We start from the raw sequence: 123068 nt of genomic DNA on the forward strand, positions 1-123068 counted from the left end.
TCTATGAGACCAGGGTAGAATCCCTCCAGTCCCCTTCTATGAGACCAGGGTATAATCCCCCCAGTCCCCTTCTATGAGACCAGGGTAGAATCCCCCAGTCCCCTTCTATGAGACCAGTGTAGAATCCCTCCAGTCCCCTTCTATGAGACCAGGGTAGAATCCCTCCAGTCCCCTTCTATGAGACCAGGGTAGAATCCCTCCAGTCCCCTTCTATGAGACCAGGGTAGAATCCCTCCAGTCCCCTTCTATGAGACCAGGGTAGATTCCCTCCAGTCCCCTTCTATGAGACCAGGGTAGAATCCCCCCAGTCCCCTTCTATGAGACCAGGGTAGAATCCCTCCAGTCCCCTTCTATGAGACCAGGGTAGAATCCCTCCAGTCCCCTTCTATGAGACCAGGGTAGAATCCCTCCAGTCCCCTTCTATGAGACCAGGGTAGATTCCTCCAGTCCCCTTCTATGAGACCAGGGTATAATCCCTCCAGTCCCCTTCTATGAGACCAGGGTAGATTCCCTCCAGTCCCCTTCTATGAGACCAGGGTAGAATCCCTCCAGTCCCCTTCTATGAGACCAGGGTAGAATCCCTCCAGTCCCCTTCTATGAGACCAGGGTAGAATCCTCCAGTCCCCTTCTATGAGACCAGGGTAGAATCCCTCCAGTCCCCTTCTATGAGACCAGGGTAGAATCCCTCCAGTCCCCTTCTATGAGACCAGGGTAGATTCCCTCCAGTCCCCTTCTATGAGACCAGGGTAGAATCCCCCAGTCCCCTTCTATGAGACCAGGGTAGAATCCCTCCAGTCCCCTTCTATGAGACCAGGGTATAATCCCTCCAGTCCCCTTCTATGAGACCAGGGTAGAATCCCTCCAGTCCCCTTCTATGAGACCAGGGTATAATCCCCCTAGTCCCCTTCTATGAGACCAGGGTAGATTCCTCCAGTCCCCTTCTCTGAGACCAGGGTAGATTCCTCCAGTCCCCTTCTATGAGACCAGGGTAGAATCCCTCCAGTCCCCTTCTATGAGACCAGGGTAGAATCCCTCCAGTCCCCTTCCATGAGACCAGGGTAGAATCCCTCCAGTCCCCTTCTATGAGACCAGGGTAGATTCCCTCCAGTCCCCTTCTATGAGACCAGGGTATAATCCCCCAGTCCCCTTCTATGAGACCAGGGTAGAATCCCCCAGTCCCCTTCTATGAGACCAGGGTATAATCCCTCCAGTCCCCTTCTATGAGACCAGGGTAGATTCCTCCAGTCCCCTTCTATGAGACCAGGGTAGAATCCCTCCAGTCCCCTTCTATGAGACCAGGGTATAATCCCCCCAGTCCCCTTCTATGAGACCAGGGTAGAATCCCCCAGTCCCCTTCTATGAGACCAGGGTAGAATCCCTCCAGTCCCCTTCTATGAGACCAGGGTAGAATCCCTCCAGTCCCCTTCTATGAGACCAGGGTAGAATCCCTCCAGTCCCCTTCTATGAGACCAGGGTAGAATCCCTCCAGTCCCCTTCTATGAGACCAGGGTAGATTCCCTCCAGTCCCCTTCTATGAGACCAGGGTAGAATCCCCCAGTCCCCTTCTATGAGACCAGGGTAGAATCCCTCCAGTCCCCTTCTATGAGACCAGGGTAGAATCCCTCCAGTCCCCTTCTATGAGACCAGGGTAGAATCCCTCCAGTCCCCTTCTATGAGACCAGGGTAGAATCCCTCCAGTCCCCTTCTATGAGACCAGGGTAGATTCCCTCCAGTCCCCTTCTATGAGACCAGGGTATAATCCCTCCAGTCCCCTTCTATGAGACCAGGGTAGATTCCTCCAGTCCCCTTCTATGAGACCAGGGTAGAATCCCTCCAGTCCCCTTCTATGAGACCAGGGTAGAATCCCTCCAGTCCCCTTCTATGAGACCAGGGTAGAATCCCTCCAGTCCCCTTCTATGAGACCAGGGTAGAATCCCTCCAGTCCCCTTCTATGAGACCAGGGTAGAATCCCTCCAGTCCCCTTCTATGAGACCAGGGTAGAATCCCTCCAGTCCCCTTCTATGAGACCAGGGTAGAATCCCTCCAGTCCCCTTCTATGAGACCAGGGTAGAATCCCTCCAGTCCCCTTCTATGAGACCAGGGTATAATCCCCCCAGTCCCCTTCTATGAGACCAGGGTAGAATCCCTCCAGTCCCCTTCTATGAGACCAGGGTAGAATCCCTCCAGTCCCCTTCTATGAGACCAGGGTAGATTCCCTCCAGTCCCCTTCTATGAGACCAGGGTAGAATCCCTCCAGTCCCCTTCTATGAGACCAGGGTAGAATCCCTCCAGTCCCCTTCTATGAGACCAGGGTAGATTCCCTCCAGTCCCCTTCTATGAGACCAGGGTAGAATCCCTCCAGTCCCCTTCTATGAGACCAGGGTAGAATCCTCCAGTCCCCTTCTATGAGACCAGGGTAGAATCCCTCCAGTCCCCTTCTATGAGACCAGGGTAGAATCCCTCCAGTCCCCTTCTATGAGACCAGGGTATAATCCCCCCAGTCCCCTTCTATGAGACCAGGGTAGAATCCCCCAGTCCCCTTCTATGAGACCAGGGTAGATTCCCTCCAGTCCCCTTCTATGAGACCAGGGTAGAATCCCTCCAGTCCCCTTCTATGAGACCAGGGTAGATTCCCTCCAGTCCCCTTCTATGAGACCAGGGTATAATCCCCCTAGTTCCCTTCTATGAGACCAGGGTAGAATCCCTCCAGTGCCCTTCTATGAGACCAGGGTATAATCCCTCCAGTCCCCTTCTATGAGACCAGGGTAGAATCCCTCCAGTCCCCTTCTATGAGACCAGGGTATAATCCCCCTAGTCCCCTTCTATGAGACCAGGGTAGATTCCCTCCAGTCCCCTTCTATGAGACCAGGGTGGATTCCCTCCAGTCCCCTTCTATGAGACCAGGGTATAATCCCTCCAGTCCCCTTCTATGAGACCAGGGTAGAATCCCTCCAGTCCCCTTCTATGAGACCAGGGTAGAATCCCTCCAGTCCCCTTCTATGAGACCAGGGTAGAATCCCTCCAGTGCCCTTCTATGAGACCAGGGTATAATCCCTCCAGTCCCCTTCTATGAGACCAGGGTAGAATCCCTCCAGTCCCCTTCTATGAGACCAGGGTAGATTCCTCCAGTCCCCTTCTATGAGACCAGGGTATAATCCCTCCAGTCCCCTTCTATGAGACCAGGGTAGATTCCTCCAGTCCCCTTCTATGAGACCAGGGTAGAATCCCTCCAGTCCCCTTCTATGAGACCAGGGTAGAATCCCTCCAGTACCCTTCTATGAGACCAGGGTAGAATCCCTCCAGTCCCCTTCTATGAGACCAGGGTAGAATCCCTCCAGTCCCCTTCTATGAGACCAGGGTAGAATCCCTCCAGTCCCCTTCTATGAGACCAGGGTAGATTCCCTCCAGTCCCCTTCTATGAGACCAGGGTAGAATCCCCCCAGTCCCCTTCTATGAGACCAGGTTAGAATCCCTCCAGTCCCCTTCTATGAGACCAGGGTATAATCCCTCCAGTCCCCTTCTATGAGACCAGGGTATAATCCCTCCAGTCCCCTTCTATGAGACCAGGGTATAATCCCCCTAGTCCCCTTCTATGAGACCAGGGTAGATTCCCTCCAGTCCCCTTCTCTGAGACCAGGGTAGATTCCCTCCAGTCCCCTTCTATGAGACCAGGGTAGAATCCCTCCAGTCCCCTTCTATGAGACCAGGGTAGAATCCCTCCAGTCCCCTTCCATGAGACCAGGGTAGAATCCCTCCAGTCCCCTTCTATGAGACCAGGGTAGATTCCCTCCAGTCCCCTTCTATGAGACCAGGGTATAATCCCCCCAGTCCCCTTCTATGAGACCAGGGTAGAATCCCTCCAGTCCCCTTCTATGAGACCAGGGTATAATCCCTCCAGTCCCCTTCTATGAGACCAGGGTAGATTCCCTCCAGTCCCCTTCTATGAGACCAGGGTAGAATCCCTCCAGTCCCCTTCTATGAGACCAGGGTATAATCCCCCCAGTCCCCTTCTATGAGACCAGGGTAGAATCCCCCCAGTCCCCTTCTATGAGACCAGTGTAGAATCCCTCCAGTCCCCTTCTATGAGACCAGGGTAGAATCCCTCCAGTCCCCTTCTATGAGACCAGGGTAGAATCCCTCCAGTCCCCTTCTATGAGACCAGGGTAGAATCCCTCCAGTCCCCTTCTATGAGACCAGGGTAGATTCCCTCCAGTCCCCTTCTATGAGACCAGGGTAGAATCCCCCAGTCCCCTTCTATGAGACCAGGGTAGAATCCCTCCAGTCCCCTTCTATGAGACCAGGGTAGAATCCCTCCAGTCCCCTTCTATGAGACCAGGGTAGAATCCCTCCAGTCCCCTTCTATGAGACCAGGGTAGATTCCCTCCAGTCCCCTTCTATGAGACCAGGGTATAATCCCTCCAGTCCCCTTCTATGAGACCAGGGTAGATTCCTCCAGTCCCCTTCTATGAGACCAGGGTAGAATCCCTCCAGTCCCCTTCTATGAGACCAGGGTAGAATCCCTCCAGTCCCCTTCTATGAGACCAGGGTAGAATCCCTCCAGTCCCCTTCTATGAGACCAGGGTAGAATCCCTCCAGTCCCCTTCTATGAGACCAGGGTAGAATCCCTCCAGTCCCCTTCTATGAGACCAGGGTAGATTCCCTCCAGTCCCCTTCTATGAGACCAGGGTAGAATCCCCCAGTCCCCTTCTATGAGACCAGGGTAGAATCCCTCCAGTCCCCTTCTATGAGACCAGGGTATAATCCCTCCAGTCCCCTTCTATGAGACCAGGGTAGAATCCCTCCAGTCCCCTTCTATGAGACCAGGGTATAATCCCCCTAGTCCCCTTCTATGAGACCAGGGTAGATTCCCTCCAGTCCCCTTCTCTGAGACCAGGGTAGATTCCCTCCAGTCCCCTTCTATGAGACCAGGGTAGAATCCCTCCAGTCCCCTTCTATGAGACCAGGGTAGAATCCCTCCAGTCCCCTTCCATGAGACCAGGGTAGAATCCCTCCAGTCCCCTTCTATGAGACCAGGGTAGATTCCCTCCAGTCCCCTTCTATGAGACCAGGGTATAATCCCCCCAGTCCCCTTCTATGAGACCAGGGTAGAATCCCCCCAGTCCCCTTCTATGAGACCAGGGTATAATCCCTCCAGTCCCCTTCTATGAGACCAGGGTAGATTCCCTCCAGTCCCCTTCTATGAGACCAGGGTAGAATCCCTCCAGTCCCCTTCTATGAGACCAGGGTATAATCCCCCAGTCCCCTTCTATGAGACCAGGGTAGAATCCCCCAGTCCCCTTCTATGAGACCAGGGTAGAATCCCTCCAGTCCCCTTCTATGAGACCAGGGTAGATTCCTCCAGTCCCCTTCTATGAGACCAGGGTAGAATCCTCCAGTCCCCTTCTATGAGACCAGGGTATAATCCCCCCAGTCCCCTTCTATGAGACCAGGGTAGAATCCCCCCAGTCCCCTTCTATGAGACCAGGGTAGATTCCCTCCAGTCCCCTTCTATGAGACCAGGGTAGAATCCCTCCAGTCCCCTTCTATGAGACCAGGGTAGAATCCCTCCAGTCCCCTTCTATGAGACCAGGGTAGAATCCCTCCAGTCCCCTTCTATGAGACCAGGGTAGAATCCTCCAGTCCCCTTCTATGAGACCAGGGTAGATTCCTCCAGTCCCCTTCTATGAGACCAGGGTAGAATCCCCCAGTCCCCTTCTATGAGACCAGGGTAGAATCCCTCCAGTCCCCTTCTATGAGACCAGGGTAGAATCCCTCCAGTCCCCTTCTATGAGACCAGGGTAGAATCCCTCCAGTCCCCTTCTATGAGACCAGGGTAGAATCCCTCCAGTCCCCTTCTATGAGACCAGGGTAGATTCCCTCCAGTCCCCTTCTATGAGACCAGGGTATAATCCCTCCAGTCCCCTTCTATGAGACCAGGGTAGATTCCCTCCAGTCCCCTTCTATGAGACCAGGGTAGAATCCCTCCAGTCCCCTTCTATGAGACCAGGGTAGAATCCCTCCAGTCCCCTTCTATGAGACCAGGGTAGAATCCCTCCAGTCCCCTTCTATGAGACCAGGGTAGAATCCCTCCAGTCCCCTTCTATGAGACCAGGGTAGAATCCCTCCAGTCCCCTTCTATGAGACCAGGGTAGATTCCCTCCAGTCCCCTTCTATGAGACCAGGGTAGAATCCCTCCAGTCCCCTTCTATGAGACCAGGGTAGAATCCCCCCAGTCCCCTTCTATGAGACCAGGTTAGAATCCCTCCAGTCCCCTTCTATGAGACCAGGGTAGATTCCTCCAGTCCCCTTCTATGAGACCAGGGTAGAATCCTCCAGTCCCCTTCTATGAGACCAGGGTAGAATCCCCCCAGTCCCCTTCTATGAGACCAGGTTAGAATCCCTCCAGTCCCCTTCTATGAGACCAGGGTATAATCAAATCAAATCAAATCAAATTTATTTATATAGCCCTTCGTACATCAGCTGATATCTCAAAGTGCTGTACAGAAACCCAGCCTAAAACCCCAAACAGCAAGCAATGCAGGTGTAGAAGCACGGTGGCTAGGAAAAACTCCCTAGAAAAGCCAAAACCTAGGAAGAAACCTAGAGAGGAACCAGGCTATGTGGGGTGGCCAGTCCTCTTCTGGCTGTGCCGGGTAGAGATTATAACAGAACATGGCCAAGATGTTCAAATGTTCATAAATGACCAGCATGGTCGAATAATAATAAGGCAGAACAGTTGAAACTGGAGCAGCAGCACGGCCAGGTGGACTGGGGACAGCAAGGAGTCATCATGTCAAGTAGTCCTGGGGCATGGTCCTAGGGCCGCGGTTCAGTTGAAACTGGAGCAGCAGCACGGCCAGGTGGACTGGGGACAGCAAGGAGTCATCATGTCAGGTAGTCCTGGGGCATGGTCCTAGGGCTCAGGTCCTCCGAGAGAGAGAAGGAGAGAATTAGAGAACGCACACTTAGATTCACACAGGACACCGAATTGGACAGGAGAAGTACTCCAGATATAACAAACTGACCCCAGCCCCCGACACATAAACTACTGCAGCATAAATACTGAAGGCTGAGACAGGAGGGGTCAGGAGACACTGTGGCCCCACCCGAGGACACCCCCGGACAGGGCCAAACAGGAAGGATATAACCCCACCCACTATGCCAAAGCACAGCCCCCACACCACTGGAGGGATATCTTCAACCACCAACTTACCATCCTGAGACAAAGCTGAGTATAGCCCGCAAAGATCTCCGCCACGGCACAACCCAAGGGGGGGGGCGCCAACCCAGACAGGATGACCACATCAGTGAATCAACCCACTCAGGTGACGCACCCCCTCAGGGACGGCATGAGAGAGCCCCAGCAAGCCAGTGACTCAGCCCCTGTAATAGGGTTAGAGGCAGAGAATCCCAGTGGAAAGAGGGGAACCGGCCAGGCAGAGACAGCAAGGGTGGTTCGTTGCTCCAGAGCCTTTCCGTTCACCTTCCCACTCCTGGGCCAGACTACACTCAATCATATGACCCACTGAAGAGATGAGTCTTCAGTAAAGACTTAAAGGTTGAGACCGAGTTTGCGTCTCTGACATGGGTAGGCAGACCGTTCCATAAAAATGGAGCTCTATAGGAGAAAGCCCTGCCTCCAGCTGTTTGCTTAGAAATTCTAGGGACAATTAGGAGGCCTGCGTCTTGTGACCGTAGCGTACGTGTAGGTATGTACGGCAGGACCAAATCAGAGAGATAGGTAGGAGCAAGCCCATGCAATGCTTTGTAGGTTAGCAGTAAAACCTTGAAATCAGCCCTTGCTTTGACAGGAAGCCAGTGTAGGGAGGCTAGCACTGGAGTAATATGATCAAATTTTTTGGTTCTAGTCAGGATTCTAGCAGCCGTATTTAGCACTAACTGAAGTTTATTTAGTGCTTTATCCGGGTAGCCGGAAAGTAGAGCATTGCAGTAGTCTAACCTAGAAGTGACAAAAGCATGGATTAATTTTTCTGCATCATTTTTGGACAGAAAGTTTCTGATTTTTGCAATGTTACGTAGATGGAAAAAAGCTGTCCTTGAAATGGTCTTGATATGTTCTTCAAAAGAGAGATCAGGGTCCAGAGTAACGCCGAGGTCCTTCACAGTTTTATTTGAGATGACTGTACAACCATTAAGATTAATTGTCAGATTCAACAGAAGATCTCTTTGTTTCTTGGGACCTAGAACAAGCATCTCTGTTTTATCCGAGTTTAAAAGTAGAAAGTTTGCTGCCATCCACTTCCTTATGTCTGAAACACATGCTTCTAGCGAGGGCAATTTTGGGGCTTCACCATGTTTCATTGAAATGTACAGCTGTGTATCATCCGCATAGCAGTGAAAGTTAACATTATGTTTTCGAATAACATCCCCAAGAGGTAAAATATATAGTGAAAACAACAGCGGTCCTAAAACGGAACCTTGAGGAACACCGAAATTTACAGTTGATTTGTCAGAGGACAAACCATCCACAGAGACAAACTGATATCTTTCCGACAGATAAGATCTAAACCAGGCCAGAACTTGACCGTGTAGACCAATTTGGGTTTCCAATCTCTCCAAAAGAATGTGGTGATCGATGGTATCAAAAGCAGCACTAAGGTCTAGGAGCACGAGGACAGATGCAGAGCCTCGGTCCGATGCCATTAAAATGTCATTTACCACCTTCACAAGTGCCGTCTCAGTGCTATGATGGGGTCTAAAACCAGACTGAAGCATTTCATATACATTGTTTGTCTTCAGGAAGGCAGTGAGTTGCTGAGCAACAGCCTTTTCTAAGATTTTTGAGAGGAATGGAAGATTCGATATAGGCCGATAGTTTTTTATATTTTCTGGGTCAAGGTTTGGCTTTTTCAAGAGAGGCTTTATTACTGCCACTTTTAGTGAGTTTGGTACACATCCGGTGGATAGAGAGCCGTTTATTATGTTCAACATAGGAGGGCCAAGCACAGGAAGCAGCTCTTTCAGTAGTTTAGTTGGAATAGGGTCCAGTAAGCAGCTTGAAGGTTTAGAGGCCATGATTATTTTCATCATTGTGTCAAGAGATATAGTACTAAAACACTTGAGCGTCTCTCTTGATCCTAGGTCCACGCAGAGTTGTGCAGACTCAGGACAACTGAGCTTTGAAGGAATACGCAGATTTAAGGAGGAGTCTGTAATTTGCTTTCTAATAATCATAATTTTTTCCTCAAAGAAGTTCATGAATTTATCACTGCTAAAGTGAAAGTCATCCTCTCTTGGGGAATGCTGCTTTTTAGTTAGCTTTGCGACCGTATCAAAAAGGAATTTTGGATTGTTCTTATTGTCCTCAATTAAGTTAGAAAAATAGGATGATCGAGCAGCAGTAAGGGCTCTTCGGTACTGCACGGTACTGTCTTTCCAAGCTAGACGGAAGACTTCCAGTCCCCTTCTATGAGACCAGGGTAGAATCCCTCCAGTCCCCTTCTATGAGACCAGGGTAGAATCCCCCTAGTCCCCTTCTATGAGACCAGGGTAGATTCCCTCCAGTCCCCTTCTCTGAGACCAGGGTAGATTCCCTCCAGTCCCCTTCTATGAGACCAGGGTAGAATCCCTCCAGTCCCCTTCTATGAGACCAGGGTAGAATCCCTCCAGTCCCCTTCCATGAGACCAGGGTAGAATCCCTCCAGTCCCCTTCTATGAGACCAGGGTAGATTCCCTCCAGTCCCCTTCTATGAGACCAGGGTATAATCCCCCCAGTCCCCTTCTATGAGACCAGGGTAGAATCCCTCCAGTCCCCTTCTATGAGACCAGGGTAGAATCCCTCCAGTCCCCTTCTATGAGACCAGGGTAGATTCCCTCCAGTCCCCTTCTATGAGACCAGGGTAGAATCCCTCCAGTCCCCTTCTATGAGACCAGGGTAGAATCCCTCCAGTCCCCTTCTATGAGACCAGGGTAGATTCCTCCAGTCCCCTTCTATGAGACCAGGGTAGAATCCCCCCAGTCCCCTTCTATGAGACCAGGGTAGAATCCCTCCAGTCCCCTTCTATGAGACCAGGGTAGAATCCCTCCAGTCCCCTTCTATGAGACCAGGGTAGAATCCTCCAGTCCCCTTCTATGAGACCAGGGTAGAATCCCTCCAGTCCCCTTCTATGAGACCAGGGTAGATTCCCTCCAGTCCCCTTCTATGAGACCAGGGTAGAATCCCTCCAGTCCCCTTCTATGAGACCAGGGTAGAATCCCTCCAGTCCCCTTCTATGAGACCAGGGTAGATTCCCTCCAGTCCCCTTCTATGAGACCAGGGTAGATTCCCTCCAGTCCCCTTCTATGAGACCAGGGTAGATTCCCTCCAGTCCCCTTCTATGAGACCAGGGTATAATCCCCCCAGTCCCCTTCTATGAGACCAGGGTAGAATCCCTCCAGTCCCCTTCTATGAGACCAGGGTAGAATCCCTCCAGTCCCCTTCTATGAGACCAGGGTAGAATCCCTCCAGTCCCCTTCTATGAGACCAGGGTAGAATCCCTCCAGTCCCCTTCTATGAGACCAGGGTAGATTCCCTCCAGTCCCCTTCTATGAGACCAGGGTAGATTCCCTCCAGTCCCCTTCTATGAGACCAGGGTAGATTCCCTCCAGTCCCCTTCTATGAGACCAGGGTATAATGCCTCACACTCTATCCCCCCCCCAGTCCCCTTATTACGAATTACCCTAAAGATGATAAGGACCTGGGGTTATATCTGACAGGTCACATGCCTTGTCCCAGCATGCACTGAGAAGGCCCTGGGGTGATATCTGACAGGTCACATGCCCTGTCCCAGCATGCACTGCTTCTTCTGCTCTGGCACCGTTTTGAAGTGAGGAAATAAAAGAGGGAGACCTGCTGTTTAGAAATCCTATATCTGATTATGCAATCACTGTTGCACTGTTGGAGGCTTTGTTAATCGTTTGTATGTAGTCTCTCACTTGGGGAGATTAATTGCTAGATCTGATAATGTGATACTGAGCAGACAGCGGGCATGGCAGTGCATAATGAATATTATTAATGATGAATGTGATGATAGATTAAGCATTTGTTTTGTTTTATGAAGTGAAGAAATGTCATGGTCATTCAAATGTATCTCTCTCTCTCTCTCCCTCTACCTCTACCTCTACCTCTACCTCTCTCTCTACCTCTACCTCTCTCTCTACCTCTACCTCTACCTCTACCTCTACCCAGTGGTGGTGTTGTACACTCAGGGCGTGGAGACCAAACAGTGGAGAGAGGTAAGAAGCAGAACAACTCTCTTTCTCTTTCTCTCTCTGTATCTCTCTCTCTGTATCTCTCTCTCTGTATCTCTCTCTCTGTATCTCTCCCTCTCTGTATCTCTCTCTCTCTCTCTCTCTCTGTATCTCTCCCTCTGTATCTCTCTCTCTGTATCTCTCTCTCTGTATCTCTCTCTCTCTCTCTCTCTGTATCTCTTTCTCTCTTTCTCTTTCTTTGTCTCTCTTTCTCTCTCCCTCTCTGTATCTCTCTCTTTCTCACTCTGTATCTCTCGCTCTCTCTCGCTCTCTCTCTCGCTCTCTATTTTGCTTTCTCCAACCATCTAGACTCAATCAAACCACTCTCCATTCCTTTCTATAACAATTTAGAGCCTCATGAGTCTAGACTGTAAACTAGTCAACAGAGAGAATGACTGTCTCCCCAGCATCGGTAGCTCAATCAACCTGCATCTCTTTTCCTCTCCATAACAATATAGAATCTAGCTTGTGGAACACTAATTATAATTGTTCTGGAATACTTCGACTCAGCAGCAGCACTGTGTTCTGTTCCAGCCCTGTCTGTCTCCAGGTGAATGCTGTTGCTGCTGACAATCATTGTCTATTGATTGGCTTGTGAATATTCATTGCTTGGCTTAAGGCATGTTTTTGCTCTGACCAATTGGTCATTAGGGCGATTGCTGCACATATCGATAAAGATTAGCGTCAGTGTCAGAATATCTCCAGGTCTGCCAGGAACTTGCCTTTACCCTTAACCCAAGACGGGGTGTCTTCATTGGGGCCCGAAGTTCAGTGAGTTCAGATAGATGTCTTTATAGGTAGTTATACCACTCTATTCTGCTCTATAAATCAAATCAAATGTATTTATATAGCCCTTCTTACATCAGCTGATATCTCAAAGTGCTGTACAGAAACCCAGCCTAAAACCCCCAACAGCAAGCAATGCAGGTGTTGAAGCACGTTGGCTAGGAAAAACTCCCTAGAAAGGCCAAAACCTAGGAAGAAACCTAGAGAGGAACCAGGCTATGAGTTGGGCGAGTCCTCTTCTGGCTGTGCCGGGTGGAGATTATAACAGAACATGGCCAAGATCTTCAAATGTTCATAAATGACCAGCATGGTCACATAATAGGTCTGGGACAGGTATCACGTTGAACAGGTCAGCATTCCATAGCCGCAGGCAGAACAGTTGAAACTGGAACAGCAGCACGGCCAGGTGGACTGGGGACAGCACGGAGTCATCATGCCAGGTAGTCCTGAGGCATGGTCCTAGGGCTCAGGTCATTCGAGAGAGAGAAAGAAAGAGAGAAAGAGAGAATTAGAGAGAGCATACTTAAATTCACACAGGACACCGGATAAGACAGGAGAAGTACTCCAGAAATAACAAACTGAACCTAGCACCCCGACACATAAACTACTGCAGTATAAATACTGGAGGCTGAGACAGGAGGGGTCAGGAGACACTGATGATGCCCTTGGACAGGGCCAAACAGGAAGGATATAACCCCACCCACTTTGCCAAAGCACAGCCCCCACACCACTCAGTCCCTGTAATATGGTTAGAGGCAGAGAATCCCAGTGGAAAGAGGGGAACCGACCAGGCAGAGACAGCAAGGGCGGTTCCTTGCTCCAGAGCCTTTCCGTTCACCTTCACACTCCTGGGCCAGACTACACTCAATCATATGACCCACTGAAGAGATGAGTCTTCAGTAAAGACTTAAAGGTTGAGACCGAGTTTGGTCTCTCATATGGGTAGGCAGACCATTCCATAAAAATGGAGCTCTATAGGAGAAAGCTCTGCCTCCAGCTGTTTGCTTAGAAATTCTAGGGACAATTAGGAGGCCTGCGTCTTGTGACCGTAGCGTACGTGTAGGTATGTACGGCAGGACCAAATCAGAGAGATCGGTAGGAGCAAACCCATGTAATGCTTTGTAGGTCAGCAGTAAAACCTTGAAATCAGCCCTTGCCTTGACAGGAAGCCAGTGTAGGGAGCCTAGCACTGGAGAAATATGATACATTTTTGGGGTTCTAGTCAGGATTCTTGCAGCCGTATTTAGCACTAACTGAAGTTTATTTAGTGCTTTATCCGGGTAGCCGGAAAGTAGAGCTTTGCAGTAGTCTAACCTAGAAGTAACAAAAGCACGGATTCATTTTTCTGCATCATTTTTGGACAGAAAGTTTCTGATTTTTGCAATGTTACGTAGATGGAAAAAAGCTTTCCTACAAACAGTCTTAATATGTTCGTCAAAAGAGAGATCAAGGTCCAGAGTAACGCCGAGGTCCTTCACAGTTTTATTTGAGACGACTGTACAACCATCAAGATTAATTGTCAGATTCAACAGAAGATCTCTTTGTTTCTTGGGACCTAGAACAAGCATCTCTGTTTTGTCTAGGTTTAAAAGTAGAACGTTTGCAGCCATCCACTTCCTTATGTCTGGAACACAGGCTTCTAGCGAGGGCAATTTTGGGGCTTCACCATGTTTCATTGAAATGTAAATCTGTGTGTCATCCGCATAGCAGTGAAAGTCAGCATTATGTTTTCGAATGACATCCCCAAGAGGTAAAATATATATTGAAAACAATAGTGGTCCTAAAACGGAATCTTGAGGAACACCGAAATTTACAGTTGATTTGTCAGAGGACAAAACATTCACAGAGACAAACTGATATCTTTCCGACAGATAAGATCTAAACCAGGCCAGAACTTGTCCGTGTAGACCAATTTGGTTTTCCAATCTCTCCAAAAGAATATGGTGATTGATGGTATCAAAAGCAGCACTAAGGTCTAGGAGCACGAGGACAGATGCAGAGCCTTGGGTCTGATGCCATTAAAAGGTCATTTACCACCTTCACAAGTGCAGTCTCAGTGCTATGATGGGGTCTAAAACCAGACTGAAGCATTTCGTGTACATCGTTTGTCTTCAGGAAGGCAGTGAGTTGCTGCGCAACAGCCTTTTCTAAAATTTTTGAGAGGAATGGAAGATTCGATATAGGCCGAGAGTTTTTTATATTTTCTGGGTCAAGGTTTGGCTTTTTCATGAGAGGCTTTATTACTGCCACTTTCAGTGAGTTTGGTACACATCCGGTGGATAGAGAGCCGTTTATTATGTTCAACATAGGAGGCCCAAGCACAGGAAGCAGCTCTTTCAGTAGTTTAGTTGGAATAGGGTCCAGTATGCAGATTGAAGGTTTAGAGACCATGATTATTTTCATCTTTGTGTCAAGAGATATAGTACTAAAACACTTGAGTGTCTCTCTTGATCCTAGGTCCTGACAGAGTTGTGCAGACTCAGGACAACTGAGCTTTGAAGGAATACGCAGATTTAAAGAGGAGTCCGTAATTTGCTTTCTAATGATCATGATCTTTTCCTCAAAGAAGTTCATGAATTTATTACTGCTGAAGTGAAAGCCATCCTCACTTGGGGAATGCTGCTTTTTAGTTAGCAGTATCAAAAATACATTTCGGATTGTTCTTATTTTCTTCAATTAAGTTGGAAAAATAGGATGATCGAGCAGCAGTAAGGGCTCTTCGATACTGCACGGTACTGTGTTTCCAAGCTTGTCGAAAGACTTCCAGTTTGGTGTGGCGCCATTTCCGTTCCAATTTTCTGGAAGCTTGCTTCAGACCTCAGGTATTTTCTGTATACCAGGGAGCTAGTTTCTAGGGGTGCAACTGCATCTAGGGTATTGCGCAAGGTTAAATTGAGTTCCTCAGTTAGGTGGTTAACTGATTTTTGTCCTCTGACGTCCTTGGGTAGGCAGAAGGAGTCTAGAAGGGTATCAAGGAATTTTTGTGTTGTCTGTGAATTTATAGCATGGCTTTTGATGCTCCTTGATTGGGGTCTGAGCAGATTATTTGTTGCAATTGCAAACGTAATAAAATGGTGGTCCGATAGTCCAGGATTATGAGGAAAAAGATTAAGATCCACAACATTTATTCCATGGGACAAAACTAGGTCCAGAGTATGAATGTGACAGTGAGTAGGTCCAGAGACATGTTGGACAAAACCCACTGAGTCGATGATGGCTCCGAAAGCCTTCTGGAGTGGGAATGTGAATATTAAAGTCACCAAAAATTAGAATATTATCTGCTATGACTACAAGGTCCGATAGGAATTCAGGGAACTCAATGAGGAACGCTGTATATGGCCCAGGAGGCCTGTAAACAGTAGCTATAAAAAGTGATTGAGGAGGCTGCATAGATTTCATGACTGGAAGCTCAAAAGACGAAAACGTAATTTTTATTTTTGTAAATTGAAATTTGCTGTCATAAATGTTAGCAACACCTCCGCCTTTGCGGGATGCACAGGGGATATGGTCACTAGTGTAACCAGGAGGTGAGTTCTCATTTAACACAGTAAATTCATCAGGCTTAAGCCATGTTTCAGTCAGGCCAATCACATCAAGATTATGATCAGTGATTAGTTCATTGACTATAATTGCCTTTGAAGTAAGGGATCTAACATTAAGTAGCCCTATTTTGAGATGTGAGGTATCATGATCTCTTTCAATAATGAGGAATAGAGGTCTTTATCCTTGTGAGATTGCTAAGGCGAATACTGCCATGTTTAGTTTTGCCCAACCCAGGTCGAGGCACAGACACGGTCTCAATGGCAGACTCCACTAAGTGGCAGACTCCACTAAGCTGGCAGGCTAACAGCTTGCTGCCTGGCCTGCACCCTAGAGCTAGAGCTAGAGCTAGAGCTAGAGCAGTTAGAGCCCTGTCTATGTTGGTAGATAAGATGAGAGCGCCCCTCCAGCTAGGATGGAGTCCGTCACTCCTCAACAGGCCAGGCTTGGTCCTGTTTGTGGGTGAGTCCCAGAAAGAGGGCCAATTATCTACAAATTCTATCTTTTGGGAGGGGCAGAAAACAGTTTTCAACCAGCGATTGAGTTGTGAGACTCTGCTGTAGAGCTTATCACTCCGCCTAACTGGGATAGGGCCAGAGACAATTACTCGATGCCAACACATCTTTCTAGCTGATTTACACGCTGAAGCTATGTTGCACTTGGTGACCTCTGACTGTTTCATCCTAACATCATTGGTACTGATGTGGATAACAATATCCCTATACTCTCTACACTCGTCAGTTTTAGCTTTAGCCAGCACCATCTTCAGATTAGCCTTAACGTCGGTAGCCCTGCCCCTGGTAAACAGTGTATGATCGCTGGATGATTCGTTGTAAGTCTAATACTGTGTGTAATGGAGTCACCAATGACTAGGGTTTTCAATTTGTCAGAGCTAATGGTGGGAAGCTTCGGCGTCTCAGACCCCGTAACGGGAGGAGTAGAGACAAGAGAAGGCTCGGCTTCAGACTCCGACTAGCTGCTTAATGGGGAAAACCTGTTGAAAGTTTCTGTTAGCTGAATGAGCGACACCGGTTGAGCATTCCTACAGCATTTCCCTCCAGAAACCGTGAGAAAGTTGTCCGGCTGCGGGGACTGTGCCAGGGGATTTATACTAACGTTACTATCTGTACTTACTGGTGGCACAGACACTGTTTCATCCTTTCCTACACTGAAATTACCCTTGCCTAACGATTGCGTCTGAAGCTGGGCTTGCAATACAGCTATCTTCGCCAGAAGGCGATCGTTCTCCTGTATATTATGAGTACAGCGGCTGCAATTAGAAGGCATCATGTTTATGTTCTACTTAGCTTCGGCTGTTGGAAGTCCTGACGAACCATGTCCAGATAAAGAGTCCGGAGTGAAAAAGTTGAATGAAAAAAAGTTGAGTGAGGTAATACGGTAATAAACGGTAATAAAAAAAATAAAAAAACGTAAAGTTGTCAGGTAGCAAAGTAAGGTCAGCAACAAAATGCACAGCAACACGTAAACAAGCCTGTATGTTGTGACCAGAAATTACCGCTCTATACCGCTCTGTACCGCTCTGTACCGCTCTATACCGTTCTATACCGTTCTATACTGCTTTGTACCGCTCTATACTACTCTATACTGCTCTGTACCGCTCTATACTACTCTATACTGCTCTGTACCACTCTATACTGTTCTATACTGCTCTGTACCGCTCTATACTACTCTATACTGCTCTGTACCGCTCTATACTACTCTATACTGCTCTACACCGCTCTATTCTGGTCTATACCGCTCTATTCTGCTCTATTCTGCTCTATACCCCTCTATACCCCTCTATACTACTCTATACCCCTCTATACTACTCTATACCCTTCTATACTACTCTATACTACTCTACTCTGCTCTATACTACTCTATACCCCTCTATACCCGGAAAATATGACCTGAGCCACACTCAGTTGCAAAACATTCTCGAGCGTTGCAGATAGAAAGTCCATGAATAGAGCCGATGTGATTCCTTATTCTACATGTCGGAGAGGCATGTTTGTTCTACATATCATATTTCTGAACGTCCCAAGACGTTGTGTCCTGCTGAACGTGCCCCTGGGTTAAAATACTATGACTCTTTCTTTATAAAAAAAACTTTAGCTGTTGGCCTCCCGAGTGGCTCAACTGTCTAAGGCAGGAGTCACAACAGACCCGGGTTCGATCCCAGGCTGTGTCTTAGCCGGCCGCGATCAGGAGACCCATGAGGCGGCACACAATTAGCCCAGCGTCGTCCGGGTTAGAGGAAGGTTTAGCAGGCTGAGATTTCCTTGTCCAATCACACTCTAGCGACTCCTTGTGGCAGGCCGGGCGCGTGCACGCTGACTTCGAACGCCAGTTGTGTTGCTGGCTTCTGGGTGAAGAGAGCAGTGTGTCAAGAAGCAGTGCGGCTTGGGAAGGTCGCGTTTTGGAGGATCGAAGGCTCTCGACCTTTGCCTCTCCCGAGTCCGTACGGGAGTTGCAGAGATGGGACAAGACTGTAGCTACTAATTGAAAATCACAAAAATAGGGGTTAAAATGTTTTACTTTAGCAGAGCTTGCCTGCCAGGTGCAATGGAACCAATTAATTGATGTGCATTTGGCACGTAGAATCCAAAAAGTTACAGCAATGCCCAAACTCTTCCTCTCACTCTGTGTAGCTGTGAAGCTTCCTCTCCCTCTCCTCCTCTCACTGTGTATGGCTGTGAAGCTTCCTCTCCCTCTTCTCCTCTCACTGTGTATGGCTGTGAAGCTTCCTCTCCCTCTCCTCCTCTCACTGTGTATGTCTGTAAAGCTTCCTCTCCCTCTCCTCTTCTTACTGTGTATGGCTGTGAAGCTTCCTCTCCCTCTCCTCCTCTCACTGTGTATGGCTGTGAAGCTTCCTCTCCCTCTCCTCCTCTCACTGTGTATGGCTGTGAAGCTTCCTCTCCCTCTCCTCCTCTCACTGTGTATGGCTGTGAAGCTTCCTCTCCCTCTCCTCCTCTCACTGTGTATGGCTGTGAAGCTTCCTCTCCCTCTCCTCCTCTCACTGTGTATGGCTGTGAAGCTTCCTCTCCCTCTCCTCCTCTCACTGTGTATGGCTGTGGAGCTTCCTCTCCCTCTCCTCCTCTCACTGTGTATGGCTGTGAAGCTTCCTCTCCCTCTCCTCCTCTCACTGTGTATGGCTGTGAAGCTTCCTCTCCCTCTTCTCCTCTCACTGTGTATGGCTGTGAAGCTTCCTCTCCCTCTCCTCCTCTCACTGTGTATGGCTGTGAAGCTTCCTCTCCCTCTCCTCCTCTCACTGTGTATGGCTGTGAAGCTTCCTCTCCCTCTCCTCCTCTCACTGTGTATGGCTGTGGAGCTTCCTCTCCCTCTCCTCCTCTCACTGTGTATGGCTGTGGAGCTTCCTCTCCCTCTCCTCCTCTCACTGTGTATGGCTGTGAAGCTTCCTCTCCCTATTCTCCTCTCACTGTGTATGGCTGTGAAGCTTCCTCTCCCTCTCCTCCTCTCACTGTATATGGCTGTGAAGCTTCCTCTCCCTCTCCTCCTCTCACTGTGTATGGCTGTGAAGCTTCCTCTCCCTCTCCTCCTCTCACTGTGTATGGCTGTGAAGCTTCCTCTCCCTCTCCTCCTCTCACTGTGTATGGCTGTGAAGCTTCCTCTCCCTCTCCTCCTCTCACTGTGTATGGCTGTGAAGCTTCCTCTCCCTCTCCTCCTCTCACTGTGTATGGCTGTGAAGCTTCCTCTCCCTCTCCTCCTCTCACTGTGTATGGCTGTGAAGCTTCCTCTCCCTCTCCTCCTCTCACTGTATATGGCTGTGAAGCTTCCTCTCCTGAGATTCCTTTCTCCTCTCTCTTCTTCTCTTTGTTCCTCTTTCTTATTCTCTCTGTTCCTCTTTCATCTTCTCTCTGTTCCTCTCTCTTCTTCTCTTTGTTCCTCTCTCTTCTTCTCTTTGTTCCTCTCAGGTTACATGCCACCCGCTAACAGATAACAAGCTCAGGGTGCAGCGGGCGCTAAATCTCTATTTTTAAAGAGATATGGGGTCTGTTATTTGGCTCAGGGCAGATTGGCTTTGTGAGCCAGAGTCAAGCTGTGTACAGTTGATAAAGCTAAGCGTTGGTGTCAGCCCCTCTCTCATCAAATGTGTTTTTGTCCTCCTTGTGTTGAGTTAGTAGATACGGTCTGAGCTCTCCTCTGTCTCACCCTGCCACAGACCGCCTGTAATCACAGTACTCTTCTTTCTGTGGGTGGAACTCTTCCTATCTATCCACTGTCTCTTATAGCCCTAGTACTGTAGGAGGGATTCTGCTATCTATCTACTCTGTGGGAGGATGAACTTTTTTTATTTGTTTTATTAGAATAGACAAAGGTTAGACTACATGAGAAGGGGAGCCAGATGAGACTTGTTGGAGACAGACAATGAACTTTTCTATCTACTCTATAAGAGGAGGAACTGTCTTCTATCTACCCTGTAGGAGGGAGGAACTGGCCTCTATCTACTCTGTAGGAGGGGGAGAAATGTCCTCTATCTACTCTGTAGGAGGGGGGGAACTGTCCTCTATCTACTCCATAGGAGGGGGGAACTGGCCTCTATCTACTCTATAGGAGGGAGGAACTGTCCTCTCTACTTTGTAGGAGGGAGGAACTGTCCTCTATTTACTCTGTAGGAGGAAGAACTGTCCTCTATCTACTCTGTAGGAGGGAGGAACTGTCCTCTATCTACTCCAAAGGAGGGGGGAACTGGCCTCTATCTACACTGTAGGAGGGGGGGAACTGTCATCTATCTACTCTGTAGGAGGGGAACGTTCCTGTATTTACTTTGTAGGAGGGGGAACTGTCCTCTATTGACTCTGTAGGAGAGGGGGAACTGTCCTCTATCTACTCTGTAGGAGGGAGGAACTGTCCTCTATCTACTCTGTAGGAGGGAGGAACTGTCCTCTATCTACTCTGTAGGAGGGAGGAACTGTCCTCTATCTACTCTGTAGGAGGGGGAACTTTCCTCTATTTACTTTGTAAGAGGGGGAACTGTCCTCTATCTACTCTGTAGGAGGGAGGAACTGTCCTCTATCTACTCTGTAGGAGGGAGGAACTGTCCTCTATCTACTCTGTAGGAGGAAGAACTGTCCTCTATCTACTCTGAAGGAGGGAGGGAACTGTCCTCTGTCTACTCTGTAGGAGGGAGGAACTGTCCTCTATCTACTCTGAAGGAGGGAGGGAACTGTCCTCTGTCAACTCTGAAGGAGGGGGGGAACTGTCCTCTATCTACTCCAAAGGAGGGGGGGAACTGTCCTCTATCTACTCCAAAGGAGGAGGGAACTGTCCTCCATCTACTCCAAAGGAGGGGGGGAACTGTCCTCTATCTACTCCAAAGGAGGGGGGAACTGGCCTCTATCTATTCTGAGGAGGCCCTGTCATATCTACTGAGGGAGGCCCTGTCATATAAAATCAAATCAAATCAAATGTATTTATTTAGCCCTTCGTACATCAGCTGATATCTCAAAGTGCTGTACAGAAACCCAGCCTAAAACCCTAAACCGCAAGCAATGCAGGTGTAGAAACGCAGCTGCTAGGAAAAACTCCCTAGAAAGGCCAAAACCAGGGAAGAAACCTAGAGAGGAACCAGGCTATGAGGGGTGGCCAGGCTGTGCCAGAAGAGGACTGGAGCAGCAGCACGGCCAGGTGGACTGGGGACAGCAAGGAGTCATCATGCCAGGTAGTCCAGAGGCATGGTCCTAGGGCTCAGGTCCTCCAAGAGAGAGAAAGAAAGAGAAAGAGATAATTAGAGAGAGCACATTTAAATTCACACAGGACACCGGATAAGACAGGAGAAGTACTCCAGATATAACAAACTGACCCTAGCCCCCGACACATAAACTACTGCAGTATAAATACTGGAGGCTGAGACAGGAGGGGTAAGGACCTGTCATATCTACTGTGGTAGGACCTGTCATATCTACTGTGAGGAAGCCCTTTTATATCTACTGTGGGAGGACCTGTCATATCTACTGTGAGTAAGCCCTGTTATATCTACTGTGGGGAAACCCTGTTATATCTACTGTGTGAGGACCTGTCATATCTACTGTGAGTAAGCCCTGTCATATCTACTGTGAGGAAGCCCTGTTATATCTACTGTGGGGAAACCCTGTTATATCTACTGTGGGAGGACCTGTCATATCTACTGTGGGGAAACCCTGTTATATCTACTGTGGGGAAACCCTGTCATATCTACTGTGGGGAAACCCTGTCATATCTACTGTGGGGAAACCCTGTTATATCTACTGTGGGGAAACCCTGTTATATCTACTGTGGGGAAACCCTGTTATATCTACTGTGGGGAAACCCTGTTATATCTACTGTGGGGAAACCCTGTCATATCTACTGTGGGGAAACCCTGTTATATCTACTGTGAGTAAGCCCTGTCATATCTACTGTGAGTAAGCCCTGTCATATCTACTGTGGGAGGAGCTGTTATATCTACTGTGGGAGGACCTGTCATATCTACTGTGAGGAAGCCCTGTTATATCTACTGTGGGAGGACCTGTCATATCTACTGTGGGAGGACCTGTCATATCTACTGTGAGGAAGCCCTGTTATATCTACTGTGAGGAAGCCCTGTTATATCTACTGTGGGAGGACCTGTCATATCTACTGTGGGAGGACCTGTCATATCTACTGTGGGAGGACCTGTTATATCTACTGTGGGAGGACCTGTTATATCTACTGTGGGAGGACCTGTTATATCTACTGTGGGAGGACCTGTCATATCTACTGTGGGAGGACCTGTTATATCTACTGTGGGAGGACCTGTCATATCTACTGTGGGAGGACCTGTCATATCTACTGTGAGGAAGCCCTGTTATATCTACTGTGGGAGGACTTGTCATATCTACTGTGGGAGGACCTGTCATATCTACTGTGGGAGGACCTGTCATATCGTCTGTGTGGGAGGACCTGTGATATCTACTGTGGGAGGACCTGTCATATCTACTGTGGGAGGACCTGTCATATCTACAGTGGGAGGACCTGTCATATAGTACCTCCATACTACCTCTCCATAGAGTACCTCCATACTACCGCTCCATATAGTACCTCCATACTACCGCTCCATATAGTACCTCCATACTACTGCTCCATATAGTACCTCCATACTACTGCTCCATATAGTACCTCCATACTACTGCTCCATATATTACCTCCATACTACTGCTCCATATAGGACCTCCATACTACCGCTCCATATATTACCTCCATACTACCTCTCCATATAGTACCTCCATACTACCGCTCCATATAGTACCTCCATACTATTGCTCCATATAGTACCTCCATACTACCTCTCCATATAGTTCCTCCATACTACCGCTACCTCCATATAGAACCTCCATACTACCGCTCCATATAGTACCTCCATACTACCGCTCCATATAGTACCTCCATACTACCGCTCCATATAGTACCTCCATACTACTGCTCCATATAGTACCTCCATACTACTGCTCCATATAGTACCTCCATACTACTGCTCCATATAGTACCTCCATACTACTGCTCCATATAGTACCTCCATACTACTGCGCCATATAGTACCTCCATACTACTGCTCCATGTAGTACCTCCATACTACCTCTCCATATAGTACCTCCATACTACCGCTCCATATACTACCTCCATACTACTGCTCCATATAGTACCTCCATACTACTGCTCCATATAGTACCTCCATACTACTGCTCCATATATTACCTCCATACTACTGCTCCATATAGCGCCTCCATACTACCGCTCCATATATTACCTCCATACTACTGCTCCATATAGTACCTCCATACTACCGCTCCATATAGTACCTCCATACTACCGCTCCATATAGTACCTCCATACTACTGCTCCATATAGTACCTCCATACTACCGCTCCATATAGTACCTCCATACTACTGCTCCATATATTACCTCCATACTACCGCTCCATATAGTACCTCCATACTACTGCTCCATATAGTACCTCCATACTTCTGCTCCATATAGCACCTCCATACTACCGCTCCATATAGTACCTCCATACTACCGCTCCATATAGTACCTCCATACTACTGCTCCATATAGTACCTCCATACTACCGCTCCATATAGTACCTCCATACTACCGCTCCATATAGTACCTCCATACTACTGCTCCATATAGTACCTCCATACTACCGCTCCATATAGTACCTCCATACTACCGCTCCATATAGTACCTCCATACTACCGCTCCATATAGTACCTCCATACTACTGCTCCATATATTACCTCCATACTACCGCTCCATATAGTACCTCCATACTACTGCTCCATATAGTACCTCCATACTACTGCTCCATATAGTACCTCCATACTACTGCTCCATATAGTACCTCCATACTACTGCTCCATATAGTACCTCCATACTACTGCTCCATATAGTACCTCCATACTACTGCTCCATATAGTACCTCCATACTACTGCTCCATATAGTACCTCCATACTATTGCTAAATATATTACCTCCATACTACTGCTCCATATAGTACCTCCATACTACTGCTCCATATAGTACCTCCATACTACTGCTCCATATAGTACCTCCATACTACTGCTCCATATAGTACCTCCATACTACTGCTCCATATAGTACCTCCATACTTCTGCTCCATATAGTACCTCCATACTACTGCTCCATATAGTACCTCCATACTACTGCTCCATATAGTACCTCCATACTACTGCTCCATATAGTACCTCCATACTACTGCTCCATATAGTACCTCCATACTACTGCTCCATATAGTACCTCCATACTACTGCTCCATATAGTACCTGCATACTACTGCTCCATATAGTTCCTCCATACTACTGCTCCATATAGTACCTCCATACTACTGCTCCATATAGTACCTCCATACTACTGCTCCATATAGTACCTCCATACTACTGCTCCATATAGTGCCTCCATACTACTGCTCCATATAGTACCTCCATACTACCGCTCCATATAGTACCTCCATACTACTGCTCCATATAGTACCTCCATACTACTGCTCCATATATTACCTCCATACTACCGCTCCTTAATACCTCCTTACTACTGCTCCATATAGTACCTGCATAGTAATTACCTTGAAGGGTGAGCACTGCAATATGTGGACTTTGTTGTTGTTAGTTCTGTGATGAAAGGAAAGTTCTACCTACAGTATTCTTTTAAAATGTAGTTGTGATTGCAGTAAGTTGTCTTTCAGGGTTCATGCCAGACCGTGGCTCTTCTGATTCATTTTTGGATTCTCCATTTGTTACGCAATAGGTTGGGCTATGTCGCTCAATCAATCACCTCATGTTGTACTGAGATTAGATTACTTTACAATCCCCAAGATGGATCTACACAATTATTGCTTTAATATATAATGTATGGGTTGTAATGTTTGTAATGTATAATTACCCCATGAACTATTCCATAGCATTCAGCTGAGCTGACAGATATATTGATGTAGTTAGTGGCTTAATAAGTGGTTTTCCTGGTACAGACACCCGGTTGTTCCCTGTAGTTCAGACTCCCGGTCTATTGGTCCATGCTTTCCATAAATCACATGAATCTTATATTATCTCCACATCTCCTCTCCACAATGTATTCTAGTTAAGGTTAGAGAGAAGGCTGAAGAGTAGGCTGAATTCCAGATAAATCACATTACACGTTCCTGTTGTTCCTAACTGGATCCTCCCACATCTCCACATCTCCTCCTCACAATGTATTCTAGTTAAGGTTAGAGGGAAGGAAGTGCACAGTCAGTCAGAGCCCTGTATCCGACTTCTCACTCTATAATATATTGTTGTTAAGCTTTACAGAGAAGGCTGTGAGGAGGATTTAACCAGCATCTCCTCCCCACAATGTATTCTAGTTAAAGGGACAATCTGTGATTGGTACATCTGCTGAGCCATCCCTGAACTGTTTACCAAAACAAATGTCTGGGTGTGAATGCTTTGTTGTTTTTTGGAATCCCAGATTGCCCCTTTACGGATAGCGGGGCAGAGTCTGAACGACATCTCTCCCCACAATGTACAGTGCCTTCAGAAAGTATTCATACCCCTTGGACTCACGGTATAATAACAATGTGTTGTAGGTTAGAGGGGTAAAGTCATCTCTCCCACAACGTCTTCCATTCTTAAAGTGAGAAAGCTGAGCCTCCCCCACAATGTATTCTAGTTCAGGTTCCCGAGTGACATAGCGGTCTAAGGCACTGCATCTCAGTGCTAGCTTCCCTATAATAGACTGCAATACTACACAGAGGTGGGACCAAGTCATTGTTTTACAAGTCACAAGTAAGTCTCAAGTCTTAGCACTCAAGTCCCAAGTCAAGTCAGGCAAGTCCGAATCAATGGTACTACCAAATAGTAGTAGTACCATTTCATATTTTTAACAAGAGTAATAGTTAGGATATTACTTTTATGCAAACCATGAATGCTTTTAAAAATATCTATATATTTATTACTTTCCAAATAAACGTTATATTTCCATGGAAATACATGGGTAGCCATGAGAAATACCCCCCCCCCCCCCCCAATAGTGATTGACTATCGAGGATCGCCATGGGGCGCAATCGAGCGATGTAGGCTTGTACACAATCGCCCAACCTAAACACACACACCAGTAAAGTAATAAATGATATAGCTGTCAGCTATATTAACCACGACTTACCGTTCTTAGTGTAGCTTCAAATGTCAAACAAAGTTGGAAGTTGTTGCGCCTCCGTCTGTAATTTTCTTCCCGCATGTTTTGCAAGTTGCAATCCGTTTTTTTTTGTTGATACAGCGTTGTCTTTATATCCCGAAAATAATAATTTTGGGTATCATCTTTCCAAGGGCTCCATCTGAATTCACCAGCCGACGTTCCTCTGCACTGCCACGCACAACTGTTTCTCAGCTGGCGCAATTTGATTGGCTACTGTCCGATTCAAACTGTAATCCGTTAAATGAAGAGTTGATGCGCTCCACACTTTTTTTAATAGCATAATTTTTAATATTTGGGCTTGGGGAGGGTTGGGGAGGCTTGGGAGGGTTGGGGAGGCTTGGGATGGTTGGGGAGGCTTGGCAGGGTTGGGGAGGCTTGGGAGGGTTGGGGAGGCTTGGGAGGGTTGGGGAGGCTTGGGGAGGGTTGGGGAGGGTATCAAGTCAGGTCGAGTCATAACGCTCAAGTCACGAGTCACTGGTGTTAAAGTCAAAGTTGAGTTGCAAGTCATCATATTTGTGACTCGAATCTAAGTCATGTGACTCAAGTCCAAGTCATGTGACTCAAGTCCACACCTCTGCTTCATACTGTGTGAGTTTCCCTATACCAGACTGCAGTGCTGTGTAGTATACCAGACTGCAGTGCTGTGTAGTGTAACAGACTGAAGTACTGTCTAGTGTAACAGACTGAAGTACTGTCTAGTGTAACAGACTGCAGTACTGTCTAGTGTAACAGACTGCAGTACTGTCTAGTGTAATAGACTGCAGTACTGTGTAGTGTAACAGACTGAAGTACTGTCTAGTGTAACAGACTGAAGTACTGTCTAGTGTAACAGACTGCAGTACTGTCTAGTGTAACAAACTGCAGTACTGTATAGTATAACAGACTGCAGTACTGTGTAGTGTAACAGACTGAAGTACTGTCTAGTGTAACAGACTGAAGTACTGTCTAGTGTAACAAACTGCAGTACTGTCTAGTGTAACAGACTGCAGTACTGTCTAGTGTAACAGACTGAAGTACTGTCTAATGTAACAGACTGCAGTACTGTCTAGTGTAACAGACTGAAGTACTGTGTAGTGTAACAGACTGAAGTACTGTCTAGTGTAACAGACTGAAGTACTGTCTAGTGTAACAGACTGCAGTACTGTCTAGTGTAACAAACTGCAGTACTGTATAGTATAACAGACTGCAGTACTGTGTAGTGTAACAGACTGAAGTACTGTCTAGTGTAACAGACTGAAGTACTGTCTAGTGTAACAGACTGCAGTGCTGTGTAGTATACCAGACTGCAGTGCTGTGTAGTGTAACAGACTGAAGTACTGTCTAGTGTAACAGACTGAAGTACTGTCTAGTGTAACAGACTGCAGTACTGTCTAGTGTAACAGACTGCAGTACTGTCTAGTGTAACAGACTGCAGTACTGTGTAGTGTAACAGACTGAAGTACTGTCTAGTGTAACAGACTGAAGTACTGTCTAGTGTAACAGACTGCAGTACTGTCTAGTGTAACAAACTGCAGTACTGTATAGTATAACAGACTGCAGTACTGTGTAGTGTAACAGACTGAAGTACTGTCTAGTGTAACAGACTGAAGTACTGTCTAGTGTAACAGACTGCAGTACTGTCTAGTGTAACAGACTGCAGTACTGTGTAGTATACCAGACTGCAGTACTGTGTAGTATTACAGACTGCAGTACTGTGTAGTGTAACAGACTGAAGTACTGTCTAGTGTAACAGACTGCAGTACTGTCTAGTGTAACAGACTGAAGTACTGTCTAATGTAACAGACTGCAGTACTGTCTAGTGTAACAGACTGAAGTACTGTCTAATGTAACAGACTGCAGTACTGTGTAGTGTAACAGACTGAAGTACTGTCTAGTGTAACAGACTGCAGTACTGTCTAGTGTAACAGACTGAAGTACTGTCTAATGTAACAGACTGCAGTACTGTCTAGTGTAACAGACTGAAGTACTGTGTAGTGTAACAGACTGCAGTGCTGTGTAGTATAACAGACTGCAATTAGGGCTGTTGAGGTGACTGTATTACCGCCACAACAGCAGTCATGAATCATGACCACAGTAGAATTCCACGTGACCGTTGAGTCATGGTAATCTCCTCTTATGCACTCTGGACATGCTTTGGTAGTACCCAACTCACTAACGAGTATCAGGTCCTAATGGCCTGGTACTCAGGGCTCTATTGTCCCTCCATCAGGTCCTAATGGCCTGGTACTCAGGGCTCTATTGTCCCTCTAACCACTCTGACATCAATGCAAATGAATTGGAAAAATCACATCAAACACTTATCATTAAAACAGTATTAAAAAAAAAAACCTCACTTCTCTGTGATGGTCCATTTGAAGAAAGAAGTTCAACAACAGGTTGAAACTGAGTGATAAAACATGTTCGTTGTGGATGTTGTTTCAAAGCCTAACAACAGGAAATGGTGATGATTAATTCAAAACACATCCGTACGCATATTAGAACTCATGCATAGGATTATCACCCCAAGCCCCCCCCCCAAAATGACTGAATTAAAATTACGATTGTTCCGTTATGCAAAATATATCTTACCATATATTACATATGCCAGAAAATGATTAAACAAAACTGATTTAAGATGTCTCTGGTACGTCACGGGTCTATACTAACGGGTCTAGCCTATACTCCAACATAAAACACATTATGTGTGGTGTTGTGAAGTAAGTGTTCTTATATGTATTTCTCAGCTGCTCATATTAAACACAGCTCTGCTATGAAACCAAAGTCAACCTACCAGGCATCATTGAAAACCAGACCAGCGGGAAAGAGCACGACCTCCATTCACTATTGGAGTACAAAGATGACTTCTTTTCTTCCTCTTCTCCTGCCTCTGTTCCTTCCCATTTGATAACGGGCCATTCTAAATCAAAACTAATATTAACTCATTAGTAAAGACCAGATTCAATTGAGAATAGCCTGATGGGTGAAAATGATGATCACTTGATGAGAGAACAGCTGTGTTGCCTGAGGAAAGGAACAGAGCACAAGCTCTTTTTTCTTTCTTTTTGACTTTCTCAATTAATTAACTGCCTTTGGTCGCATCTTGCAGCCCATATATGTGTTCATTTCTAAAACATTCTAAGGTTTGTATCATTCACAACTAAAGTTGCCAAATAACTCCAAATCTATCTTATAAGACCTGTTTGAAATGATCACTTTAATGCTCAACGTAGACACTTCATATGCACACTCACTCCTGGATGGGGATAATATATCCTTTCCATTTTATTAAGTTCAATTATATTCTTCTTTATTCTAAAATAATAATAATAATAATAAAGTCTTGTAATTGAACAAGTCTACAGCCTATATCATGGGGCATAGACAGATAACATACAGTAGGCCAACTCGTATTCAGTTCTCCAGGAAAAATAAAAATATTCATATCATGTTGCTTTAGACCTGCCTAAAAATAAATAACGGATTTATTGTGATGGTTTATATTGATTTATGAGGCCTTTTTAAATGTAGATGTTCCATCAGAGGCTTGTGTGGAGGCCTGGAGACGCTAAATTTGTTTATGTTAATTAACGGTCAATTACCGCGAGACCCGCAGTCTTTGGCATGACAATAACTGGCTGACAAAACCTCATGACCTCCACAGCCCTAACTGCAGTACTGTGTAGTATAACAGACTGCAGTACTGTGTAGTATAACAGACTGCAGTACTGTGTAGTATAACAGACTGCAGTACTGTGTAGTATAACAGACTGCAGTACTGTGTAGTATAACAGACTGCAGTACTGTGTAGTATAATAGACTGCAGTACTGTGTAGTATAATAGACTGCAGTACTGTGTAGTATAACAGACTGCAGTACTGTGTAGTATAACAGACTGCAGTACTGTGTAGTATAATAGACTGCAGTACTGTGTAGTATAACAGACTGCAGTACTGTGTAGTATAACAGACTGCAGTACTGTGTAGTATAATAGACTGCAGTACTGTGTAGTATAATAGACTGCAGTACTGTGTAGTATAACAGACTGCAGTACTGTGTAGTATAATAGACTGCAGTACTGTGTAGTATAACAGACTGCTGTGCTGTGTAGTATAACAGACTGAAGTACTGTCTAGTGTAACAGACTGAAGTACTGTCTAGTGTAACAGACTGAAGTACTGTCTAGTGTAACAGACTGCAGTACTGTCTAGTGTAACAGACTGAAGTACTGTTTATTATAACAAACTGCAGTACTCTATAGTATAACAGACTGCAGTACTGTCTAGTGTAGCAGACTGAAGTACTGTGTAGTATAACAGACTGCAGTACTGTTTATTATAACAAACTGCAGTACTGTTTATTACAACAGACTGAAGTACTGTTTATTATAACAAACTGCAGTACTGTGTAGTATAACAGACTGAAGTACTGTGTAGTATAACAGACTGCAGTACTGTGTAGTATAACAGACTGCAGTACTGTGTAGTATAACAGACTGCAGTACTGTGTAGTATAACAAACTGCAGTACTGTGTAGTATAACAGACTGCAGTGCTGTGTAGTATAACAGACTGCAGTACTGTTTATTATAACAAACTGCAGTACTGTGTAGTATAACAAACTGCAGTACTGTGTAGTATAACAGACTGCAGTGCTGTGTAGTATAACAAACTGAAGTACTGTGTAGTATAACAGACTGCAGTACTGTGTAGTATAACAGACTGCAGTACTGTGTAGTATAACAGACTGCAGTACTGTGTAGTATAACAAACTGCAGTACTGTGTAGTATAACAGACTGCAGTGCTGTGTAGTATAACAGACTGCAGTACTGTTTATTATAACAAACTGCAGTACTGTGTAGTATAACAAACTGCAGTACTGTGTAGTATAACAGACTGCAGTGCTGTGTAGTATAACAAACTGAAGTACTGTGTAGTATAACAGACTGCAGTGCTGTGTAGTATAACAGACTGCAGTGCTGTGTAGAATAACAAACTGCAGTACTGTGTAGTATAACAAACTGCAGTACTGTGTAGTATAACAAACTGCAGTACTGTGTAGTATAACAGACTGCAGTGCTGTGTAGTATAACAAACTGCAGTACTGTTTATTATAACAAACTGCAGTACTGTGTAGTATAACAAACTGCAGTACTGTGTAGTATAACAGACTGCAGTACTGTGTAGTATAACAAACTGCAGTACTGTGTAGTATAACAAACTGCAGTACTGTCTAGTGTAGCAGACTGAAGTACTGTCTAGTGTAACAGACTGCAGTACTGTCTAGTGTAACAGACTGAAGTACTGTTTATTATAACAAACTGCAGTACTCTATAGTATAACAGACTGCAGTACTGTGTAGTATACCAGACTGCGGTACTGTCTAGTATAACAAACTGCAGTACTGTCTAGTGTAACAGACTGCAGTACTGTCTAGTGTAGCAGACTGAAGTACCGTCTAGTGTAGCAGACTGCAGTACTGTGTAGTGTAACAGACTGAAGTACTGTCTAGTGTAACAGACTGAAGTACTGTTTATTATAACAAACTGCAGTACTGTGTAGTATAACAGACTGCGGTACTGTCTAGTATAACAGACTGCAGTACTGTCTAGTGTAACAGACTGCAGTACTGTCTAGTGTAGCAGACTGAAGTACTGTTTATTATAACAAACTGCAGTACTGTGTAGTATAACAGACTGAAGTATTGTGTAGTATAACAGACTGCGGTACTGTGTAGTATAACAGACTGAAGTACTGTTTGTTATTGTCACGCCCTGGTCGAAGTATTTTGTGTTGTCTTGATTTATTTGGTCAGGCCAGGGTGTGGCATGGGTTTTTGTATGTGGTGTGTTTGTATTGGGATTGTAGCTTAGTGGGGTGTCCTAGCATAGTCTATGGCTGTCTGAAGTGGTTCTCAATCAGAGGCAGGTGTTTATCGTTGTCTCTGATTGGAAACCATATTTACGCAGCCATATTCTTTGAGTGTTTCGTGGGTGATTGTCCTTAGTGTCCTGATGTCCTTGTTCTGTGTTTATTTACACCAGTATAGGCTGTTTCGGTTTTCGTTGCGTTCTTTGTTTTGTAGTGTTTGTAATTGATTCGTGTTTTTACGTTTGTTTATTAAACATGGATCGCAATCTACACGCCGCATTTTGGTCCGACTCTCCTTCCCACCTAGAAAGCCGTAACAATTATAACAAACGGCAGTACTGTTTATTATAACAAACTGCAGTACTAAACAGTAGTTATAATAAACAGTACTGCAGTTTGTTATAATAAACTGTACTGCAGTTTGTTGTAATAAACAGTACTTCAGTCAGTGTAATAGTACTGTCTAGTGTAACAGACTGCAGTACTGTCTAGTGTAACAGACTGAAGTACTGCATCATTAAGACTGCTCATTAAGACCTGACTCTGTAATGATTCATTCTCTCTGTCAGTTTATGGTAAGCAACACTTTCTACTGGCCCATCATTAATTCATGTTCATCTCAAAGACTCAGCTAGGCCTCTCAACATGCATTATTCATAATAGACACAATTAGCTGAGGGAACAAACTAACCGCAGCACAGAGGTGTGTGTGTGTTGTGTGTGTCCGTGCATGTGTGTGTGTGTGTGTGTGTGTATGCCTGCTTGTCAGCACAACACCCTCATCCTTACAACATCACGCACACACACACACATACACACACATACACACGCACACACACACACACACACACACACACACACACACACACACACACACACCACACCACACCACACCACACCACACCACACCACACCACACCACACCACACCACACCACACCACACCACACACTACAGCATCAGGCAGTAGTTTGAGCACCTCCTCACTATTACAGTTATAGCACCTCATCGTCTCACGCTTTAGTTCATATCAAATCAAATTATTGGTCACACACACATGGTTAGCAGATGTTATTGGTCACATACACATGGTTAGCAGATGGTATTGGTCACATACACATGGTTAGCAGATGGTATTGGTCACATACACATGGTTAGCAGATGGTATTGGTCACATACACATGGTTAGCAGATGGTATTGGTCACATACACATGGTTAGCAGATGGTATTGGTTGCATACACATGGTTAGCAGATGTTATTGCCAGTGTAGTGAAATGTTATGCTTCTAGATCCGACAGTGCAGCAGTATCTAACAGGTAATATCTAACAATTCCACAACAATACCTAGTATCTAACAAATTCCACAACAAAACCTAATACACACAATCTATTAAAGGAAATGGGATGAGAATATATAAGTATATACAGTGCCTTGCGAAAGTATTCGGCCCCCTTGAACTTTGCGACCTTTTGCCACATTTCAGGCTTCAAACATAAAGATATATAACTGTATTTTTTTGTGAAGAATCAACAACAAGTGGGACACAATCATGAAGTGGAACGACATTTATTGGATATTTCAAACTTTTTTAACAAATCAAAAACTGAAAAATTGGGCGTGCAAAATTATTCAGCCCCCTTAAGTTAATACTTTGTAGCGCCACCTTTTGCTGCGATTACAGCTGTAAGTCTCTTGGGGTATGTCTCTATCAGTTTTGCACATCGAGAGACCGACATTTTTCCCATTCCTCCTTGCAAAACAGCTCGAGCTCAGTGAGGTTGGATGGAGAGCATTTGTGAACAGCAGTTTTCAGTTCTTTCCACAGATTCTCGATTGGATTCAGGTCTGGACTTTGACTTGGCCATTGTAACACCTGGATATGTTTATTTTTGAACCATTCCATTGTTGATTTTGCTTTATGTTTTGGATCATTGTCTTGTTGGAAGACAAATCTCCGTCCCAGTCTCAGGTCTTTTGCAGACTCCATCAGGTTTTCTTCCAGAGTGGTCCTGTATTTGGCTCCATCCATCTTCCCATCAATTTTAACCATCTTCCCTGTCCCTGCTGAAGAAAATCAGGCCCAAACCATGATGCTGCCACCACCATGTTTGACAGTGGGGATGGTATGGTCAGGGTGATGAGCTGTGTTGCTTTTACGCCAAACATAACGTTTTGCATTGTTGCCAAAAAGTTCAATTTTGGTTTCATCTGACCAGAGCACCTTCTTCCACATGTTTGGTGTGTCTCCCAGGTGGCTTGTGGCAAACTTTAAACAACACTTTTTATGGATATCTTTAAGAAATGGCTTTCTTCTTGCCACTCTTCCATAAAGGCCAGATTTGTGCAATATACGACTGATTGTTGTCCTGTGGACAGAGTCTCCCACCTCAGCTGTAGATCTCTGCAGTTCATCCAGAGTGATCATGGGCCTCTTGGCTGCATCTCTGATCAGTCTTCTCCTTGTATGAGCTGAAAGTTTAGAGGGACGGCCAGGTCTTGGTAGATTTGCAGTGGTCTGATACTCCTTCCATTTCAATATTATCGCTTGCACAGTGCTCCTTGGGATGTTTAAAGCTTGGGAAATCTTTTTGTATCCAAATCCGGCTTTAAAGTTCTTCACAACAGTATCTCGGACCTGCCTGGTGTGTTCCTTGTTCTTCATGATGCTCTCTGCGCTTTTAACGGACCTCTGAGACTATCACAGTGCAGGTGTATTTATACGGAGACTTGATTACACACAGGTGGATTGTATTTATCATCAGGAGTCATTTAGGTCAACATTGGATCATTCAGAGATCCTCACTGAACTTCTAGAGAGAGTTTGCTGCACTGAAAGTAAAGGGGCTGAATAATTTTGCACGCCCAATTTTTCAGGTTTTGATTTGTTAAAAATGTTTGAAATATCCAATAAATGTCGTTCCACTTCATGATTGTGTCCCACTTGTTGTTGATTCTTCACAAAAAAATACAGTTTTATATCTTTGTTTGAAGCCTGAAATGTGGCAAAAGGTCGCAAAGTTCAAGGGGGGCGAATACTTTCGCAAGGCACTGTAGATGAGAAGTGACAGAGCGGCTAAGATGCAATAGATAGAATAGACAGTATAGGTGTGACGATCCTCTTCCTGGAAATGGACCAAAGCGCAGCATGATGAGCGAACATTTTCCTTTTATTTGAAATGAATGTCGCCAACAAAACAAGGAAACGACCGTGAAGCTTAACTTGGGCAATAGTGCCACTAACAAAGATAACTTCTCACAAATGTGAAAGGAAATAAATACTGCCTCAGTGTGATTCCCAATCAGAGACAACGATAGACAGCTGCCTCAGATTAAGAACCACACCCTGCCAAACACAAAGAAATAGAAAACATAGAAATAAAGACTAGAATGCCCACCCACGTCACACCTTGGCCGAACCAAAATAAATAAAAATAAAAGAGAATAAAAACCTCTCTATGGCCAGGGCGTGACAATAGGATACATTATATACATATGAGATGTGTAATGTGAGATATGTAAACATTCTTAAAGTGGCATTATTAAAGTGACTACTCGTGATCCATTTATTAAAGTGGCCAATGATATCAAGTCTGTAGGTAGGCACATGCCTCTCTGTGCTGGTGGTGGCTGTTTATTAACAATCTGATGGCCTTGAGATAGAAGCTGATTTTCAATCTGTCCCAGCTTTGATGCACTTGTACTGACCTCGCCTTCTGGTTGGAAGTGGGGTGAACCGGCAGAGTCTCGGTTGGTTATTGTCCTTGATTAACTTTTTGGCCTTCCTGTGACATCGGGTGTTATAGGTGTCCTGGAGGGCAGGTAGTTTGGTCCCGGTGATGCGTTGTGCAGACCGCACCACCCTCTGGAGAGCCCTGCGCTTGTGGACGGTGCAGTTGCCGTACCAGGCGGTGATACAGCCCGACAGGATGCTCGCGATTGTCTGTGTGCGTGGACCATTTCAGTTTGTGATATGTACACCAAGGAACTTAATTTTCTACCTTCTCCCCTGCTGTCCTGTCGATGTGGATAGGGGGGTGCTCCCTTTGCTGTTTCCTGATGTCCACGATCATCTCTTTTGTTTTGCTGACATTGAGTGAGAGGTTATCAACCTGACTACCTCAATCAGCCTGACTAACCGGTGTCTGTATGTAGCCTCGCTACTTTTATAGCCTCGCTACTGTATATAGCCTCCCTACTGTACATAGCCTGTCTTTTTACTGTAGTTTTATTTCTTTACCTACCTATTGTTCACCTAATACCTTTTTTGCACTATTGGTTAGAGCCTGTATTAAACATTTCACTGTAAGGTCTACACCTGTTGTATTCGGCGCAAGTGACAAATAAACTTTGATTTGATTTATTTTTCTGACACCACACTTCGAGGGCCCTCATCTCCTCCCTGTATGCCATCTCTTCATTGTTGGCAATCAAGCCTACCACTCTTGTGTCGTCTGATGATTGAGCCGGAGGCGTGCATGGCCACGCATTCGTGGGTGAACAGGGAGTACAACAGGGGGCTGAGAACACACCCTTGTGGGGCCCCAGTGTTGAGGAGATCAGCAGAGTGGAGATGTCGTTCCTACCTTCACCACCTGGGGGCGCCCTGTCAGGAAGTGTGGGACCCAGTTGCACAGGGCAGGGGTCAAGACCCAGGGACTCAAGCTTAATGATGAGTTTGGAGGGTACTATGGTGTTGAATGCTGAGCTGTAGTCAATGAAAAGCATTCTTACATAGGTATTCCTCTTGTCCAGATGGGTTAGGGCCCACAGTCATTGGGAGCGGGCCATGTCGGTGGCACTGAATTGTCCTCAAAGCGTGCAAAGAAGTTGTTTAATTTGTCTGGAAGCAAGACGTTGATGTCCGCGACGGGGCTGGTTTTCTTTTTGTAATCCGTGATTGACTGTAAACCCTGCCACATACGTCCGGTGTTTGAGCCGTTGAATTGCAACTCCACTTTGTCTCTATACTGATGCTTTGCTTGTTTGATTGCCTTACGGAGGGAATAACTACACTGTTTGTATTCGGCCGTATTCCCAGTTGCCTTGCCCAGATTAAATGCGGTGGTATGTGCTTTCAGTTTTGCGCGAATGCTGCCATCAATCCACGGTTTCTGGTTAGGGAATGTTTTAATAGTCTCAGTGGGCACAACATCTCCTATACAATTTCTCATGAACTCGCTCACCGAGACAGCATATACGTCAATGATGTTCTCTGAGGCTACCGGAAACATATCCCAGTCCACGTGATCGAAGCAATCTTGAAGCGCGGAATCCAATTGGTCAGGCCAGCATAGGATAGACCTAAGCATGGGTGCTTCCTGTTTTAGTTTCTGCCTATAGGCGGGGAGCAACAAGATGGAGTCATGGTCAGATTTGCCAAAAGGAGGGTGGGGGAGGGCTGTGTATGGATCGCGGAAGTTAGAGTAGTAATGGTTGAGCATGTTACTCGCTTGTGTACTGCAATTGATATGCTAATAGAATTTAGGTAGCCTTGTTCTCAGATTAGCTTTGTTAAAATCCCCAGCTACATTAAATGCAGTCTCAGGATATATGGTTGTTGCATAAAGTCCAGTGATGTTCCTTGACGGCCATTTTGGCATCCTCTTGCGGGGGGATATACACAGCTGTGACGATAACCAAGGAGAATTCTCTTGGGAGATAATACAGTCGGCATTTGATTTTGAGGAATTCTAGGTCAGGTGAACAAAAGGACTTGAGTTCCTGTGTGTTGTTACAATTACACCATGAGTCGTTAATCATGAAACATACACCCCCGCTCTTCTTCTTACCGGAGGGATGTTTATTCCCGTTGCACTGAAAATCCCGTTGGCTGTACTGACTCCAAAGGCATGTCCCCAGCTAGCCATGTTTCCTTGAAACAGACTATGTTACAATCCCGGATATCTCTTTGGAAAGCATCTCTTGTCCTGATATCGTCGACTTTGTTAACTTGGGACTGGACATTAGCGAGTAGTATCCTCGGAAGCGGTGGGTGGTGTGCGCACATCCGTAGCCTCACTAGAAGACCGCTCCGGCACCCTCTCCTCCGGCGGTGTTGTTTTGGGTCGGCCTCTGGAATCAGTTCAAATGCCCTGGGAGGTGCAGACAAAGGATCCGCTATCGGCGCCACATTTTAGTTCACATGCTTTAGTTCACACGCTTTAGTTCATATGCTTTAATTCACATGCTTTACTTCACTTAAGTTCACAGAGACGAGAGGAGAGGAGAGTGGAGGAGAGAGAGTAGAGTAGAGTAGAGTAGAGTAGAGTAGAGTAGAGTGGAGAGGAGAGGAGAGGAGAGGAGAGGAGAGGAGAGGAGAGGAGAGGAGAGGAGAGGAGAGGAGAGGAGAGAGTTCACATGCTTTATTTAATATGCTTTAGTTTCTCTGTTCAGTTGAAAACATTGGCCAATTGTTACTGAGGGGACTATCCTGGTTAAATAAATGACAATGAAATTAAAGTAAACACAGCGACTTTGTTGTGTTTTTCTTTCCCTGTACATACAGGCAAGTGTTTCTGTTGCGTAACGACACCAACAGTTCTCACACTGTGAGGAAGTAGAGTTTCCTCTCTGCGTGATGAAGAGGAAAAAAGAGAGAGACAGTGAGAAGGAGACAGAAATAGAGGGGAGATAGGGAGCAAGAGGGAGAGAGATACAGAGAGAAGGAGACAGAAATAGAGGGGAGATAGGGAGCAAGAGGGAGAGAGATACAGAGAGAAGGAGACAGAAATAGAGGGGAGATAGGGAGCAAGAGGAGAGAGATACAGAGAGAAGGAGACAGAAATAGAGGGGAGATAGGGAGCAAGAGGGAGAGAGATACAGAGAGAAGGAGACAGAAATAGAGGGGAGATAGGGAGCAAGAGGGAGAGAGATACAGAGAGAAGGAGACATAAATAGAGGGGAGATAGGGAGCAAGAGGGAGAGAGATACAGAGAGAAGGAGACAGAAATAGAGGGGAGAGAGAGAGAGTTAATTAATTAATTATCTGGCTGTAATTAAATTCAAAGAGGATAGTTTCCTGTTGCACTTTACAAGACAGATGAGCTAAGAGCTTTGAGCAACCAGCCATTGTAATGTTTTTATATCGTTGTACTTTAAATCGGTGGCAGTGTATCAGCGTTTTGTTACTTGTCGTGTTTTTGTGGACCCCAGGAAGAGTAGCTGCTGCTTATACAAAAGCTAAATGGGGATCCAACTAAACAAACAAACAAAGACAGAGGAGCCGTAGTAGTAGCATCCAGTCAGCCATTACAACACTGATCATTGACCTCCACTAATCAAATACTGTGTTTATCTGCTGCTGGGTCTCTACAAGAGAGGAGAGGATAGAGGAGAGAGAGGAGACAGCAGATGAGAGGGGTGGAGAGAGGAGGGGAGAAGATGAGAGAGAGGAGAAGAAGGAGAGAGGAGAGGATAGAGGAGAGAGGAGAGGATAGAGGTGAGAGGAGAGGATAGAGAGGAGAGGAGACAGCAGATGAGAGGGGTGGAGAAAGGAGAGGAGAAGATGAGAGAAGGGAGAGGAGAGGATAGAGGAGAGAGAGGTTAGGAGACAGCAGATGAGAGGGGTGGAGAGAGGAGAGGAGAAGATGAGAGAAGGGAGAGGAGAGGATAGAGGAGAGAGGTTAGGAGACAGCAGATGAGAGGGGTGGAGAGAGGAGAGGAGAAGATGAGAGAGAGAGAGGAGAAGAAGGAGAGAGGAGATGAGAGAGAGAGGGGAGATAGCAGAGGAGAGGAGAGAGAGAAGAGAAGAAAGAGTAGAAAGGAAAGTGAGGAGAGAGAGGGGAGATAGCAGAGGAAAGGAGAGAGAGAAGAGAAGAAAGAGGAGAGAGGAAAGTGAAGAGAGAGAGGGGAGAGAGGGGAGATAGCAGAGGAGAGAGGCAAGTGAGGAGAGAGAGAAGAGAAGAAAGAGAAGAGAGGAAAGTGAGGAGAGAATAGGAGAGAGAGAGAGAGGAATAAAATTTGGGCTGCTTTCTTACAAACTGCATAAAATATTATGATTATTTTTGTCACAACTCTCTCTCTCCATATCTCTCTTTCCCCCTTCCCTCTCTATCTGTCCTCCTCTAGTTTGGGAGAACGGAGGTGATTGACAACACTCTAAACCCAGACTTTGTCAGGAAGTACATCCTGGACTACTTCTTTGAGGAGAAGCAGAATCTACGCTTTGACGTGTGAGTAGTTATTCTCTTTGATCTGGTCCTCGGAGGACTCACCAGGCAGACAGGTAGGGAGTGTGTGTGAGTTTTTACATGTGATGTGCCGTTTCTTCCCAACCCAACCTTCCTTTCCATCCTCCTATCTCTCCTTGTACCTTCTTTCTCTTTTCCCTTCATCTCTCCCCTACTTCCTCTCTTCCTACTATCCTTCTCTCTCCCATCTTGCCCTCTTTTCTCCCTTTCCTCCACCAACTCTCTCCTGTGTAATAAATAATCAATCGTTATTCTCCTCTGTCTTGATTGCCATGTGTTGTTGAGATTAGGAGGAAGAGAATGATCAATATTTTATATCATGGTTTTATCCTCATACTGCCTGAAGTCCCAGCAGAGTCCCATAATAATTATAGTCCTCCCTCGCTCTCCCTCCTCCATCCTACCTACTATATACTCTTTCCCTCCTCCCTCCTCCATCCTACCTACTATATCCTCTTTCCCTCCCTCCTCCTCCATCCTACCTACTATATCCTCTTTCCCTCCCTCCTCCTCCATCCTACCTACTATATCCTCTTTCCCTCCTCCTCCATCCTACCTACTATATCCTCTTTCCCTCCTACCTCCTCCATCCAACCTACTATATCCTCTTTCCCTCCTCCCTCCTCCATCCTACCTACTATATCCTCTTCCCCTCCTCCTCCATCCATCCTACCTACTATATCCCCTTTCCCGCCTCCATCCTACCTACTATATCCTCTTTCACCCCTCCTCCCACCGCCATCCTTCCTACTATATCCTCTTTCCCTCCTCCCTCCTCCATCCTACCTACTATATCCTCTTTCCCTCCTCCTCCATCCTACCTACTATATCCTCTTTCCCTCCTCCTTCCTCCATCCTACCTACTATATCCTCTTTCCCTCCTCCCTCCTCCATCCTACCTAGTATAACCTCTTTCCCTCCTCTATACTCCGTAACTACCTACTATGTCCACTTTCCATCCTCCTCCCTCCTCCATCCTACCTACTATATCCTCTTTCCCTCCTCCCTCCTCCATCCTACCTACTATATCCTCTTTCCCTCCTCCCTCCTCCATCCTACCTACTATATCCACTTTCCCTCCTCCTCCCTCCTCCATCCTACCTACTATATACTCTTTCCCTCCTCCCTCCTCCATCCTACCTACTATAACCTCTTTCCCTCCTTGATACTCCGTCCTACCTACTATATCCTCTTTCCCTCCTCCTCCCTCCTCCATCCTACCTACTATATCCTCTTTCCCTCCTCCCTCCTCCATCCTACCTACTATATCCTCTATCCCTCCTCCTCCATCCTACCTACTATATCCTCTTTCCCTCCTCCCTCCTCCATCCTACCTACTATATCCTCTTTCCTTCCTCCCTCCTCCGTCCTACCTACTATATCCTCTTTCCCTCCTCCCTCCTCCATCCTACCTACTATATCCACTTTCCCTCCTCCTCCCTCCTCCATCCTACCTACTATATTCTCTTTCCCTCCTCCCTCCTCCATCCTACCTACTATATCCTCTTTCCCTCCTCCCTCCTCCATCCTACCTACTAAATCCTCTGTCCCTCCTCCCTCCTCCATCCTACCTACTATATCCTCTTTCCCTCCTCCCTCCTCCATCCTACCTACTATATCCTCTTTCCCTCCTCCCTCCTCCATCCTACCTACTCTATCCACTTTCCCTCCTCCTCCCTCCTCCATCCTACCTACTATATCCTCTTTCCCTCCTCCCTCCTCCATCCTACCTACTATATCCTCTTTCCCTCCTCCCTCCTCCATCCTACCTACTATATCCTCTTTCCCTCCTCCCTCCTCCATCCTATCTACTATATCCTCTTTCCCTCCTCCTCCTCCATCCATCCTACCTACTATATCCCCTTCCCCGCCTCCATCCTACCTACTATATCCTCTTTCCCTCCTCCTCCCTCCTCCATCCTTCCTACTATATCCTTTTTCACTCCTCCCTCCTCCATCCTACCTACTATATCCTCTTCCCCACTCCCTCCTCCATCTTTCCCTCCTCCTCCATCCTACCTACTATATCCTCTTTCCCTCCTCCTCCATCCTACCTACTATATCCTCTTTCCCTCCTCCTCCATCCTACCTACTATATCCTCTTTCCCTTCTCCTCCATCCTACCTACTATATCCTCTTTCCCTCCTCCCTCCTCCATCCTACCTACTATAACCTCTTTCCCTCCTTGATACTCCGTCCTACCTCCTATATCCACTTTCCATCCTCCTCCCTCCTCCCTCCTCCATCCTACATACTATAACCTCTTTCCCTCCTCCCTCCTCCGTCCTACCTACTATATCCACTTTCCATCCCTCCTCCCTCCTCCATCCTACCTACTATATCCTCTTTCCCTCCTCCCTCCTCCAACCTACCTACTTTATCCTCTTTCCCTCCTCCCTCCTCCGTCCTACCTACTATATCCTCTTTCCCTCCTCCTCCCTCCTCCATCCTACCTACTATATCCTCTTTCCCTCCTCCTCCATCCATCCTACCTACTATATCCCCTTTCCCGCCTCCATCCTACCTACTATATCCTCTTTCCCTCCTCCTCCCTCCTCCATCCTTCTTACTATATCCTCTTTCCTTCCTTCCTCCCTCCTCCATCCTACCTACTATATCCTCTTCCCCCCTCCCTCCTCCATCCTACCTACTATATCCTCTTTCCCTCCTCCTCCATCCTACCTACTATATCCTCTTCCCCACTCCCTCCTCCATCTTTCCCTCCTCTTCCCCACTCCCTCCTCCACCTTTCCCTCCTCCTCCATCCTACCTACTATATCCTCTTTCCCTCCTCCTCCATCCTACCTACTATATCCTCTTTCCCTCCTCCTCCATCCTACCTACTATATCCTCTTTCCCTTCTCCTCCATCCTACCTACTATATCCTCTTTCCCTCCTCCCTCCTCCATCCTACCTACTATAACCTCTTTCCCTCCTTGATACTCCGTCCTACCTCCTATATCCACTTTCCATCCTCCTCCCTCCTCCCTCCTCCATCCTACATACTATAACCTCTTTCCCTCCTCCCTCCTCCGTCCTACCTACTATATCCACTTTCCATCCTCCTCCCTCCTCCATCCTACCTACTATATCCTCTTTCCCTCCTCCCTCCTCCAACCTACCTACTTTATCCTCTTTCCCTCCTCCCTCCTCCGTCCTACCTACTATATCCTCTTTCCCTCCTCCTCCCTCCTCCATCCTACCTACTATATCCTCTTTCCCTCCTCCTCCATCCATCCTACCTACTATATCCCCTTTCCCGCCTCCATCCTACCTACTATATCCTCTTTCCCTCCTCCTCCCTCCTCCATCCTTCTTACTATATCCTCTTTCCTTCCTCCCTCCTCCATCCTACCTACTATATCCTCTTCCCCCCTCCCTCCTCCATCCTACCTACTATATCCTCTTTCCCTCCTCCTCCATCCTACCTACTATATCCTCTTTCCCTCCTCCTCAATCCTACCTACTATATCCTCTTTCCATCCTCCCTCCTCCATCGTACCTACTATATCCTCTTTCCCTCATCCCTCCTCCATCCTACCTCTTTCCCTCCTCCTCCCTCCTCCACCCTACCTACTATATCCTCTTTCCCTCATCCCTCCTCCATCCTACCTTCTATATCCTCTTTCCCTCCTCCATCCTACCTCTTTCCCTCCTCCTCCCTCCTCCACCCTACCTACTATATCCTCTTTCCATCCTCCCTCCTCCATCCTACCTACTATATCCTCTTTCCCTCATCCCTCCTCCATCCTAACTTCTATATCCTCTTTCCCTCCTCCATCCTACCTCTTTCCCTCCTCCTCCCTCCTCCACCCTACCTACTATATCCTCTTTCCATCCTCCCTCCTCCATCCTACCTACTATATCCTCTTTCCCTCATCCCTCCTCCATCCTAACTTCTATATCCTCTTTCCCTCCTCCATCCTACCTCTTTCCCTCCTCCTCCCTCCTCCACCCTACCTACTATATCCTCTTTCCCTCATCCCTCCTCCATCCTACCTTCTATATCCTCTTTCCCTCTTCCATCCTACCTCTTTCCCTCCTCCTCCCTCCTCCACCCTACCTACCATATCCTCTTTCCCTCCTCCCTCCTCCATCCTACCTACTATATCCACTTTCCCTCCTCCATCCTACCTTCTATATCCTCTTTCCCTCCTCTCTCCTCCATCCTACCTACTATATCCACTTTCCCTCCTCCATCATACCTACTACATCCTCTTTCCCTCCTCCCTCCTCCATCCTACCTACTAGAGTGCCTTGCGAAAGTATTCGGCCCCCTTGAACTTTGCGACCTTTTGCCACATTTCAGGCTTCAAACATAAAGATATAAACCTGTATTTTTTTGTGAAGAATCAACAACAAGTGGGACACAATCATGAAGTGGAACGACATTTATTGGATATTTCAAACTTTTTTAACAAATCAAAACCTGAAAAATTGGGCGTGCAAAATTATTCAGCCCCTTTACTGTCAGTGCAGCAAACTCTCTCCAGAAGTTCAGTGAGGATCTCTGAATGATCCAATGTTGACCTAAATGACTAATGATGATAAATACAATCCACCTGTGTGTAATCAAGTCTCCGTATAAATGCACCTGCACTGTGATAGTCTCAGAGGTCCGTTAAAAGCGCAGAGAGCATCATGAAGAACAAGGAACACACCAGGCAGGTCCGAGATACTGTTGTGAAGAAGTTTAAAGCCGGATTTGGATACAAAAAGATTTCCCAAGCTTTAAACATCCCAAGGAGCACTGTGCAAGCGATAATATCGAAATGGAAGGAGTATCAGACCACTGCAAATCTACCAAGACCTGGCCGTCCCTCTAAACTTTCAGCTCATACAAGGAGAAGACTGATCAGAGATGCAGCCAAGAGGCCCATGATCACTCTGGATGAACTGCATAGATCTACAGCTGAGGTGGGAGACTCTGTCCATAGGCCAACAATCAGTCGTATATTGCACAAATCTGGCCTTTATGGAAGAGTGGCAAGAAGAAAGCCATTGCTTAAAGATATCCATAAAAAGTGTTGTTTAAAGTTTGCCACAAGCCACCTAGGAGACACACCAAACATGTGGAAGAAGGTGCTCTGGTCAGATGAAACCAAAATTGAACTTTTTGGCAACAATGCAAAACGTTATGTTTGGCGTAAAAGCAACACAGCTCATCACGCTGAACACACCATCCCCACTGTCAAACATGGTGGTGGCAGCATCATGGTTTGGGCCTGCTTTTCTTCAGCAGGGACAGGGAAGATGGTTAAAATTGATGGGAAGATGGATGGAGCCAAATACAGGACCATTCTGGAAGAAAACCTGATGGAGTCTGCAAAAGACCTGAAACTGGGACGGAGATTTGTCTTCCATCAAGACAATGATCCAAAACATAAAGCAAAATCTACAATGGAATGGTTCAAAAATAAACATATCCAGGTGTTAGAATGGCCAAGTCAAAGTCCAGACCTGAATCCAATCGAGAATCTGTGGAAAGAACTGAAAACTGCTGTTCAAATGCTCTCCATCCAACCTCACTGAGCTCGAGCTGTTTTGCAAGGAGGAATGGGAAAAAATGTCAGTCTCTCGATGTGCAAAACTGATAGAGACATACCCCAAGCGACTTACAGCTGTAATCGCAGGAAAAGGTGGCGCTACAAAGTATTAACTTAAGGGGGCTGAATAATTTTGCACGCCCAATTTTTCAGTTTTTGATTTGTTAAAAAAGTTTGAAATATCCAATAAATGTCGTTCCACTTCATGATTGTGTCCCACTTGTTGTTGATTCTTCACAAAAAAATACAGTTTTATATCTTTATGTTTGAAACCTGAAATGTGGCAAAAGGTCGCAAAGTTCAAGGGGGCCGAATACTTTCGCAAGGCACTGTATATCCACCTTCCCTCCTCCATCCTACCTACCATATCCTCTTTCCCTCCTCCTCCATCCTACCTACTATATCCTCTTTCTCTCCTCCTCCCTCCTCCATCTTACCTACTATATCCTCTTTCCCTCATCCCTCCTCCATCCTACCTACTATATCCTCTTTCTCTCCTCCTCCCTCCTCCATCTTACCTACTATATCCTCTTTCCCTCCTCCTCCATCCTACCTGCTATATCCTCTTTCCCTCCTCCCTCCTCCATCCTACCTACTATATCCTCTTTCCCTCCTCCTCCATCCTACCTTCTATATCCTCTTTCCCTCCTCCCTCCTCCATCCTACCTACTATATCCTCTTTCCCTCCTCCTCCATCCTACCTGCTATATCCTCTTTCCCTCCTCCCTCCTCCATCCTACCTACTATATCCTCTTTCCCTCCTCCTCCATCCTACCTTCTATATCCTCTTTCCCTCCTCCCTTCTCCATCCTACCTACTATATCCTCTTTCCCTCCTCCTCCATCCTACCTACTATATCCTCTTTCCCTCCTCCCTCCTCCATCCTACCTACTATATCCTCTTTCCCTCCCCCTCCGTCCTACCTCCTCTTGCATAACAGCCCCTCTCGTCTTCTTGAAAGGCCCAATCAGAGTGCAGGGCAGAGGTGACACTTTATTAAGAGGCTCTGAGAATGGAGATAATTTCCTTATTCCCTTAACTCCCTCTGTACCTCACCTCAGTGCACGTCAACAAGGGGAAAGAAATGTATAAGAAAATAACTTGTCTGTCTAGCGTTATCTTTTGATTTCCACTGTGTAGAGACAGAGGTCCTAATGGGCTTTAGTAACTAGCTATATTTCCACTGTGTAGAGACAGAGGCCTTCATGGACTTTATGATACTGTAGCTAGCCTCCCTCTGTTCATATCCAGCCTCTGTAGCTCTGTGATCAGCCCTCTGTAGCTCTGTCATCAGTCCTCTGTAGCTCTGTCATCGGTCCTCTGTAGCTCTGTCATCACTCCTCTGTAGCTCTGTCATCAGTCCTCTGTAGCTCTGTCATCACTCCTCTGTAGCTCTGTCATAAGTCCTCTGTAGCTCTGTCATCAGTCCTCTGTAGCTCTGTCATAAGTCCTCTGTATCTCAGTCATCAGTCCTCTGTAGCTCTGTAGCTCTGTCATCAGTCCTCTGTAGCTCTGTCATCAGTCCTCTGTAGCTCTGTCATAAGTCCTCTGTAGCTCTGTCATCAGTCCTCTGTAGCTCTGTCATAAGTCCTCTGTAGCTCTGTCATCAGTCCTCTGTAGCTCTGTCATCGGTCCTCTGTAGCTCAGTCATCACTCCTCTGTAGCTCTGTCATCAGTCCTCTGTATCTCAGTCATCAGTCCTCTGTAGCTCTGTAGCTCTGTCATCAGTCCTCTGTAGTAGCTCTGTCATCAGTCCTCTGTAGCTCTGTCATCAGTCCTCTGTAGCTCTGTCATCAGTCCTCTGTAGCTCTGTCATCAGTCCTCTGTAGCTCTGTCATAAGTCCTCTGTAGCTCTGTCATCAGTCCTCTGTGGCTCTGTAGTTTGTCCTCTGTGGCTCAGTCATCAGTCCTCTGTGGCTCTGTAGTTTGTCCTCTGTAGCTCAGTCATCAGTCCTCTGTAGCTCTGTAGTTTGTCCTCTGTAGCTCAGTCATCAGTCCTCTGTAGCTCTGTCATCAGTCCTCTGTAGCTCTGTCATAAGTCCTCTGTAGCTCTGTCATCAGTCCTCTGTAGCTCTGTCATCAGTCCTCTGTGGCTCAGTCATCAGTCCTCTGTAGCTCTGTCATAAGTCCTCTGTAGCTCTGTCATCAGTCCTCTGTAGCTCTGTCATCAGTCCTCTGTGGCTCAGTCATCAGTCCTCTGTGGCTCTGTAGTTTGTCCTCTGTAGCTCAGTCATCAGTCCTCTGTGGCTCTGTAGTTTGTCCTCTGTAGCTCTGTCATCATTCCTCTGCTGAACGTGTCAGAGGATGTACTCTGACTTAATTTATTTTGGGTCCTTTACATATATAGTAACTCAGTCAGGGAATTGGGGGATGAGGATGGGTGGACAGTGGACGCATTCAAGTTGAATTACTTTTAGCCAAAGTGTATCACCGGCAGCAGCTGCACATTGTTTAAAACGTGATTGTTTCTAAAGTGAATGGGTGAGTGACAGCAGGGGAGTCTTGGACAACAGTGAAAGGAAAATAGACTTCATTCATGAAGTGTAGAAGGATTAAGTGAAATAAGTGGTTTTTACCGGTTAACAATTTGTCATTTCAAGTTAATATAAATTGATTTTGAGTGGCTTTCTGTTTGTCCGAATGTCATTGTATGAGGAATGATATCAAACCACTTTGGTTCTATTTGTTAATGGTCAAACCCCAGCCGGTTTAGACACAAATAGTTCTCTCTCTGGCTCCTGTCAGCTCTTGCCTCTTTAACGTGTGTTTCTTTCTGATTTCAGATACGATATCGATTCCAAAAGTCCAGATCTGGCGAAGCATGTAAGTGAAAAAAGTTATCACCCTGTGCTCATGCCTTATAGTTTTTTACTTTGCAAATCTATCCTCTATGAATGGAAACTTTTGTTTTTAAAATGGGAACTTTTATTTTGAAATGCATTCCATTCCTTATTTTTGTTTTATGCTAATCAAAATCCATGTCGTCGCAAAGCATGAAATAGTGCACCATGGTGCCTTACCTCCCATAGTGTCACAATGTGGCCTTGCTGTCTGTCTGTGCACATTTGTATAATAAATATAACATATTACTTTATGTATTGATAGTGAGGAGCTTTCATAATAATCCAAATGCATATATGTTTTTGTGCGTAGTTATGATTTAATGAAGCACTGTAATTTGTCACACCATTATCAAAGCTTGTCAAACCTGTTTTCCGAACCTCTAGGCATGATTTATTGTACTCCCATGCTATTAGCAATGTACTCACAAGTAATGATGACCAATGGATGGTGCAGTGAAAGGTTTGATAAAAGAAACCCATTGCTCAGACACACACAATTATAATTATATGTGCAGCTAGCAGTTTGCATAATACTAGAATATTCATCATTATTTCCACATTTGTCATGACTATATTTTATTGTTTTGTACTTGCTTTTGTGTTAATAGCTCTCTCCTCTCACACAAAAAACCACTTACCTCTTCATCTCTTTATTTCTCTACCACCCTCTTCTCCACTTCTCTCCCTCTCTCCTGTTTTCTCTTGCCCTTGTTTTGATGATGGTGTTGTATGGTTTGAGTCTTGTGCCTACATGATATGCTCTGTTGTTGTTGTTGTCTATGCTGCTGCCTGGTGTACCCCTCCTCCTCTTCTTCCTCCTCCTCTTCCTCCCTGGAAGCCCTCCGACATTGACGTACGTGTTTGACTCCTCTGACAAACTTTATGCTAATAACAACGCCTATAACAAGGCTTATAACACACTGCTTAGCTCCATCCTAACCTCACCAACTGTCCTTGTTACCCCGTCTCCCCCGTCTCTCCCCTGAACCCCCACTATCCTTCCTCTCCCTCCTTTCTCCCCCATCTCTCCCCTGAACCCCCACTATCCTTCCTCTCCCTCCTTTCTCCCCTGTCTCTCCACTGAACCCCCTCTATCCTCCTTTCTCCCCCGTCTCTCCCCTGAACCCCTCTATCCTCCTTTCTCCCCCGTCTCTCCTCTGAACCTCCTCTATCCTCCTTTCTCCCCGTCTCTCCCCTGAACCCCCTCTATCCTTCCTCTCCCTCCTTTCTCCCCCATCTCTCCCCTGAACCTCCTCTATCCTCCTTTCTCCCCGTCTCTCCCCTGAACCCCCTCTATCCTTCCTCTCCCTCCTTTCTCCCCCGTCTCTCCTCTGAACCTCCTCTATCCTCCTTTCTCCCCGTCTCTCCCCTGAACCCCCTCTATACTTCCTCTCCCTCCTTTCTCCCCCGTCTCTCCCCTGAACCCTCTCTATCCTCCTTTCTCCCCGTCTCTCCCCTGAACCCCCTCTATCCTTCCTCTCCCTCCTTTCTCCCCCGTCTCTCCTCTGAACCCCCTATCCTCCTTTCTCCCCGTCTCTCCCCTGAACCCCTCTATCCTTCCTCTCCCTCCTTTCTCCCCCATCTCTCCCTGAAATCCTCCTTTCTCCCCTCTCTCCCCTGAATCTATACTTCCTCTCCCTCCTTTCTCCCCGTCTCTCCCCTGAACCCCCTCTATCCTTCCTCTCCCTCCTTTCTCCCCATCTCTCCCCTGAACCCCCTCTATCCTTCCTCTCCCTCCTTTCTCCCCCATCTCTCCCCTGAACCTCCTCTATCCTTCCTCTCCCTCCTTTCTCCTCCGTCTCTCCCCTGAACCCCTCTATCCTCCTTTCTCCCCCGTCTCTCCTCTGAACCTCCTCTATCCTCCTTTCTCCCCCATCTCTCCCCTGAACCTCCTCTATCCTTCCTCTCCCTCCTTCCTCCCCCGTCTCTCCCCTGAACCCCCTCTATCCTCCTTTCCCCCCGTCTCTCCCTGCTCACTGTTTCCCCATTAACACCCCCTTCCCCGTCACGCCTCACTCCTCCATCTTTCCCGCCTCCCCCTGTCTCTCCAGCAGGACTTCTTGGGGCAGGTGTTCTGTACTCTGGGAGAGATCGTAGGATCCCCCGCCAGTCGACTGGAGAAACCCCTGGGGTGAGTAGTGCTGCCCTTGGTTGATTGGTTGATTGGTTGATTGGTTGATTGATTGGTTGGCCTGTGTGTGTGAGTAGAATTGGTCTTAAACTGAGACTATGACGTTACCACGAGCATCACAATGAACCACAGAAGTTGCAGATGAACAAGATGCAAGATGATGCACTCACAGTGGATTTGAGCACGTACATGGCTGTGCTTCAATCTGCTACAGTGTGATAGCTATGAGACCAAAAGAAAAGAGAAGTTTAACCTCGCAATTAGTCTTTTTTATTATAATATATTTTCTTAGGGGGTGGATCAGCTTTAATATTGAGGATAGTTTGTTGCTTCCATCAATGTAATTGTCTGCATCATTTCCAATCCCCCATATATTTTGGGGGTAAATACTATTTTTCTGAGTTTGATTCTATTTGTAACTGTGCTATTTCACAAAAGTTCAGAACTTATATACATTTCACAGACCCCGTATGTTTTACCTTGGTTATCTTGTTATTAGTCCCACCCTTCAGCTCCATTCAACCCCTCCCATCTGTCTCTCAACACCATCCATTTTGGATTTCTATTTGCCATATATTTTTCAACTGTGCTGTGCTCCTTCACAAACGTACGGAACCTTTCTATTCTCATAGCTTCTACAGATTGTAAATTAAAGATAAACATGTTTGCTAAAATAATTATTATATTGATTGGTTGATTGGCTATGGCTTTTCAAATCACCCAGTATTGCTGCCTGCAGTGTTAGTTCTGGGTAAATGTTACAATTCTTCAGCCATTCCTGGACCTGTGACCAAAAACGAGCTACATATGGACAATACCAAAATAAATGATCTAATGACTCTGCCTCCTCACAGCAGAATCTGCAGAGCTGGGAAGATTTTATCCCCCATATATATACTATTCTATTGGTTGAAAGAATTTTGTATAATAATTTAAATAAAAAAATTATACGTTTTGAATCCTGCGTTGTTTTGCATGTCAATTCATGAACCATGTGCCATGGAATCGGTACACAACTCCACCAGTTCTATTTATGATATCATTCACCACAATTATACCTTTTTTTAAATTGAAAAATATGTTGTTTTTTATCAGTTCTTATATTTGAGTTTAACCATAATATTTGTTGAATTATTTGTTGTGTTTTCAGGTGGATTAAACTTCAATTGCAACCAACTTTCTAAGGCTTGTTTAAAAAATCTTGATATTGTAACGTGATTCGTCTTCCTCTGACAAGGAGTATGAAGGATCGGACCAATATGCAGCGTGGTACGTGTCCATGTTGAATTTATTAACACGGAACACAACAACAAAATAACAAGGAGAACGAACGAAAACGAAACAGTTCTGTCTGGTGAAGACGCAGAGACAGAAAACAATCACCTACAACTAAAATGGGGAAAACAGGCTGCCTAAGTATGATTCTCAATCAGAGACAACGAACCACACCTGCCTCTGATTGAGAACCATACCAGGCCAAACACATAAACACAACATAGAAAAAAGAACAGACTATCCACCCCAACTCACGACCTGACCAAACTAACACAAAAACATAATAAAGGAACTAAGGTCAGAACGTGACAGATATTTTGGAGATAATTTCGTTTTCAAATAACCGAAAGTGAGCAGGTGTAATCTGAATAAAGGGGAAAAGGCCTTTCTTGAACACGGGGTGAAACATTCTTGCTAATTTACTAGAGAACCATTTTGGATTAAAGTATAACTTTTGTATGACTGATGCCTTTAGTGAGAGATCTAAGGCTTTCATATTTAATCATTTCTGCCCTCTGAATTCATATTCATTATATAAATAGGCCCTTTCAATTTAGTCTGGCTTGCCGTTCCAAATAAAATGTTATATTTTTTGCTCATATATTTTAAAATGCAAATAGGTCAACTGTGATATGACTAAAGAGTTAATCAGGGTGATTTCTCCACAAAATAGACAGGTGTTTTCCTTTCCATGGTAGCAAGATCTTATCTGTTTTTGCTTACTTTCTATAAAAATGTATTGGAGTGAGATCATTTCTTTCTTTGGGGACATGTATACCGAGTATGTCCACATCCCTGTCAACCCATTTTATTGGTAGACTATACGGTAATGCAAAAGTTGAATTTATTCATGATCCAATACCTAATATAGTACACTTATCATAATTTGCTTTTAATCCAGAGAGGTTAGAACAGGTATCTAGATCCTCCATGAGGCTGTGGATTTAATAGAAAACATGAATCAATGATAAACATTAATATCAAATAAGGTTTGTTATACTTCCACTGGTATGCCATCCAACCGTGGAGTTTTCCCAGCCTTAAAGGCTTTCATTGCATCAAGATGTTCCTCCCCTGAGTCTTTCTGTACAGATGTTCATTTTACATTATTAATAGAGAAAAAATCCATACAATGATCTTCGGTTAGTGGAGATGGAGGAGACTGAAACAAAAACATATTCTTCAAAGTACATTACTTCCTCCCTCAAAACATTGTTCGGCGAATCACGCGTGACTCCATCATCTGTAACAAGTTTCAGGAAAACAAATTGTTGGCGTTTCCATGTTGAAGATTGAAAAATAATTTGGTGCATTTTCCCCCATTTTACGTCCAGTTCACTTTATTTTAATAATATATTACACTGAATCTTTTTTGAATAAGTTTTTTGTTTTTCCTCTAACTTACTCTATGGTAGTTTTTATTGCTATCTATCTGTTCTGTTTGTCCTTTTATGTCCTTTGTTAGTATGGACTCTTTTGACCTAAATTTCTTTTGTTTTATTGACGAGTACTGAATTGCATGGCCTCTAAAGGCACATTTAAAAGTGTCCCATACAATAAGGGGATCTGCTGTACTTATGTTATGTCATAAAAAGTCAGTTATACATTCTTCTGTCCTAGTTAAAAACAAGTTGTCATCCATTAGGCTTTGATTACATTTCCAATATCCTCGCCCACGTGGAAATTCTGTAAGAGTAATATACATGCCAATTATGTGACTGCATTCTGTTCCCTATCAACATTCTTTTTTAAAAACTTTCTCAGCCAGAGAGAATGACATAAGAAAGTAATCAAGACGACTAGCTCGCGGTTAGTCTTAGCAGAAATCAGCCCGATATCGCTGTTTACTTGGTGTTTCACTGACTCTACCTTTAACTAACCCCTGGTTCTGTTCTACTAGCATACCACGTAGTCTTAGAATGAAACACTGCATGTATATTTAGTATGCATGGCCACCATTATATTGCATCGCCATCCCAGTGGCTCTTAGAGAGAGTTCCCTAACAACCAACCACTTGGGTCAATCAACAGTAACACTGAAACAGGAAATGGCATTTTACTCCGACTCAAGAGCTGAAATGTGTTCTGTCATGGAGCCAAATTGTACTCGCACCAGTTGCCGTGTGCTTGACTTTCTCCACGTGGCCCACTAGATCATGAAAAGCACCATTGACTCTCCTGTCCTCACACAGGGCTCTCGATATATGAGGCTGTGCATTGGAACGTAACACAGGCAGCCGCCGCTTTCATTGGCTTCCATGTGTTCTAGGGTGTGTCCCAAATTGCGCAATTCCCTATACTGTACCTATTCCCTATATACTGCACTACTTGTGCACAATAAAGGGCATGGGAGGCAATTTGGGACAATGCCTTAGACTCTAGCTGTGGGATGGTGATAAATATGTCTGTCGTCTATAGCCATCTGTGGAGTTCTTGATGTGTTCAGATTAGACTGGTGTGCGTTGATGGCGCTAGTAATTGAACAGGACCGGGGGCTTCCTGTGCGTGTGTGTCTGCCTGCCTGCCGTAACGCTGTTACTGTCATTAGGGAAGCAATCTGCCATGCAGAGACACCCTCTAATAGAGACGCACTGTTAACATGAGAGACAGACAGAGAGACACTGTCAACATGAGAGACAGACAGAGAGACACCATCTAATAGACACACTGTCAACATGAGAGACAGACAGAGAGACACCATCTAATAGACACACTGTCAACATGAGAGACAGACAGAGAGACACCCTCTTCTCATAGACGGCACCAGCAACGCACTGCAGAGCTAGGTCATTAGCACCAGCAACGCACTGCAGAGCTAGGTTATTAGTAGCTACTACAGGTTATTAGTAGCTACTCCAGGTTATTATAGCTACAACAGGTTATTAGTAGCTACTACAGGTTATTAGTAGCTACTACAGGTTATTAGTAGCTATTGCAGGTTATCAGTAGCTACTACAGGTTATTAGTAGCTACTACAGGTTATTATAACTACTACAGTTTATTAGTAGCTACTACAGGTTATTATAGCTACAACAGGTTATTAGTAGCTACTACAGGTTATTAGTAGCTGCTACAGGTTATTAGTAGCTACTACAGGTTATTATAGCTACTACAGGTTATTAGTAGCTACTACAGGTTATTAGTAGCTGCTACAGGTTATTAGTAGCTACTAAAGGTTAATATAGCTACTACAGTTTGTTAGTAGCTACTACAGGTTATTAGTAGCTACTACAGTTTATTATAGCTACTACAGGTTATTAGTAGCTACTACAGGTTATTAGTAGCTACTACAGGTTATTAGTAGCTACTACAGTTTATTATAGCTACTACAGGTTATTAGTAGCTACTACAGGTTATTAGTAGCTACTACAGGTTATTATAGCTACTACAGGTTATTAGTAGCTACTAAAGGTTAATATAGCTACTACAGTTTGTTAGTAGCTACTACAGGTTATTAGTAGCTACTACAGTTTATTATAGCTACTACAGGTTATTAGTAGCTACTACAGGTTATTAGTAGCTACTACAGGTTATTAGTAGCTACTACAGGTTATTAGTAGCTACTACAGGTTATTAGTAGCTACTACAGGTTATTAGTAGCTACTACAGGTTATTATAGCTACTACAGGTTATTTTCGATCTGTGTTGTTCTATCAGTTTTTCCATTGTTATTTGAACCTCAGTTTAGTTTCAGTTAGTTTTCAGACCTGATGTGCTAGTTTTTATTTAGTTTCTGTTGTTTAAAAACAAATGTATTTTTTAAATTTTTGTTTCAATATCATTTAGTTTCAGTTTTAGTTTTAGTAGTAGGGACAGAAAGCATGCATGGGATGCTTGGAGCCATTTGTGTAATTTTGGACAGAGCAGACATTTCCGTATATTTTTGTTAGCTGTGTGTGTGACCTAACTCCACCAGTCCTATTTATATCATTTACAAAGATTATACCATGTTGTTGTTTTTTAATCAATTAGTATATTTGAGTTAAACTATTTGTTGCTATATTTGTTCTGTATTTTCTGGTGGATGAAATAAAAATTGCAACCAAACTTTCTATGGCTTGTTTTAAAACGTGACAGATATTTTGGAGATGATTTCATTTTCAAATAACCGAAAGTGGTCAGTTGTAGTCTGAATAAAGGGGAAAAGGCCCTTCTTGAACACGCGGTTAGCCATTCTTACTAATCTGCTAGAGAACCAGTTGGGATTTAAGTATAGCTTTGATATGACTGAAGCCTTTAGTGAGAGGTCTAATGCTTTAACCCACTGTCACAATTTTCTGTATGCGAAAGAGAGTCAGACCAAAATGCGGCGTGGCGATTGCGATCCGTGTTTAATGAAAACTAAGTAAACACGAATCAAATACAAAAAAACAATAAACGATACACGAAAAGCGAAACAGCCTAATACTGGTGCTAAGTAACACAGACAGAACAAGGACAATCACCCACATAACCCAACACCAAACAGGCTACCTAAATATGGTTCCCAATCAGAGACAATGACTAACACCTGCCTCTGATTGAGAACCATATCAGGCCAAACACAGAAACAGACAAACTAGACACACAACATAGAATGCCCACTCAGATCACACCCTGACCAACCAAACATAGAAACATACAAAGCAAACTATGGTCAGGGTGTGACACCCACTGTTCCTAGGCTATCATTGAAAATAAGAGTTTGGTCTTAACTGACTTGCCTAGTAAAATAAAGGTACATTTTTAAAATAAATATTCATTATTAAAGACTCACATACTTTATTTTAATTTCAAGCACTTAATGTCTATGATGTACTAGGTGCTTGGTTAAAGAACAATGTTAAAACAACAATAGGGTCACTTGATCCCGTCTTACTGCAGCTCTCAGCCCTACTTACCTCAGCTCTCTGCCCTACTTACCTCAGCTCTCTGCCCTACTTACTGCAACTCTCAGCCCTACTTACCCCAGCTCTCTGCCCTACTTACTGCAACTCTCAGCCCTACTTACCCCAGCTCTCTGCCCTACTTACCTCAGCTCTCTGCCCTACTTACTGCAGCTCTCAGCCCTACTTACCTCAGCTCTCTGCCCTACTTACTGCAGCTCTCTGCCCTACTTACCTCAGCTCTTTGCCCTACTTACCCCAGCTCTCAGCCCTACTTACCTCAGCTCTCAGCCCTACTTACCTCAGCTCTCTGCCCTACTTACTGCAGCTCTCTGCCCTACTTACCTCAGCTCTTTGCCCTACTTACCTCAGCTCTCAGCCCTACTTACCTCAGCTCTCTGCCCTACTTACCTCAGCTCTCTGCCCTACTTACTGCAGCTCTCAGCCCTACTTACCTCAGCTCTCTCCCCTACTTACCTCAGCTCTCTGCCCTACTTACTGCAGCTCTCAGCCCTACTTACCTCAGCTCTGCCCTACTTAATGAAGCTCTCTGCCACACTTACTGCAGCTCTCTGCCCTACTTACTGCAGTTCTCTGCCCACTTACTGCAGCTCTCTGCCCTACTTACTGCAGTTCTCTGCCCACTTACTGCAGCTCTCTGCCCTACTTACTGCAGCTCTCAGCCCTACTTACTGCAGCTCTCTGCCCACTTACTGCAGTTCTCTGCCCACTTACTGTAGCTCTCTGCCCTACTTTCTACAGCTCTCAGCCCTACTTACTGCAGCTCTCTGCCCACTTACTGCAGTTCTCTGCCCACTTACTGCGGCTCTCTGCCCTACTTTCTACAGCTCTCAGACCTACTTTCTACAGCTCTCAGCCCTACTTTCTACAGCTCTCAGCCCTACTTTCTACAGCTCTCAGCCCTACTTACTGCAGTTCTCTGCCCACTTACTGCGGCTCTCAGCCCTACTTTCTACAGCTCTCTGCCCTACTTTCTACAGCTCTCTACCACACTTACTGCAGAACCACTGACCTATATTTTTTACTTGACTATTGTTCCTGGTGTTATCCCTAAGATCTGGAAAGCGGCACATGTCCTCCCCTTATATTAATGAGCAGATCCTTCTGTCCAATTTCCAAATTAGTTGGAAATTGTTTTTGAATCCCTGGCCAACTGTCAGCTAAGAACTTTTTAACTTCTCACTCTATTCTTAATGTGCACCAGTCTGGTTTCAGAACCGGACGTAGCACCATTCCAGCTGCTATGTTTGTTTTAGATTGTGTTAAATTGCTTAGATCATAAACATTGTTCTGCCTTGTTTCTAGACATTTCCAAGGCCTTTGACACTGTTGACCAGAATTATCTGTCAGAGAGGACACAATGTGTGATTTCTGATGGTCTTAAGTTTAATTTCCTGGATATCACAATAGGTGTACCACAGGGGTCAATATTGGGACCTGTCCTGTTTACTATTTTTTATTGATATTTTTTAAAATTTGTAAATTTTAAATTGTATTTATTTTGACCCCCTTTTTCTCCCAATATCAATTATGATCTTGTATCATTGCTGCAACTCCCTAATGGGCTCGGGAGAGGCAAAGATTGAGTCATGCGTCCTCCAAAACATGACCCGCCAAACCGCGCTCATTAACAAGGAAGCCAGCCACACCAATGTGTTGGAGGAAACACTGTTCAACTGGCGACCGAAGTCAGCCTGCAGGTGCCTGGCACGCCACAAGGAGTTGCTAGTGCACGATGAGCCAATTAAAGCCCCCCCCAGCCAAACTCTCCCCTATGCCATTGTCAAATCAAATCAAATTTTATTTAATCACATACACATGTTGTTAGCAAAAATATTTCAGTTGGGCTACACATTTATTCACTGGATGGTTCTCCCATCGATCGGGTTCCTGCCTATAAATATTTGGGCATTTGGGCATTTGGATTGAAAAAGATTAAAAAGATGTCATGTTTAAAAAACCATACAGATGAGGTAGTTAAAAAGCTATGAGTTTAACAGTGTGGTAGAGCTGCAAAATGTTGCAGTTGCTATACAGTAAAACTGGGCTGCCAGTGGACAATGTTGTGTTTAAAACAGTGTGGTAGTGCTTAATGCCAGTGGACATTACTGTGTTAAATACATGTTTGTTCTCAGTGAATTCTGGCAAAATTCTGTGTTTGCAGTGAGCCTTGGGCTGCCAGTGGACAGTGTGGTAGTGCTGTGTTGCAGTGTGCCCGGGCTGGGCTGCCAGTGGACAGTGTGGTAGTGTTGTGGTTCTGTGTTGCAGTGAGCCCGGACTGGGCTGACAGTGGTAACACTGTGGACAGTGTTGTGGTTCTGTGTTGCAGTGAGCCCGGGCTGGGCTGACAGTGGACAGTGTTGGGCATGGTGTTTGGGTATTTACCAGTATGTTGTTTACCAAAACCATTATGGTGTTTACCAGTATGGTGTTTACCAGTATGTTGTTTACCAGTATTATGTTACCAGTATGGTGTTTACCAGTACTATGTTACCAGTATGGTGTTTACCAGTATGTTGTTTACCAGTATGTTGTTTACCAGTATTATGTTTACTAGTGTGATGTTTACCAGTATGGTGTTTACCAGTATGTTGTTTACCAGTATGTTGTTTACCAGTATGGGGTTTACCAGTATTATGTTACCAGTATTATGTTACCAGTATGGTGCGGTATGGTGTTTACCAGTATGTTGTTTACCAGTATGTTGTTTACCAGTATTATGTTTACCAGTATGTTGTTTGTATGGTGTTTACTAGTACTATGTTACCAGTATTAGCCAGTATGGTGTTTACTGGGCTGCCAGTGGACAGTGGTGTTTGTAGTGCTGTGTTACCAGTATGAGTTTACCAGTATGGGCTGGGCTATGCCAGTATTATGTTTACAGTGTGGTAGTGCTATGTTGTATGGTGTTTACTAGCTATGTTACCAGTATTATGTTTACCAGTATGGTGTTTACTAGCTATGTTACCAGTATGTGACAGTATGGTGGTATGTTACCAGTATGGTGTGTTACCAGTATGTTGTTTACCAGTATGGTGTTTACTAGTACTATGTTACCAGTATTATGTTTACCAGTATGGTGTTTACTAGTACTATGTTACCAGTATGGTGTTTACCAGTATGGTGTTTACTAGTACTATGTTACCAGTATGGTGTTTACTAGTACTATGTTACCAGTATGTTGTTTACCAGTATGGTGTTTACCAGTACTATGTTACCAGTATGGTGGTATGTTACCAGTATTATGTTACAGTATGGTGGACATGGTGTTTACCAGTATGGTGTTTCTGTGTTTACCAGTATTATGTTTACCAGTACTATGTTACCAGTATGGTGTTTACCAGTATGGTGTTTAAAGGTATGTTGTTTACCAGTAGTGTTTACCAGTATGTGTTTACCAGTATGTTGTTTACCAGTATGGTGTTTACCAGTATGGTGTTTACCAGTATTATGTTTACCAGTATGGTGTTTACCAGTATGGTGTTTACCAGTATTATGTTTACCAGTACTATGTTACCAGTATGGTGTTTACCAGTATGGTGTTTAAAGGTATGTTGTTTACCAGTATGTTGTTTACCAGTATGGTGTTTACCAGTATGTTGTTTACCAGTATGTTGTTTACCAGTATGGTGTTTACTAGTACTATGTTACCAGTATTATGTTTACCAGTATGTTGTTTACCAGTATGGTGTTTACTAGTACTATGTTACCAGTATTATATTACCAGTATTATGTTACCAGTATGTTGTTTACTAGTATGGTGTTTAAAGGTATGATGTTTACCAGTATGTTGTTTACCAGTATGGTGTTTACTAGTATGTTGTTTACCAGTATGGTGTTTATGTTTACCAGTATGGTGTTTACCAGTATGGTGTTTATGTTTACCAGTATGGTGTTTACCAGTATGGTGTTTACATTACATTTAAGTCATTTATGTTTACCAGTATGGTGAATTCACCTTTGACATCCAGTGGAACAGCCACTTTACAATGTTTACCATGAGACCAGGCAGCCATCATGTTTACCAGGAACGTATGAAGTGTTTACCAGTGAACGTATGTTTGCAGTGCAAAATGTTTACAGCAAAGACCTTGTGAAGATGCTGGAGGAAATGTATATATATTGTTTACATAAGAAATGCAAAGAAGAAGCCACTGCTCCAAAACCACCAGTATGGTTTGTTAGTACTATGTTACCAGTATTATGTTTACCAGTATGTTGTTTACCAGTATGGTGTTTAAAGGTATGTTGTTTACCAGTATGTTGTTTACCAGTATGGTGTTTACCAGTATGTTGTTTACCAGTATGTTGTTTACCAGTATGGTGTTTACTAGTATGTTGTTTACCAGTATGGTGTTTACTAGTATGGTGTTTAAAGGTATGATGTTTACCAGTATGGTGTTTACTAGTATGTTGTTTACCAGTATGGTGTTACCAGAAGGGTGTTACCAGTATGGGGTTTACCAGTAAGGTGTTTACCAGTATGGGGTTTACCAGAAGGGTGTTACCAGTATGGTGTTTACTAGTATGGTGTTTACCAGTATGATGTTTACCAGTATGGTGTTTACTAGTATGGTGTTTACCAGTATGATGTTTACCAGTATGGTGTTTACTAGTATGGTGTTTACCAGTATGTTGTTTACCAGTATGGTGTTTACTAGTATGGTGTTTAAAGGTATGATGTTTACCAGTATGGTGTTTACTAGTATGTTGTTTACCAGTATGGTGTTACCAGAAGGGTGTTACCAGTATGGGGTTTACCAGTATGGTGTTTACCAGTAAGGTGTTTACCAGTATGGGGTTTACCAGAAGGGTGTTACCAGTATGGTGTTTACTAGTATGGTGTTTACCAGTATGGTGTTTACCAGTATGGTGTTTAAAGGTATGTTTACCAGAATGGTGTTTACCAGTATGGTGTTTACCAGTATGGTGTTTAAAGGTATGATGTTTACCAGAATGGTGTTTACCAGAATGGTGTTTACCAGTATGGGGTTTACCAGAAGGGTGTTACCAGTATGGTGTTTACCAGTATGTTGTTTACCAGAATGGTGTTTACCAGAATGGTGTTTACCAGTATGGTGTTTACCAGAATGGTGTTTACCAGTATGTTGTTTATCATTATGCCTCAAAGACAGACAGGGGGGGCAGGGGGTGTGTGTGTGTGTGTGTGTGTGTCGATAGCGGTGTGTGGGTGGGTAGCGGTGTGTGTGTGTGTGTGCGTGGGTAGCAGTGTGTGTGTGTGTGTGTGTGTGTGTGTGTAGGTAGCGGTGTGTATGTGTGTGTAGGTAGCGGTGTGTGTGTGTTTATAGGTAGCGGTGTGTGTGTCGATAGCGGTGTGTGGGTGGGTAGAGGTGTGTGTGTGGGTAGTGGTGTGTGTGCGTGTGTAGGTAGCGGTGTGTGTGTGTGTGGGTAGAGGTGTGTGTGTGTAGGTTGCGGTGTGTGTGTGTGTGTGTGTGGGTAGCGGTGTGTGTGTGTGGGTAGCGGTGTGTGTGTGTCGATAGCGGTGTGTGTGTGTGGGTAGCGGTGTGTTCATGCCTGTAGCTATTGGCTTGTTAACAGCATTGTGGTTGCCCTCAAATACCTACCTTGTGATTAGAACAAATTTTCTTGAAATGATCCGAAGGAAGGAGGGTTTCTCATGCAGTGAATGGCATTTAGCTGAAGGTCTTGACTGTAGCCCAAACTACTGAATGTGTGTCTTGTGAATGGTAGCATGGTGAAGACATGGCTAATGAAGACATTTCCTCTCCTGCCCACACTAGACTGTGACAGAGCTGTTAGTGGGGTTGGGTGGGGGGGGGGGGTCGTCCTCTTTCCTCCATCATCACAGGGCACTGTATTTCAACTCCACCGAGTGACTGGGACAAGGAGGAGGTGTGAGCACTGCAGGAACTGAGGAAATCTGGTAGCCATGTTTAAATGAGCTCTCACACAGGGCAGGAAGGCACCCACTGAGCACACACTGGTTGGATCCTTTATGTTGTACCAATGTGGAATGGACGTTGAATTGATGTGTGCACAGTGTGCAGGCATGCTCACTACATCAATGACCTGCTTAAGTTAAGAACTACCTCAGTCCCCACTCTATTCTCACTCTTTCTAATTCTCTTACTTTTGGCTCGTCCAACATCTCATTCCAAAATCATGGGTATTAATATTAATATGGAGTTGGGTCCCCCTTTGCTGCTATAACAGCCTCTACTCTTCTGGGAAGGCTTTCCACTAGATGTTGGAACATTGCTGCTATAACAACCTCCACTCTTCTGGGAAGGCTTTCCACTAGATGTTGGAACATTGCTGCTATAACAACCTCCACTCTTCTGGGAAGGCTTTCCACTAGATGTTGGAACATTGCTGCTATAACAACCTCACTCTTCTGGGAAGGCTTTCCACTAGATGTTGAAACATTGCTGCTATAACAACCTCCACTCTTCTGGGAAGGCTTTCCACTAGATGTTGGATCATTGCTGCTATAACAGCCTCCACTCTTCTGGGAAGAGCTTTCCGTAGATGTTGGTCACATTGTTGCTACCAAACAGACTCCATTCTTCTGGGAAGGCTTTCCACTAGATCCTGTTCATTGCTTGTATAACAGCCTCCACTCTTTGCGGAAGCCGTTGTTGCTCCTAGATGTTTCCACTTCTGCGGGGGACTTGCCCTTCCATTTCAGCCGGGACAGCTCCAGCAGTGAGTTTGGTCACTGACATGTTGGAAAAGTGACAGACTATTTTTCACATTGAAAGTCACTGAGCTCTAGAAGATCCATTTCTGTTTCTTTTATGGACCATTTTGCATGGCTGTTGTGCTCCTAGATTTTATCCACTGTCAGCAATGGCCCTTCCATTTCACCGGGACAGCTCCAGCAGGCCAGAAATTTGAGGAACTGACATGTTGGAAAGGTGGCATCCAATGTCGATTTCACATTGAAAGTCACTGAGCTCTAGAAGGCCATTCTACTGCCAATTTTTGTTTATGGAGATTGCATGGCTGTGTGCTCGCTTTTATACAGCTGTCAGCAACGGGTGTGTCGTTGAAATAGCCAAATCCACTAATTTGAATGGGTGTCTCTCTCTTTTGTAAATATCTCTCTCTCTCTCTCTCTCTCTCTCTCTCTCTCTCTCTCTCTCTCCTAAAGAAAAGGAGGCTGATGTGTAGAATGCAAGCTAAAAGAATACTATGATAAAAAGGAATGAGAGGCCCGCACACTGAACATTAACCATCAATGAAATGCAGGGAAGAAATGTGTGCTATGACAGCTGCTCCCAAATCCAAGTAAACATTTTGAACCATAGCAACAACAAAAAAAACTCTGTGGATGGGGTTTACACTGTACTGTATTTGTAAATATGCCAGTTCTGCATTTTAAAGACAGATGGTACCTTGTGGTTCTGTAATGAACAGACTGGGATGAGACTTGACACAAATGTATTCAGTGAAAACTGGAGCAGCAAGCTGGAGGAGAGAACGGCGTTTGTCTCATCTTGACTTCAGAGACTTGAGTTTTAAGTTTTTTGGTTAATGTCCTCAATCGGCTGTTGCCAGGTCTGACTCAAGGCTACATTTACATTTTTAGTAATTTAGCAGACGCTCTTATCCAAAGCGACTCACAGGAGCAATTATGGTTAAGTGCTTTGCTCAAGGGCACATCCACACATTTTTCATCTATTCAGCTCAGGGATTCAAACCAGGAACCTTTCGGGCTCTGGTCCAATGCTCTTATAACCGCTAAGCTACTTGCATAACACAACACAGGCTGTTCTTCACAGACGGGGAGGAAATGTGCTCTTACTGATAAAAAATAAGGAGTGGAAAACTGAAAACCCTTTTCAGTAGATATTCTTAGGATGCACCCTATTCCCTATGTGGGTCCTGGTCAAAAGTAGTGTGTTATATAGGGTGCCATTTGGGACAAGTGGAAGAGGATCCATACAGATCAGCCATGTTTATTTCAGGCTCCCGCTGTCTTGCATTATTTAACTGGAGGTGAGGCGTTTGAGGCCGGCTGGCGGTAATTAGCCTGCTGTGTCTTGGGACATCCTACAATTAGACCACACCGCTGAGCCACTAAACGGCCATTTTATACCCATGGCTGAGCTTTCTAACAAACAAAGGGCCCTCACTAATAACGTGTTCCTGCATAGGTTGGGGGAAAAAACTACTATAAATCTTGCTGACATTACAACCTTTCTATTTATTTGCACCGAGGGGGATTTTGTTATTTTGTTACCATTATGAATCCATATTCAAATTTGAATTAATTTCTAAGAGTGATGTGCTAACTAAACCTTTCTCCACTCCGTCTTGATGTTAATACAGTAAATCTGAGAAGGACTGTGCCTGTGTCCTCTCTTTCTTTCTCTCTCTCTCTCTCTCTCTCTCTCTCTCTCTCTCTCTCTCTCTACCTCTCCTTCTCTCACTCTCTCCTCTCTCTCTCTCCCTCTCCTTCTCTCACTCTCTACTCTCTCTCTCTCCCTCTCCTTCTCTCACTCTCTCCTCTCTCTCTGCCTCTTTCTCTTGTATACACTGATTGTGGAAGTGGGTAGGTTTTTACAGTTTTTCTCAATTGCTAAAACACTAAAACCCATTTGGCTGAACGAAGTTCTCAGTTGCCTGGACTCATTTAGCATTTAATGGTAAAACACAGTCTGTTGCCTTAAACCATTTCACATGGTAAAACACAGTCTGTTGTCAATACCTTAAACCATTTCACATGGTAAAACACAGTCTGTTGTCAATACCTTAAACCATTTCACATGGTAAAACACAGTCTGTTGTCAATACCTTAAACCATTTCACATGGTAAAACACAGTCTGTTGTCAATACCTTAAACCATTTCACATGGTAAAACACAGTCTGTTGTCAATACCTTAAACCATTTCACATGGTAAAACACAGTCTGTTGTCAATACCTTAAACCATTTCACATGGTAAAACACAGTCTGTTGTCAAAACCTTAAACCATTTCACATGGTAAAACACAATTTGCAGATCTCACTTAGACTTTTCAGCAAAACTCTAAACACATTCTCATTCTCAAACCTTCTGCACTCTAATGCACATGTCATCCATACTGGTAAACACAAGTGGCAACAATCAAATACAAATAGAGAACATATGTCATTGATTGAACACAACCACTCAAAATGGATTTAACCTGTTTCAAATGATGCGACACAACCAATATAAGCCAGTTCAGAGAGCAAACAGGTTGTTGAAGGTGGGAAGGAGAAAGTCTGAGAATGGATACTGTAGTACAGTGCATTGTGCATTGTACAGTGCATTGTAGGTTGTGTACTGTACAATGGATGAATTGTATGACCCTGAACATTGTGCTTTCCATTTATTAAGTACTGACTGCTCAATAGATTTTGACTGGTTGCAGGTTCATATCAACAAAGAACAAGAATTACAGTATCACAGAGACAAAGGACAAGTTTGTGAGATGCAGGGTACAGTACTGTAAAAATAGGGGTACAAGGAGGAAGAACAAAAAAACAAAATTGCAAAGAGCAAAGCAGAGTAGTAATTTCTGGTCAATTTTGAGCTACTATGATAGAACATGTTTTCGATCATCAAAGGACAATGTGGGAAAAATTGGAATGTTTTTTTAAATTAAAAATGTACTTCTCCCTGAGAATTGTATGTTTTGAACAATGTGTTTTCTATTTTTAGGTGTATTGTTTACTGACTGCTTGAGAGTGTATATCATTTTGATCACTTTGTTTATGATTTGAGAGCAGTGTTTGATTTTGAACACAGGTAAAACTGCTTTGAGGCGAATGTTTCATTTTGAGAGAGGAGTCAGAGGTTATGTAAATAGTGCTTGAAGATGAGGTTTTGTGTTTAATGTTTTCAGGAAATGGAGCAAGGTTTCAGAAATTGTGTTTTAGCAATTGAGAAAAACTGTAAAAGAAGTGCAGACAGCCAATCATGCAGAGCGGACATTTCCCACCCAGAGTAGAACCCTCTGGGGAAAGTAAATGGGAGGACACTGGACATTTCCCACCCAGATTAGAACCCTCTGTGGAAAGTAAATGGGAGGACACTGGATATTTTTTTTTCCTTAAGCGAGATAATTGCACTGATTTTATTATTGTATCAAAAGTCAAACAGTTTGTTTATTCGCTACTGGGGCCACAAACCTCATGAAGGACAGAGTCCATGCTGCTGGAGAAGTGGCATACAGAGATGGACAGTACTTCTGTATACATTTCAAATATGTATTTCAATTACTTCTGAGTATTTAAGCATTTATATTATACTGGGCTGAATTACACTCTGATGTATTTTGTAAAAGATACTTTCAAGAGCTATTTTCAAAATACAAAATACTTTCCGAGGCCATGTTTGTTTTAGAGCGGTTCACCACCTTTCACCCTCATTGGTATCAGAAGTCTGATGGCACTATGGTGTGATAAGACCGTAGGCTAAATTAGGTTGGCGGAGCACATTTCCTAATACAGCTTTTGTCAAAATTGACTTTCGTAGCAGGTTTAGGAGAACTTACGCAGCAGGTTAGGAAAATTAAGTTGATCAGGACAGAGTTTCTAAAGTTGACCAGGACAGAGTTTCTAAAGTTGACCAGGACAGAGTTTCTAAAGTTGACCAGGACAGGGTTTCTAAAGTTGACCAGGACAGAGTTTCTAAAGTTGACCAGGACAGAGTTTCTAAAGTTGACCAGGACAGGGTTTCTAAAGTTGACCAGGACAGAGTTTCTAAAGTTGACCAGGACAGAGTTTCTAAAGTTGACCAGGACAGAGTTTCTAAAGTTGACCAGGACAGAGTTTCTAAAGTTGACAAGGACAGAGTTTCTAAAGTTGACCAGGACAGAGTTTCTAAAGTTGACCAGGACAGAGTTTCTAAAGTTGACCAGGACAGAGTTTCTAAAGTTGACCAGGACAGAGTTTCTAAAGTTGACCAGGACAGAGTTTCTAAAGTTGACCAGGACAGAGTTTCTAAAGTTGACCAGGACAGAGTTTCTAAAGTTGACCAGGACAGAGTTTCTAAAGTTGACCAGGACAGAGTTTCTAAAGTTGACCAGGACAGAGTTTCTAAAGTTGACCAGGACAGAGTTTCTAAAGTTGACCAGGACAGAGTTTCTAAAGTTGACCAGGACAGAGTTTCTAAAGTTGACCAGGACAGGGTTTCTAAAGTTGACCAGGACAGAGTTTCTAAAGTTGACCAGGACAGAGTTTCTAAAGTTGACAGAGTTTCAGTTGACCACAGAGTTTCTAAAGTTGACCAGGACAGAGTTTCTAAAGTTGACCAGGACAGAGTTTCTAAAGTTGACCAGGACAGAGTTTCTAAAGTTGACAAGGACAGAGTTTCTAAAGTTGACCAGGACAGAGTTTCTAAAGTTGACCAGGACAGAGTTTCTAAAGTTGACCAGGACAGAGTTTCTAAAGTTGACCAGGACAGTTTCTAAAGTTGACAGGAGTTTCTAAAGTTGACCAGGACAGAGTTTCTAAAGTTGACCAGGACAGAGTTTCTAAAGTTGACCAGGACAGAGTTTCTAAAGTTGACCAGGACAGAGTTTCTAAAGTTGACCAGGACAGAGTTTCTAAAGTTGACCAGGACAGAGTTTCTAAAGTTGACCAGGACAGAGTTTCTAAAGTTGACCAGGACAGAGTTTCTAAAGTTGACCAGGACAGAGTTTCTAAAGTTGACAAGGACAGAGTTTCTAAAGTTGACCAGGACAGAGTTTCTAAAGTTGACAAGGTCAGAGTTTCTAAAGTTGACCAGGACAGAGTTTCTAAAGTTGACCAGGACAGGGTTTCTAAATTTGACCAGGACAGAGTTTCTAAAGTTGACCAGGACAGAGTTTCTAAAGTTGAGCAGGACAGAGTTTCTAAAGTTGACCAGGACAGGGTTTCTAAAGTTGACCAGGACAGAGTTTCTAAAGTTGACCAGGACAGAGTTTCAAAAGTTGACCAGGACAGATCCATTTCATTTTCTCTTCCTCCTCTCTTTTATCTCTTTTCTCTTTCTTTTTTGTAAAGTCAAATGATGCTCTTTTAACTCTGATCCTGTTTTCACCAGTGGGATTCAATGACTTGAATAACAAAGCTTATCTCATTCAAATAAGATATTTTGTTCCACTGCAGAGCTATGATGATGTTTTACATCTAGTTAGGTTGTTGCCCTAATACTGCAGTAAAAACTATTTATTCAACAAGCATAACATGACTTTTAGACAGCTGAAGCAAGGAAACACATTTTCTTCTGGATGTGTACAGTGGCAAGAAAAAGTATGTGAACCCTTTGATCTGATCTTCATCTAAGTCACAACAACAGACAAACACAGTGTGCTTAAACTAATAACACACAAATTATCTTATTTTTCTTTTCTATGTTGAATGCATAATTTAAACATTCACAGTGTAGGTTGGAAAAAGTATGTGAACCCCCTAGGCTAATGACTTCTCCAAAAGCTAATTGGAGTCAGGAGTCAACTCAATGGGATGAGATTGGAGATGTTGGTTAGAGCTGCCCTGCCCCATAAAAAAAACACTCACAAAATCTGAGTTGCTGTTCACAAGAAGTATTGCCTGATGTGAACCATACCTCAAACAAAATAGATGTCAGAAGACCTAACATTAAGAATTGTTGTCTTGCATAAAGCTGGAAAGGGTTACAAAAGTATCTCTAAAAGCCTTGATGTTCATCAGTCCACGCAAAGACAAATTGTCTTTAAATGGAGAAATTTCAGCACTGTTGCTACTCTCCCTAGGAGTGGCTGTCCTGCAAAGATGACTGCAAGAGCACAGCGCAGAATGTTCAATGAGGGTAAGAGGAATCCTAGTGTGTCAGCTAAAGACTTACAGAAACCTCTGGAACATGCTAACATCTCTGTTGACGAGTCTACAATACGTAAAACACTCAACAAGAATGGGGTTCATGGGAGGACACCATGGAAGAAGCCTCTGCTGTCCAAGAAAAGCATTGCTGCATGTCTGAAGTTCGCAAAAGAGCATCTGGATGTTCCACAGCACTACTGACAAAATATTCTGTGGACAGATGAAACTAAAGTTGTGTTGTTTGGAAGGAAGGAACACACAACACTGTGTGGAGAAAAAAAGGCACAGCACACCAACATCAAAACCTCATCCCAACTGTAAAGTATGGTGGAGGGAGCATCATGGTTTGGGGATGCTTTGCTGCCTCAGGGCCTGGACAGCTTGCTATCATCGACGGAGAAATTAATTCCCAAGTTTATCAAGACATTTTGCAGGGGAATGTAAGGCTATCTGTCCGCCAATTGAAGCTCAGCAGAAGTTAGGTGATGCAACAGGACAACAACCCAAAGGACAGAAGTAAATCAACAACAGAATGCCTTGAACAGACGAAAATATGCCTTCTGGAGTGGCCCAGTCAGAGTCCTGACCTCAAACCGATTGAGATGCTGTGGCATGACCTCAAGAGAGCGGTTCACACCAGACATCCCAAGAATATTGTGGAACTGAAACAGTTTTGTAAAGAGGAATGGTCCAAAATTCCTCCTGACCGCTGTACAGGTCTGATCTGCAACTACAGAAAACGTTTGGTTGAGGTTATTGCTGCCAAAGGAGGGTCAACCAGTTAATAAATCCAAGGGTTCACATACTATTCCCACCCTGCACTGTGAATGTTTACACGGTGTGTTCAATAAAGACATGAAAAATTGTAATTGTTTGTGTGTTATTAGTTTAAGCAGACTGTGATTGTCTGTTGTTGTGACCTAGATGAAGATCAGATAAAATATTATGACCAATTTATGCAGAAATCCAGGTAATTCTAAAGGGTTTTCTTCTCATCATGTTTTAGAGTCAATATACTATTATAGGTCCCGGTACTCATATTTAGGTCCCGGTACTCATCATGTTTTAGAGTCAATATTCTATTAGAGGTCTCGGTACTCATATTTAGGTCCCGGTACTCATCATGGTTTAGAGTCAATATTCTATTAGAGGTCTCGGTACTCATTATATTTAGGTCCCGGTACTCATCATGTTTTAGAGTCAATATTCTATTAGAGGTGCAGGTACTCTTGAGCAGTAGAAAATTCAAAGTGGACACCTGCCCACTTCACACACAGGCTATAGTACTGTATGTGCAACTGTTTGTGTGCAATGAAAAACACAGGGTGTGCCACCTGATTCTTCCTGTTGCAGTCTTCATGGCCACAGGCCTATTACAGGCCCCCCCCCTCCATTTCATATGCCTGACACATAGTTGATATCCTCTGCATTGCTGACTGCCTGGTTAAATACCAACACCATTCCTCATCCTAATGACCAGACGTGAACAGCTACCAAAGATTGCTTCCGTTCTCTCTCTCCGTCTCTACCATTCTCTCTCTCCGTCTCTACCATTCTCCCCCTACGTCTCTTCCATTCTCCCCCTCCGTCTCTTCCATTCTCCCCCTCCGTCTCTTCCATTCTCCCCTCCGTCTCTTCCATTCTCCCCCTCCGTCTCTTCCATTCTCCCCCTCCGTCTCTTCCATTCTCCCTCTCCGTCTCTACCTTTCTCTCTCTCCGTCTCTTCCATTCTCCCCCTCTGTCTCTTCCATTCTCTCTCTCCGTCTCTTCCATTCTCCCCCTCTGTCTCTTCCATTCTCTCTCTCCGTCTCTTCCATTCTCCCCCTCCGTCTCTTCCATTCTCCCCCTCCGTCTCTTCCATTCTCCCCTCCGTCTCTTCCATTCTCCCCCTCCGTCTCTTCCATTCTCCCCCTCTGTCTCTTCCATTCTCTCTCTCCGTCTCTTCCATTCTCCCTCTCCGTCTCTTCCATTCTCCCCTCCGTCTCTTCCATTCTCCCCCTCCGTCTCTTCCATTCTCCCCCTCTGTCTCTTCCATTCTCTCTCTCCGTCTCTTCCATTCTCTCTCTCCGTCTCTTCCATTCTCTCTCTCCGTCTCTTCCATTCTCCCTCTCTGTCTCTTCCATTCTCCCCCTCCGTCTCTTCCATTCTCCCCCTCCGTCTCTTCCATTCTCTCTCTCCGTCTCTTCCATTCTCCCCCTCTATCTCTTCCATTCTCTCTCTCCGTCTCTTCCATTCTCCCCCTCTGTCTCTTCCATTCTCTCTCTCCGTCTCTTCCATTCTCCCCCTCCGTCTCTTCCATTCTCCCCCTCCGTCTCTTCCATTCTCCCCCTCCGTCTCTTCCATTCTCCCCCTCCGTCTCTTCCATTCTCCCCCTCCGTCTCTTCCATTCTCCCCCTCCGTCTCTTCCATTCTCTCTCTCCGTCTCTTCCATTCTCCCCCTCTGTCTCTTCCATTCTCTCTCTCCGTCTCTTCCATTCTCCCCCTCCGTCTCTTCCATTCTCCCCCTCCGTCTCTTCCATTCTCTCTCTCCGTCTCTTCCATTCTCCCCCTCTGTCTCTTCCATTCTCTCTCTCCGTCTCTTCCATTCTCCCCCTCTGTCTCTTCCATTCTCTCTCTCCGTCTCTTCCATTCTCCCCCTCTGTCTCTTCCATTCTCTCTCTCTCCGTCTCTTCCAATCTCCCCCTCCGTCTCTTCCATTCTCCCCCTCCGTCTCTTCCATTCTCCCTCTCCGTCTCTTCCATTCTCCCCCTCTGTCTCTTCCATTCTCTCTCTCCGTCTCTTCCATTCTCCCCCTCCGTCTCTTCCATTCTCTCTCTCCTTCTCTTCCATTCTCCCCCTCTGTCTCTTCCATTCTCTCTCTCCGTCTCTTCCATTCTTCCCCTCCATCTCTTCCATTCTCCCCCTCCGTCTCTTCCATTCTCTCTCTCCGTCTCTTCCATTCTCCCCTCCGTCTCTTCCATTCTCTCTCTCCGTCTCTTCCATTCTCCCCCTCCGTCTCTTCCATTCTCTCTCTCCGTCTCTTCCATTCTCCCCTCCGTCTCTTCCATTCTCTCTCTCCGTCTCTTCCATTCTCTCTCTCCGTCTCTTCCATTCTCTCTCTCCGTCTCTTCCATTCTCTCTCTCCGTCTCTTCCATTCTCCCCCTCTGTCTCTTCCATTCTCCCTCTCCGTCTCTTCCATTCTTTCTCTCCGTCTCTTCCATTCTCCCCCTCCGTCTCTACCTTTCTCTCTCTCCGTCTCTTCCTTTCTCTTTCTCCCCCTCCGTCTCTTCCATTCTCCCTCTCCGTCTCTTCCATTCTCCCCCTCCGTCTCTTCCATTCTCCCCCTCCGTCTCTTCCATTCTCCCCCTCCGTCTCTTCCATTCTCCCTCTCCGTCTCTTCCATTCTCCCCCTCCGTCTCTTCCATTCTCCCTCTCCGTCTCTTCCATTCTCCCCCTCTGTCTCTTCCATTCTCCCTCTCCGTCTCTTCCATTCTCCCTCTCCGTCTCTTCCATTCTCCCTCTCCGTCTCTTCCATTCTCTCTCTCCGTCTCTACCTTTCTCTCTCTCCGTCTCTTCCATTCTCCCCCTCCGTCTCTTCCATTCTCCCTCTCCGTCTCTTCCATTCTCCCTCTCCGTCTCTTCCATTCTCCCTCTCCGTCTCTTCCATTCTCTCTCTCCGTCTCTACCTTTCTCTCTCTCCGTCTCTTCCATTCTCCCCTCCGTCTCTTCCATTCTCCCTCTCCGTCTCTTCCATTCTCTCTCTCCGTCTCTTCCATTCTCCCCCTCCGTCTCTTCCATTCTCCCTCTCCGTCTCTTCCATTCTCCCCCTCCGTCTCTTCCATTCTCCCCCTCCGTCTCTTCCATTCTCCCCCTCCGTCTCTTCCATTCTCCCTCTCCGTCTCTTCCATTCTCCCCCTCCGTCTCTTCCATTCTCCCCCTCCGTCTCTTCCATTCTCCCTCTCCGTCTCTTCCAATCTCTCTCTCCGTCTCTTCCATTCTCCCCCTCCGTCTCTTCCATTCTCCCCCTCCGTCTCTTCCATTCTCCCCCTCCGTCTCTTCCATTCTCCCCCTCCGTCTCTTCCATTCTCCCCCTCCGTCTCTTCCATTCTCCCCCTCCATCTCTTCCATTCTCCCCCTCCGTCTCTCTAATCTCTCTAATTCACCCCATTTCTATCACCGGGGGTAATGGGAGAGAATGGGAAATGTTTTCTCTCTTCACGATAGTTACTGCCTGGGGTCCTAAAGGAAGGGGAGCTGTAGAATGGATTTGATTCGTTATTTTGCACAAGAAAAGGGCTATAAAAAATAAGTGGCTTAAAGGTGTGCTCTCTGTTTGTGAGAGAAAAGGATCCCCACCTTGTTCAGTTTTCTGTACACAGACATCTTTCACCGACAGCATCACAGACATATTTAACCGACAGCATCACAGACATCTTTAACCGACAGCATCACAGACATCTTTAACCGACAGCATCACAGACATCTTTAACCGACAGCATCACCGACATCTTTAACTGACAGCATCACATACATATTTAACCGACAGCATCACAGACATCTTTTACCGACAGCATCACAGACATCTTTAGCCAAAAAAACGGTGAAGGAGATAAGGTAACATTATTTATCTAATCTATCAAACCGTTTAGAATGATCAAATAAAGCAATTACATTTGACATTTAAGGCAAACTATTCTTCACACAGTGTCAGACTCAGGTCTTCTAGTAACAGATACACCAAGGAGGCCTATACCGTACGGAGATCCCCCCACCCCTACTGAGAATCACTTTACATGACAATAGTTCCATCTCTGGAGCTGCCGTGTCATCAAGCCAAATATCCCCAGATTCATCTGTCTTTCTGAGGTTGTTCTCCTTTCTAAAGTCTTGTTTGATCCTCAGTGTTTTCTGTAATGAGGAGCAGGGAGCAGGAGGCAGGAGGTCGGGGGAGGCAGGAGGGATGATGGGAAGAGGGAGGATGAGGAGAGGGAAGGGGAGGAGGTGGAGGAGAAGAAGGAGGATGAGAAGAGGGAGGATGAGGAGAGGGAAGGGGGAGGAGCTGGGGAGAGAAGAAGGAGGATGAGAAGAGGGAGGATGAGGAAGAGGGAAGGGGGAGGAGGGGGAGGAGAAGAAGGAGGATGATGGGAAGAGGGAGGATGAGGAGAGGGAAGGGGAGGAGGGGGAGGAGAAGAAGGAGGATGAGAAGAGGGAGGATGAGGGAGGGAAGGGGGAGGAGGGGAGGAGAAGAAGGAGGATGAGAAGAGGGAGGATGAGGAGAGGGAAGGGGGAGGGAGGGGGAGAGAAGAAGGAAGGAGGATGAGGAGAGGGAAGGGGGAGGAGAAGAAGGAGGATGAGAAGAGGGAGGATGAGGAGAGGGAAGGGGGAGGAGGGGGAGGAGAAGAAGGAGGATGAGAAGAGGGAGGATGAGGAGAGGGAAGGGGAGGAGGGGAGGAGAAGAAGGAGGATGAGAAGAGGGAGGATGAGGAGAGGGATGGCTACTTCACTGACAGTCTGTTCATCTGGCTGTGGTTGAAACCCACCTGATGTTCTGATGGGGGACATCAGTCTGCATAACGCACTAACGTGTCATCAGCCTTCAAAGGACCGTATGTTTTCTGTGTCTATTGAGAGCCAAGGGAAGCCCCAGTGGCTCAGTTACAATATGCCTGTAGAATAGAGTGTCATACAGCAAGTGTCACTTAGCACGGTAGTTAGTGCTGTCCATCTGCCCCTGCAGTGTTAGTAGTCACAATACATTGTCCGTGTCATAAATAGTACACTATATACCTATGTAGTGTACTACGCTGTAGAAAAACGTGTAGTATACCGTAAGTCCAACTACCACACTGTTAACAGGCTGAACCAGCAATGAAAACAGACAGGCCTCTGTGTCTGTGTCTGTGTCTGTGTCTGTGTCTGTGTCTGTGTCTGTGTGTGTGTGTGTGTGTGTGTGTGTGTGTGTGTGTGTGTGTGTGTGTGTGTGTGTGTGTGTGTGTGTGTGTGTGTGTGTGTGTGTGCGTGTGAGAGTGTGAGAGTGTGTGAGTGTGTGTGTGTGTGTGTGTGCGCGTGTGTAGCACTTTGCACACTAAGTGACCTCTCCAAGGCCTTTCGACACTGTGAGCAGGGACCTACTATGAGGCATTCTACTCAGATTTGGCTATCCAGACAAATTTGTCAACATCCTTTGCCAGTTCCATGATGGCGTTGATGGCTCGGGTGGCCATAGGAGGGTGGGAGTCAGTGCCTGTTGGAGTAAGCATCTGTGTGAGGCAGGGGTGTGTGCTGGTACCGGTCCTCTATTACATCTTCCTCCTAGGTGTGATCCAGCTTCTCCACAAGGAGCTTGAGAACAGCAGCGGGGTTGTGGTGGACTTCAGGCTGGATGGAAACCTGTCGTTCTGCCCCTGAACAAGGCAGTTAACCCACAGTTCCCAGGCCGTCATTGAAAATAAGAATTTGTTCTTAAACTGACTTGCCTAGTTAAATAAAGGTCAAATTAAAAATACATTAAAAAATATTCAACACCAAGCAACCACCAAGGTTTTGACAGAGTGGGTTCTTGAGCTTCTTGAGCTTCTTGAGCTTCTTGAGCTGGCCCACTCTCAGGAAGACCTTCAGTCCGTCCTTGTACAGTACTTAGACAGAGACGGTCTGCCAATGGAGATCCAGCCACTCTACCCATCATGCCTGTCTTCACCATTGAACACACATCACTGGCAATAGTTCTGTCCTTCAAATACCTGGGCAGCATCCTCTCAGAGGACTGCAGCATTGGAAATTCAAAATAGGATCAAGCAAGCATCCGCTGTCTTCAGGAAACTCAGACACAGGGTCTTCCAAAACAGGGATCTCCACCTCCACACCAAAATCACTGTCTATCAAGCTGTCTGCATCCCCACACTTATTTACAGCTGTGAAGATTGGGTCACTTACAGTCACCACCTTAAGCAGCTGGAGCGATTCCACATAAGATGCCTGCAGTGCATCCTGGGAATCACCTGGTGCGACCTTGTGCCCCATACAGAAATACTTGCTAAGATCAACTGCAAGAGTATGGAGGCCATGGTCACCCAACACCAACTACGCTGGCCTGGGCATGTCATTAGAATGTCGCAGGAGTACTTTTGGTGCAAAATGTGCAAATCAATCCCAGAACAACAGCAAAAGACCTTGTAAAGATGCTGGAGGAAACGGGTACAAAAGTATCTATACCAACAGTAAAACGAGTTGACATAACCTGAAAGGCCACTCAGCAAGGAAGAAGCCACTGCTCCAAAAATACCATAAAAAAGACAGACTATGGATTGAAACTGCACATGGGGACAAACATCGTACTTTTTGGAGAAAAGGTCTGATCTGATGAAACAAAAATAGAATTGTTTGGCCATAATGATCATTGTTATGTTTGGAGGAAAAAGAGGGAGGCTTGCAAGCCGAAGAACACCATCCCAACCGTGAAGCACGGGGGTGGCAGCATCATGTTGTGGGGGGTGCTTTGCTGCAGGAGGGACTGGTGCACTTCACAAAATAGATGGCATCATGAGGGAGGAAAATTATGTGGATACATTGAAGCAGCATCTCAAGACATCAGTCAGGAAGTTAATAAAGCTTGGTCATAAATGGGTCTTCCAAATGGACAATGACCCCAAGCATACTCCCAAAGTTGTGACAAAATGGCTTAAGGACAACAAAGTCAAGCTATTGGAGTGGCCAACACAAAGCCCTGAGCTCAAACCTATAGAATATTTGCGGGCAGAACTGAAAAAATGTGTGCGAGCAAGGAGGCCTACTAACCTGACTCAGTTACACCAGCTCTGTCAGGAGGAATGGGCCAAAATTCACCCAACTTATTGTGGGAAGCTTGTGGAAGGCTACCTGAAAAGTTTGACCCAAGTTAAACAATTTCAAGGCAATGCTACCAAATACTATTTGAGTGTATGTAAACTTCTGACCCACTGGGAATGTGGTGAAAGAAATAAAAGCTGAAATAAATAATTCTCTCTACTATTATTCTGACATTTCACATTCTTAAAATAAAGTGGTGATCCCAACTGACCTAAGACAGGGATTTTTTATTAGGTTTAAATGTCAGGAATTGTGAAGAAATTAGTGGAAATGTATTTGGCTAAGGTGAACTTCCGACTTGACTGTACACACACACACACACACACACACACACACACACAAGCAGAGGCAGCCTGGGAATTAATAAATGCTGTGTGAAGGCCTGTTCTCTTCTCACAGGCCACGTGTGTGTGTGTGTGTGTGTGTGTGTGTGTGTGTGTGTGTGTGTGTGTGTGTGTGTGTGTGTGTGTGTGTGTGTGTGTGTGTGTGTGTGTGTGTGTGTGTGTGTATGTACAGTCAAGTCGGAAGTTCACCTTAGTGTGTGTGTATGTGTGTGTGTGTGTGTGTGTGTGTGTGTGTGTGTGTGTGTGTGTGTGCGCCTGCCACTTCTTGCAGGCCACCAGCCATCACTGTGTAGTATGTGTTACACCTCTCCATGCGATGCCACAAACAGCTGCTAGCTCGATGTAGTACTGAGGTGTTTGTGACACGGTGGAGAATAAACAGTCAGTTTCTGGAGAACACGAAGGCTTCATAATGTATGTGATATCAACAGAGGTATATTTTCAGGGGTGATTTAAATACTGACTGGCTTTCATCAAGCTGCCCACTCAAGAAAAAGCTTCAAACTGTTAACAGTGCCTGCATCCTGGTTCAGGTTATCAGTCAACCTACCAGGTTATTTACAAACAGCACAGGAATGAAATCATCAACATGTATTGATCACATCTGTACTTCTGCTGGTCCAAAGCAGTATCCAACTCCATCAAATGTAGTGATCATAATATAGTGTATAAGAGGTCATACAATACGTTTTGTAGTGACTCCTATGTTGATGATGTAAATAATATTTGTTGGTTCGTGGTGTGCAATGAGGAGCAAACAGACACATCACTTAACATATTTATGAAATTACATATTCCAATTACTAATAAGCATGCACCCATTAAGAACACGACTGAGAAGAAAACGGTAAAATCCCTGTGGATTGATGACAATGACTGAGGATGATAGTGGATGATATTGAGGATGATAGTGGATGATATTGAGGATGATAGTGGATGATATTGAGGATGATAGTGGATGATATTGAGGATGATATTGAGGATGATAGTGGATGACATTGAGGATGATAGTGGATGACATTGAGGATGATAGTGGATGATATTGAGGATGATAGTGGATGATATTGAGGATGATAGTGGATGATAGTGGATGACATTGAGGATGATAGTGGATGACATTGAGGATGATAGTGGATGATATTGAGGATGATAGTGGATGACATTGAGGATGATAGTGGATGATAGTGGATGATATTGAGGATGATAGTGGATGATATTGAGGATGATAGTGGATGACATTGAGGATGATAGTGGATGACATTGAGGATGATAGTGGATGACATTGAGGATGATAGTGGATGATAGTGGATGATATTGAGGATGATAGTGGATGATATTGAGGATGATAGTGGATGATAGTGGATGACATTGAGGATGATAGTGGATGACATTGAGGATGATAGTGGATGATAGTGAATGATATTGAGGATGATAGTAGATGATATTGAGGATGATAGTGGATGATATTGAGGATGATAGTGGATGACATTGAGGATGATAGTGGATGACATTGAGGATGATAGTGGATGACATTGAGGATGATAGTGGATGATAGTGGATGATATTGAGGATGATAGTGGATGATATTGAGGATGATAGTGGATGATAGTGGATGACATTGAGGATGATAGTGGATGACATTGAGGATGATAGTGGATGATAGTGGATGATATTGAGGATGATAGTGGATGATATTGAGGATGATCGTGGATGATATTGAGGATGATAGTGGATGATATTGAGGATGATAGTGGATGACATTGAGGATGATAGTGGATGACATTGAGGATGATAGTGGATGACATTGAGGATGATAGTGGATGATATTGAGGATGATAGTGGATGATATTGACGATGATAGTGGATGACATTGAGGATGATAGTGGATGATAGTGGATGATATTGAGGATGATATTGAGGATGATAGTGGATGACATTGAGGATGATAGTGGATGATATTGAGGATGATAGTGGATGATATTGAGGATGATAGTGGATGATAGTGGATGACATTGAGGATGATAGTGGATGACATTGAGGATGATAGTGGATGATAGTGGATGATATTGAGGATGATAGTGGATGATATTGAGGATGATAGTGGATGATATTGAGGATGATCGTGGATGATATTGAGTATGATAGTGGATGACATTGAGGATGATAGTGGATGACATTGAGGATGATAGTGGATGATATTGAGGATGATAGTGGATGATATTGAGGATGATAGTGGATGATATTGAGGATGATAGTGGATGATATTGAGGATGATATTGAGGATGATAGTGGATGACATTGAGGATGATAGTGGATGACATTGAGGATGATAGTGGATGACATTGAGGATGATAGTGGATGATATTGAGGATGATAGTAGATGATATTGCCACTCCTATTAGCCATCTCTTCAATCTAAGCCTACTAGAAAGTGTGTACCCTCAGGCCTGGAGGGAAGTAAAAGTCATTACACTACCCAAGAATAGAAAAGCACCCTTTACTGTCTCAAACATCCAACCAAATCAGCCTGTAACCAACCCATAGTAAACTTTTGATCAGATACAGTGCTGTTTTCAGCTCACTTATAGGGAAGGGCATTCAACATGTACGGCACTTGCACAAATAACTGATGTTTTTCTGAGAGAAATAATTGATAATAAAAAATATTGTGGTAGCTGTTTTGTCAGACTTCAGTGCAGCTTTTGACATTATTGATTATAATCTGCTGCTGGTAAAACTGATGTGTTATGTCTTTACATCCCCTGCTATACTGTGGATTGAGAGTTACCTGTCTAACAGAGGGTGTTCTTTAATGGAAGCCTTGCCAACATAATCCAAGTAAGAGTCAGGCATACGCCAGGGCAGCTGTTTAGGCCCCTTTTACTTTTTTTCAACCGTTTGCTGATGACTCAACACTAAACACATCCTGCTCACTATACCTTATCCAACCTATTAGTTCCACCACCCACACATGCGATGACACCTCCTGGTTTCAAGAGACAATATCTCTCTCATCATCACTCAATACCTAGGTTTACCTCCACTGTATTCACATCCTACCATACCGTTGTCTGTACATTATACCTTGAAGCTATTTTATCGCCCCCAGAAACCTCCTTTTACTCTCTGTTCCAGACGTTCTAGATGACCAATTCTCATTGCTTTTAGCCATACCCTTATCCTACTCCTCCTCTTTTCCTCTGGTGATGTAGAGATGAATACAGGCCCTGCAGTGCCTAGCTCCACTCCCATCCCCCAGGCGCTCTCTTTTGATGACTTCTGTAAACGTAATAGCCTTGGTTTCATGCATGTTAACATTAGAAGCGTCCTCCCTAAGTTTGTTTTATTCACTGCTTTAGTACACTCTGCCAACCCGGATGTTCTAGCTGTGTCTGAATCGTGGCTTAGGAAGAACACCAAAAATTCTGAAATTTCCATCCCAAACTGCAACATTTTCAGACAAGATAGAACTGCCAAAGGGGGCGGTGTTGCAATCTACTGCAAAGATAGCCTGCAGAGTTCTGTCCTACTATCCAGGTCAGTACCCAAACAATTTGAACTTCTACTTTTAAAAATCCACCTCTCAAAAAACAAGTCTCTCACTGTTGCCACCTGCTATAGACCACCCTCTGCCCCCAGCTGTGCTCTGGACACCATATGTGAACTGATTGCCCCCCATCTATCTTCAGAGCTCGTGCTGCTAGGCGACCTAAACTGGAACATGCTTAACACCCGAGCCATCCTACAATCTAAGCTTGATGCCCTCAATCTCACACAAATGATCTATGAACCTACCAGGTACCTCCCCAAAGCCGTAAACACGGGCACCCTCATAGATATCATTCTAACCAACTTGCCCTCTAAATACACCTCTGCTGTCTTCAACCAAGATCTCAGCGATCACTGCCTCATTGTCTGCATCCGTAATGAGTCAGCAGTCAAACGACCTCAACTCATCACTGTCAAACGCTCCCTGAAACACTTCAGCGAGCAGGCTTTTCTAATCGACCATGGCCGGGGTATCTTGGAAGGATATTCATCTCATCCCGTCAGTAGAGGATGCCTGGTTATTTTTTTAAATGCCTTCCTAACCATCTTAAATAAGCATGCCCTATTCAAAATTTAGAACCAGGAACAGATATAGCCTTTGGTTCTCCCCAGACCTGACTGCCCTTAACCAACACAAAAACATCCTATGGCCTTCTGCATTAGCATCGAACAGCCCCCCGTGATATGCAGCTTTTCAGGGAAGCTAGAAACCATTATACACAGGCAGATAGAAAAGCCAAGGCTAGCTTTTTCATGCAGGAATTTGCTTCCTGCAACACTAACTCAAAAACGTTCTGGGACACTGTAAAGTCCATGGAGAATAAGAACACCTCCTCCCAGCTGCCCACTGCACTGAAGATAGGAAACACTGTCACCACTGATAAATCCACTATAATTGAGAATTTCAATAAGCATTTTTCTACGGCTGGCCATGCTTTCCACCTGGCTACCCCTACCCCGGTCAACAGCACTGCACCCCCCACAGCAACTCGCCCAAGCCTTCCCCATTTCTCCTTCTCCCAAATCCAGTCAGCTGATGTTCTGAAAGAGCTGCAAAATCTGGACCCCTACAAATCACACGGGCTTGACAATCTGGACCCTTTCTTTCTAAAATTATCTGCCAAAATTGTTGTCACCCCTATTACTAGCCTGTTCAACTTCTCTTTTGTGTCGTCTGAGATTCCCAAAGATTGGAAAGCAGCTCTGGTCATCCCCCTCTTCAAAGGAGGGGACACACTTGACCCAAACTGCTACAGACCTATATCTATCCTACCCTGTCTTTCTAAGGTCTTCGAAAGCCAAGTCAACAAACAGATTACCGTCCATTTCAAATCTCACCATACCCTCTCTGCTATGCAATCTGGTTTCAGAGCTGGTCATGGGTGCACCTCAGCCACGCTCAAGGTCCTAAATGATATCTTAACCGCCATCGATAAGAAACAATATTGTGCTGCCGTATTCATTGATCTAACCAAGGCTTTCGACTCTGTCAATCACCACATCCTCATCGGCAGACTCGACAGCCTTGGTTTCTCAAATGATTGCCTCGCCTGGTTCACCAACTACTTCTCTGATAGAGTTCAGTGTGTCAAATTGGAGGGTCTGCTATCCGGACCTCTGGCAGTCTCTATGGGGGTTCCACAGGGTTCAATTCTTGGACTGACTCTCTTCTCTGTATACATCAATTATGTCGCTCTTGCTGCTGGTGAGTCTCTGATCCTCCTCTACGCAGGCAACATCATTCTATATACTTCTGGCCCTTCTTTGGACACTGTGTTAACAACCCTCTAGGCGAGCTTCAATGCCTTACAACTCTCCTTCCGTGGCCTCCAATTGCTCTTAAATACAAGTAAAACTAAATGCATGCTCTTCAACCGATTGCTGCCTCCACCTGACCGCCTGTCCAACATCACTACTCTGGACAACTACAAATACCTAGGTGTCTGGTTAGACTGTAAACTCTCCTTCCAGACCCACATCAAACATCTCCAATCCAAAGTTAAATCTAGAATTGGCTTCCTATTTCGCAACAAAGCATCCTTCACTCATGCTGTCAAACATACCCTTGTAAAACTGACCATCCTACCAATCCTCGACTTTGGCAATTTCATTTACAAAATAGCCTCCAATACCCTTCTCAACAAATTGGATGCAGTCTATCACAGTGCCATCCATTTTGTCACCAAAGCCCCATATACTACCCACCATTGCGACCTGTATGCTCTCGTTGGCTGGCCCTCGCTTCATACTCGTCGCCAAACCCACTGGCTCCATGTCATCTACAAGATCCTGCTAGGTAAAGTCCCCCTTATCTCAGCTCGCTGGTCACCATAGCATCACCCACCTGTAGCACGCGCTCCAGCAGGTATATCTCTCTGGTCACCCCAAAACCAATTATTTCTTTTGCCGCCTCTCCTTCCAGTTCTCTGCTGCCAATGACTGGAACGAACTACAAAAATCTCTGAAACTGGAAACACTCATCTCCCTCACTAGCTTTAAGCACCAGCTGTCAGAGCAGCTCACATATTACTGCACCTGTACATAGCCCACCTATAATTTAGCCCAAACAACTACCTCTTTCCTTACTGTATTTATTTTATTTTATTTATTTATTTTGCTCCTTTTCACCCCATTATTTTTATTTCTATTTTGCATTTACTTTGCCACCATGGCCCTTTATTTTGCCTTTACCTCCTTATCTCACCTCATTTGCTCACATTGTATATCGACTTGTTTCCACTGTATTATTGACTGTATGTTTGTTTTACTCCTTGTGTAACTCTGTGTCGTTGTATGTTTGAACTACTTTGCTTTATCTTGGCCAGGTCGCAGTTGTAAATGAGAACTTGTTCTCAACTGGCCTACCTGGTTAAATAAAGGTGTTCTCAACTGGCCTACCTGGTTAAATAAAGGTGTTCTCAACTGGCCTACCTGGTTAAATAAAGGTTAAATAAATAAATAAAAAACACTAAACACGTCAGCTACTGCAGCAAGTGATGTCACTGCAACACTTAACAAAGAGCTGCAGTCAGTTTCAGAACGTGTGGCAAGAAATAAGTTATTCTTAAATATTTCATAAACTGAAAGCATCGTATTTGGTACGAATCATTCACTAAACCCTAATTCTCAACTAAATCTTGCAATGAATAATGTGGAGATTGATGAAGTTGAGGAGACTAAACTCCTTGGAGTAATCCTGCATTGTAAACTGTCATGGTCAAAACATATTGATATAACAGTAGCTAAGACCGGGAGAAGTCTGTCCATAATAAAGCACTGCTCTGCCTTCTAAACAACACTATCAACAAGGCAGGTCCTACAGGCCCTAGTTTCTACCTTCTCAACAACACTATCAACAAGGCAGGTCCTACAGGCCCTAATTTCTACCTTCTCAACAACACTATCAACAAGGCAGGTCCTACAGGCCCTAGTTTCTACCTTCTCAACAACACTATCAACAAGGCAGGTCCTACAGGCCCTAGTTTCTACCTTCTCAAGAACACTATCAACAAGGCAGGTCCTACAGGCCCTAGTTTCTACCTTCTAAACAACACTATCAACCAGGCAGGTCCTACAGGCCCTAGTTTCTACCTTCTCAACAACACTATCAACAAGGCAGGTCCTATAGGACCTAGTTTCTACCTTCTCGACAACACTATCAACAAGGCAGGTCCTACAGGCCCTAGTTTCTACCTTCTCAACAACACTATCAACAAGGCAGGTCCTATAGGACCTAGTTTCTACCTTCTCAACAACACTATCAACAAGGCAGGTCCTACAGGCCCTAGTTTCTACCTTCTAAACAACACTATCAACCAGGCAGGTCCTACAGCCCCTAGTTTCTACCTTCTCAACAACACTATCAACAAGGCAGGTCCTATAGGACCTAGTTTCTACCTTCTCAACAACACTATCAACAAGGCAGGCCCTAGTTTCTACCTTCTCAACAACACTATCAACCAGGCAGGTCCTATAGGCCCTAGTTTCTACCTTCTCAACAACACTATCAACAAGGCAGGTCCTACGGGCCCTGGTCTTGTCACACCAAGATTACTGTTCAGTAGTGTGGCCAGGTGCCACAAAGAGGGACTTAGGAAAATTACAATTGGATCAGAACAGGGCAGCACGGCTGGCCCTTTAATGTACACAGAGATAACATTAATAATATACATGTAATCTCCTGGCTCAAATTAATTGACTTCATCACCACTTGTTTTTGTAAGAAGTGTTGACAAGCTGAATGCACTGAGCTGTCTGTTTAAACTACGAGCAAACAGCTCAGACACCCATGCATACCCCACAAGACATGCCACCAGAGGTCTCTCCACAATCCCCAAGTTCAGAACAGACTATGGGAGCACAGTACTTGACATGACTACATGAACCCTATTCCACAGCTACATAGAGCCATGACTACATGTATTCCACAACTATAGAGCATGACACAGAACTCTATTCCACAGTACTACATAGAGGCATGACTCCATGGAACTCATACCCACAGTACTACATAGAGCCATGACTACCACAGTACTACATAGAGCCATGACTACATGGAACTCTATTCCACAGTACTACATAGAGCCATGACTACATGGAACTCTATTCCACAGTACTACATAGAGCCATGACTACATGGAACTCTATTCCACAGTACTACATAGAGCCATGACTACATGGAACTCTATTCCACAGTACTACATAGAGCCATGACTACATGGAACTCTATTCCACAGTACTACATAGAGCCCATGACTACATGGAACTCTATTCCACAGTACTACATAGAGCCATGACTACATGGAACTCTATTCCACAGTACTACATGGAATATTCCAGAGTACTACAGTGACTACATGGAACTCTATTCATAGAGCCATCAGGTAACTACATAGAGCCATGACTACATGGAAATTCCACAGTACTACAAGAGCTGGACTATTCCTGGTAACTAAAGATAAAAAAGTAAAGCTGACTCCTGCTGCTGCCTTGGCAGGAACTAATGGGCATCCTTAATAAATACCAACAATCCTCCCAATGTAATTAATGAATGATAGAGAGAGAGAGAGAGAGAGAGAGACGGCAAGAGAGAGGGAGGGAGATTAATGTTGTTACATTTGTTTCTTCTCACCTTTGTTGGTTTATTTCACTTGCTTCGGTAATGTAAATATATGTGTCCCATGCCAATAGAGATTGAATTTACTTAACTATGTACCTAGTCAGCCTCTAACTCTAGCCCCCCCCCATCACACACACACACACACGCATGCACCCACTCGCGCACATACACACATACCCTACCCTACCCAACCCCGCCCTGGCTCAATATGGTGGTGATCTCATACCTCAACACCTCTTGGATTTAACCACTGCGTTCAATAATGTAATATGCCTGATTGAAAGATGTCAGTTTAAGGTATCCATCACCCACCCTACCACCATACAGTACATGCAGTATGACTCTCCTGCTTCTCAGAGCAGGAAGATAACCCTGCAGCAACAGGAAATATGAATTCTTTGTTTGGATTATAATTAATGGACATTTTTGGTAAGGTTTGATATATTTTTTCATTATGGTAAATCAAGTCTGACATTTTAAGGTGGAAATTACAAACTCTAGAAGTCTTTTTAAACCTTGAACACACTACCATTTGAGATTGGGTCCTCTGAGAGAGAGTAAGGGAGGAAAACGAAAACCTGTCTTTAAAAATCTGCCTTCTCATTGGACAAGTTTATGTACTGCCTTTCTGTTTAACTCTGTTTTCTCCCTAGTAACCCGGTCCCAGTGTGGATAAATCTCCCTAGTAACCCGGTCCCAGTGTGGATAAAGCTCCCTAGTAACCCGGTCCCAGTGTGGATAAAGCTCCCTAGTAACCCGGTCCCAGTGTGGATAGATTTCCCTAGTAACCCGGTCCCAGTGTGGATAAATCTCCCTAGTAACCCGGTCCCAGTGTGGATAAAGCTCCCTAGTAACCCAGTCCCAGTGTGGATAAATCTCCCTAGTAACCCGGTCCCAGTGTGGATAAAGCTCCCTAGTAACCCGGTCCCAGTGTGGATAAATCTCCCTAGTAACCCGGTCCCAGTGTGGATAAAGCTCCCTAGTAACCCAGTCCCAGCGTGGATAAAGCTCCCTAGTAACCCGGTCCCAGTGTGGATAAATCTCCCTAGTAACCCGGTCCCAGTGTGGATAAATCTCCCTAGTAACCAGGTCCCAGTGTGGATAAATTTCCCTAGTAACCCGGTCCCAGTGTGGATAAATCTCCCTAGTAACCCGGTCCCAGTGTGGATAAATCTCCCTAGTAACCAGGTCCCAGTGTGGATAAAGCTTGAATTATGTTAGTCTGACAGGTCTGATGCTTTCCTAAGGAAGACTAGAGTAAGTACATCTTGTCGTGATAGGGGGAGTACTACTGTACAGACAGATAAGAGAAGGAGGAGTAGAGGAGTTGTCCTCCCTCCATGTATCTAAATGTCCTTGTCTGTGTTCATGGCCTTTTTCTATTTCATCATCTGACTTCACTTATCCTAGGTTTGATTCTGGAGTGCCAGACGAGGCAAGGTTTTACACTTTGGGGACTTTTCCATTGGTTCCATGCAAAGCTAATTTGAGCACAGCTAAAGTATTTGAAAGGAAACAAATACTATTTGAACCCAGGTAAGGCTACAGAACGCACCATCAGACGGAGCCGTCACTCAGCTAAGATCATCTGTCACAGCTGGACGGGAGTTCTGCTACAAGATTGACCTTCTAATCATAAGCCTCCCTCTAGAGAGAGTGTGTGTGTGTGTGTGTGTGTGTGTGTGTGTGTGTGTGTGTGTGTGTGTGTGTGTGTGTGTGTGTGTGTCCTGCTAGGGGCTTCCAGCCAGGAGCCCACTACGACCCACATCCTTCTCTGTTTGTCTGGGAGGATGGACAGCCTTGTGTCTGGGAGGATGGACAGCCTTGTGTCTGGGAGGATGGACAGCCTTGTGTCTGGGAGGATGGACAGCCTTGTGTCTGGGAGGATAGACAGCCTTGTGTCTGGGAGGATAGACAGCCTTGTGTCTGGGAGGATGGACAGCCTTGTGTCTGGGAGGATGGACAGCCTTGTGTCTGGAAGGATAGACAGCCTTGTGTCTGGAAGGATGGACAGCCTTGTGTCTGGGAGGATGGACAGCCTTGTGTCTGGAAGGATAGACAGCCTTATGTGTGGGAGGATGGACAGCCTTGTGTCTGGGAGGATAGACAGCCTTGTGTCTGGGAGGATAGACAGCCTTGTGTCTGGGAGGATGGACAGCCTTGTGTCTGGGAGGATGGACAGCCTTGTGTCTGGGAGGATGGACAGCCTTATGTGTGGGAGGATGGACAGCCTTATGTGTGGGAGGATGGACAGCCTTGTGTCTGGGAGGATGGACAGCCTTGTGTCTGGGAGGATGGACAGCCTTGTGTCTGGGAGGATGGACAGCCTTATGTGTGGGAGGATGGACAGCCTTATGTGTGGGAGGATGGACAGCCTTGTGTCTGGGAGGATGGACAGCCTTGTGTCTGGAAGGATAGACAGCCTTATGTGTGGGAGGATGGACAGCCTTGTGTCTGGAAGGATAGACAGCCTTATGTGTGGGAGGATGGACAGCCTTGTGTCTGGGAGGATGGACAGCCTTGTGTGTGGGAGGATGGACAGCCTTGTGTCTGGGAGGATGGACAGCCTTGTGTCTGGGAGGATGGACAGCCTTGTGTCTGGGAGGATGGACAGCCTTATGTGTGGGAGGATGGACAGCCTTGTGTCTGGGAGGATGGACAGCCTTATGTATGGGAGGATGGACAGCCTTGTGTCTGGGAGGATGGACAGCCTTGTGTCTGGAAGGATGGACAGCCTTGTGTCTGGGAGGATGGACAGCCTTGTGTCTGGGAGGATGGACAGCCTTGTGTCTGGGAGGATGGACAGCCTTGTGTCTGGGAGGATGGACAGCCTTGTGTCTGGGAGGATAGACAGCCTTGTGTCTGGGAGGATGGGCAGCCTTGTGTCTGGGAGGATGGGCAGCCTTGTGTCTGGGAGGATAGACAGCCTTGTGTCTGGGAGGATGGACAGCCTTGTGTCTGGGAGGATGGACAGCCTTGTGTCTGGGAGGATGGGCAGCCTTGTGTCTGGGAGGATAGACAGCCTTGTGTCTGGGAGGATGGACAGCCTTGTGTCTGGGAGGATAGACAGCCTTGTGTCTGGGAGGATGGACAGCCTTGTGTCTGGGAGGATGGACAGCCTTGTGTCTGGGAGGATAGACAGCCTTATGTGTGGGAGGATGGACAGCCTTGTGTCTGGGAGGATAGACAGCCTTGTGTCTGGGAGGATAGACAGCCTTGTCAGAAGCAGACAGGAGATGCATTCCTTGCATCCCAAATGGCACCATATTCCCTTTAAGGGGCTCTGGTCAAAAGTCTAAAGTAGTGCATTACATAGGGAATAGGGTGTCATTTGGGACGCACACCCATGTGCGACAGGATAGTTGATACCCTGTCCTTCTCCTCCTCCTCTCTGTGGCCAACACAGTGTTGGTGGTTTGGACCTTTTTCAACCCATTGAACTCATCTAGTCACAGTGAAAGCTGAGAGCCTTGGTGATTGGATGGCAATAGATGCAAACCAACCCCCCCCCCACACACACCAGTATCCAGTTGAAATAGCATTTGCTGGACACTCCTGAGCCCTGCTGTTGTTGGTCTGTCTGAATTAGATTGGCAGCCATTGGAGAGATGGAGGAGAGGTCAACAGTGTTTGTTTGGCGTTTCTACATGAACATCCTGGTGTGTGTGCTTCTCCCTCTCTCTGTGTGTGTGTGTGTGTGTGTGTGTGTGTGTGTGTGTGTGTGTGTGTGTGTGTGTGTGTGTGTGTGTGTGTGTGTGTGTGTGTGTGTGTGTGTGTGTGTGTGTGTGTCTGTGTCTGTGTCTGTGTCTGTGTGTGTGTGCGTGTGTGTGTGTGTCTGCCTCGTATTGCAGGCCACCAGCCATCACTGTGCAGTATGTGTTACACCTCCCCATGCGATGCCACAACCAGCTGCTGTATTCTCCTGTCTGGCAACAGAAGAATACACTGTAGTCTGGGAACAGGAGAATACACTGTAGTCTGGGAACAGGAGAATACACTGTCGTCTGGGAACAGGAGAATACACTGTCGTCTGGGAACAGGAGAATACACTGTAGTCTGGGAACAGGAGAATACACTGTAGTCTGGGAACAGGAGAATACACTGTAGTCTGGGAACAGTCGAGTTCTACTGTGGGCTGGGAACAGTCTAGTTCTACTGTGGGCTGGGAACAGTCTAATTCTACTGTGAGCTGGGAACAGTCTAATTCTACTGTGAGCTGGGAACAGTCTAGTTCTACTGTGAGCTGGGAACAGTCTAATTCTACTGTGAGCTGGGAACAGTCTAGTTCTACTGTGGGCTGGGAACAGTCTAGTTCTACTGTAGACTGGGAACAGTCTAATTCTACTGTGAGCTGGGAACAGTCTAATTCTACTGTGAGCTGGGAACAGTCTAGTTCTACTGTGGGCTGGGAACAGTCTAATTCTACTGTGAGCTGGGAACAGTCTAATTCTACTGTGAGCTGGGAACAGTCTAGTTCTACTGTGGGCTGGGAACAGTCTAGTTCTACTGTGGGCTGGGAACAGTCTAGTTCTACTGTGGGCTGGGAACAGTCTAATTCTACTGTGAGCTGGGAACAGTCTAATTCTACTGTGAGCTGGGAACAGTCTAATTCTACTGTGAGCTGGGAACAGTCTAATTCTACTGTGAGCTGGGAACAGTCTAGTTCTACTGTGGGCTGGGAACAGTCTAGTTCTACTGTTGGCTGGGAACAGTCTAATTCTACTGTGAGCTGGGAACAGTCTAATTCTACTGTGAGCTGGGAACAGTCTAGTTCTACTGTGGGCTGGGAACAGTCTAGTTCTACTGTGGGCTGGGAACAGTCTAGTTCTACTGTGGGCTGGGAACAGTCTAGTTCTACTGTTGGCTGGGAACAGTCTAGTTCTACTGTGGGCTGGGAACAGTCTAGTTCTACTGTGGGCTGGGAACAGTCTAATTCTACTGTGGGCTGGGAACAAATCCTACTGTTCATGAAAGAAAACATCAAGACAGATTGCGGCGCACTTTTAGGGAGTTTTAGGGAGTTTATAAGAGACAGTGCTCCCCATTGCTGTTTGGTTCCTGAATGTGGAGGGTTCACAGAGAAAAGACGAAAGGTGGAAGTCCCATTATAATGCATGGTCATGTCAACACTAAATGTAATGAGTACAGGATGGAGCTTTTATCTCTCTCTCTCTCTCTCTGTTTTGTAGTGGTATCCCTGGGAAGAAATGTGGCACCATTATCCTTTCAGTCGAGGAGCTGGGGAACTGCAGAGTAAGTGCTACATATTTAACTGTTACCTTTTTCCCGTACAGTCAATCAACGCCATTCAAATAGTGTTCAGTACATCAACATAATGCTTTTAAAACGTTCAACTCATTGTCAAGACATAAGATAGAAACCTCTACTGCATGTATCAGCTAGACCATAGAGAAAAGTACGTATCTCAGAGCACCGTAGCACCATTAGGTGTAAAAACTTGACTTATCCAGTTGCGGCCCACTTCTTGGAGGCAGGCCACTCGATTTCGTCTCTGCGTTATATTGGCATCGAACATGTCACCCTCCCTAGGAGAGGGGGTGACCTTGATAATTTATTGTTAAAACGAGAGGCTGCCTGGATCTTTAATTTAAAGACCATTGCGCCCTTCGGTCTCAACTTAGACTTTGATCTGAAGCCATTCTTGTGATTATTGTGACTTTGCCATTGTAATTGTGTGTAAACTTGTATAGTCAAATTAATCTATGATCGTATGCTATCCATTTGTTTGTATGCTGTTCTTTGTATGACATTTTAATATTTGATTATTAACCAATGATATTAGGCCACTCCTGGCCATGATTACAGACACCTGTGTCCTTTGACACTATATAAACGAGTCATCCCGCAGTGTTTGTGATTATACCCTGATGAAGACAGCTTGGCTGTCGAAACGTTGGTATTAAATTTTTGCATCTGAGCTCCAAGAGTGTGCGGCTCTCTTTTATTTTTATTTTCAAGTTTCTACTCCGCTAGCCAGCACCTCGTCTTTATAGGTGTGCGTTTCTTTTCTTCTAGACCATAGAGAATAACCAGAGACTATTAGTGATAGTTTGACACACAGGAAGATAAAAACCTCTATTGTTTGTGTCAGCTAGGCCATAGAGAATAACCAGAGACTATTAGTGATAGTTTGACACATAGGAAGATAAAAACCTATATTTTTTGTGCCTAATAACCCATCTATTAGCGCTGTATTGAGCCATAGGAATATTGTATCCATACGTATCGTGAATATCAGACCCATATACTGCATCAAAAAACAACTACGATTTAAATGAGAAGTAGGCATTGGTCTGAAGCCGAAAAGAAAGGAAATTCACATGAGCACCCCAATGTCTACTTCACCCATGCTCTACCAAGGTTTTCCAGCACACAACTTTGACCTACTACAGTAGCTATTTTGGTCTATTGTACTTCAAACAATGTGTACGCAGGTTGCTTAGGATTCAAACCTTCTCAAATCATCATTTGTTTGTAGCTTTGCTTGTAGCTTGCCTCTCATCTGACTGGTGTTAGCTCGTTACTAGCGTTGTTGCTGCGCTAGTGACTAGCGAAACCGGACCAAGTGCTTTGGTCCAGTTTTAGAACTCTGATATTCAGCAGAAAAGATGTTAGCGTTGTCAGAAATGCTACAAAAAGATAGCACATCGTTGTTTCTTAATGGATGGAAAATAGAATGTGAGAGTGATAAATTATACATTTAATCAAAACTGTTGCGACCTACAAAGGTATTGGCAAGACCAATGATCACTTCATTGATGCTGTAGTCTTGTTCTTATCCAATGTCTAGATATGGAGTGAGGTCAGGGCAAGACATTTTCTTGTTTTTCTAATGCTAACGACCTTGTTAACAATCCGGTATGTGGTTCCCGGGAAACGGCCGGGCGGCTCATGATGAGAGGCGAGGAGGAGTGTGTTGTGTACCTGCAATCAACTTGATTTGCACATTTTCATTGATATTTGTGTAATATTGGCTTAGATATGATGGAATGGAGATTTGAATTTAACATTGAGCTTTAACCAATGCATATACTGTACTATATATTATAGGTCTTCACGGGTCCAAATGGATCTGGGGATTTCCCATCCGGACCCATAGGCAGAAATACATTTTTTAAATATAGAGACCCACTCCAAACGGACCCGACAACTAGACCCATTCCGTATAGACCTAAAGCAGAAAAGCTACTTTATTAACTGGAGCTGATAAAGTGCGAGGGAGAGGAGGTAGAGAGAGATGAGGCTCTAGCAGGGGAGGTAGAGAGAGATGAGGCTCTAGCAGGGGAGGTAGAGAGAGATGAGGCTTTGGCAGGGGAGGTAGAGAGAGATGAGGCTCTGGCAGGGGAGGTAGAGAGAGATGAGGCTCTAGCAGGGGAGGTAGAGAGAGATGAGGCTCTAGCAGGGGAGGTAGAGAGAGATGATGCTCTAACAGGGGAGGTGGAGAGAGATGAGGCTCTAACAGGGAAGGTAGAGAGAGATGAGGCTCTAGCAGGGGAGGTAGAGAGAGATGAGGCTCTAGCAGGGGAGGTAGAGAGAGATGAGGCTCTAACAGGGAAGGTAGAGAGAGATGAGGCTCTAACAGGGAAGGTAGACAGAGATGAGGCTCTAGCAGGGGAGGTAGAGAGAGGTGAGGCTCGAGCAGGGGAGGTAGAGAGAGATGAGGCTCTAGCAGGGGAGGTAGAGAGAGATGAGGCTCGAGCAGGGGAGGTAGAGAGAGATGAGACTCTAGCAGGGGAGGTAGAGAGAGATGAGGCTCGAGCAGGGGAGGTAGAGAGAGATGAGGGAACGAGGGGAAGAGAGGGAGCGAGGGGAAGAGAGGGAGCGAGGGGAAGAGAGGGAGCGAGGGGAAGAGAGGGAACGAGGGGAAGAGAGGGAACGAGGGGAAGAGAGGGAACGAGGGGAAGAGAGGGAACGAGGGGAAGAGAGGGAGCGAGGGGAAGAGAGGGAGCGAGGGGAAGAGAGGCAACGAGGGGAAGAGAGGGAGCGAGGGGAAGAGAGGGAGCGAGGGGAAGAGAGGGAGCGAGGGGAAGTGGGTAGTGGCGTGACTTATTGGGCAGAATAATCAGGCTCCTCTGAATGACTGTAAACCAATCCACTGAACTCAGAATGGACTGGTTTATTGCCATACAGTCGTAATACATCTGACTGTAATGCATAGGCCATATAATGCATAACAATTTTAGCATTTGTCATAAAGTGTTCTCAGGGTATATTACGAATAGGATAATGCAAAATACATTAAAAGCCAATGCATGATGTGCTGTCCCAATCTATTCCCGTGAACAGGCAGCAGCTAGCTAAAGAGAGAGCACTTTACAGGCGTCTCCAAGCATGCTGTTCTTCAAAGACTCCGCAGCATACAGAATCGCTAGAACATTCTGTTTGAACCATTAAAATGAACAAGACAGCCTCGAGCGCAAATAACCCATGTCCTTCAACCATGTTCACACATTTCATGACTGACATTACAGATAGGCACACGCTCGTCATCGAGACACAATGTTCTGACTTAACATTGTCAGGTTAATATAACCATCATCTCTGTAAAATAATCAAATATTCCCACACATTCCACTCTGTGACTGATGTGTTGTGGTCCAACAGTGTGCCAGAGTACTTCAGTGTGCGTGTGTGTGCGTGCGTGTGTGTGCGTGCGTGTGTGTGCGTGTGTGTGCGTGTGTGTGTGTGTGTGCGTGCATGCGTTTTCCCCAGTCCTTCAGGGGTCTGTGTGAGGTACATTAAACCTATGATGATGAAGAGTTTGCCTCATCGCCACAAAGCACCACTTACACAGCAGGTTTCTAATATAAATGCAAATGATCATTATCTTCACTCACAAGAGGTCATCTCCCCACTGTTTGAGTCGATTAGAGAGAAAAAGGAAAATCAGGCACGACTGACACCTACACTACATTGATTACATAGACTTGAACTATGAAAAATAGATACCCATGTAAAGCTGTTTAACATGTAAGGAAAAAAATACAGTTTCTAGTTCTAGAATGTATGTGGGAATCCTATCGTCAAATGGAACTCCCAGGATTGTGAATTCTAACCACTTTAAAGCTGCCTGGTGGTTCGGTATCACTTCCATCCATCTGGATTTTGTTTACCACATCACAGGCCACCTGTGAGCAACAAATTGAGTGAGGCAGCTGAGGAGTTTCTCTAGGAAGGACATTATTACACCGCTTGTTGTGTTGAAGTCAAACCTGAGATGGAGGGGGATTCTGAAACACAACTACAGGGACTCAATAAAGTGTGGAGGGGGGGGATGGTGAGAGGGAAGGAGGGAGAGAGTGCAAGGAGAGGAGGGGGGAGAGGGAGAGGGAGAGGGAGAGAGAGAGAGAGAGAGAGAGAGAGAGAGGAGGAGAGAGTTATTTCAGCTCTGGTTAAGAGAGAGAGAGAGTAGAGGGTAAGAGGGAGAGGGAGAGGGAGAGGGAGAGAGAGATAGTTATTTCAGCTCTGGTTAACATTAGACAGAGTTAGTAGATCTCTGGGTAACATTATACAGAGAGAGTTAGTAGATCTCTGGGGAACATTAGACAGAAAGAGAGACCGAGTAGAGCTCTGGGTAACATTAGACAGACAGATAGAGTTAGTAGAGCTCTGGGTAACATTAGACAGAGTTAGTTAGTAGATCTCTGGGTAACATTAGACAGAGAGAGTTAGTAGATCTCTGGGTAACATTATACAGAGAGAGTTAGTAGAGCTCTGGGTAAGATTAGACAGAGAGAGTTAGTAGAGCTCTGGGTAACATTAGACAGAGAGAGTTAGTAGAGCTCTGGGTAACATTAGACAGAGAGAGTTAGTAGATCTCTGGGTAACATTAGACAGAGAGAGTTAGTAGATCTCTGGGTAACATTAGACAGAGAGAGTTAGTAGATCTCTGGGTAACATTAGACAGAGAGAGTTAGTAGATCTCTGGGTAACATCAGACATAGAGAGTTAGTAGATCTCTGGGTAACATTAGACATAGAGAGTTAGTAGATCTCTGGGTAACATTAGACATAGAGAGTTAGTAGATCTCTTGGTAACATTAGACAGAGAGAGTTAGTAGATCTCTGGGTAACATTAGACAGAGAGAGTTAGTAGATCTCTGGGTAACATTAGACATAGAGAGTTAGTAGATCTCTTGGTAACATTAGACAGAGAGAGTTAGTAGTTCTCTGGGTAACATTATACAGAGAGAGAGTTAGTAGATCTCTGGGTAAGATTAGACAGAGAGAGTTAGTAGAGCTCTGGGTAACATTAGACATAGAGAGTTAGTAGATCTCTGGGGAACATTAGACAGAGAGAGTTAGTAGATCTCTGGGTAACATTAGACAGAGAGAGTTAGTAGAGCTCTGGGTAACATTAGACATAGAGAGTTAGTAGATCTCTGGGGAACATTAGACAGAGAGAGTTAGTAGATCTCTGGGTAAGATTAGACATAGTTAGTTAGTAGATCTCTGGGTAAGATTAGACAGAGAGAGTTAGTAGATCTCTGGGTAACATTAGACAGAGAGAGTTAGTAGATCTCTGGGTAACATTAGACAGAGAGAGTTAGTAGATCTCTGGGTAACATCAGACATAGTTAGTTAGTATAACTACTAGTATAATTAATGTACCTTCTGAGGAGAGGCTGCCTGCTACTTAATGTATTGAATGCGACACTGTCTCATCCTCACACTGTACTACTCTGTCACCTGCCACCTTGGAAACGAAGCTGTCACGCCCTGGTCTATATTTATTATGTTATCTTCATTTATTGAGTCAGGCCAGGGTGTGACATGGGTTTATTTGTAGTGTGTTTCGTCTTGGGGTTGTGTGGGGTGTACAGATTGGTCTATGGCTGCCTGAGGCGGTTCTCAATCAGAGTCAGGTGATTATCGTTGTCTCTGATTGGGAACCATATTTAGGTAGCCTGGGTTTCACTGTGTGTTTGTGGGTGATTGTTCCTGTCTCTGTGTTTGTTGCACCAGTATAGGCTCAGTCACTTTGGTTTTTCTTTTTTCCTTGTTTTGGAAGACAAGAGAACGAGCGCCATTCTCCTTGCGGAGATGGTGCAAAATACATCAACACGGTCGGTCCCCGGGATTGGCTGGCCAACACGATTCGGTTTGCTTGGAAGGAAAAGGAGTTGGAGCCTTTAGGACGGGAAACTTTTGGAAGGATAATATTGATGGGGATTCTAAAGCTGACGGTGAAGGACGTGTTTTGTTTCCAAGGCAACTCGTTGGAGGGAGCATACGACGTGGCACTATATACAGAGGAGAAACAGATCAAATCAAAATCAAATCAAATTTATTTGTCACATACACATGGTTAGCAGATGTTAATGCGAGTGTAGCGAAATGCTTGTGCTTCTAGTTCCGACAATGCAGTAATAACCAACAAGTAATCTAACTAACAATTCCTAATCTACTGTCTTATACACAGTGTAAGGGGATAAAGAATATGTACATAAGGATATATGAATGAGTGATGATACAGAGCAGCATAGGCAAGATACAGTAGATGGTATCGAGTACAGTATATACATGTGAGATGAGTATGTAAACAAAGTGGCATAGTTAAAGTGGCTAGTGATACATGTATTACATAAGGATGCAGTCGATGATATAGAGTACAGTATATACGTATGCATATGAGATGAATAATGTAGGGTAAGTAACATTATATAAGGTAGCATTGTTTAACACGATGATATCCTGAGAAAGGCAAGAGCAGTGGGAGGTGAGTGGCCGATGAGCCACTACGAAATAACAAGCCTGGCGAAGAATAACTTTAGGGTTGTAACTGTCAACATTTACAACCCATACGTTAAAGATGAAGAGGTGAGGGCCTTTCTGGGGAGGTACATGGATAACGTCTCCTCAGCTAGGCACCTCAAAGACTCCCTTGGGTTTTGGAATGGGAGGAGAGGCTTCCAGGCCCTCCTCAAGGAGGACCCAAAGGGACATGGTGGCTACCTCCATCCTCCTGCTATATTCTCCCTAGGGGCTGACAGGGGGACGTTGTTTTATGCACGTCAGCCCCCATTTTGCAGGCGCTGTATGGCCTACGGACACATTTTCGCCTCGTGCAGCATGAGAAAATGCAGATTTTGTGGATCTGAGGATCACGAGGCGAGGGATTGTGACAAGCCTAAGGCGTGCCACGTGTGTGGCTCGTCAGCACACCTGTGGCGAGGGTGCCCGGCTCGTCAGAGGTCATATGCGTCTGCGGCTGGGGGGGGAGCAGGAGCGGGGGATGGGGGAAGAAGAGGCCGCCATCACCAAAGAAGAGAATGAAGAGGAGGGTGCGATTGGCCGACAGTGAGAGGGAGGGGATGGCCAAGAGAGTGATGGGGGTGGGAGAAACTTCTGGGTTGCTGCTGGTTTCCCCAGGCCCTCAACTTCTGTTGGGTGGGGACACACTTAACAAGACTCAGGACTGGGTACAGGAGGAGGTGGGGAGTTTGTTTGGGGCTTCCCCAATTTTTTTCCAATCCAGCTGCAGCACTGGGGAGGGGGAGGATTGTGGGGGTAGACCCAGGGTGCAGGGCACCCCAGTGCCAAACACTATTCCTGCATCCTGGGTTGGTGAGATGGAGGAAGAGGGGGGGATGTCGGGAATACGGATGGTGTTCTCACCGGTAGATATGGAGCAGGGGAGCATCGGGTGAGTCTCCTGATTTTGTTTTTTTTCTGTCTGGGTTTAGAATTTGAGTGTATTACATGTTTTATTTTTTTCATGGGGTCTAATTTTACTTTTGTTAGTTTAAATGTAAGGGGTTTAAGGGATTCTGTTAAGAGGAGGGCGGTTTTTAGTTATTTGGAGGGTGTGGGGTTTGATTTTTGTTTTTTACAGGAGGTTCACCTGAGGGATGGAGGGGATGTTAGTAGATTTAAGAGGGAGTGGGACAAGGGGGAGTTGGTTTGGGGAATTGGGGGGGTGCACTCATCGGGGGTAGGGATTTTGTGTGGGCACAGGGAGGTAAAAGTGGAGGATTCTTTTGTGGTAATGCAGGGGAGGGTTATAGGGGTGGATGTCACGATAAGGGATTGTAAATTTAGATTAGTGGTGGTGTATGGGCCACAGGTGGTGGCAGACAGGAGGGAGATGGTGGACTGTCTGACGCCCCTGTGTGTCACAAATAGGAAATTAGTGATAGGGGGGGATTTTAATACAGATTTAGGAATAGGGGGGGATAGCAGTGCAGGCGCCATTGCCGGGCTAATGGCTTGCCATGGTCTGGTAGATGGTGGTCTGCACACTACTCCGAAAATGGCTGGTCCTACATGGCGCAACTCCAGGGGGGCTCAACTATATTTTTGTGCCCAGGTCTTTGGGTAAGTTGTCTGGGCGGCTGTTGCCTGTTTTCTTTTCGGATCACGACGGGGTGCTCCTGCAGGTGGGGTCGCCAGTATGCCTCTTTGGTAGGGGGTACTGGAAGTTAGATCGGGATGTGCTGGAGGAGCAGGCTTTTGTTGACGGGTTTTATGGTTTCTTTTGGAGGCTTGAAGGCCTCCGGTCCATGTGCGAGGGAGTGTTTGAGTGGTGGGAATTAGTTAAGGTGAGGATTAGGGCTTTTATAATAGGGTATTGCAAGAGGGAAAAAAGGGAGGAGAGGAGGGAGGTGGATCATATCCAAAGGTTAATTGAACTCGAATACGAGGCTGGCAACCTCGGCGAGTCGTTTGACTGGGAGAGATCCGCAACCCTAAAGGCGCAGCTCAGGGAGTTGCAGGAGCGGAAGGCTCAAGCTTTCCTGGAGCGTGCGCATAGTGGCTTTCTAGAACATAATGAGACTTGTTCTGCTATGTTCTTTAAGTTGGTTAGGGCCAGACAGAGTAGGAAGGTAATGCATGGCGTTAGGGAAGAAAATGGTAGTATAGTTAGAGAACCAGAGGATATGGTCAGGGTGACAACTGATCATTTCCAAGGTTTATTTAAGGAAAGGGAAATAGATATAGAGCAGGGAAATGTGTTTTTAGAACACTTGTCCAGGCGGTTGCCGGAGGACATTAGAGAAGTGATGGAGGCCCAGATTTCACTAGAAGAGGTTGAGAGCGCTCTTAGAAGGATGGGCAAAGGGAAGGTGCCTGGGATGGATGGGCTGCCGGCTGAGTTTTATCTCAAGTTTTGGGGTATACTTGGACCAGTGGTCCTCGAAGTCTTGAAGGCCATCCTTGAGACGGGGGTCCCGGGGGGATCAATGGCTGTTGGTGTGCTGTCACTTTTAAGGGGGAAGTAACAGACCATGGCAACTGGCGGCTGTTGACCATGCTGTGTGTAGATTACAAGCTACTTGCAAAGGTTTTATCAGACCGGTTGCGCACAGCCCTTCCCTACGTCGTCCATGAGGATCAGACGTGCGGGGTAGAGGGCCGCTCTATTAGATGGAACCTACAGTTAATCAGGGACTCCATCGCTTGGGTTGAAGATAGAGGACTGCCTTTAATGGTAGCAGCGCTAGATCAGGCGAAAGCCTTTGATCGCGTGAATAGATCCTTTTTATTCAGAGTGTTAGGTCGATTAGGATTTGGGGAGAAGTTCATAGGATGGATTCGAACATTATATGTCGGAGCGGGGTGCCGAGTTAGTGTAAATAGTCACTTGGGTGACGTTTTTGACCTCTCGTCTGGGGTCAGGCAGGGGTGCCCACTCTCGGCTCTCCTCTTCGTTCTGTACATGGAGCCTCTGGGGGCTGCCATTAGGGCAGACACAGGGGTGGAAGGCTTGTTGATCCCTGGAAGTTGTGGGCTGCGTGTTAAGTTGACGCAGTACGCCGACGACACTTCCTTGCTGCTGTGCAAGGACTCGTGCCTGACAAGGTCCCTTGCCATCTTTGGGGATTTCACCCGAGCGTCGGGAGCAGTTCTGAACCATGCAAAGTCTTCCGTTAAGTTTTTCGGAAGATGGCGCGGTAGAACGGATGTGCCTGGGGGGTTATCTCTCTGTGAGGGGGCCCTGAGGATTCTCGGGGTCCATTTTGAGACCTCCGGCTCAGCGACACTGAACTGGAAAATGCGTATCGCAGTGGTACAGAGGAAGCTAGCAATGTGGAAGGCTAGGTATTTGTCTTTTGTGGGCAAAGTCCTGGTCCTAAAGGTGGATGTGTTGCCGTCTCTTTTGTTTTTGGCGTACATCTACCCATTGCCGGCTTGTCTGAGGAGGCCTCTAGTGAGGCTTGTGTTTCAGTTTATGTGGAGTGGCAGGTGCGAGTGGGTCGCCAGGGCATGCATGATCTGTCCCATCGGGGAGGGAGGTAGAGGGGTACCACATTTCCCCCTCAAGCTGGACACAATGTTTGTTTCTTTCTTGTTAACGGAGCTTGCTCATCCAGTGATACACCCATCCGGTTATCTCCTGCGGGTGTTCTTCTTGTATCAGGCGAGAAGCGTAATGGTGTGGTCTAACATGGGTCCTCGGGCGGAACAGCTGCCGTGGCACTTTGGTCATGCGGCCAAGTGGCTGCGTGCGCACCCTGAGGTTGAAGTTGTCCGAGTAGGTTTAGATCACAGGCACCTGTACGAGGAGGTCAGAAAGGCAGGGAGTCCGGCGCCTGTAGTGGGCATCTCGGAAGTGGTCTGGGAGGGAGTGCAGGCGCGGGGTCTGGACAACAGGCTCAAGGACCTGAATTGGTTGAGCCTCCGTAAGTGCTTGCCGGTACGTTCCATCTTGTACCGGTATAGTTTGGTACAATCCCCCACCTGTCCAAGATCCTCTTGTGGCAGGGAGGAGACTGTGCGACTGTGGGACTGTGCCTTTGCCGGAGTAGTATGGGCTAGGGCACGGGTGTTGTTAGGTTTGGTAAAGGGGGATTTTGTTTTGACGTGGGCCAGGTTAGAGAGAGGTGTAGGGAGAGCGAGAGGGACGGATAGGGACAGGTTTCTGCTCTGGCTTCTCATGAGTCTCTTTAAACGGGGGCTGTGGGAAGCCAGGCAGAACATGGTGAAGACAGGGAGAGATTGGGGGGGTGGAAGGGATAGTGAGGAGGGTGGAAGGAGATTTGAGGGGGAGGATGAAGAGGGAGGAGAGGAAGTGGGGGCAGCATGCTGCTCGGGAGAGGTGGAAGGGGGGTTTAGGGCTGGGTGTCATTTAGATTTGTAAGGGGATAGATTAGGGACGGGGAGATAGGGAAAGGTATTTGGTAGGGTGACTGGGAGGGAAGATGCTCCCCTGAGGTTTTGTTTGGGGTTTATGTTTAGTTAAATTAGTTTAATTAAAATACCATCTTTTGAGTATGTATAAAAATTATGAGTTGTAAAGAATGAATGGTATTGAAGATAATAAATTATTTTTATTTAAAAAAACAACAACAAAAACAGTCAGGGCTGTTTCGGTTTTCGACGTTTGTTGTTTTGTATTATTCGTGTTTTCTTCATCATTAAAGATGTATCTAACGAACCACGCTGCATTTTGGTCCGATCCTTGTTCCGGAGGAGTTGGAAGAAACCCGTTACAGAAGCTGCAGTCTGTGTCCCAAATGGAACCCTGTTACCTATATAGTGTACTGTAAAGGGAAGTGGGCCCTGTGGGCCCTGGTCAAAAGTAGTGCACTATAAAGGGAAGTGGGCCCTATGGGCCCTGGTCAAAAGTAGTGCACTATAAAGGGAAGTGGGCACTGGTCAAGAGTAGTGCACTATAAAGGGAAGTGGGCCATTGTTAAAATTAGTGTGGGGAAAGTGGGCCCTATGGGCACTGGTCAGAAGTGGGGTGGGAGGGGGAGGGGAGGGGGGGTTAGGACACAGACCAAGTCACATTGTAATACTTTACCATAACGCCACTAACTTTCTGTAGTAATACCCTTGGTAGTTAGTTAGTTAGTTAGTCCCTGGTACTAGTCCCTGGTACTAGTCCCTGGTAGTAGTCCCTGGTAGTAGTCCTTGGAAGTAGTCCCTGGTAGTAGTCCCTCAAAGTAGTCCTTGGAAGTAGTCCCTGGATGTAGTCCCTGGTACTAGTCCCTGGAAGTAGTCCCTGGATGTAGTCCCTGGTACTAGTCCCTGGTACTAGTCCCTGGAAGTAGTCCTTGGAAGTAGTCCCTGGTACTAGTCCCTGGTACTAGTCCCTGACAGAAGAAAGAGTGGATACTGAGCTGTGTTATCCTCCTCTAACATCGTCCTCAGGCTGTGGTGCGCCACACTAATACTTCTCTGGTCCCCAAACCCCCAATAGGATAACCTGTAGGATGGCTGTTCCCACAATCATCTGGTCCCCAAACCCCCAATGGGATACCCTGTAGGATGGCTGTTCCCACAATCATCTGGTCCCCAAACCCCCAATGGGATAACCTGTAGGATGGCTGTTCCCACAATCAGCTGGTCCCCAAACCCCCAATGGGATAACCTGTAGGATGGCTGTTCCCACAATCATCTGGTCCCCAAACCCCCAGTGGAATAACTTGTAGGATGGCTGTTCCCACAATCATCTGGTCCCCAAACCCCCAGTGGAATAACTTGTAGGATGGCTGTTCCCACAATCATCTGGTCCCCAAACCCCAATGGGATAACCTGTAGGATGGCTGTTCCCACAATCATCTGGTCCCCAAACCCCCAGTGGAATAACTTGTAGGATGGCTTGTTTAAAGCAATGAATGTCAAGAATTGATCTAAATTTGTATGTTGTTAGCTAGCTAGCCAGCCAGTTTTAGAGGAATGATTCCATTTTCAAATTAACTGCCAATACGCCATACATTCCATTCCATATGAGGTCAATGCCCTGAATCAATTCCCCTTTGTAAGGGAAAATTATTCCTTAAGGTACCCACTTAAGAGTTTTTTTTAAAATCTTTATTTAACTAGGCAAGTCAGTTAAGAACAAATTCTTATTTTCAATGACGGCCTAGAAACAGTGGGTTAACTGCCTGTTCAGGGGCAGACCGACAGATTTGTACCTTGTCAGCTCGGGGGTTTGAACTTTCAACCTTCCAGTTACTAGTCCAACACTCTAACCACTAGGCTACCCTGCCATGATCTGGAGAAAGCTGAACATCCGGAGCTGCCTAAAGTAGACACTTTTGTCCAAATCGAGGTAATTGATCACTTGTTTGATGTCCAGAAGCTGTTTTCAGTCATAGGAAATTATCCGAACCTTGAGGGAAGCTTATTTGAGTCAGAAAAGGGGTGTTCATAAGATAGGGAAAATATACAAAACCTTGCAGAGAACATATCCAACTGACAATCTCTTAGAGAAATATATAAACTATTGGAACCAAGAACAACAACAACACCAACAACAACAGCAGCAGCAACAACAACAGCAACTCTCGTCACAGACAGAAACAGAGACCAATATAATAACTGCACCAATATAATAACTGCACCAATATAATAACTGCACCAATATAATAACTGATAGAGTGATTACGTCTGAAGAGACAACAGCAATACAACGTCTTGAGTCCATTTAGTCACCACAGTTGTAATCAGCAGTTAACTTTTCTCTCACCTTCAAAATTATAATCTTGTTTTTCCAACTGTGTTGATTGGTTTTTACAGAGCTAATCAGAGCTGCTCAGTTTTCAGAAGAAAACATTTAATTTAATTATACACTATTACATTCACCAGATATTCCTTCCCAGGTACCTTTCCAAGGTCCATATTACTAGTAATTTTGGTATAAAGCAGTATTTGGTGTACATTCTAAATGGTATGTTGGTGTGTATAATGGAATGTAGCTTAGGGTCTGTGTTTTGTGGAGGCAGAGGTTGTAGCCCACTTAGAGTTGTGGGCTGCTGACCAAGGCAGACCTCGGTTTCATTGGTTCCACTGTGCTAGGCAAGCTCAATCAACCACAGTAAACAAATACTAGTTGAAGCCAGGTATACGAGTCCAGTTGTGGGCTGCTGGCCAAGGCCTGGAGCAGTGGTTGCTAGGCAAGCTCAATCAACCACAGTAAACAAATACTAGTTGAACCCAGGTCTGCTAGTCCAGTTGTGGGCTGCTGGCCAAGGCAGACCTAGGTTTCATTGGTTCCACTGTGCTAGGCAAGCTCAATCAACCACAGTAAACAAATACTAGTTGAAGCCAGGTATACGAGTCCAGTTGTGGGCTGCTGGCCAAGGCCTGGAGCAGTGGTTGTGGTGGTTGTGGTGGTTTGTGGGGCAGGTCAGAGGATGTACTGTGAGTGATGTGAGTGAAGTGGGTCATGAGGATCGATAGAGACCATGTTTTCAAGCCCTGAGAAAGCACTTGGTGAAAATAGGGCTTTCATTCATATCTGATAACTGTGCCCTATTGAGATGCTGGAGTCTCATCCTCAATACTATACTGTATTATATTTTATTATACTGTACTGCACTGTGCTGTATTATACTATACTGTACTGTACTGCACTGTACTGTATTATACTCTACTGCACTCTATTGTACTATTCTGTTTTATATTGTACTGCACTGTACTGTATTATGCTGTATTATACTGTACTGCACTGTACTGTATTGTACTGTATTATACTGTACTGACCTATACTGTATTATACTGTACTACACTATACTGTATTGCACTATACTGTATTATACTGCACTATACTGTATTATACTGTAATGTACTGCACTAAACTATATTACACTGTACTGCACTATACTGTATTATAATATACAGAATTATTCTGTATTATACTGCGTTATATTGTACTGCACTACACTGTAGTATTCTGCACTGCACTATACTGCATTATACTGTACTGTACTGCACTAAACTGTATTACACTGTACTGCACTATACTGTATTATAATGTACTGAACTATACTCTATTAGACTTTATTTTACTGTACTGAACTACACTGTATTATACTGTGTTATACTAAACTGCACTATGCTTTAGTATACTGTACTGTAATATACTGTACTGTACTGCACTATACTGTATTGTACTGTACTGTCTTGTACTTGTACTGTACTATGCTGTATTATACTGGACTGCACTATACTGTATTATACTTTACTGTACTGCACTGTAATGTAGTATACTGTATTATACTGTACTGCACTATACTGTATTATACTGTATAATACTGCACTATAATGTATTGTACTGTACTGTATTGTATGTGTACTGTACTGCACTATGCTGTATTATACTGTACTGCACTATACTGTATTGTACTGTACTGCACTATACCGTATTGTACTGTACTGCAATTATACTTTATTATACTGTACTATACTGTATTATACTATACTGCACTAGACGTATTAGCCTGTACTATACTGTATTATACTGTACAATAACATACTGTACTGCACTATACTGTACTGTACTCCACTGTACTGTATTATAGTTCACTGCACTGTACTGTATTATACTGTATTATACTGTACTGCACTATACTGTATTATACTGTGTACAATTGTACTATACTGTACTGCACTGTACTGTATTATACTGTACTGCACTGTACTGTATTATACTGTACTGCACTATACTGTATTATACTGTACTGCACTATACTGTATTGTACTGTACTGCACTATACCATAGTGTACTGTACTGCACTATACTATATTATACTCTACTGTACTGTATTATACTTTACTGCACTATACTGTACTCCACTGTACTGTATTATACTTCACTGTACTGCACTCTACCTTATTATACTGTATTATACTGTACTGATCTATACTGTATTATACTGTGTAAAAATGTACTATACTGTACTGCACTGTTCTGTATTATACTGTATTATACTGTACTGCACTATATTGTACTATATAATACTTTACTATACTGTACTGCACTACACTGCACGATACTGTATTATACTGTACTGTACTGCACTAAACCGTATTACACTCTACTGCACTATACTGTATTATACTGTACTGTACTATATTATACTGTATTATATTGTACTGCACTATACTGTATTATTCTGTACAGCACTATACTGTATTATGCTGCATTATATTGTACTGCACTATACTGTATTATTCTGTACTGCACTATACTGTATTATACTGTACTGCACTATACTGTATTATACTGTATTATACTAAACTGCACTATACTTTATTATACTGTACTGAACTATACTGTATTATACTATATTATACTAAACTGCACTATACTTTATTATACTGTACTGTAATATACTATACTGTACCATATTGTTCTGTACTGCACTATACTGTATTATACTGTGTAATATTGTACTATACTGTATTGCACTGTACTGTATTATACTGTACTGCTCTGTACTGTATTATACTATATTATACTGTACTACACTATACTGTACTGCACTATACTGTACTGTATTATACTGTATTATACTGTACTGCACTTTACTGTACTGTACTGTATTATACTGTACTGCACTATACTGTACTGTATTATACTGTATTATACTGTACTGCACTATACTGTACTGTATTATACTGTGTTATACTGTACTGCACTGTACTGTATTATACTGTGTTATACTGTACTGCACTGTACTGTATTATGCTGTGTTATACTGTACTGCACTGTACTGTATTATGCTGTGTTATACTGTACTGCAGGGTACTGTATTATGCTGTACTGCACTATACTGTACTGTACTATGCTGTGTTATACTGTACTGCACTGTACTGTATTATGCTGTGTTATGCTGTACTGCACTGTACTGTATTATATTGTACTGTATTATACTTTCTTTCTACTTTCTACTTCTACTTTCTTTCTACTTTGCACATTCTTCCACTGCAAATCTACCATTCCAGTGTTTTACTTGCTATATTGTCTTTACTTTGCCACCTTGGCCTCTTTTTGCCTTTACCTCCCTAATCTCACCTCATTTGCTCTTATCGTATATAGACTTGTTTATACTGTTTTATTGACTGTATGTTTGTTTTACTCCACTCTGTGTCGTTGTTTGTGTCAAACTGCTTTGCTTTATCTTGGCCAGGTCGCAATTGTAAATGAGAACTTGTTCTCAACTTGCCTACCTGGTTAAAGGTGGGGGAAAAAAATACTGTACTGCACTATACTGTATTATACTGTATTGCTTTATACTGTATTATATTATGTATTGTACTGCACTACACTGTATTATACTGTATTGCTTTATACTTGTATTATATTATGTATTGTATTGTACTGCACTATACTCTATTATACTGTAGTATACTATGCTGTACCACACTGTACTGTACTGTACTGTAATGTACTGCACCCGGCAGCACAGCCATTACCGACATTACGCTGACAGCACAGCCATTATTGTATTACGCTGACAGCACAGCCATTACAGACATTACCAACATTATGCTGGCAGCACAGCCATTACAGACACATCCCCGACAGCACAGCCGTTACAGCCATTACAGACATTACTCTGGCAGCACAGCCATTACAGACATTTAGTTGGCAGCACAGCCATTACAGACATTACCAACATTACACTGACAGCACAGCCATTACACTGGCAGCACAGCCATTACACTGGCAGCACAGCCATTACAGCCATTACACTGGCAGCACAGCCATTGCACTGGCAGCACAGCCATTGCACTGGCAGCACAGCCATTACACTGGCAGCACAGCCATTACAGCCATTACACTGGCAGCACAGCCATTATGCTGGCAGCACAGCCATTACACTGGCAGCACAGCCATTCCAGCCATTACGCTGGCAGCACAGCCATTACACTGGCAGCACAGCCATTACACTGGCAGCACAGCCATTACACTGGCAGCACAGCCATTACAGCCATTACACTGTCAGCACAGCCATTATGCTGGCAGCACAGCCATTACAACCATTACGCTGGCAGCACAGCCATTACACTGGCAGCATAGCCATTACAGCCATTACACTGGCAGCACAGCCATTACACTGGCAGCACAGCCATTACGCTGGCACCACAGCCATTCCAGCCATTATGCTGGCAGCACAGCCATTACACTGGCAGCATAGCCATTACAGCCATTACACTGGCAGCACAGCCATTATGCTGGCAGCACAGCCATTACAGCCATTACGCTGGCAGCACAGCCATTACGCTGGCAGCACAGCCATTACAGCCATTACAGACATTACATACAATACAGCCATTATGGGGTTGGGGCGCATTCATTTTTATGTGTACCAAATAGCACCCTTGTCTCTAACAGTGCACTACTTCCGATTAGAGCCGTGTGGGACACCCTATTGGCCGAGGTCAAAACGAGTGCTCTACGTAGGAAATGGGGTACAATTTGGGACGTACCCATTGTCTCCGTAATGGCGGTGCGTGAACACTTAAATGCTGCCAGAATGAGTGTGATTATGATAATAATACCAGGCTTTAAAATGTATCATTAGCTGAACTAAACCCCCTCTATCCCACACCCCATACAGAGACATAAAGGCCATTTTCACTTTCTAAACCTATTCTATTTCAGAGCCCCATTTTGTATGCACTCTCAGGCATTTAAGGCTGTAATCACAACCTTCACAACCACAAGGTTGCACATTACATTTTAAACGCTGCTTTTCGATACTCCTGGTTTTGAATGCAGAACACAACTCGAGTAATAATTATTAATGTGTTTGTTTTTTAGCTAGGATTTTGGATTTGAAAATCAGGGCTCACTGGCTATGCGGTGCTGCTGTGGTGTGTTGCTTATTAGGTTGCAGCCAATGGGTTTATTTGGTCATTCAGTGCTTTTATATCTTGGCACAAGACACCATATACAAAACACAACAGGAAGCATACGGAGAACCTGCAATCCTACTGGGGATTTACAATGTAATATCTACTCTCTCTCCCTCTCTGTCCTCTCTCTCTGTCTATTTCTCCCTTCTCTCTCTTGGTCCTCTCTCGCTCTGCCTCCCTCCATCTCCCACCCTCCATCTCTCTCTCTCTCTCTCTCTCTCTCTCTGTCCCCCTCACTCTCTCTCACTCTGCCTCCCTCCATCTCCCACCCACCCACCCACCCTCCATCTCTCTATCTCTCGCTCTCTCTCTGTCTGTCCCCCTCACTCTCTCTCTGCCCCCCCTTCTCTGCCCTCTCTCTCTCTCTTTCGCCCTCTTCCCCCTCTCTCTGCCCCCCCTCTCTCTGCCCCCAGTTCTTCTCTGCCCCCTTTCTCTGCTCCAGGAAGTTGCCACCATGCAGTTCTGTGCCCACAAGCTGGACAGGAAAGACTTCTTTGGGAAGTCGGACCCCTTCCTGGTCTTCTACCGGAGTAACGAGGATGGAACGTGAGTTCTTCATTCCTGTTTTTCTGTTTGTTTTCTGGCTCTAATCTACTGTTTTACCGACATTAGAAGTATGAGGGCATTTATTTCCTACAATTCTACACATTATACCATAGGGTGGATAGTAAACTTTACATTTATTTCCTACAATTCTACACATTATACCATAGGGGAGAGAAAATATTACATTTATTTCCTACAATTCTACACATTATACCATAGGGCGGAGAAAAATTACATTTATTTCCTACAATTTATTATACCATAGGGGCGGAGAGAAAATATTACATTTATTTCCTACAATTCTACACATTATACCATAGGGCGGAGAGAAAATATTACATTTATTTCCTACAATTCTACACATTATACCATAGGGGGATAGAAAACATTACATTTATTTCCTACAATTCTACACATTATACCATAGGCTGGAGAGAAAATATTACATTTATTTCCTACAATTCTACACATTATAAAGGGTGGATAGAAAACTTTACATTTATTTCCTCCAATTCTACACATTATACCATAGGGCGGATAGAAAACATTACATTTATTATACACATTATATAGGGCGGAGAGAAAAAATATTACATTTACACATTATACCATAGTGCGGAGAGAAAATATTACATTTATTTCCTACAATTCACATTATACCATAGGGCGGGAGAAAATAGAATTCTACACATTATACCATAGGGTGGAGAGAAAATATTACATTTATTTCCTACAATTCTACACATTATACCATAGGGCGGAGAGAAAATATTACATTTATTTCCTACAATTCTACACATTATACCATAAGGGGGAGAGAAAATATTACATTTATTTCCTACAATTCTACACATTATACCATAGGGCGGATAGAAAACATTACATTTATTTCCTACAATTCTACACATTATACCATAGGGCGGAAAGAAAATATTACATTTATTTCCTACAATTCTACACATTATACCATAGGGCGGAGAGAAAATATTACATTTATTTCCTACAATTCTACACATTACACCATAGGGCGGAGAGAAAATGCTGCAGTTTTAAAGCAAGTTTCCTGAAATTCTACCAAGTTTGCCATGTGTTGGAGAGAAATATGTGCAGTTGTGAAGCACATTTTCTGCAATTCTACAAATTTGATGTGGTGTTAATGATATCTGAGTGAGAGTGACTAGCATGACTAATGGGATGTCCCCTGGAGGTCAGGGCTCCTGGGCACAGTTCGATATTCAGCCTCCCTTGTCACAACACAACTGACTGGCTCAAATGCATTAAGGAAAGAAATTCCACAAATTAACTTTTAAGGAGGCACACCTGTTAATTGAAAAACATTCCTGGTGACTATCTCATCAAGCTGGTTGAGAGAATGCCAAGAGTGTGCAAAGCTGTCATCAAGGCAAAGGGTGGCTATTTGAAGGATCTCAAACATAAAATATATTTTGATTTGTGTAACACTTTTTAGCTTACTACATGATTCCATGTGTATTATTTCATAGTTTTGACAGAACTCTAGAGTTCCACTGCGTAGATGGGAAATCCTTCCAGAAGGACAACCATCTATGCAGAACTCCACCAATCAGGCCTTTATGGTGGAGTGGCCAGATGGAAGCCACTCCTCAGTAAAAGGAACATGACAGCCCGCTTGGAGTTTGCCAAAAGGCATCTAAAGGACTCTCAGACCATGAGAAACAAGATTCTCTGATCTGATGAAACCAAGATTGAACTCTTTGGCCTGAATGTGAAGCGCCACATCTGGAGGAATCCTGACACAATCCCTAAGGTGAAGTGAAGCATGGTGGTGGCAGCATCATGCTGTGGGGATGTTTTTCAGCGGCATGGACTGGGAGACTAGTTAGGATTGAGGGAAAGATAAACGGAGCAAAGTACAGAGAGATCCTTGATGAAAACCTCCTCCAGAGCACCCAGGACCTCAGACTGAGGTGAAGGTTCACCTTCCAACAGGACAACAACCCCAAGCACACAGCCAAGACAACACAGGAGTGGCTTCGGAACAAGTCTCTGAATGTCCTTGAGTGGCCCAGACAGAGCCCGGACTTGAACCCGATCAAACATCTCTGGAGAGACCTGAAAATAGCTGTGTAGAGACGTTCCCCATCCAACCTGACAGAGTTTGACAGGATCTCCAGAGAAGAATGGGAGAAATTCCCCAAATACAGTTGTACCAAGCTTGTAGCATCATACCCAAGAAGACTCGAGAATGTAATCACTTCCAAAGGTGCTTAAACAAAGTATTGAGTAAAGGGTCTGAATACTTATGTAAATGTGATATTTCAGTTTTTTTATTTTATTATTATTATACATTTGCAAACAATTCTTAAAATCTGTTTTTGCTATGCCATTATGGGGTATTGTGTGTAAATTGATAAGGGGGAGTCTATTTAATCCATTTTAGAATAAGGCTGTAGCGTAACAAAATGTGGAAAAAGTCAAGGGGTCTGAATACTTTCCTAATGTATGTTTTTAACTATATATTTAAATGTTTAGCTAAGTCTTCAAACAAAACTATATCCATTATAGAGTTAAGTAGGTGCTAGGTGTTGGGGAAGATGTGTTAGGGATAGAGTTAAGTAGGTGCTAGGTGTTGGGGAAGATGTGTTAGGGATAGAGTTAAGTAGGTGACAGGTGTTGGGGAAGATGTGTTAGGGATAGAGTTAAGTAGGTGCTAGGTGTTGGGGAAGATGTGTTAGGATAGAGTTAAGTAGGTGCTAGATGTTGGGGAAGATGTGTTAGGGATAGAGTTAAGTAGGTGCTAGGTGTTGGGGAAGATGTGTTAGGATAGAGTTAAGTAGGTGCTAGGTGTTGGGGAAGTTGTGTTAGGGATAGAGTTAAGTAGGTGCTAGGTGTTGGGGAAGATGTGTTAGGGATAGAGTTAAGTAGGTGCTAGGTGTTGGGGAAGATGTGTTAGGGATAGAGTTAAGTAGGTGCCAGGTGTTGGGGAAGATGTGTTAGGGATAGCGTTAAGTAGGTGCCAGGTGTTGGGGAAGATGTTAGGGATAGAGTTAAGTAGGTGCCAGGTGTTGGGGAAGATGTGTTAGGGATAGAGTTAAGTAGGTGCCAGGTGTTGGGGAAGATGTGTTAGGGATAGAGTTAAGTAGGTGCTAGGTGTTGGGGAAGATGTGTTAGGGATAGCGTTAAGTAGGTGCTAGGTGTTGGGGAAGATGTGTTAGGGATAGCGTTAAGTAGGTGCTAGGTGTTGGGGAAGATGTGTTAGGGATAGAGTTAAGTAGGTGCTAGGTGTTGGGGAAGATGTGTTAGGGATAGAGTTAAGTAGGTGCCAGGTGTTGGGGAAGATGTGTTAGGGATAGAGTTAAGTAGGTGCTAGGTGTTGGGGAAGATGTGTTAGGGATAGAGTTAAGTAGGTGCCAGGTGTTGGGGAAGATGTGTTAGGGATAGAGTTAAGTAGGTGCTAGGTGTTGGGGAAGATGTGTTAGGGATAGAGTTAAGTAGGTGCTAGGTGTTGGGGAATATGTGTTAGGGATAGAGTTAAGTAGGTGCCAGGTGTTGGGGAAGTTGTTGTCAGGCTGTGTTCATTCTTCCGTCTGCCCAGGTTTACTATCTGCCACAAGACGGAGGTTGTGAAGAACACTCTAAACCCAGTGTGGCAGGCCATCGCCATTCCTGTCAGAGCACTGTGCAATGGAGACTTCGATAGGTACTGTTATACACACGCTATAACACGCACACAAAAACAGATTCAACCACAAACACCAGGGAGGTTTTCCAATGCTTCGCAATGAAGGGCACCTATTGGTAGATGGGTAAAAAAAAAAAAAAACAGACATTGAAAATCCCTTTGAGCACGGTGATATTATTAATTACACTTTGGATTGTGTATCAATACACCCAGTCACTACAAAGATACAGGCATCCTTCCTAACTCAGTTGCCGGAGAGGAAGGAAACCGCTCAGGGTTTTCACCATGAGGCCTATGGTGACTTTAAAACAGTTACAGAGTTTAATGGCTGTGATAGGAGAACACTGAGGATGGATCAACAACATTGCAGTCACTCCACAATACTCACCTAATTGACAGAGTGAAGAGAAGGAAGCCTGTACAGAATAAAAAATATTCCAAAACATGCATCCTGTTTGCAAAAAGGCACTAAAGTAATACTGCAAAAAAAGTGTGGCTTTGGTTGGGGCAAATCTATCACATTACTGAGTACCACTCTCCATATTTTCAAGCATAGTGGTGGCTGCATCATGTTATGGGTATGCTTGTAATTGTTAAGTACTGGGGAGTTTTTCAGGATAAAAAAAGAAATGTAATGAAACTTAGCACAGGCAAAATCCTAGAAGAAAACCTGGTTCAGTCTGCTTTCCACTACACACTGGGAGATTAATTCACCTTTCAGCAGGACAATGACCTAAAACACAAGGCCAAATCTACACTGGAGTTGTTTACCAAGAAGACAGTCTGCGTTCCTGAGTGGCAGAGTTACAGTTTTGTCTTAAATCTACTTGAAAATCTATGGCAAGACAAGAAAATGGTTGTCAAGCAATGATCAACAACCAATTTGACAGAGCTTGAAGAATTTTGAACAGAATAATGGGCAAATGTTCACAATCCAGATGTGGAAAGCTCTTAGAGACTTACCAGGAAACACTCACAGCTGTAATCGCTCTGAGAGACTTACCAGCAAACACTCACAGCTGTAATCACCCTGAGAGACTTACCCAGAAAGACTCACAGCTGTAATCACTCTGAGAGACTTACCAGGAAACACTCACAGCTATAATCGCTCTGAGACTTACCCAGAAACACTCACAGCTGTTAGAGCTCTGAGAGACTTGCCAGAAAGACTCACAGCTGTAATCACTCTGAGAGACTTACCCAGAAAGACTCACAGCTGTAATCACTCTGAGAGACTTAGCCAGAAAGTCAGCTGTAATAGCTGCCAAAGGTGCTTCTACAAATTATTGGCTCAGAAGTCTGAACTCTTATGGAAATGAGATATTTCAGTATTTCATTTTCAATAAATATTTTCACTTTGTCATTATGTGGTATTGTGTGTAGATTGGTGAGGGAGGAAAAATCGATTTAATCATTTTGAATTCAGGCTGTTACACAACAAAATGTGGAATAAGTCAAGGGTTATGAATACTTTCTGAAGGCACTGCATGAGCCTACCCCAAAAAACTGAAATAAAATAATAATGACATAGCCTACCTCATATAATGCATGGCTGAAAAACACAAAACAAACTGATTTAACATGTCTTTGCTACATAATTGGTCTTGCCCAGTGGTACCCAAACGTTTTATACTTCCGTACCCCTTCAAACGTTCAACCTCCAGCAGCGTACCCCGTCTAGCATCAGGGTCAGCGCACTCTCAAATGTTGTTTTTTTGTCATTGTAAGCCTGCCACACACACACTATACGATACATTTATTAAACATAAGAATGAGTGTGAGTTTTTGTCACAACACGGCTCATGGGAAGAGACAAAGAGCTCTTATAGGACCAGGGCACAAATAATATTATAATAATAATCAATAATTTTGCTCTTTATTTAGCCATCTTACATATCAACAATTTGCGAATAACTCACCACAGGTTAATGAGAAGGGTGTGCTTGAAAATATGCACATAACTCTGCAATGATGGGTTGTATTGGAGAGAGTCTCAGTCTTAAATCATTTATTTTTCATGCTAGTGAGGGCCGAGAATCCACTCTCACAAAGGTTTGTGGTTGCAAAGGGCATCAGTGTCTTAACAGCGAGATTTGCCAAGGCAGAATACTCTGAGTGCAGCCCAATCCAGAAATCTGTCAGTGGCTTCTGATTAAATGAAATTTTCACAGAACCGCTTGTTGCAATTTCGATGAGACTCTCGTTGAGATATCGGTAAGTGGACTGGAGGCAGGGCATGAAAGGGATAATGAATCCAGTTGTTTGTGTCATCCTTTTCAGGAAAGTACCTGTGTAATTGCGCACCCAACTCACTCAGGTGCTTCGCTATATCACATTTAACATTGTCCGTAAGCTTGAGTTCACACCAAAGTACTCACCTGGGTTGACCAAAAAATCAAACAATGATGGAAAGACCTGTGTGTTGTCCTTGTTAATGCAGACAGAGAAGAGCTCCAACTTCTTAATCATCGCCTCAATTTTGTCCTGCACATTGAATATAGTTGTGGAGAGTCCCTGTAATTCAGATCATTCAGACGAGAAAAAACATCACCCAGATAGACCAGTCGTGTGAGAAACTTGCAAGCGGTCAGACAAGTGAAAATTATGGTCAGTAAAGAAAACTTTAAGCTCGTCTCTCAATTTTTAAACATGTGTCAATACTTTGCCTCTTGATAACCAGCGCACTTCGGTATGTTGTAAAAGCATTACATGGTCGCTGCCCATATCATTGCATAGTGCAGAAAATACACGAGAGTTCAGGGGCCTTGCTTTAACAAAGTTAACCATTTTCACTGTAGTGTCCAAAACGTCTTTCAAGCTGTCAGGCATTCCCTTGGCAGCAAGAGCTTCTTGGTGGATGCTGCAGTGGACCCAAGTGGCATCGGGAGCAACTGCTTGCACACCGTTACCAGTCCACTATGTCTTTCTGTCATGACTTTTGCTCCATCAGTACAGATACCAACACATCTTGACCACCAAAGTCCATTTATCACAAAGCTGTCCAGTACTTTGAAAAAAAAGCTCTCCTGTTGTCCTGGTTTCCAGTGGTTTGCAGAAGAGGATGTCTTCCCCATAAACGTAACGGACATATACCAGGAGCTGTGCCAGGCCCGCCACGTCTGTTGACTCATCCAGCTGTAACACATGGAATTCACTGGCTTGTATGCGAAGCAGTAATTGTTTCAAAACATCTCCTGCCATGTCACTGATGCGTCGTGAAACAGTGTTGTTTGATGAAGTCATTGTCTGTATAGTTTTAGTTGGCCTTTTCCCCCAGCGTTGTCCCAGCCATATCCGCGGCAGCAGGAAGAATGAAGTCCTCCTCAATAGTATGGGGCTTGCCTGTCCCAGCCACTCGGTAGCTCACCATATAAGACGCTTCTATCCCCTTCTTATGAATGGTATCTGTTGCTTTTATACATCTTAGTACTCGAAAGTCATCAAATTTTATTTGTCACATACACATGGTTAGCAGATGTTAATGCGAGTGTAGCGAAATGCTTGTGCTTCTAGTTCCGACAATGCAGTAATAACCAACAAGTAATCTAACTAACAATTCCTAAACTACTGTCTTATACACAGTGTAAGGGGATAAAGAATATGCACATAAGGATATATGAATGAGTGATGGTACAGAGCAGCATAGGCAAGATACAGTAGATGGTATCGAGTACAGTATATACATATGAGATGAGTATGTAAACAAAGTGGCATAGTTAAAATGGCTAGTGATACATGTATTACATAAGGATGCAGTCGATGATATAGAGTACAGTATATACGTATGCATATGAGATGAATAATGTAGGGTAAGTAACATTATATAAGGTAGCATTGTTTAAAGTGGCTAGTGATATATTTACATCATTTCCCATCAATTCCCATTATTAAAGTGGCTGGAGTTGAGTCAGTGTCAGTGTGTTGGCAGCAGCCACTCAATGTTAGTGGTGGCTGTTTAACAGTCTATGGGTTGGCCACTATATAGGGTGTCATTTGGGACGCATTCCTCTGGAAGAAGCAGTCAATCAGAGCCTTATCTGAAATGCTATTGCCAACCCTGGATTACAGCAGAGAGCCTCCTGTAATGTCCTAAATGCTTTGGTGGCCCTTTCATCCCATTTGACCATGTTTGGCCCTCTGGCTCTAGTCATGTCGGTAAGTGGGGCGGCCACTGTGGCATAACTTGGGATGAACTTCCGGTAGTAACCCGTCAGCCCTAGGAAGGCTCGAACCTGCTTCTTATTTACTGGTTTCGGTCATTCTCTACTTGCCTTCACCTTCTTATGTTGGGGTTTGATTAACCCTCTTCCCACAGTGTATCCCAGATACTCTGTTTCCTCTAACCCCACATAACACTTGGCAGGGTTTGCCGTGAGCCCTGCCTTTCTAAGGGCGTCTAACACTGCCTGTACCCGGGGTAAGTGGGATTCCCAATCTGGGCTGTAGATCCCCACGTCATCTAAATAAGCTGCGGCATATGCTTTGTGCGGTTTTAGGACTTTGTCCATGAGCCGTTGAAAGGTGGCTGGGGCCCCGTGTAAGCCGAATGGCATGACGGTGTATTGAAACAAACCGTCAGGTGTTGCAAAGGCTGTCTTTTCTTTGGCCCTGGGGGTCAGAGGAATTTGCCAGTACCCTTTTGTCAGATCAAGAGTCGTAATGTACCGAGCATTACCAATTTTCTCCAGTAGTTCATCTACTCAGGGCATGGGGTAGGCATCAAACTTGGAGATTTCATTTACCTTCCGAAAGTCGTTACAGAACCGCAAAGACCCATCGGGCTTGGAGACCATCACAATTGGGCTAAACCACTCACTATGTGATTCTTTGATCACTCCAGCTGTCAACATTTTCTCCGCCTCTGCTCTAATCGCGGCCCGTCGAGCCTCGGGTACCCGATATGGCCTCATACTCACTTTTCTCCCTGGTAGGGAAACGATATCATGAGCCGTAACCTCAGTTCGGCCAGGTACCTCTGAAAACACATCTCTGTTCTTCTGGATCAGGGTCTTTACTTCCTGTACTTGTGCTGGGGACAGAGTGGGTGAGATATTTACTTCGGCTGTCTCCTGAGTGTGTGTGGGGTATGTGACCATTAGTGTTTCTCTCTCTCTCCATGATTTTAACAGATTTATGTGATAAATCTGTTCCTGGGGCCGTCGACCTGGCTGTCGGATCCGATAATTGACTTCTCCTATTCTCTCCAGTACTTCATATGGTCCTTTCCATGTGGCCAGTAGTTTACACTCTACCGTGGGGATCAGCACTAACACCTTATCTCCCGGTTGAAATTCCCTCAGGGTAGCCTGCCGGTTATAAGTGTGCCGCTGGTGCTCCTGTGCTTGTCTCATGTGCTCTCTGACGATGGGCATGACTGTGGCTATCCTGTCTTGCATTGCCGTGACGTGCTCTATGACACTAATATACGGGGTGGATTGGTGCTCCCAGGTTTCCCGGGCGATGTCTAAGATTCCCCGGGGATGCCTCCCATATACCAGCTCAAAGGGAGAAAACCCCAGCGAGGCTTGAGGAACCTCTCTAATGGCAAACATCAGATACGGCAACATGCAATCCCAGTTCTTCCCATCCTTATCGATTACCTTCCTGAGCATTGACTTCAGGGTCCGGTTGAATCTCTCGACCAGCCCGTCCGTCTGAGGATGGTAAACCGATGTCCTCAACTGTTTCACCTGCCACAGTTTACAAAGGTCCGCCATAATTCGGGACATAAAGGGGGTCCCCTGGTCGGTAAGGATCTCCTTTGGAACCCCTACCCTGGTGAACAAGAGCACTAATTCCTTTGCAATATTCTTGGAAGCCATCGTCCGAAGGGGAATGGCTTCTGGGTAGCGAGTGGCATAATCTAGAATGACCAGAATGTATTGGTGCCCTCTGGCGGATTTGGGTAGTGGGCCCACTAAATCCATCGCTATCCTCTCAAATGGTGTTTCGATTATGGGGAGTGGCACTAACGGGCTTCTAACAGCTGGTCGGGGAGCTGTTAACTGGCACTCCGGGCACTCTCCACAATGCCGAGCCACTTCAGCTTGAATTCCTGGCCAGTAAAACCTCCTTACAATCCGGTCTCGGGTTTTATCGATACCAAGGTGTCCACCCAGAATGTGCCCATGAGCTAGATCCAGTACTGTCCTCCGGTACCGAGTGGGAACCAACAACTGTTCCACCACATCAACCCCTATTTTCGAGACTCTGTACACCAAACCCTTTTTCATGATGAAGTGGGGAAAACTATTAGGCATCATACCAACATTTATGGGAGTACCATCTACGACCTGCACATCTGCTCTGGCTTGCTGCAGGGTTGGATCCTGGTTTTGGGCCGTCCCAAAATTAGTCAAGGAACCTGCCAGGTCTGCGGGTTCTAGATCGTCGTCCTCTGGATTCAGACCGACCCCAGCCCCACTAGTACCGGGCTGTTCGTTATCAGCGAGGTTTGCCACTTCATCCTCCTCCTCCCCTACTAGCACTTGTGATGTTGTCCCCTGGGAGACCTCTTTTCCTGGCTTTGGTTGAAGGCCCCATGCTTCTTCCTGCTTGGTCAGGGTTGTTGGCTTCTCAAATATGCCATTCTTGTGGCCTAACTACGCAAAGTTAGGAAAGTCTCTACCCAATATTACATCATATGGCATCTTTGGGACCACACCAACCTCATAATCCAGCAGACCGTCCTCTGTTTGTATGCTCACTAAGGCCGTGGGGTACAGACGGGTATCCCCATGAATGCATGTAACACTGATATCCTGTCTTGTATCCAGTTTATGATTCGGCACTAGGCTTGCAACGACCAGGGTTAGCATACTGCCGGAATCCAGCAGTGCTTCAACCTCTTTCCCTTCAACCTTCACCCTGCACATATGTTTGTTTCTTGATCTTTCAAGTACAGTGGTTACAACAGGACATGCATACCGTATATCATCTTCATTTTCACCGAGGTTACATTGCATTGGCTCTTCTTTAATAGGGCAGTAGGCTGCAATATGTCCTGGTTGATTACAATTGTAACAGATAATAGGGGTTCGGGGGGGACCCCCTCGACACCCAGTCCCGGTTTCCGTTTTTTCCCTTAGTGTCTCGGCCTGATTATGATTCTTTCCTCATGGCCCCACGCTGCTCTCTTCCCCTCTATATGCTGGGACAGCCTTACCCTGTCCGCTGGTTTGCCCATGCCTGGGGAACGGGAATCTTTCCTCCTGTGCCTGCTCAGCTGTTCCTGCCATACAATACCGTTCAACCAGGCCCACGAGATGGTCGGTGGAAAGTACCTCGTTCTGGCCAACCCATCGTCTCACTTCTTGGGGTAGACCTCGCTGAAACTGGTTGAGTACGATGGTCTCGACGATCTCGGCGGATGACCGGGTCTCTGGTCGCAACCATTTCCGTGCCAGGTGAATCAAGTCGAACATCTGTGTTCGTGGGGGTTGTCCCGGTCGGTAGGACCACTGGTGGAAGCGGTGTGCCCTCACGGTATTGGTCACTCCCAGTCTAGTCAGGATCTCTCCCTTTAGTTTATCGTAATCCTGTGCATCTTTCAACTCCAGGTCGAAATACGCTTTTTGAGCGTCCCCTGCCAGGTATGGTGCCAGAAGCCCTGCCCATTCTTCTTTTGGCCACTTCTCCCTCTCTGCCGTCCTTTCGAAGGTGGTAAGATATGCTTCCACATCATCCTGCGCTGTCATTTTTTGAAGAAAATGATTGGCCCTCCTCTGGGTATTTGCAGCTGGTAATTGAGCCCCAATTTGGTCCGCTAGACCCTTTAGGCCTTCTCTTAACTCCCGGGTGTTTTCTCTTGCTCTTCTCTGAGCAGCTGGTTGGTGCGGTGCTGGACCTGTAACGTGTCCTGATACATTTGCATTGCATCCTGATGAGCTATTTGTTGAGCTCTAGTTGCCTCTTGTTGGGCGGCCGCCGCTTGTAACAGGGCCTGTATGGCTCCCTCCATACTCATTTTCCTGAGAAACTGTCCTAACCAAACAAAGCCACAAAAAAACCTGACTCCCCTTTGGAGTGCTAACTGAACATTTTTCTTTTTCTTCTACCTAACCAGTGGTATGGTTAGTCCATACCTGCATCCTCCACCACGTGTGGCAAACCTCTTCAAGGTTAGGAGCGTTTGTCACAAACTAAGTGGTAAACTGTCACCAAATCACCCAAGAATGAGAGTTCTTTCGAACAGGACAGTACCTGTGTGTTTGTTTCTCCGTCCTGGTCCACCCAGGCCGTAGGCGAGGTCAAGGATAGCAGGGTTCGGTACACGAATCGGGTTCTCGGTAGGTCCAGGTCCAAACGCCAACAGGTAAGTCCAAAACAGTCCAGCTCATACACGGTAAATCCAGCCAATCTCAATTGTCTCTTTCTCTATTGTTCATAGATCCTTCCAGCACTCTCTTCTCCTCTTCCTGGTTTTTCTTGACCCTTTATCTGTAGGTTGGCTCCACCTTCTGAGGGTTCCCCTTGCTTCTGGGACTTGAAGTTTTGGTGGTCGGCCATTTTGTGATCTGTAGTTCTGACAGGGGTGGCCATTTTAGTGATCGGGCAGAGCCCGTTTATTAGTTCTGCTCTCACATATCTGCCATTTACCACTCGACCCC

General features: G+C 45.0%; 1 protein-coding gene across 1 annotated transcript; it reads left to right on the plus strand.

Moving 5' to 3' along the window:
• The first annotated feature begins 36918 nt into the window (after positions 1–36918).
• On the plus strand, positions 36919–117535 carry LOC135538462 (copine-5-like). Its single transcript, XM_064964354.1, has 8 exons — positions 36919–36924; positions 40200–40303; positions 48651–48690; positions 50765–50841; positions 91827–91890; positions 110695–110798; positions 114373–114477; positions 117505–117535. Exons 1-8 carry the CDS (start codon positions 36919–36921, stop codon positions 117533–117535), a joined length of 531 nt encoding a protein of 176 aa, XP_064820426.1.
• Positions 117536–123068: the final 5533 nt, after the last annotated feature.

This window comes from Oncorhynchus masou, unplaced genomic scaffold, assembly GCF_036934945.1.
Source record: "Oncorhynchus masou masou isolate Uvic2021 unplaced genomic scaffold, UVic_Omas_1.1 unplaced_scaffold_969, whole genome shotgun sequence".
Taxonomy (NCBI): Eukaryota; Metazoa; Chordata; class Actinopteri; order Salmoniformes; family Salmonidae; genus Oncorhynchus; species Oncorhynchus masou.

Coding starts and splice junctions, on each gene's coding strand:
- LOC135538462 (XM_064964354.1), top strand. Junction 91,891..110,694: donor AGGAGCTGGGGAACTGCAGA/GTAAGTGCTACA, acceptor TCTCTGCTCCAG/GAAGTTGCCACCATGCAGTT. Junction 114,478..117,504: donor TGCAATGGAGACTTCGATAG/GTACTGTTATAC, acceptor CCTGGTTTCCAG/TGGTTTGCAGAAGAGGATGT.